Source organism: Cynocephalus volans, chromosome 15 (assembly GCF_027409185.1).
Source record: "Cynocephalus volans isolate mCynVol1 chromosome 15, mCynVol1.pri, whole genome shotgun sequence".
In the NCBI taxonomy this organism is placed as follows: Eukaryota; Metazoa; Chordata; class Mammalia; order Dermoptera; family Cynocephalidae; genus Cynocephalus; species Cynocephalus volans.
Genome location: NC_084474.1, coordinates 36,668,502 through 36,785,999, shown reverse-complemented (window position 1 = coordinate 36,785,999; position 117,498 = coordinate 36,668,502). Strand labels below are relative to the sequence as shown.

The 117,498-nt window shown below is 41.5% G+C and overlaps 1 protein-coding gene, 1 long non-coding RNA gene and 3 pseudogenes across 3 annotated transcripts; 3 read left to right on the top strand and 2 right to left on the bottom strand.

The window, feature by feature from the left end:
- Positions 1-32,967: 32,967 nt before the first annotated feature.
- Positions 32,968-33,393, top strand: LOC134363560 (uncharacterized protein C9orf85 homolog; annotated as a pseudogene).
- A 3,246-nt stretch (positions 33,394-36,639) lies between these two features.
- Positions 36,640-36,753, bottom strand: LOC134364257 (small nucleolar RNA U13; annotated as a pseudogene).
- A 12,880-nt stretch (positions 36,754-49,633) lies between these two features.
- Positions 49,634-54,282, top strand: LOC134363659 (lymphocyte activation gene 3 protein-like). Its single transcript, XM_063079253.1, is given in 6 exon segments — positions 49,634-49,868; positions 50,056-50,319; positions 50,729-50,828; positions 51,384-51,574; positions 53,652-53,782; positions 54,097-54,282. Coding segments are annotated over 6 exon segments (1,107 nt in total).
- A 2,748-nt stretch (positions 54,283-57,030) lies between these two features.
- Positions 57,031-98,898, bottom strand: LOC134363845 (uncharacterized). 2 transcript variants are annotated; one of them, XR_010021775.1, is made up of 6 exons: positions 98,746-98,898; positions 89,061-89,175; positions 88,191-88,304; positions 86,935-87,061; positions 86,570-86,766; positions 57,031-59,148 (listed from the first exon to the last, which is right to left on the bottom strand). It is a non-coding gene; the product is annotated as an uncharacterized LOC134363845 (long non-coding RNA). The 2 variants fall into 2 exon arrangements; XR_010021776.1 differs by having other exon boundaries at positions 57,031-59,014.
- Positions 91,759-92,280, top strand: LOC134363567 (glycine cleavage system H protein, mitochondrial-like; annotated as a pseudogene).
- Positions 98,899-117,498: the final 18,600 nt, after the last annotated feature.

Genomic DNA, 117,498 nt, shown 5'->3' with positions numbered 1-117,498 from the left:
TCCTACAAACAATCCTGTTATGCACTTTTTAACCACTGAGAAAACTAAGGATTCCAGAATTATAATTTGCTTAAGATTTCCCAACAAACAAGAGGCTTCTGGTGATCTTTCTATTGTATTCAGGCTGCTTCCAACATTGATAGAGAGGATAAGATCTATGGCTTACGGTCTTTTCCAGAATGAAGAGGGAAGGCTTAGAAAATAGTTTTAGGAAAAATAAATGAAAGTAGCTCCTTCATAAGGGAACATAAATAGAATGCTTTAATGGCAACAATGGCCTTGTTCTTCTCTTCCCACACAATCCTCCTTCTGGGCTCTGAGCTGCCTCTCCGCAGTTCTTTCGTTTTGGTGTCCCCTGTGGTCCTGTTCTTAGTCCTCTTCTCACTGCAAAAAAACATCCCTGGGTTACTCTACCCATTCCTGCAATTATTTATCCTGTGCACAGCTACTCTCTAGAACACCTAGTGCCCACTGCACATTTCCATTTCAACATCTCACAGGTGGTATATACTCAACATTTCCAAAACGAATTTCAAAGTTGTCCCTTACCTATTTCTTATACCGAAAGATAGTCCTATCATCCACCCTGTCACTGGACTCAAACATGGGAACTATCTTTTCTCCCCATCACTTTTTATCCCTAACTAGTGAATAAAACATGCCAAATCTTCCATGAAAATAACTATTTAATCCCCTTATTGGTATTTTACTAATTTAGGCTCTCATGATCTTATTAATCTAATACACAATTTCCAAACTATGTTCTTTAGAGCCAGCGAGGTTACTTCAAGACACTTTAGAGGGGGGAAAAAGCAATTGTGTCTGTGTTTGGAGGGATTTGTGCATGCAGGGTTATGGACTGACAGCTCCCTATTTCAACTATAGTTTATCTATGTTACATATTGGGTATTAGAAGAATCCATTAATGAACAAATGTTTAGAATTCCTACTCTGGGGCAGGCACTGTGCTAGATTCTGAGGATACAATGGTAAATAAGACAGCAGATGTGGTCCCTGTCATCACAAGGCTCACAGTGTAATAGGAAAGCCAGTCATTAAATACAAATCCTGAAATTGCTAAATCCTAACAAAGAGGAAGCACAGGAAGCTGTATTTACCAAGGAGGCAACCTAGTTTGGGGAGTGAAGGAAAATGGAAGTGATGAGTATGGAAGAGTTCAGCAGAAATCTGAAAAATAGCAGTTACCTAAGGTGAAGGGGGACAGGAGGAGCTGCAGGGGCGGGAGTGTGGGGAAACAGCATTCGAAGCAGAATTTCCAGCATTTGCATGGAGGGCGGAGGTGAGCCTGGCATGTTAGAGAAACCGAAATAATTCTGATACAACCAGACCAGGGAGAGAAAGGAATAGAATGGTGAGGGAAAAGAATGGGTAGGTCAGTAGAGGCTAAATTATCTAATGCTGCAGAGGCCATGTTAAGATTATGGACTTGTTTTTTTAAACTGTCGTGAGTGCAATGTGGAGAACAGGTTGGGAAAGGGTATAAAAATATTTTGGCAAGTTCCAGAAACAGATAAGAGACCAGTCCACTGGCATCCACTGAGCCAAGAGAGAAAAGAGAGAAGGAGTGGTAGAAGCAAAGGGGCTGATTCTGCAGGGATTATGCATCATGGTGAGGATTTGGAATTTTATTCTAAAAGGAATAGGAAGGTTTTAAAAAGGGGAATGACATGATGAGATGGATCTTTCATATTGATTACTCTGACTCCTGTACGGAGAATGGATTGGAGTGTGTTAAGAGTAGAGGAAGAGTTAAGGAAGATTTTTTTTTCTTAATTTTCTTATTTTTCTTGTTTAGTAGGAAAGATCTGAACACGTTCAGGTATTGATGGTAAAAATCCAGTAGGGAGGGAAAAGTTGAAGACACAGGACTATGAAAAGATGATCTGTGAAGCCAGGACTCAGGCTATTGATTAAAGGGTGTGTCTTCCACTGGAATAGAAAGAAAGGAAACATCTCGACACAGGAGGGTTATTAGCTTAGCTGGTGGTATTTGAAGGTTCCCTTCTGATGACTTCTATTTTCTCTGAGATAGGCCCTCTTTCTTTAAGGGCCCTAAGTTCTCTTTCTACTTGTCCTTGGCCATGACATTCTGCCTGTGCCTATGAATCTTCTCCCCTGCTGGGGAACATTATCTTTACCTCAGCTCTGCAAATTCCCCCCACTAAAAGAAATAGAAGGGAATAAACAAGTGGAAGGAAGGAAGGAAGGTCTATGTGTAACAATTATGAAGGTTTTTCTCCCCAAATCTTCAGATAGAGGTTTAATTACAAAATGAGAGTTAAAACAGGACCAATCCAAATGTACTCAGATAAACCTCAGCTAGGGGAGTTTATTATATTAGTTAACCAATAACAAATAACCAATTTTCTTAACTACTAATGTAATACCATCACAAGGTGGTTCTCAAATACAAGACCTTTTTAAAAATCTGCCCACTGGTAACAGGCAGGAGAAATCACAAAGTCAATGAAAAATATCAGAGTACATGAAATTCATAGCTATTCACTGTGGTCCATATGAAATTAATATATTCAAAAGACTATAATAATCCTGTATCTCATTAAGGTTTAAGAAATCAGTACAGATTAACTTTACACTTTGACAGTTGAATATTTATGTTACATGAATTAAAATGAAGGGGTTTTTTTTTAAACCAAGGAAGAGTTCATTATTCCACTACCTCTCACACAATAACATTATACTGTTTCAACGAGTCCCTAGGTACTTTATTTAGACTCAAAAATGTCCTACCATAAAAGTGCTACAGGTTAAAAAAAAAAAGGGAAAAAAGTGCTACCTGACTGAACTCTCCTTTTCAGAGTGGATACTTGAATACTTGAAGATTCACAAGGATCTTGAAGTTTATCAAACTTAGAGCCCCACTCTCAGAGGTAATCAGAGTTTAAGTTTTCATCAATATTGGAGAAGTCTAATGAACTCAAGCTTCCAGCCTGGGACCATTGTCCCTCTGGAGGGTGCTGTCAGAAGACCCTGCAAATCATCATCTGCTTCTGATCTAATGTAAGACACATATCCCGTGAAATCTGGAAACCCAGATGTGGTCAAGTTTGCTTTCCCGGGTTTAAGATGTTTGGCTGTCAGCAGCACACCTTTCTCCATCAGTGTGTGGCAATCCTGCTGTGAGCTGAGTGTTCTTGAAAGATGCCCACAGAATGCCCAAAAGCAGAGGCTTCCTAAACTGGTCTATGTCATAGCCTTTCTAAAACAGTAGAAGCAGGGAAAATATTTAAAATTTCCATTTTAAAAGTAATACACTTGGCAAAATACCATCAGGAAAGTGAAAAGACTGCCCACAGACTGGGAGAAAATATTTGCAAATCATATATCCAAAAAGAGACTTACATCTAGAATACATAAAGAACATAGCAATAAAATGACAAATAACCCAACTGAAACATGGGCAAGGGACTTTAATAGACAGTTCCCCAAAGAAGATATACAAATGGTCAATATGCATATGAAAAGATGCTCAACACTATTAGTCACTAAGGGAAGGCAAATCAAAACTACATGAGATAGCACTTCACACCCACTAAAAGGGCTGTGGTCAAAAAGATAAAAATAATGAGTTATGGTGAAGATGTGGGGAAAATAGAACCCTACATGTAAAATATAAAGTGGTGTGGACACTTTTGAAAACAGTTTGCCAGTTTCTCAAAATGTTATACATACAGGGAACACATCAGGTGAAGGCTTTCTTTGGTACTTCAGTGATGGCAGTGGATCACATTACAACATGGTGGAGCAGAGAAAGACTAACCTCCTCATTTACTCTCTTGTTAAAGCCCTCCGAACCATGCCCATGACCACCATTATTAATCCATTCACTACTGCATGGTCCTACAATCTAATCACCTTCTCAAGGCCCCACCTTTCAATTACCGTAATAGAATTTCCCACCCTCAACAGTTACAGTGGGAATTAAGTTTTGGGGAGACAATCAACCCAAGGCATTCCACCCCTGGCCCCCCAAGACTCATGTTCTTTTCACACACAAATACATTTATTTTGTCCCCAAAATCTTAACTTGTTTCAACTCAAAATTCCAAAGTTCAAAGTCCCATCTGTGAAATCAGAACAAGTTATCTACTTCTAAGAGACAATGCAGGACAAACATAGGATACATATTCCTGTTCAAAAAGGGAGAAATAGGCCAAAAGAAAGGTGTAACAGGTCCCAAATAAGTCCAAAACCCAGCAGGGCAAACATTAAATTTTACAGCTGGTGAATCATGTACCTTGACTCCATGTTCAATGTCCTCTACATGCTGGTGTTAGGGTTGGGTCCCCAAGTCCTTGGGCAACTCCAGTCCTATGGCTTTGCAGGTCTCAGGCCACACTTCAGCTCTCCCAAGCGGGCATTCCATTCTGGTAGCTCCACAAGTCTGGGGTCTCCATGGCAGTTTGCTGCCACAGCTCCACTAAACATGGTGCTGATGGGGTTTCTCTGCTGCAACTCCAACCCATGTTTTCCCTCAGCATTGCTCTAATGAAGACTTTCTGCAGTAACACTGGCCCTGTGACAGATCTCTTCCTGGGCCCCTAGACTTTACTATACATCCTTTGAAAATGGGGTGGAGAGTCTCAAGCCTCCACAAGTCTGGCATTCTGTGAGCCTGCAGACCAAATACCATGTGGACATTGCCAAGGCACCCAGCTTGTATTTTCCAAAGCTGCAGGTCCAGCTACACCTGGGGCAAAGTTAGCCACAGCTGGAGCAGCCAAAGTAGCAAGGGTGCTGGTGCATGGACCAGCATTCCGAGATGGCCCTGGGCAGTGAGTCCATGGACGGTGCCTTGGCCTGTTCCCCAAGACCATTCTTTCTCCCTAAGCCTTTGGGTATGTAATGGAAAGGTTGGCCCCAGAAGCTTCTGCAATACCTTCAGGGCCTTTTCCCCTTCTCTTGATAATTCCTTTCTTTTGTACTAATCTTCTTAGCACCATTGCATTTTTCTTCTAAAAATGCTCTCTGTTTCTCTACCACATGGCCAGGCTGTAAATTTTCCAAATCTTTACACTCTGCTCCCCTTTTAAATTCTGGCTTTATGCCATGCCTTTGCTACCATAACTCAGTATAGGGTGTTACAAGTAGACAAGCAGCTTCCTTAATGCTTTGCTGCTTAGAAATTTCTTTTGCCAAATACTCTGGTTCACAACTCTTAAGTTGCGACTTCCACAAAGTCCTAGGACATGGACACAATGCAGCCAAGTTCTTTGCCAGTTCATAGCAAGGTTGACCTTTGCCCCAGTTTCCAATAAATTCCTTCTAATTTCTATCTGAGACCTCCTTAGAATGGTCTTTGCAATCCATATTTCCATAAGCCTCTTGTCACTACCATTGAAGCAGTCTCTAAAACGTTCCAAACTTTCCCTGGTTTTCTTGTCTTCTAAACTCTCACCACCAGCTAGGCTTTTTCTAGCCTGCTCCTCCAAATTCTTCCAGCCTTTCCTCAATACCTAGTTCCAAAGCAATTTCCACATTTTTAAGTATTTGTTATAAGCAAAACCCCACTTCTCTGGTACCAATTTTCTTTCTTTTTTTTTTAAAGATGACCAGTAAGGGGACGTTAACCCTTGACTTGGTGTTGTCAGCACCACGCTCTCCAAGTGAGCTAACCAGCCATCCCTATATAGGGATCCAAACCCACGGCCTTGGTGTTATCAGCACCACACTCTCCCGAGTGAGCCATGGGCCAGACCTACCAATTTTCTGTATTAATCCGTTTCTGTTGCTTATAATAAAATACTTGGAACTGGGTAATTTATAAAGAAAACAAAATTTATTGCTTACAGTTTCAGAGGTTGGATGTCCAAAGTCCAGGGAACACATCAGGTGAAGGCTTTCTTCGGTGGTGGCTTCAGTGACTCAGGGTATCACATTGAAAAATGGTGGAGCAGAAAGAGAAAGAAAGACTAACCTCCTCATTCACTCTCTTTCTAAAGCCCTCAGTACCATGCCCATGATCACCATTATTAATCCATTCACTACTGCAGGTCCTACAATCTAATCACCTTCTCAAGGCCCCACCTTTCAATGACCATAATACGATTTCCCATCCTCAACAGTTAGAGTGGAATTAAGTTTTGGGGGAACATTCAACCCAAGGCACCTCTCTAGATTTCTAACTAAGAGAAATAAAAACATATGCCAACACAAAGACTTGAACATAAATATTTATAGCAGCATTATTCACAATAGCCAAAAAATAAAACAACCCAAGTGTCCATCACCTCATGAATAGATAAATAAAATGTGGTATATCCATTGTATTAGCTTCATGTGGGTGCTATAACAAATTACCACAAACTTTGCAGTTTAAAACAACAGAAACTTATTTTCTCACAGTCTGGAGGCCAGAAGTCTGAAATCAAGGTATCAGCAGGGCCATCCTCCATCCAGAGTTTCTGATATAAAGTCCCATCCTTGTCTCTTACAACTTCTGGTGACTGTTAACATTCCCTGGCATTCTTTGGCTTGTAGCCACAACCCCTAAATCTCTGGCTCCATCTTCACATTGCCTTCTTTTGTGCCCTCTGTCAAATCTTCCCAACATGTCTCCTATAAGGACACTTGCCCTTGACTTAGGCACCACCCCCCCCATAAACAAATATGATCTCTTCATCTCAAGATCCTTATCATCTAACAGCAGCAGAATACAAGTTTTCCTCATGTGCACATGGAACATTCTTCAGGATAAATCATATGTTATGTCATAAAAGAAGTCTTAATAAATTTAAGAAGACAAAAATTGTATCAAGTAGCTTTTCCAATCACCGTGGTATGAAACTACAAATCAATAATAGGAGGAATTTTCGAAAAGTCACAAATATGTAGAAGTTAAATAACATGCTCTTGAACAACAAATAGGTCAAATAAAAAATTAAAAGGGAAATTTTAAAATATCTTGAGATAAACAAAAATGGAAACCCAACATATTAAAACTTATGGGACACAGTGAAAGCAGTTCTAAGAGGAAAATTTATAGCAAAAAACACATCAAAAAGAAGAAAGATCTCAGATAAATAACATAATATTATACGTCAAGGAAGTAGAAAAAGAACAAACTAAGCCCAAAGTTAGTAGAAGGAAGGAAATAATAAAGATCAGAGCAGAAATAAGTGAAATAGAGACTAGAAAAACAATAGAAAAGATCAACAAAACTAAGAGTTGGTGATGGAGTTTGGATGTGTTGTCCCCTCCAAAACTCATGTGGAAATTTGATCTCCAATGTGGCAGTGTTGGAAACTGATTGGGTCATGGGGGCGGATCCCTTATGAATGGATTAATGCTCTCCCTGGGGAGGGGGGATTAATGAGTGAGTTCTCACTCTATTAGTTCCTACGAGAGCTTGCTGTTTATAGGACCCTAATACCTCCTCTCTCTCTCTTGCTTCCTCTCGCCATGTGATCTGCTTGTACCTGCTGGCTGCCTGCCACTTTTCTGCCATGAGTAGAAGCAGCCTGAGGCCCATGCCAGATGCAACCATCCCAGAATCGTAAACCAAATAAACCTCTTTTCTTTATAAATTAACTAGTCTCAGGTATTCTGTTATAGCAACACAAAATGAACTGAAGTGGTTGGTTTTCTAAAAAGAAAAGCAAAATTGGCAAACCTTTAGCTAGGCTAAGGAAATAGAGAGATGATTCAAATAAACAAAATTGGAAATGAAAGAGGAGACATACAACTGATACCACAGAAATGTACAAAGGATCATAAGAGACTACCAGGAACAATTACACACCAATAAAATGGATAACCTAGAAGAAATGGATAAATCCCTAGACACATACAACCTTCCAAGACTGAGTTATGAAGAAATAGAAAATTTGCATAAACCAATCATTAGTAAGGAGATTGAATCAATAATAAAAAGTTTCCCATCAAAGAAAAGTTCAGGAGCTGATGGTTTCATTGCTAAATTCAACCTTTAAAGAACTAATACCAGTCTTTCTCAAACTCTTCCAAAACATTGAAGAAGAGGGAATACTTCCAAACTCATTTAATGAGGCCACCATTACCCTGATACCAAAGCCAGACAAGGACACAGCAAGAAAAGAAAATTACAGGCCAATATCCCAGATGAACATAGATGAAAAAATCCTCAGCAAAATGATAGCAAACCAAATTCAACAGCATCATTCACCATGATCAACTGGTATGTGTGGATGGTTCAACATACACAAATCAATAAATGTGATATACCACATTAAAAGAGTGAAGGACAAAAACCATATGGTCTTCTCAATCGGTGCAGAAAAAGCATGTGACAAAATTCAACATTCTTTTACGATAAAACCCTCAACAAATTAGATATAGAAGGAATGTACCTTACCACAATAAAGGCCATATATGACAAGCTCACAATTAACATCATACTCTGTGGTGAAAAGTTGAAAGGATGCCCATTCTTGCCACTTCTAATTAACATAGTACTGGAAGTTCTTGCCAGAGCAATTAGGCAAGAGAAAGAAATAGAAAGCATCCAAATAGGAAAGGAAGAAGTGAAATTGTCTCTGTTTACTGACAACATGAAAACCCTAAAAAAATTAACCAGAAACTGTTAGCACTAATAAATAAATTCAGTAATCTTGTAGGATATAAAATCAACTTACAAAAATCAGTAGCATTTCTGTACATGAACAATGAAGTATCCAAAAAAAAAAAAAAATCAAGATGATAATTCCATTTATAATAGCTAAAAAACAAAACAAAACAAAAAAGACTTAGGAATAAATTTAACCAAGGAAGTGAAAGATTGTTCACTGAAAAGTATAAAACACTGATGAAAGAAATTGAGGAAGATGCAAAGAAATGGAAAAATATACGCCGTTCATGGATTGGAAGAGTTAATACTATGAAAATGTTCGTACTACTCAAAGCAATTTACAGATTCAATGGAGTACCTATTAAAATTCCAATGTCATTTTTCACAAAAATCCTAAAACTCATATGAAGCCACAAAAGACCCCAAATAGCCAAGGCAATCTTGAGCAAAAAGAACAAAGTTGGAGGCATCATACTACTTGATTTCAAAATATAATACAAAGCTGTAGTAATCAAAGCATCATGATACCAGAATAAAAACCAGCACATTGACCAATGGAACAGAATAGAGAGACTAGAAACAAAGAAAAATAATTGACAAATTTACAGTCAATTGATTTTTGACAAAGGTGCCCAGAACACACAATGGGAACAGAACAGTCTCTTCAATAAATTGTGTTGGGAAGACTGGATATCCACATGTAAAGCAATGAAATTGAACCTTTATCTCATACCATATACAAGAACAAACTCAAAATGGATTAAACACTGAAACTATAAACCACTAGCAGAAAACATAGGGGGGAAGCTTCATGACACTGGTCTGAGCAAAGATTTTTTGGATTCAACACCAAAAGCAAAAATAGGCAAATGGGATTGCATCAAAGTAAAAAGCATCTGTACCACAAAGGAAACAATTAACAAAGTGAAGAGACAACCTATGAATTGGAAGAAAATGTTTGTAAATCATACATCTGATAAGGGGTTAATATCCAAAATATATAAGAAACTCAAACGACTAGATAGCAAGAAAACAAATAACCCAATTAAAAAATGTGCAAAGGATCCAAATAGACATTTCTCAAAAGAAACATACAAATGGCCAACAGGTATGTGAAAAAATGTTCAACATCACTAATCATTAGGGAAATGCAAATTAAAAGCACAGTGAGCTATCATCTCACACCTGATAGAAGGTTATTATCAAAAAGATTAAACATGAGTGTTGGTGAGGATGTCGAGATAGGGGAACACTTGTACACTGTTGGTGGGAATGTAAATTATTACAGCCATTATGGAAAACAGTTTGGAGGTTCCTCAGAAAGCTAAAGGTAGAACTAGTATATGATCCAGCAATCCCAGTTCTGAGTCTATATCCAAAGGAATTGAAATCAGTATGTTGAAGAGATATCTGCACTCCCATCATGTTCCTTGAAGTATTATTCACAATAGCCAAGATATGGAATCAACCTAAGTGTCCATCCATATAGATGAATGGATAAAGAAAATATGATATATATACACAATAGAATACTATTCATCCATAAAATAAATAAATAAATAAAATCCTGTCATTTGTGACAACATGGATGAACCTGGAGGACATTATGCTAAGTCAAATAAGTCAGCACGGAAAGACAAATACCATGTGATCTCACTTATATATGGACGCTGAAACAGTCAACTCATAGAAGTAAAGAGTAGAATAGTGGTTAACACAGGTGGGGGTGGGCTGGCACTGAGCAGGCTGGGAGGGTGGGAGATACTGGGCAAAGGGTACAAGGAGGAATAAGTTTTTGAGATCTGTTGCACAGCAGGGTGACTATGGTTAATAATATCCTGCATATTTCAAAACTGCTGAGAGTAAATTTCAAATGTCCTCACCACAAAAATGATAAGTATATGAGGCAGTGGATATGTTGATTATCTTGATTTAATCATTCCTCATTGTATTCATATATCATTACATCACATTGTACCCCATAAATATATACCTACAATTATAATTTGTCAATTAAAAACTTAAAAAATAAATTTAAAAAAAAGATCCATAGCTTAATTACACATGCAAAGACTCTTTTTCAAAATAAGGCCACATTCACAGGCACCAGGGATTAGGATGTGGACATACCTTTTGTGGGGCCACCATTCAACCTACTGCACCTATACAATACTATTCAGCAATAAAAAGGAATAAATTACTGATTCATGCTACAACACGGACAAAAACATTATGCTCAATGAAAGAAGCCAGGAATGGAGAACACATATTGATTCCATTTGTATGAAATGTCTAGAAAAGGCAAAAAAGTAGATTAGTGATTGCCAGGGACAGGGGGTGAGGAGGGACTAGGGGATGATGGATAAAGGCTATGTGGTTTCTTTTTGGAGTGATGGAAATGTTCTAAAATTAGTTATGGTCATAGTTACACAACTCTGTAAATGGGCTGAAAATCATTGAATTGTGCTGTGGATTGAATGTCCCCCAAACTCACTGAAGCTAATTCCCACTGTAACTATTGAGGGTGGGAAATCCTATTATGATAATTGAAAGGTTGGGCCTTGAAGAGGTGATTAGATTGTAAGGACCATGCCACAGTGAATGGATTAATCCATTTGATGGTTTAATGGTGGCTGGGGGGGGGGCGGGTTCTGAGGACTTAAAAGAATAGTCAGAGAGGAGGTTAGCTCTCTCTCAGCTCCTCCATCCACCACAGAAAACCCTGTGTCTCTGTGTAGAGTCACTACTACCAAGGCTCTCACCAGATGTGTTCCCCAGACTTTGGACTTCCCAGCCTCTGAAACTGTAAGCAAAAAATAAATGACCCGATTTTTGTGTGTTGATTTTGTATCCTGCTACTGTGCTGAAATCATTTATCAATTCCAACAGTTTTTTTGTAGAGGTTTTAGGCTGTTCGATATATAGGATCATGTCATCTGCAAACAGGGACAGTTTGACTTCATCTTTTCCAATCTGGATGCCCTTTATTTCCTTCTCTTCTCTGATTGCTCTGGCTAGTACTTCCAACACTATGTTGAATAGGAGTGGTGAGAGTGGGCATCCTTGTCTAGTGCCTGTTCTTAAAGGAAAAGCTTTCAGCTTTTCCCCATTCAGGATGATATTGGCAGTGGGTTTGTCATATATGGCTTTAATTATGTTGAGATACTTTCCCTCTATACCTAACTTATAGAGGGTCTTTGTCATGAATGAGTGCTGAACTTTATCAAATGCTTTTTCAGCATCTATAGAGATGATCATATGGTCCTTGTGTTTGAGTTTATTAATATGGTGTATCACATTTATTGATTTGCGTATGTTGAACCAACCTTGCATCCCTGGGATGAATCCCACTTGATCGTGATGAATAATTTTTCGTATGTGTTGCTGTATTCTGTTTGCTAGTATTTTAGTGAGGATTTTTGCATCTATATTCATCAAGGATATTGGCCTGTAGTTTTCTTTTTTGGTTATATCTTTACCTGGTTTTGGTATCAGGATGATGTTTGCTTCATAGAATGAGTTTGGGAGATTTGCGTCCGTTTCAATCTTTTGGAATAGTTTGTAAAGAATCGGTGTCAATTCCTCTTTGAATGTTTGGTAAAATTCTGCTGTGAATCCATCTGGTCCTGGGCTTTTCTTTGTTGGGAGCCTTCTGATAACAGCTTCAATCTCCTTTATTGTTATTGGTCTGTTCAAATTTTCTACGTCTTCACGGTTCAGTTTTGGGAGCTTGTGTGTGTCCAGAAATTTATCCATTTCCTCCAGATTTTCAAATTTGTTGGCATATAGTTGTTTATAGTAGTCTCGAATGATTCCTTGTATTTCAGATGAATCAGTTGTAATATCGCCTTTTTCATTTCTAATTTTTGTTATTTGAGTCTTCTCTCTTCTTTTTTTTGTTAGCCATGCTAATCGTTTGTCAATTTTATTTATCTTTTCAAAAAACCAACTTTTTGATTCGTTGATCTTTTGAATTGTTTTTTGGTTTTCAATTTCATTCAGTTCTGCTCTGATCTTAATGATTTCTTTCCGTCTGCTAACTTTAGGATTGGATTGTTCTTGTTTTTCTAGTTCTTTAAGGTGAACTGTTAGGTTGTTCACTTGCCATCTTTCCATTCTTCTGAAGTGAGCATTTAATGCAATAAATTTTCCCCTCAATACTGCTTTTGCAGTATCCCACAGGTTTTGGTATGATGTATCATTGTTTTCATTAGTTTCAATAAACTTTTTGATTTCCTGCTTGATTTCTTCTTGGACCCATATGTCATTAAGTAGAATGCTGTTTAATTTCCATGTGTTTGTATAGTTTCCAGAGTTTTGTTTGTTATTAATTTCTAGTTTTAATCCATTGTGGTCTGAGAAGATACATGGGATAATTCCAATTTTTTTGAATTTATTGAGACTTGATTTGTGACCTAATATGTGATCTATCCTGGAGAATGATCCATGTGCTGATGAGAAGAATGAATATTCTGAGGTTGTTGGGTGGAATGTTCTGTAGATATCTGCCAATTCCAATTGGTCTAGAGTCTTGTTTAGATCTTGTGTTTCTCTACTGATTCTTTGCCTAGATGATCTGTCTAATATTGACAGTGGAGAGTTCAGGTCCCCTGCTATTATGGTATTAGTGTCTATTTCCTTCTTTAGGTCTAATAGAGTTTATTTTATAAATCTGGCTGCTCCAACATTGGGTGCGTACATATTTATGATTGTTATGTCTTCTTGATGGATCAGTCCTTTTATCATTAAGTAGTGTCCCTCATTGTCTCTTTTTATGGTTTTTAGTTTAAAGTCTATTTTGTCAGATATAAGAATAGCCACTCCAGCTCGTTTTTCTTTTCTGTTTGCATGGTAAATCTTTTTCCATCCTTTCACTCTTAGTCTGTGTGAATCTTTATGGGTGAGGTGGGTCTCTTGTAGGCAGCATATAGTTGGGTCCTGCTTTTTGATCCAGTCAGCCAGTCTGTGTCTTTTCATTGGGGAATTTAAGCCTTTAACATTAAGAGTTGTTATTGAAAGGTGTTGATTTATTCCTAGCATTTTATTGGTTGTTTGGTTGTCTTAGGTGTCTTTTGTTCCTTGCTTTCTGATTTACTGTTTGGTTTCTTTGTTTGTTGGTTCCTTAGGTTGTAGATAGTGTTTTTGTTAGCTTGTTTTCTCTTCATGAATGCCATTTTTATTGTACTAGCGGGTTCAGTAGCATTTCTTTTCTCCAATAGTGAACATGCAGAAGGAGAAATCAAGAAAGCCTGCCCATTTACAATAGCCACCAAAAAAATAAAATACTTAGGAATTGAGTTAACCAAGGAGGTGAAAAATCTCTATAATGAGAACTACAAACCACTGCTGAGAGAAATTAGAGAGGATACAAGAAGATGGAAAGATATTCCATGCTCTTGGATTGGAAGAATCAACATAGTGAAAATGTCCATACTACCCAAAGTGATATACAAATTCAATGCAATCCCCATCAAAATTCCAAAGACATTTTTCTCAGAAATGGAAAAAACTATTCAGACATTTATATGGAACAATAAAAGACCACGAATAGCCAAAGCAATGCTCAGCAAAAAAAATAAAGCTGGAGGCATAACACTACCGGACTTTAAGCTATACTACAAAGCTATAATAACCAAAACAGTATGGTACTGGCATAAAAACAGACACACTGACCAATGGAATAGAATAGAGAATCCAGAAATCAACCCACACACTTACTGCCATCTGATCTTTGACAAAGGCACCAAGCCTATTCACTGGGGAAGGGACTGCCTCTTCAGCAAGTGGTGCTGGGATAACTGGATATCGATATGCAGGAGAATGAAACTAGATCCATACCTCTCACCGTATACTAAAATCAACTCAAAATGGATTAAGGATTTAAATATACACCCTGAGACAATAAAACTTCTTAAAGAAAACATAGGGGAAACACTTCAGGAAATAGGACTGGGCACAGACTTCATGAATACGACCCCAAAAGCACGGGCAACCAAAGGAAAAATAAACAAATGGGATTATATCAAACTAAAAAGCTTCTGCACAGCAAAAGAAACAATTAAAAGAGTTAAAAGACAACCAACAGAGTGGGAGAAAATATTTGCAAAATATACATCTGACAAAGGATTAATATCCAGAATATATAAGGAACTCAAACAACTTTACAAGAAGAAAACAAGCAACCCAATTAAAAAATGGGCAAAAGAGCTAAGTAGGCATTTCTCTAAGGAAGATATCCAAATGGCCAACAGACATATGAAAAAATGCTCAACATCACTCAGCATCCGGGAAATGCAAATCAAAACCACATTGAGATACCATCTAACCCCAGCTAGGATGGCTAAAATCTAAAAGACTATGAACGATAAATGCTGGCGAGGCTGTGGAGAAAAAGGAACTCTCATACATTGTTGGTGGGACTGCAAAATGGTGCAGCCTCTATGGAAAATGGTATGGAGGTTCCTTAAACAATTGCAAATAGATCTACCATACGACCCAGCCATCCCACTGTTGGGAATATACCCAGAGGAATGGAAATCATCAAGTCGAAGGTATACCTGTTCCCCAATGTTCATCGCAGCACTCTTTACAATAGCCAAGAGTTGGAACCAGCCCAAATGCCCATCATCAGATGAGTGGATACGGAAAATGTGGTACATCTACACAATGGAATACTACTCAGCTATAAAAACGAATGAAATACTGCCATTTGCAACAACATGGATGGACCTTGAGAGAATTATATTAAGTGAAACAAGTCAGGCACAGAAAGAGAAATACCACATGTTCTCACTTATTGGAGGGAGCTAAAAATTAATATATAAATTCACACACACACATACACACACAAACCGGGGGGGGGGGGGGAGGAAGAAGATATAACAACCACAATTATTTGAAGTTGATACAACAAACAAACAGAAAGGACATTGTTGGGGGGGAGGGGAGGAGGGAGAAGGGAGGGAGGTTTTGGTGATGGGGAGCATTAATCAGCTACAATGTATATCGACAAAATAAAATTTAAAAAAAAAAAAAAAAAAAAAAAAACCTCAAGGTGGACTAAGAGAGAAAAAAAAAATAAAATAAAATAAAATAAAATAAAAAAATAAAAAAATAAAAATAAATGACCCAATTCCAAGTATTTTGTTATAAGCAACAGAAGCGGACTAATACAAATTGTATGTGTAAAAAGGGTGAATTTTATGGAGTGTAAATTATACCTCACTAAAGCTGTTTTAAAAAAGTAATAAATTCAGGGCCGGCCTGTGGCTCACTTGGGAGAGTGTAGTGCTGATAAAACCAAGGCCACTGGTTTGGATCCCTATATAGGGATGGCCGGTTGGCACACTTGGGAAAGCCAAGTGCTAACAACACCAAGTCAAGGGTTAAAATCTCCTTACCGGTCATCTTTTAAAAAAATTAAAAAATAAATATAAAGTAATAAATTCTATTTGCAGTACATGTAATGAATAATTAGTTTGCAGAAAGATAATAATAGCTAGCAATACTAGGAAATGCTCATTGGGAATTCACCATATGAGGGCACTGATTTAAGCACTTTATGCATATTATCTCATTCAAGCCCTATCAGGTGAGTTTCATTATTGCCTTCATTTTCAGGTAATGAAGGAGGCACAGAGAGATAAACAAAACATTCCCAAAGTCACACAGCTATTAAGTGTCAGATGCTAAGTATGCACTTAAGCAGCATAACTTCAGAGCCTAAAACCATACCTCCTGTACTGTATGCCTCTCTAAGAAAAAAACAAACAAACAAACAAAAAAACAAAACAAAAAAAACAGTTCAATACAATACTGGACATTGAATTTATAGAAAAACCAGGGAAGAATTGACATTAATATTGAGTCTTCCATTTATTTCAATCTTCTTTAGTATCTCTCAGTGGTAACCTGTAGTTTTCCTTAAAAAAAAAAAAAAAAAAGATGACCGGTAAGAGGATCTTAATCCTTAACTTGGTACTGTCAGGACCACGCTCTCCCAAGTGATCCATGGGCCAGCCCAAAACCTGTAGTTTTCAACGTAGAGATCTTTCACATCTTTCTTAAAATTTATTTACAGTCCTTTATATTTATTTAAATTTTATTATAGATATTTTTTAATTCTCAAATTCTAATTGTTGCTAGTATACAGAATATGAATATATCTCAAAAAACACACTGGGTGAAAAGAAGCAGTTACAGAAAAATAGGTACCATATAATATGTGTAAATTATAAAAACCCCCAGTATACTATAGACAGGTCACAGATATATATGAATACATATAAATACATATATAAATGGGCTGAAAGATTCTTAAAGTATAAGCTACAGACCGCAGGGGGTCCTCAAGATCGTTTCAGGGAGTCTTCAAGGTAAAAACTATTTTTATAACACTTACATGTTATTTGCCCTCTTGCACTGTTGACATTTGCACTAGCAGTGCGAAAAGCAATTGTGGGGAAAACTTGGTCACTGTAGTATGTACAAAGCAGTGACATTGTATTCTTTACTGCCATTGATGGGCATTATTTTAAAAATGGCAATTTTGCTTTTGAGTGTCCATAATGAAGCAGTAAAAATTATTGATTTTACTAACTCTTAATTTTTTTTTCTTAATTTTATTTTGTTGATATACAATGTGGTTGATTATTGTGGCCCATTACGGAAACCCCCCTCCCTCCTCCCTCTCCCCCCTCCCACCCAACAATGTCCTTTCTGTTTGCTTGTCTTATCAACTTCAAGGAATTGTAGTTCTTATGTCTTCTTCCCCCCCGCCCCCGGTTTTCTTTGTGTGTGTGTGTGTGTGTGTGTGTGTGTGTGTGTGTGTGTGTGTGTGTGTGTGTGAATTTATTTATTTATTTTTAGCTCCCACCAATAAGTGAGAACATGTGGTATTTCCCTTTCTGTGCCTGACTTGTTTCACTTAATATAATTCTCTCAAGGTCCATCCATGTTGTTACAAATGGCAGTATTTCATTCGTTTTTATAGCTGAGTACTATTCCATTGTGTACATGTACCACATTTTCCATATCCACTCATCTGATGATGGACATTTGGGCTGGTTCCAACTCTTGGCTATTGTAAAGAGTGCTGTGGTGAACATTGGGGAACAGGTATACCTTCGATTTGATGATTTCCATTCCTCTGGGTATATTTCCAGCAGTGGGATAGCTGGGTCATATGACAGATCTATCTGCAATTGTTTGAGGAACCTCCATACCATTTTCCATAGAGGCTGCACCATTTTGCAGTCCCACCAACAATATATGAGAGTTCGTTTTTCTCTGCAACCTCGCCAGCAGTTATCATTCAGAGTCTTTTGGATTTTAGCCATCCTAACGGGGGTTAGATGGTATCTCAGTGTAGTTTTGATTTGCATTTCCCAGATGCTGAGTGATACTGAGCATTTTTTCATATGTCTGTTGGCCATTTGTATATCTTCCTTAGAGAAATGCCTACTTAGCTCTTTTCCCATTTTTTAATTGGGTTGGTTGTTTTTTTCTTGTAAAGTTGTTTGAGTTCCTTATATATTCTGGATATTAATCCTTTGTCAGATGTATATATTGCAAATATTTTCTCCCACTCTGTTGGTTGTCTTTTAACTCTTAATTGTTTCTTTTGCTGTGCAGAAGCTCTTTAGTTTGATATAATGCCATTTGTTTATTTTTCCTTTGGTTGCCCGTGCTTTTGGGGTCGTATTCATGAAGTCTGTGTCCAGTCCTATTTCCTGAAGTGTCTCTCCTATGTTTTCTTTAAGAAGTTTTATTGTTTCAGGGTGTATATTAAATTCTTTAATCCATTTTGAGTTGACTTTAGTGTATGGTGAAAGGTATGGGTCTAGTTTCATTCTCCTGCATATTGATATCCAGTTCTCCCAGCACCATTTCCTAAAGAGGCAGTCTCTTCTCTAGTGAATAGGCTTGGTTCCTTTGTAAAAGATCAGATGGCTGTAGGTGTGTGGGTTGATTTCTGGATTCTCTATTCTATTCCATTGATCAGTGTGTCTGTTTTTATGCCAGTACCATATTGTTTTGGTTATTATAGCTTTGTAGTGTAGTTTAAAGTCAGGTAGTGTTATGCCTCCAGCTTTATCTTTTTTGCTCAACGTTGCTTTGGCTATGCGTGGTCTTTTGTTATTCCATATAAATGTCTGGATAGTTTTTTCCATTTCTGAGAAAAATGTCTTTAGAATTTTGACGGGGATTGCATTGAATTTGTATATCACTTTGGGTAGTATGGACATTTTCACTATGTTGATTCTTCCAATCCAAGAGCATGGGATAACTTTCCATCTTATTGTATCCTCTCTAATTTCTCTCAGCAGTGGTTTGTAGTTCTCATTATAGAGATTTTTCACCTCCTTGGTTAACTCAATTTCTAAGTATTTAATTTTTTTGGTGACTATTGTAAATGGGCAGGCTTTCTTGATTTCTCTTTCTGCATGTTCACTATTGGAGAATAGAAATGCTACTGATTTTTGTGTGTTGATTTTGTATCCTGCTACTGTGCTGAAATCATTTATCAATTCCAAGAGTTTTTTTGTAGATAAATTTCCCCCTTTAGGCTGTTCGATGTATAGGATCATGTCATCTGCAAACAGGGACAGTTTGACTTCATCTTTTCCAATCTGGATGCCCTTTATTTCCTTCTCTTCTCTGATAGCTCTGGCTAGTACTTCCAACACTATGTTGAATAGGAGTGGTGAGAGTGGGCATCATTGTCTAGCTCCTGTTCTTAACGGAAAAGCTTTCAGCTTTTCCCCATTCAGGATGATATTGGCAGTGGGTTTATCATATATGGCTTTGATTATGTTGAGATACTTTCCATCTATACCTAACTTATAGAGGGTCTTTGTCAAGAATGAGTGTTGAATTTTATCAAATGCTTTTTCAGCATCTATAGAGATGATCATATGATCCTTATGTTTGATTTTATTAATATGGTGTATCACATTTATTGATTTGTGTATGTTGAACCAACCTTGCATCCCTGGGATGAATCCCACTTGATTGTGGTGAATAATTTTACATATGTGTTGCTGTATTCTGTTTGCTACTATTTTAGTTAGGATTTTTGCATCTATATTCATCAAAGATATCGGCCTGTAGTTTTCTTTTTTTTGGTTATATCTTTACCTGGTTTTGGTATCAGGATGATGTTTGCTTCATAGAATGAGTTTGGGAGATTTGCATCTGTTTCAATCTTTTGGAATAGTTTGTAAAGAATTGGTGTCAATTCCTCCTTGAATGTTTGGTAAAATTCTGTTGTGAATCCATCGGGTCCTGGGCTTTACTTTGTTGGGAGACTTCTGATAACAGCTTCAATCTCCTTTATTGTTATTGGTCTGTTCAGATTTTCTACATCTTCATGGCTCAGTTTTGGGAGCTTGTGTGTGTCCAGAAATTTATCCATTTCCTCCAGATTTTCAAACTTGTTGGCATATAGTTGTTTATAGTAGTCTCGAATGATTCCTTGTATTTCAGATGAATCAGTTGTAATATCACCTTTTTCATTTCTAATTTTTGTAATTGAATCTTCTCTCTTCTTTATTTTTTTTTTTTTTTGTTAGCCACGATAATGGTTTGTCAATTTTATTTATCTTTTCAAAAAACCAACTTTTTGATTCATTGATCTTTTGTATTGTTTTGGGGTTTCAATTTCATTCAGTTCTGCTCTGATCTTAATGATTTCTTTCCGTCTGCTAACTTTAGGTTTGGATTGTTCTTGTTTTTCTAGATCTTTAAGGTGAACTGTTAGGTTGTTCACTTGCCATCTTTCCATTCTTCTGAGGTGAGCATTTAATGCAATAAATTTCCCCCTTAATACTGCTTTTGCAGTATCCCACAGGTTTTGGTATGATGTATCAATATTTTCATTAGTTTCAATAAATATTTTGATTTCCTGCTTGATTTCTTCTTGGACCAATATGTCATTAAGTAGAATGCTGTTTAATTTCCATGTGTTTGTATAGTTTCCAGAATTTTTTTTGTCATTGATTTCTAGTTTTAATCCATTATGGTATGAGAAAATACATGGGATAATTCCAATTTTTTTGAATTTGTTGAGACTTGATTTGTGACCTAATATGTGATCTATCCTGCAGAATGATCCATGTGCTGATGAGAAGAATGAATATTCTGAAGTTGTTGGATGGAATGTTCTGTAGATATCTGCCAAGTCCAATTGGTCTAGAGTCTTGTTTAGATCTTGTGTTTCTCTGCTGATTCTTTGCCTAGATGATCTGTCCAATATTGACAGTGGGGTGTTCAGGTCCCCTTCTATTATGGTATTAGTGTCTATTTCCTTCTTTAGGTCTAATAGAGTTTGTTTTATAAATCTGGCTGCTCCAACATTGAGTGCTTACATATTTATGATTGTTATGTCTTCTTCATGGATCAGTCCTTTTATCATTATGTAGTGTCCCTCATTGTCTCTTTTTATGGTTTTTAGTTTAAAGTCTACTTTGTCAGATATAAGAATAGCTACTCCAGCTCATTTTTCTTTTCTGTGTGCATGGTAAATCTTTTTCCATCCTTTCACTCTTAGTCTATGTGAGACTTTATGGGTGAGGTGGGTCTCTTGATGGCAACATATAGTTGGATCCTCCTTTTTAATCCAGTCAGCCAGTCTGTGTCTTTTGATTGGGGAATTTAAGCCCTTTACATTAAGAGTTGTTATTGAAAAGTGTTGATTTATTCCTAGCATTTTATTGATTGTTGTTTGGTTGTCTGAGGTGTCTTTTGTTCCTTACTTTCTGATTTACTGTTTGTTTTCTGTGTTTGTTGGTTCCTTGGGTTGTAGATAGCCTTTTTGTTTGTTTGTTTCTCTTCATGAATGCCATTTTTATTATACTAGTGGGTTTAGATATTTTTCTTGGGTTTTTATGGCAGTGGTAGTTATTTTTCAGGAACAAAACCCAGTACCCCCTTGAGAATTTCTTGTAAGGGTGGTCGTGTGGTGGTGAACTCCTGCAGTTTTTGTTTGTCTGAGAAATATACTATTTGCCCTTCATTTCGGAAGGATAGCCTTGCAGGGTATTCTTGGCTGACAATCTCTGTCTTTTAGTATTTTGAATATATCATCCCATTCCTTTCTGGCTTTTAGGGTTTGTGATGAAAAGTCTGATGTTAGCCTGATTGGGACTCCCTTATAGTTGATTTGACACTTCTCTCTTGCAGCTTTTAAGATTCTCTCTTTGTCTTTGAGTTTTGCCAATTTGACTGTAACCTGTCTTGGAGAAGACCTTTTTGGGTTGAATAAGTTTGGAGATCATTGAACTTCCTGGATCTGAAGATCTGTGATTTTTCCTGTACCTGGGAAGTTTTCTGCCACTATTTTGTTGAATATGTTTTCAATGCAATCTCCTTTTTCCTCCCCTTCTGGAATACCCATGACTTGGATATTTGAGCGCTTAAGGTTGTCTGATATCTCTCTCAGATTTTCTTCAATGCCTTTGATTCTTTTTTCTTTCTTTCTTTTTTGTCTGCTATGTTATTTTAAACAGCCCATCTTCAAGTTCAGACGTTCTCTCTTCAACTTCCACAAGCCTGCTGGTTAATCTCTCCATTGTGTTTTTTATTTCGCTGAATAACTTCTTCAGTTCGGCAAGTTCTGCTACATTTTTTTTCAAGGCATTGATTTCCTTGTACATTTCCTCTTTCAGATCCTGTATACTTTTCCTCCTTTCATCATGATGTCTAGCTGAGTTTTCTTATATCTCATTCAGTTTCCTTAGAATTATCATTCGAAATTCCTTGTCAGTCATTTCAATGGCTTATTGTTCCATAGGACCTAGAGCTTGAGATTTATCATCTTTTGGTGGTGTACTTTCTTGATTTTTCATATTTCTGGTATCTTTTCTTTGATGTTTATTCATTGTGGCAGGGGGTTTCACAGTCCACAGGTTTGACACTATTGACTGACTAAGATGTTGCTGTGGTTGCCAATTTGGTATGGCTACCTCAGTGACTGCTCAGTTGGCCACTAGTGCTTTGTGTTTATGGTTGCCTTGGGTCTTGGGCCTCTCCGGGTAGCCACCTCTCTGGTCAGCTTGGACTCTGCTGGGCTGCTGGGTGACGGGGTGGTACCGCAGGGTGTCACTCCTCCCGCTGCCGCTTCCCCCACTGTTGCCACTGCTGCCGCTCATGCTGCTGCCGCCGGCACCACTGCCACCGCTTCCGCCACTCCCACTGCTGCTGCTGCTACCGCTGGTCCTGCTTTCCCTGCTGCTGCCGCTGGCGCCACTACTGCCTGTGCCTAACTCTTAAACCTTGAATGCATGTCATGTTTACTGTTTTCTATGATGTAACAAGAAGTACACATAATGCATGTCGGTCTGTCAAAAGACAACGGTTGTCTCAGCTTGAGTGCCTGACTTGCAGGCTGGACTAGCAGCTTGTTCATAAAACATCATTTTTATTTGAAAGAATGAGGACAAACTAAGTGTGGTTATCCAGACTTGGGTATTTGGCGGACATGTTCTTGAAAATGAATAAAGTGAGCCTGTTACTTAGTTGAAAACAACTGATCGTATTTGAAGGCCACTGATAAAATTTGAGTTTTTAAGTAAAAATTAGAATTTTAGAAAACTGTGAACTTGACCTCTTCTCAATACTTAATGACTTTTCTGATGAGATTAGCGGTGATATTGATAAATGTGTTTTTTTGATATTGTATAATAAAATCTATCAACATTTGCGTAATCATCATAATTCAACAAACCAATCAATGTTTGCCTAAGGTGTGGGTAAAAGATTCATTTAAATTGCAAGACAGTCCAATGGATTTTAATGTAACAGAGTTTGGAAAGTTAATTGATATGGTTTCAGATTCCAAATTGCAACTAAACTTTAAGAATCCACCACTTTCTCAGGTTTTGGTATAACATCAAAGAAGAAAATTAAGAATTATCTGGAAAGACTTAAAATACTCCTTTTTTGACTACCTATGTGAGGCTGGCTTTTCTTCATATAGCTCAATAAAAAGAACTATTTGAATATAGAACCCAATATGAGAATCCACTGTTTTCTATTAGTCATACCTGAAAGAGATTTGCAAAAATGTAAAACAATGCCACTATACTTTTACTAAATTTTTTAATGAAATGTAGTTATTTTGCATAAAAAGTATATTTGTTAATAAATAATAGGTTTGGTTATTTTTATTTTTAAATGAATTTTTTCGTGTTATTTTAATTTAAATGAATTAAATGTTTTAAACTTAGTTTCAATTTTTTGTTGTTGTTGTTGTTGGCTGGCCAGTGTAAGAGTGTAAAGGGGTCCTCAGACTAAAAAGTTTGAAAAACTACTTTATTGAGGTCTGCACATCAAAATACATCCCTTGTTTGGGTCTGAGACAGAAGGAGGAAGGGGGATGGCCAGGGATGGGTCAGGGAGAGGGTGGTAGGAGAGGTGAGTGGTAGAAGGAGGAGAGGAGGGGTCACAGTTACTCCAACTTTATAATATTCTATTTTTTATACATAAAAATAATTTAAGGCAGGGCAGCCCGTGGCTCACTTGGGAGAGCATGGTGCTGACAACACCAAGTCAAGGGTTAAGATCCCCTTACCAGTCATCTTTTTAAAAAAATAATAATATAATAATTTGAGGCAAATATGACAATGTTAACATTTGTCAGTTCTGGGTGGATGGTGAGAACATGTTTATCATATCATTTTTATGTATTTCTCTAAATATTTTTAAATTCTCAAAAAAAGAAACAAAACATTATTCATAAAAAGTGTAAAAACGAAAAAAAGTTTTAAAAAGTGTAAAACCATATTGATTTTTTTTTAACTTCTCAATATACATTGTAGTTGATTTTTGTGTCCCTTTACCCATTCCTCTTTCCCCCTCCCTCTCTCCTCTCCCCCCGCACTACATCATATCTGTTCACTTGTCTTAACACGTTCAAGGAATTGTTGTGATTGTTGTGTCTTCTAAAATATATCAATATTTTTACAGTCCCTAATATCTCCTCAAAACCCATGAAAAATTTTATGGGCTTACAGAAACAAAACTATTATAGAGCATTTGTTATAAACCATGATCCACACCAGGTGCTTTACACCCTCTTTTTCTCATCTAATCCTTACAACATCCTACAAAGTAGGTACTATGGCCCCATCTCACAGTGGAAGAAAATGAAGATCAGAGAAGTCAAGGAACTTCCTCAAAGTCTCCCAGCAAACAAATGGTGGAACCAGGATTTGGGCCCTGATTTGAGCTTCATTATAGTGGATCACAGCTGTGGTCTCAATGTTTTTGTCCCCCTGCCCCCCAGATTCATGTGTTCAAACATTGTCCCCAAGGTGGTGATATTAAGAGGTAGAGCCCTTGGGAAGTGATTAGATCAAGAAGTCAGAGCCCTTGTGAAAGAGGCCCCAGAGAGTCACCTTGCCCCTTCCACCATCTGAGGATGGGGTGAAAAGGGGACATCTGTGAAGAAGAGGCCCTTGCCAGACACTGAATTAGCTAGTGCCTTGATCTTGGACTTCCCATACTCCAGAATTGTGAGAAATAAATTTCTGTTGCTTAGAAGCCACTTAGTTTACGGTGTTTTATTAGAGTATCCCAAGTTGGTTGGGATATCCCAAGTGGTTGACTAAAGAACTACCTTCCACCTGATAACTTTAAATGGTTCTTAAGCAATAGAATGTATTTAAATTGATTTAAGTGTTCCAACTAAAGCTTTCCTTGGAAGTACTTCATCACATTGAAAAACAGAAAGGGAAGCAATCTTCTGCAAGTGCCAAAAAATGAGATTTTTTTCTGAGCCTGCTGCCTGATGACATTTTAGGTATTCACACATTCTGAGTTGTTTCTAAAGATGAACTATTTTACATTAGAATATTATTCCTAACAATAAAATTACATGCCAGAGGAATTATATCTGAGCACAAAGTCCTCCATTGCAATTCATAGGCACTAATGCTAATTTTAGAAAGAGGGCTAAATAAGGGTTCTAGGCTTCTAAAAGGATAGTGCCTTCATGGGCTATTTCTGTGTTCTCTTAACATCTGTTTAATTAACCTGCTTCTTCAAGCTTTGACAGTTTTGCCAGTGTAGAATCATTTGCTGCTCTTAAATCTAGCAGAAGAGAATATAACCTATTTCTGCATAAAATATAATGACTAATACAGTATCTATTTAGCATTTATATACCAGCTACTGTGCCAAGTATTTACACACACCATTTCATTCAAGCCTCAACCCTACATGGTAAGTACTATTAACAGTCCTATGCCCATTTTATAAATGAGGAAATCAAGTCTCAGAGGAGTTAAGTGACTTGCCCAGTCACTTACTTACACCTATGTAGTAGTAAAAGAGGGATCTGAGGCCAGTTGTATCTGATCCCAGAGCTCAGACTTTTACCACTCTACTTCATCAAGAAGATACCTTGCTGTTGGTTTTTAGTTTGTTTCTTCGGTAGTTGTAAACCCATAGAAAAGTTTTTATACTTTTCCTTTTGCAAGAAAAGTTTAAAGAACTCTCACATCCCCTTCACCCAGATGTCTCAATTGCTAATATTTTACCACACTTCCTCTCTCTCCACAACCCCTCCCCATATCACCCTGCTTCTTTGGACACTAGATAGGGTGACCAACTGTGTTAGTCCATTTTATTCTGCTAAAACAGAACAGCTGAGACTGGGAAATTTATTTCTTACAGTTCTGGAGGCTGGTTCAAGATCAGGCCCAGGCAGGTTCAGTCTCTGCTTCCAAGATGGCACATCACTACTGCATCCTCTGGAAATGAGGAACACTGTGTCCTCACATGGCAGAAGAACAGAAAAGCAGAGAGAGAAACCCACTTCCATAAGACTTTTATAGAGGCACCAATCCTTCATGAGAGCAGAGCCCTCATGACCTAAACACCTCCCAAAAGGGCCCACCTCCCAACATGGTTGCATTGGGAATTAAGTTTCCAACACATGAGTTTTGGAGGGGACAAAAACGATCAAACCATAGCACCAACTCATCCTGGCTCGGCCAGAACCATCCCAATTTTAAAACTGAAAGTCCTACATCCAAGTAACCCCCTCAGTTCTGGGCAAACCTTAACACCAGACATGCTACCTGTGCAACAAAACCCTCTCACTTTGTCCCCAACCACTTGGATGCTGGGAGCTGACATCTCCTCATGGAGAAAAAGATAGGAAGGGGAAGAAAGATGGGAAGGGAAGCTTACAGTTAACTATTAATTAGTCAGATGGCCTGAGAGATTCACAAGGCCTGAAAGTACTAGAGTGTTTAACTTCAGATCAAGGAAAAATTCACAAATAAGATGGCATCAGATTTAGTAACATAAGAATGAGTGAAATTCTTGCAAACAGTTTTATAATAATGATTATGTATTTGAAGAGCACCTGAAAGGGTTCATACACTGCATATGTTTACCAATTATTCACATGGAAGTTTCTGTTTTATGTTGATAATAAACATCAGTACCTGGTCATATTCTCCTCCTCATTCTTCGTGATAGTTCTAAGATGTTTTCTCTTACCTCCTCCTAGCTTTCTTGCTCTTCTGGTAGGTCATAAATTCTTCCCCTCTGAAATCTGGGCCTCCCCCACTGACTGTACACAGCATAGGAAACTAGAAGAGCTACAGTGAAAAAAAATAAAAAGCAGAAAAGCTACTATTATATGGCCTAAGGATGAAGATTGTTTTCATAAAAGGCCTCTGTGAATCACATAAATAAAAATAAATTTGAAATAAGTCCATTTCTCTGAGATTTCTTCCTTAAACTCAAAACAATTCAGGTATGAACAGAGAATTTAAATTTTTATTTGATAAATATTTTGGGGGGGTGCGTTGGGGGGAATGAGTCTGATGGATTACACTGCGATCTTGTGGCCTTTGTGGTAGTGTCCATGCCTACGAGTGGTACAGACTAGAGAGGATCACCTCTTCCTGACAGTTCCCAGTATGAAAGAAGGAATATGACACGAGGCTTGTAGATGGAATCAATCCATTCCCTATACAAGCTGTTTCTGCAACACCTAACTGTATCACATCTCCTTAGAGACTTCCAAAAACAGATCTTTCGAGAGGTAATAAGTGAGTCCTGTTGCTCTCAAACATTACTTCTTGTGCTTGTATTAACTTTCTCGGTGGCCTTCCCCGCCCCCTTGCCCAGGTAGGCACCCTGCTATATGCTGCCACAGCACTGTGCATCCTCATCATGGCACTCACCTCTTTGCAATGACCTGTTTCACAGTCTAACTTTCCCCATAGACTCTAAGATCTTGTGTGGGTGTTGGAGTCAAGGCAGCAGAATACCAGTTACATTGTTTACCTAGTAAGTCCCTGGTACATAGCAGGCACCCAGTAGATATTTGCTAAATAAACACATCGTTTTATTGAACATGTGGCACCTGCATTTCATGTGCATGCAAATATTTCTCTGTTAACCAGATCTACAAACCTTTACTTAATCCTTCATTTATCTAACCTAAAACATTATTAAACTGATCCTAAAGATACTTATAATTCACTGCTATGTTATAGGTTTTAAAGCCAGCAATGAATTTAAAGCTCTTGTAAGGCCGTGTCCATGTCTCAAACATCTGTCTTTGTACTACCCATATACAGTGCCCCGCTGAATGGATAACTAAGTATAGACCTTAGGTAAATACACCTAAGAAATAGAACAGGCATATACTGATCGCCACGGTGGAGCCAGAGTTGAGTCCCTTGAGGTCATTCTGCCTTCAACTGGCAACGTCCCACAACCTTCCTTCATAACCCTCTCTCCAGTGGCAGACAAGCTTGATCAGGTACTGGACCAGAAAGGCACCTCTGTTTCTGCATTTCTAGGGTTCAAAGGGAAAGGGTACAGTCCTTCTGACTGGCTGCCAGTCCCTCACTTCCAATTCGCCAGCTGGGCATCTGGTGAAAACAAAGTGACAGAAACTTTCATTTTATCTCTTTTTGTTTTTACTTCCAAGTACTATACTTTTACACTAAAGGTTTTAAAGCATAAAAATCTTTCTGTGTATGGGTAGACAGGACAAAAATTCAAGGTGTGCTTTTAGAATTGGACCCCAGAACTTTCCTGACATTCTCAATAGCTAGAAAAATAGTGTCATATTTACATATAAACCAGTATACTACAGACCCTATTTGCTCCTTTATTTCCCCATGCTGTTGAAGAATCATAAGAGACAAAGTCAGATATACAGCTCTTAGCAATTAGTTGACTTTATTCAATGTTATGGCATAAACCAGGTTTCCAGAGTCTTATCCAATTTCAGAATTAGAACAGATGAGAATGTGCTAGTAAATAATATGGTTTCTTTAAATAACCTGCTCTAGACCACAAACACACAAAATCAGAGAACAGAGATATTTAAAGTGTTGCCTGCAAACTGTTACTGGTCTGCATCAAAATAAGTACTGGAATTGAGAGTATGAGTTTAGAAAATTTTACAGCAATTCGACATTGTCCTGACATCCAAGTGAGTGATTGGTGGCCTTGTCTACTGGAGCAGGTATAGAAGAGTTTGGGTGCTGGGGAGCTTGAGCGGCAAGTTCAACGTCCAGAGTGAGCTGTGAACTTGTCCTACACAGTAGGACCAGGTATCAGTCACAATAGATTGGAAAATAAAGCACAAAACGAACTGGTTCTCCACAGATAGTTTGAGAATATCTGGTCTAGAATTTATATAAAAGGAATTTTCAGTAACATTTAACAAAGTTGAAGTTCATTGTACCCAAAAAACAACAAAATCCATGAAGGACCTCTATGGAAAACAAAGTAATGCAGTTTTTCATTTTATCACATATCAGAAGCCAATACACTTCCTTCATATACTTCTTTGGGAGCCACACCAGCTCAGTCTGGAGACAAAACCAGCAGGAAGGAAGGAAGAGGATGCTCTATACACTTGCTTCGTGCTTTCTGTACAAGTCCACACAGCAAACAGGGATGTCACGGAGTGTGGTGTGGCAAGCTGAGGAGCAGCGGCAAGCTGTGGTGCCCCTGCCTAGAGCCGTGACAAATTCCAAAATCTTAATGTCCGGAGGCGGAGGTCTTCCACTTAGCAGCTCACCATGCGTGCAACCTATAGTATGGGAGAGAAACCCAGGGCTTGAGATGAGGAGTCTCCAGACTTTCCTGGGAAACTGGAAACCTGGCCACCAGAATGACTCAGACCCAGCAGGCGCGACTGTAACCCAAACCACATCCTTTTTGCAGATGTGTAGGGAACCCAGCTCTTCGCTTTAAGTAGGAGCTAATATTTGGTCTTTTGGTGTCTATGGCTGTGCTAAGAATAGAAGCAGGTCATTCCTAAGACCCTGCCATACTCTGGCAGTTCAGAGAATACTGCCTCCCAAGAGAGAGCCAGGGACAGTCACCTGACCTAAAGTCAGGCAGCCCATTGGGTGGCCTGTGACTTCTGCCATAAGCCTTCATCACATGAACTAAGGACCCAGAGACTGAGCCTAGCTCGTGGTGGGCACTGGATCTGGAAGGTCATGAGATGAGAACTAGGGGCTGGAAACAGCCATTTGTAAGTAGAGGTAGAGGGTATACAGAGAGAACAATATTTTTTAACATGTTTTCCTAATTATGATGGGTTTGTACCTCTTTAACAAATATGTTAAGACAAAGTACACATTTAAGGTAAAGTTGCTCATTAACCACACTGGATGTAAATACATATTTTAAATAAACTTCTTAATGATTTCAGTTTTTGAGTTCTTGCCACATCTAATTAGAATTCATTGATTTACGCTCATAATGTGGCCAACTAATAATAGCTTCTAGGAGAAGGGCTGGCTCTGCCATTTTCTTAGTGTTTGCTTGTATTAATTGTATGGTTTCTTTGCAGAATCTTTTTCAGTCATTTACAAGTGTGAGTTTAATTAAAATAGATAACATAGTCCAAAAATCCTCATAATTTGGCTCTCATCAACTACATTACGTTGCAATATGCTGACAGCAAAGGGACCAGAGGGCACCACTGCCACCACCTCACAGACACTGGCTCTTCCCACAGGTTTCCTCAGCTTCCACCATGAACTTGAACAGCTTGGCACACAGAAGGCTCTTGTGTCAATCCAAATACCAATTCCTAGAAAAGTTTAATTCATCTCTTGCTTTTTAGATAAAAATAAATAGAAACAAGAGTTCCAGTATTTGCTTCCTATAAACCACTATGGGGACAAGACCATAAATATGTTTCTGCATTAGGTTTCGCTAAAACCTATCTCTTTCCTAGACTCTGTATCATTGTTTCTACTTACACATCAAGGAAAAAGCAGAGAATCTCTTACTAGCCATACCCCTAAGATTTTACACTTCATAGTGTGGGCAGAAGACATAGTTATTTGGTCTCTGAGATTAGGAGGAATTCTGGAAAGATAGAAAACCACAGGAAAGTAATGACATTTTCAAAGTTTTAAGATTAATAATGTATGTAAAGCACTTAGTATACTGTCTGGAGCAGACAAGATACATAGTAAAGACAATTATAATAATGGTTGCCATTTATTGATCACCTTACGTTTTATGTACTCATTCCAAAAGGGAATTTTAAGTACTAACAGAAAGGTCTACAAGTTAAGATTAAAATAAAATATATAAGGCAATAAAGGTAAATAGAAAATAAACATGGAAAATGAGGTGAAGCCACAAGCTGGGTGCATGCACAACATATATATTACATATTTGGTATGTATAATAGTATATATGAGGGTATTCCAAAAAGTGTGTGGAAAAATAGAATTCAAAGATAATACGAATATCTCCATGAACTGTTTGAAGTACCCTTGTACACCTAATCAAAGAGATGGGTCACAAATTTACCTCTATACTTCCTAACATTGACTAAGACAAGAAGGAAACAAGATTCATAGTATTATTAAAATCTAAAACCAAACAACTTGCTTTGGAATATATAGGTTTCTCAGAAACTAGTACCCAAGAAAAATTTCTCATCTCAATCCTCATAAAAGGGACACCAAGATATATCACTCATAAAACAAATAAAATTGCTAGTTTCACAGGGATATTTCTCCTAAAGTCCTTTGATGAAGACTGACAGCATAATGTATTCTACGTATGGCCAAAGCAGTGTGAATTCGAACTCAGCTCTCTATGGTTGGGCTTCATACAAACGTAAAATTTAGAATAATTCAGAGGAATGGATGGATTGCATAATCTTCAGGGGATTCTACATTAATATAATCTCTCATATCGATACTTTTGATAAAGATTTAGAAACAGGGAGTTCAACCTGGAATACAAACATTATATTGTTCTATTGGTACAAATAAATTTGTATACTTTAACCCAAAGTGCAATGGAGAGTGATGCTGACATCATTCCAGTGGGATTCTTAACTTTGAGCAGATGGCTTCAGGGTCCACAAAAACTTTTGGCCAAATTCTGAATGTGTGTGTGTTTTAGGGAGATGGTTCCTAACTTCCATCAAATTTTCAAAGGCATCTGTGGTCCAAACAAAGATTAAAAACCTTTGTGAGTCTGATAGAAGTTGTAGAACCTAATTAATACACACTAACAAAGTCTATCTAAACTTCAGATCAAGGTGGGCTGAGTAATTCTATCATAATTTTAATACAATGCTCTAATATTTGGAACATAGAAGATATCCAATAATGTTTGCTGAATAAATGAATAAAGAATATCTTATTGTAAGAAATGTTTGCATCCTAAATCCTGTTAGTTTGATTTATGTTACTGAGGAATAATTAATAACAATAATAATGATGATATTAACAAACATTTATATAATACCTACTATGTGCCAGGCATTGTTCTAAGAGTTTACTACATGATAAATCATTTATTATTTACAACAATTCTATGTTGTAGTTACTATTGTTTACCTCCATTTTATAGATGGAAAAACCAAGATGAAAAATGGAGAGATTAAGTAATGTGTCCAAGATTATTTATCTAGTAAGTGTCAAGGCTGGGATTTGAACCCAGGTAGTCATTTGGCTCCAAAGTATGTGCTCTAAACACAGGTGTAGGAAAATTTTTCTGTAAAGGGCCGGACAATAAATATTATAGTCTCTATGGGCCATACAGTCACTCTTTTACAACTGCTCAGCTCTGTTGTAGCGCCAAAGCAGCCATAGACAAGATGTAAACAAATGAACATGGCTATGTTCCAGTAAAACTTTATTTAGGACACTGAAATTTGAATTTCATATAATTTTCACTTCTCAAAATATTCTTCTTCTTTTAATTGTTTTTCAACTATTTAAAAAAAATTTTTTTAGAAAGTCTAGATAAATTCCTCTGGGACATGGATAGAAGCGTCAACACTGTGGGGTTGTTCCTTGGTCTTTCCTGCATCTTTTTCCCACATCCGGCTCAAGGTGGTTGTGGTTTTGGCAATGAGATCCCAGAAAAGGAACAAGGCTCATTCCAGGCCTCAGAAGCACTAGAATATGTTTAGCTTCAGAAATGACAAGTTTGATAAGAGTGTTCAGACCAAGAAAAGTAATGAAAAACTTTATGATGGAGTATGTCAGTGCTATACAGAAGTTCTTGAATGGCATATAAAATACAACAAATACAAACCATTATCAAAACCCAAAAAATGTGTTAAATGTTTACAAAAGACAGTGAAGGATTCCTATCACCTAATGTGTAGACCATGTGCCTATGAACTTGAAGTTTGTGCAAAATGTGGAAAGAAAGAAGACATTGTTATTCCATTTAGTAAAGAACCAGAAAAGACAGAAGATATTCAAAATAATCTGAGATCCAACCACAAAAGAAGCTGCAGAAGAAATGAAGATAAGAGTGACCATGATTGAGATTTTGATATTTAGGTGGCACAGAAGATCACAATCAAGTGGATTAATATAACTATATTAAAAGTCAGATTGAGAATATGAAGTTCTGACCAACTTTTTATGTTGAGGGTTTCACAAAAAATACTGTGAAATCCCAGTGAGGAAATCAGAAAAAGCCATAGGCAAAATTTATACATGAACAATATAAATTGTATATGATATTTGAGCAATTATAAAACTTTTATCCAGAGCTTTTTATAACAAATTTTTTTTTTTTTTTTTTTTTTTTTTTTTGTCTTTTTCGTGACCGGCACTCAGCCAGTGAGTACGTCGTCGCACTCCCAGTGCCGCACTCTCCTGAGTGCGCCACGGGCTCGGCCCATAACAAATTTTTAAGTTGCACATGCTAGACTATCTGCCAAAGTGAGTATTGGCACATCAGATTGCAGTTTGTGGGATTTTTTTTTTTTTTCTTTTTGGCGGTTGGCCATTATAGGGATCGAACTCTGGACCTTGGTGTTATCAGCACCACGCTCTAACCCACTGGGCTAACTGGCTAGCCCCATGGGAATTATTTAGAAGACTGTTTCACCTAATATAAAACTAAACAAGATTAAAAATTGGTAGTTGAATAAGAATGACGTCACATAAAAATAAGATGACATTATTATATTGCTGGCCTCAAAAACTGGTCTTTGGTAAGTACTTTTTGACAGACTGATTTCAAGTAAAGGACCCACATGGCAAAAGCCCCTTAATGTTTGCTCATTACAAAGCAAGAACAGTGTTGTAAAAAATAATAATGCCTAACAAGCGTGTAGTGACTTTTTACAAAAGTATTGTTACATGTCTCATCACATTTTACCTTTTTTCTCTTGTGAAATGTACATATAGAAAAAATGCATAGAATTTATACATATAGTTTAATAAATGATTGTAAAGGAAAGTTTACACATTCACAGTCGAGTGAAGACACTGCCAGCGCCACAAGCCCCACCATGCTCTCCTCATCACAAGTTTACCCTTCTTCCCAGAGCTGGCACTGTCTTGAATTTTGACAATTATCTTCTTTATTGTCTTACTAATGTTTATACTCTACTCCTAAACAATATAAATTAGCTTTGTCTGATTTTTAAACTCCTTTCTATCCCTTTATTTGGAAAAATCTTAGAACTACAGGAATGTAGCAAAACAGTACAAAGAACCTTTCCATACTCTTCACCTAGATTCCCAATTGTTGTTACCATTTTACCACGTTCTCAAGAAGAGAACACAACTGTGGTCACTAGAGGAGGGAAGGGGGATTAGGGAGAAACCGGTTAATGGACACAAAGAATGATTACGTTTTGCAATGATGCATGTGCTAATTAGTCTGATTTGATCATCACGTATTGTACACAAATACCGATAGTCAACTCTATACCCCACAAATATGTATAATCGATTATGTTTCAATCTTAAAAATATTTTATGTTTTCTTTATATCTCAATAGATGGATATACAGTACACATATATTTTATTTGCTGAACCACCCTGCCCATGCCCAAGCAAGACAGTTACTCTTTGAAATGCTGCCTCAGAGAAGCCACAAACTCCATGTCACAATGTACCTGAAGGACTTAGGCATCTGACTGACAAAAGAGGGATCAACAAAAGTCTACTTACTGAACAATGACACCTAAAATATGTCCAATGAAAAAAGACTTACGGAAATTGACAGTTTTTAGAAGTCCCCCACCAAAATGCTGGATCCTGCCCAATCATCATCTACAAAATCCCTCAGTCAGCAAGTCCTATAGCTTCCTACGAGCATTTTTAAAACTCAATTTAATTGAGATATAATTTATGTTCAATTAATTACATCCATTTCAAGTGTACAATTCAACTTTGGACAGAGGAATACACCTGTGAAACCATTGCCACAATAAAATACAGACCATGTTTATCATCTCCGCTTTGTGCCTCTCTACGCTCCACTCCAAATTCCAACCCTAGGCAACCACCAATCTGCTTTTTGTTACTACAGAAAAATCTGTATTTTCTAAGATTTTATGTAAATAGAAGCATGTAGTGTGTACTTTTTTGGTATCTGGCTTCTTTGGCCAAGCATAATGATTTTGAGATGTATCCATGTTGCTATGTGTATTGGTAATTTCTCCCCTTTTTATTGCTGTGTAGTATCCTATTGTACAGCAATACTACAACTTGTTTATCCATTTACTTGCTCATGGACATTTGGATTGTCTCCACTTTGGGATTATTGTGAATAAAGCTGCTTGCTATAAACCTTGATGTATAAGTCTTTGTGTGAACACATGCTTTCATCTCTCTTGGGTTAGGGAATGTCTGGATTGTATAGTAAATATATATCTAATATTTTAAGAAACCTCCAATGTGATTGTACATTTCTACAGGAAGTGTATGAGTGTCCCAGTTGCTCCAGATCCTCATCAATACTTAGTGTTGTCAGTCTTTTTAATTTAAACCATTTCAGTGTTTAGTGGTATCTCATCATTTGTTCAGTTTGCATTTCCTAGACAATTAGTGATGTAGAGCATCTTTACATGTGCTTATTGAACAGTAATACTCATATATCTTCTTCAGGGACATGTCTGTTCAAATCTTTGTTCCATTTTTAAGCTGGTTTATTTGTCTTATCATAAGTTGTAAGGGTTTTAAATACATTTTGGATGTAATATGAAGGTTAATAAAGTGGAAACAGTAAAAGATTTGAAAAGAGTGTGACTCTAAGGTGAGGAGGAGAAGAACAGGACCTGCTATTTTTGAAATAAACCTTTAGTTGTTAAGTTATAAGCATGAATTACTTTTAAAAATAATAATAAAATGCCACAAAAAAGTAGATTGCAAAAAAGAGTTGTAAAAGTGACTTCTGGATCTTGCACTTGAGGAGCTCAGGGCCAGCAATGCCATTGAAAAAAGAAAAAAGATACACCTATGTAGATGAATGACAAGACCCTAAGGGAGCCATTAGAAAGGCCTGACCTCTCCCTGCACTGATGTGCCTTCCCAAAGGCCACATGGAGCTTTGCTCTGAAAGAAGAACAACTATCCATCTGGCAGAGGCATAGGAGAAAGGCATCTTAGGCAGGTAATGTACAGGGGCCAGGAAATTCAACAAACAATAGCATGTTCAGGGAATAGAAAAATTTAGAATATGTTATTCATATACCTTCAATCTTCAATCTCTAGTTTATTTTTGTATTTTTTCCTTTTTATTTACTTTTAAATTTTCAAAAAATGTTCAATGTCAGGAAAGATGCCGACATCGTAACAAGGTTTAGAAGGAGGCACATCTCACACAAAAACCCATGAAAAACTCATGAAAACCCAGTCATCATGTTTATGAACCATAGAAGGGCCAATCTTTAGTTTCAATCACAATTTGGTGGAGAATCAGAAGGAAGAAAAGGAAAGCAGCAAAGAATTCCTATGAGGCTGTTAGAGCAGGACACAGCAGACTATGGCAGGAAGGCCAAACCCAGCTTACTGCTGGTTTTCTGTTTGGTCCCTGAGCTAAGAATGTATTTCAAAGGGTTGTAAAAACAAAAAGTGAAAAAGAACATACAACAGACATGTGTATAGCCTGCAAAACCTAAACTATTTATTACTTAGTCTTTCACAGAAAGAGTTGGCCCACCCCCATGTTGCAGTAAAACTCTCCCTTCAACTCGCTGCAAATTTTCTCCTCCAAAGCAGGCCCTGGAGGGCAGAAGCCAGCAAGATACTAAGGCCTTGGTTGTGAGGTGGTTCTGGTTTCACCAAGTTGAGTTGGCCACCAGGTGGTTCAGCTAGCACCCCCTTCCTTTCATCTGCCTCCTTGGGTTTCCCTGAGAAAACCATAATGTATGAGCTTAAAGGAAGCAGCAGAATTTTTGCCCTAAATTGCAAGTACCTTTGTCACAGTTGGGTCCTGTGTAAGCCAGGTGACACTGGCAGCAAACTGCTCTCTACTCACCTACACAGATGCCATGAAGCCTGCACAAAGATCCCCAGCCCCACTGCCAGGGATGCTTGAGTGTGCTCCAGGTCATAAAGCTTGGGGAAGGCAGGGACAGCAGGAGAAACCATCATAGAACCCAAAGGTGAGCCCTTCATTCCAGGGAGATGAGGGAGGAAGTGAGGGAGAGCGAACAGGAAATTAAAACAGGAACAAAGCTGGTGGGTCACCAGATAAGCCAGATGCTAAAAAGGAGGTCAGTTCCGTACAAAATACTACAAAGTGAGTTGCTCTTCTATCTCAAATTCTGTCCATAATTAAATGAGAATGAACACGCACACGCACGTGCATACGCATATGCAGGCACACAGGCAAGTCCCTGGTAAGCTGTTAATGAGTTAGTTACCAGTAGCAAACCAGACACTTCTTTCATAAACCCACTCCCTCCCCAGCTCTGAGACCAGAGTCAGCTGGGATTGGTCTCCCTTTCGATCATCATCGAGATCACTACCTCAGCATTCCTGTAAATGAGAATGATTCTGAGCAGAACCTGTCTCTATGGCTTAAAACTGATCCTCTTTCACAGATGTGCCTCAACCCAATTCAACAACTACTAAGTGTAGGCTCTGGGCTAGGTCTGAAGTAGGGGATGCAGCCCTGATTTAAGATTCGGTCCTTGTCCTCCAGGTCTCACACTGGCCCCACCTCCCCCACCGCTCCCTCACGCCTGCCTCTCCCTCTCTGTGGTTAAGTTCCACATGCCTCTGGGGATCTCTGAAGCCACTGGCTGCCACAGCCATGGTGGCATTCCTGACTGCACACAACCTGGTTCTTGAGCAGCCAACAAGCCCAGAGGCCAGAAAAGGCAAAGACTCCTTAACTCTACCCAACAGTAGAGGCAGGTGAACGTCAAGGAACCTGCCAAACGGGTGGTTTAAAAAAATGTTGTAAGAATTATATTTGGGGAATATTTCCTCTGTCCGTTCCCTGATCAGCCCCAGCCTCCATCTTTCTAAATTTACCTCTTGTTTCCAGTTCTCTCCAGAAACCTCACAAACCAAGGGAAATTCCCAAAGCACACATCTCAAGTCCTTGACCCTCTCTTTCACAGAAGCATGGGTGCAGTGGTCATGGATCAGCAAACCTTCTACAGCAAAGAAATAAAGATCCAGAAGGGCTTAGCGAGCTTACCATCCAAGTAAATAAAGTACAGGAGATGGTGGGATACTGAGAACAACCCCTTTGCAGGAAGCAGAGAAACTGAGAGTCAGATCTGTCTCTAGAACTTATTTCAATCACACCATTTCCAGCAAAATTGACCTCTTTCTGCTTCAGATTCCTTATCTGAACGTTGTAATAATTTATTACACAATAATTTATTTCTTACAGGGTTGTTGTAAAGACTAAATATAATGTATATGATGGTGCTTTTAAAACTGCAAAAGAGGTATAATTTTAAGCCACATTACTAATACTGTATATCATGGACTTGCATGATACACAAGTTCTGTATTTTCTTTTGGGGATTTAAAAAAATTTAAGAGTTTCTTCATCAAGCTTATAGTAGTATATCCTGGTATTCCCTAACTAGAGAATTGAGAATTCTTAGAGATTCACAAAAATGTTCCAGGGGGTTTTCATAGGAAAAGGTTATAATAGCGTGTGTTCTGACTTCTATTTTTAAAAATTGGTTAATAAAAGTATTTAAATATTTTCCCTTTAATACCAGGATACGTAAGAGTTTAAATACATCTAGAGCGACACGCACAGCTGTTGGGAGAGATGAGGTGGGTTTGCACATGATGCTGGTTCATTTCTCAGCTGAACTACTGGTCTCATTTTGAACATAGTAATTTTTGGTTTCAGTTATCTCCAGAATAAATTGTTGATTAAAAACAGGAATCATAAGAAACCCCAATGTGAGACTGTAAATTAACGAGAACAATAAAAATGTTAATTATCAGCAAATAATCCTCAAAATTAACTTTATCATATGGGAAATTGAATTCATCTGATTAGAATTTTTCGTGTAGTATTTTATGCATATGAATCACCCAGAGATCTTATTAAAATGCAGAATGTAATCAGTTGGTCTGGGTGGGGCCTGAGATTCTACATTTCTAACAAACTCCCAGGTGATGCCCATGCTACTGGTCCATGGGCTGCTCCTCTGGGTATCAAGGATCTAGAGTGCCTTCCTCATTCCACGGGTGAGAACACTGAGGCACAGATGCTGTGACTTGCTGAAGGTCACACAGCTCAGTTGAGACAGGGTAAGACAAGAACACAAGTTTCTTTCCAGTTGATACAGGGAACACGTCTGGAGGAGGAGGAGGATGTAGCAGTTAGAGGAGATGACTGCATAGGGTGGACCTCACTAGCACAGCCCTGGCTCGGGAATGTGAATTAAACCAGCCAGAAGCTCTTTCCCTTTCCACTACTGATGATCTTGAGATTATGCCAGTAGCCATCAGCCACCAAGTATTGGACAACAGCTGCAGAAATAAGGACCCAGAGTCATGGATGGAGGAAAATGGGCATCTTTCCTCAGAATTCTAAAATAGAGAACACTTGGGCCACTCAGTGAGAGCCACCATTGTGAAATTGCCCCACTCTACCCTCAGAAGGTCCTGTCTTAGTTCATTTGGGCTGCTATAGCAAAATCCCATAGACTAGATGGCCTATAAACAACAGAAATTTACTTCTTACAGTTGAAGTCCAAGATCAATGTACTGGCAGATTCAGCGTCTGGTAAGGGCCCACTTCCCTGTGTTCTCACATGGTGGAAGAGTTGGGCTAGCTCTCTGAGGTCTCTTTAGAAGGGCACTAATCCCATTCATAAAGGTTCCACCCTAAAGACCTAATTACATCCCAAAGGCCCATCTCCTCATACCATCACCTTGGGTCTTAAGATTTCAACATATGAATTTTGTGGGGACACAAACATTCAGATCATAGCAATGCCATCTCCAAATTAGAGAAAACTGCTTTAATTAAATGATACCCCCCAAAAGTGGAGGAATCTGAGCAGGTGCTCTTAACTTCCCTTTTCTTTGTTTCCTGAGAATTCTGCATCAACTCCTTTGCCCCAGTTTGAGAATGCCCCGGAACCATACCCACATCTCCAGATTTTAGACTGAGTGCCCTCTTTACCTAATGCTTCTCAAGGCAGCCTTCTGTCACTGCCCACTCCAAGGAGAGGTGGCTGTCGAGGTAAGCCTTTATGGACAGGAACCAGACAAAGCTGTCGCCGCTGAACAGGTGATGAATTTACTGACACTCTGGCCCCAAGAAAGCTGCAGGGCACATGCACCGGGAAGCAGAGGGAGAAAAAGAAAATGCACCACGTCTTCTGAAACTTCAAAAGAAACCAAGGGAAGAAAGCACAACTGTCCCAGTGATAATATATCCATAATGTTTGCTAAGGTAACTGGCACCAGCCTGATATTGGAATAACTGGTTTTACATTTTATCAGTTGAAGCTTGGGGGGTACTTGGAAGGAGTCCAAAAGTAGCAAAGAGAACTAGTAAAGATTAAGAAAACAAAATATAGGAGAAAGTTTGAATTATATTATGTAAGGAAGATTTGGCTTAAAAATTTATAACTGTACTAGCAGTCCTATTACCTATATCATTAAGTAAAAATGGGTAAATTGAATCCGATTTTCCATAAAACCAACATTTTACTGTGAACTTATCCATAGATTCAACTTTTCTTAGAAATTATTATTAACAGTAGATTGATTCAGTTACAGGTCTATGTAGGCAGGTGTTTCTTAAGATTTGATTCCAAATGACTTTATCCAAATAACCTTATGAATTCTACATTATTCTAATAACTGGTGCAGTGGAAGAAACATGGGCTTTGGAGCCAGAAAGACCTGACTTCAAATCCTGCTTTCACTATCTACTCTCTGTCATACTGTACCTGGGGCTTAACCTCATTAAGCCTCAGTGTTTTTCACTGGTAAAAGAAGTGGGCTGTTCCCTACTTCACTGGGTTGTTGTGTGGATTAAGTGTGTCGGGCACGTGCTCTTCTTTCCTCTCTTGACAGTGACTTTACAATCACCCCCTCTGGAGTGCCTCCACCTCCTCCTTCCTTCTTTGCCCCTTTGATTTAAGTGGTGGAGTTGCAAATTCCAGAGACAACAGAGTATTCCTTGCACTCCAGCCAACAGCTTGACCCAGGAGAGAGTGTTATGCAGGCCTGTGGCAGCCTGATCAATGCTGGCCAAGGGGAGGAAGATTCTCCATTGCTCGTCCAGCTGGCTGACTGCCATGGGCAACTGCAGGGAGACACTCACCAAAGAATACAAATGAGGGTCGCTAGAAGCCAAAGGGCAGACTCTCTTTCCGTTTTACCAAATCTAGAATCGTGGGATTAAACTAAACTGGGTAAGATAGATATTTGAATAGGCCAAAGAAAACTATAGAGTCTCCTCCTCTGAAATTAAAAAAAAAATTTCTCCTTCTTACTCCCTTTTCCCACAACCCCTCTCATACTCTATTCCTAATTTTAGTTTCATTGGTTTTGAGTAGGCAGACAGAACTCTAAGGCACTGGTTCACGGCCCTAGTTGTGTATGAGAATCTCCATACATCTCTTGAACAAAGACATTTTACCCGTGGCCCTCATTTAGTCTTTGGTAAAACAGCAAAAGCTAAGACTCCTCTCAAGGCAAATGTTTTCCTAACCCTCACCCCAACTCTTGCACGTGGAACTAATTTACAGATCTCAGCCCCAAAGCTCCTTCTGTTGTGAGGCACCCTCCTGCAATAATGCACTTATATGCCACTTGTGCAGAAAAGAGCAGTTTATTTACTCCAGCTGGCCAGAGACCATCTCTCAAGGAGCAACCAAGGGAGAATGGCCCTGGGCTTTGGTCTTGTGGGGTTTTTAAAGGCAAAGACCACATCCCGTTGGCACACGAGTTTGTCCAGGTGCACAAAGCAAGCTAGGTAGCTAGGTTACAGAAGCCAAAAATGAGCCGATAGAGCAATCAAGCATACAAATTTTCATTGTGTATGGTTCCTGTTCCCATGTAATAGTTCACTGTGTATGGCTCCTGTTTCTATGCAACAGTTTTTGTTTCTATGAGGTCAACGGTTTCTCACATGGGGGGATAGTCTGACAATGAGAATGGAGCACCTATCCAAGATGGCACTGGTATTGCTCAGGATTCTCTGCTACACTTCCTGAGGGACCCTTTCCTGTCCCGACTAGGTCATATCCCCTTATTACACTTGCATAGAATTCTGCACTCACTCCATTTATGATGGTTTTGCTCACATTTCAATTTGTATCATTCATTTCATATTCCTCTTCCCATCACCTCTCTGTAGGCCATGTGCTCCAAAAGCCTAGTCAATCATTGTCTTTCAACTCCCCACTGTGCCTGCCACCAGCAGGTGCAAAATCATTAAGGAATGACAAAAACACACTTCCTCTGAAACACTGCTGTTGTCCTGGGAGAGATCTTCCAGTCTTTTATTCACGTGCTTATCCTGAACATGGGTGTAACACTGACATTCATACATTTCTCTCTCCTCCAGTCTTCAGATTCATTATCTTTTTTATGGAAAAGCAGAACTTTTTGTCTATAAGCTATAGTCCTTTCACAAAGCAGTCCCAGCTCCCAAAATATCTTTTCCTGTCACATAGAAAGCTTAAAAACATGTTGTCCAACACTGAAACAGGCAGGGCCACATATTTTGAAGATAGGACATATACCACTTTTGGCATCTGTTTTTTTTTGGAAGTGTTTTAAATGCACATACATATTCCCGACCTGTTACAGACTGCCCACCCATCCAGCATTGCCCACAGCCGGCCCTCTGCACCCACCGTCAGGGCTGACGCTGAGGGAGGGGCTCTCAGCATTGCACGCTGGGGATCACTCCCTGGCCTCAGCTCCTTAGTCTCCTCCCACTGTCCTTGAGGAGCATTAGCTTTGAGGAGTCTCAGCTGTTGCCATTTCACACAGACAAAATGAGGACCACAGGTGAAATGCCTTTGTTCAAGAGACATGTTTTTGCAGCTAGACACTTCTTTCCTTCCAGGTCTGAAGTCTATGACTACAAGGCCGAGGGGAGACTCCCACACCACCTGAAGACGAATTCGGCCCACAGGCTATTCAGGAGAGAAACGCACAAGGCCCCAGTTAGGAGAAAATGTAGGGCAGAAATGTAGTATCTTTTCCTCACTCATCACAAGGTTCATAAAACTCCAAGAACGCTAATTTAAGGGACATCCCTGCAGTTCTAAGTACAGTCCAGTTAGTCTCGAGAAGACCAACTCAAACGGAGAGTCTGGGAGAGCAAACAATGAATGACAGCACCCAAGAGCTGGCAGCTTCTGACCCCTCAGGCAGCCCCAGGAGAGTGTCTGGGCGAGGGCGGGACTGAGGCACTTCACTCCATTTGTGTTCGTAGCTGTGCTCCAAACTTCTGGATGCAAACGTCGTTTGCACCCGCCCGGAAAAATCAGAAACAGCGCGCGTGAGTATCAGTGCCTCTGGGCCAGACACAAAGAGAGGGTGCAGGCACCACCCACAGGACTCCAGGACGCCTCGGGCCACCGACCCGCAGCGGCCCCGCCGCCCCCAAGGCCCTCCCTCTCCGCCTCCTCCCGCCCGAGGTCGCGCTGCCCTCCCCTTCCCGGGGCTCCGCGGTGCGGGCACAGCCTGCGGATTGGACCTGGAGGCGGCGGGGCTGGGACGGCGCGCTGTCGCCCGGCGCCCCACGGTGCCCGCGCGGGGAGGGATGCGCAGGTCGGCGAGGCCGGTGCATCTGGTCGCGCACCCCCGCAGCGCCTGCGCCGAGGACAGGCTGCCGGGCCGGCTCGAAAGGCACCGGGGCCACCGCTGAGTCGTCTCCAAGCAGCTCAGAACGGCCGCCGCGTCCAGGGAAGCGCAGGTCCGGGGACACCGCAAACAGGTGGTTGCCGGGCCGCGCTCCCGAGGCCACCCGCACGAAGTGTGACGCCTTCCAGAGCACGGTGGAGGCAGCCAATCCGCTCTCCCCGGTGGGCTGTGACCCCGCCCCTCTCCGTGCACCTCTCTAGCCATCCGCGATGCTCCCTCCTATGCTTTGCCTGACAGAACCAGGCTTCCTGTCAGTTAGTGACAAGCAGTATTTCTCTTACCACTCGCCGGGTCAGGATGCTTTTCATCGGGAACCGAATCCCGAGACATGGCTTCGACGCTGTCTACCTCGAGGGTGTGCCATCCTTGCTGCAGCAGCCTAGATGCTGGGCAGAAGGATCTTCTGTGCACTGTGCAGCCCGCTGTCGCGCTGCGTGGCGGCTCTAGAGCCACAGAACTGAGAGCTGTTTTCCACAGTTGCTGCGTCTTCTCTTGGCTTTCGTTTTTTCCTTGAACGAAGCTTACGCCGCTGAGAATGATCTGGAGCCTCTTCCGGCTGAGGTTGCTGCTCAGTTCGGTCAAAGAGGTCCTCCATTTCCAGGTGCCTCGTTTCCATAAATCCAGGGTAAATGCCAGAAGCCAGACAAGAAGCAAATCTAGCTTTAAATCCCAGACTATATTTACTTGTGTAACTGTTATCTATAAAACAGGGATAATACGACTACTTAGTTTATGAAGCTGTAAAAGGATTAAATAGAAGAATGTATGTCAAAGCACACAGCATAGTGACTAGTACAAAGTAAATTCTGAATAAGTGTTTATTGTTATTAGATATGGCCTACCTCAAAACTCAAGCTGGGCCAGAAATTTGAAATAAGTAATAATAGATCAAGGAAATTAATGTTAATCGCAGCTGAAAGGACGCCACGACCCAGATGTGGGAATGGTTCAAACCAAAATAATGAATGAGTAGGGAATGAGTAGGCAGAGGTGAAGGGAAGAGCAGAGGAGATGCAATGAGATGCAGAGACTCTATGAAGGACGGTGCACTGAAGAGAAATCCTGGTTACTCAAGTAGTCTTGGCTCCTGACACTTTTCCCTGCAAACTCCTCCCTCCCCAACTTTTATTAAAGTAAATTAACTTCTGCTCTTTGCATGTTGAAGCACTTGACTAGAGGATTCCCCAGATGTGATGGAAACAAACTGACATAACATCACTTGGGGTTGCTCTGCTTTCATGTAGAATTAAGTCAGCAACTGTAAAGTAGGAGTTTCCAGTTGTTTCTCTGCTCCAGAGAAGCAGGTGGTCACTGATCTGTTTTTGTTTTTGTTTTTGTTTTTGTGAGGGCTGGTGGTAAGGGGATCCGAACCCTTGACTTTGGTGTTACAAAGCAGTGCTCTAACCAACTAAGCTAACCAGCGAGCCCCAACATGTGGTCAATGAAAGAGTAGAGACCCTAACTTGTGAGCCAATAGACATCTTTCATGTGAGTAAAGCAAGCTTCAGAGCTTATATTATAAATATGACCACGAAAATTCTTTGTATTTCACTACTAAAGATGACTGAATTTTCAAATCCAATCATAAAAGGTAATAAAGTGACTGGTATTTGTTCATATTAAAGCTCACTAAGTAAGGAGTTAAGAAAGCAGCTCAAAATTAAAATATAAATATATTACTAAGCTCACCTTTTTGGAGGGGTTTATAAGCATTATAAGTCCTTAACAACATGAAATGTATATTGCTAGTTACCTGCTCCAATATACTTATACTTCATTTAATAAGCTAATCCTTAGGGTTAACTCTTGCAAAATTAATTTCTAATGCAGTACTTAATGATTTTTTAAAGACAACACTGTGTAGGAACTATGAAAGTGCTTAAATTGCTATGTATTAGGAACTAGACAAGAAGGGATTTTGAGATAATAATTTATGTTTATGGAACACTTGCTACATGGCAGGAACTGTGCAAATGCTCTACTTAAAGTTGAATTTTTATTTATCAACAATAACCATATGGGATAAACATATTATCCTGATTTTATTGTACTCTGTCACTGTAGTTATGAAATCCACTTAAACAGTAAACAGTGTTATAACTGAATATTTGCAGCAATTACTTGAGCCTATTTTTCACTTCTATAAGACATTTAGTTTATTAAGCTGACAGATATTCCCTCATTCAATAGCTCATCACAATTTTATAGGTAGGCAATAACTTAATTTTATTTCCTTACCAATGATACTATCAAAAAAGAAAGCCAATTAGTAACTACTGTAAATGATCTGATAAATTTTTCTCCAGTTATTAATAGTCTTAAAAGTTCATGTTTACAGTCCCACATCCAGAAGAGCAGTGTGAGGAGCTCTGCAGACCTCCTCCCCAGTGAAACAAGCATAACTGGTGAACATTTAAAAAAAAAATTTTTTTTAAAACATGAACATCGTTATGCCCACAAACTCGATAACAGAGTGGACCAATTCCTTGAAAAACACAATCTACCAAAACTTACACAAGGAAAAATAGATCATCTGTACTATTTAATAAACTGTAATTATACTTAATAACTTTCCAAAATAGAGAGCACCAGGCCCAGAAGATTTCACTGGTGTATTCTACCAAATATTTAAAGAACAAATGATACCAATTCTCTACAATATCTTTCAGAAAATAGATGCACAGGGAATACTTCCTAACTGTTCTATTAGGCCAACATTACCCTGACACCAAAACCAGATAAAGGCTTCACAAGAAAAGAAAACCACAGACCAATATCTCTCATGAACATAGATGTAAAAATCCTCCACAAAATATTAGCACATTGAATCCAACAATGTATTAAAAGCATTATACACCACAACCAACTGGAATTTATTCCAGGAATGCAAGGTTGTTCAACATTTGGAAATCAATTAATTGAATCCATAACATCAATAAGCCAAAGAAGAAAAATTATATGATTATATCAACAGATGCAGAAAATTTTTTTTACAAAATCCAACACCCATTCATGATAAAAAAAAAAAAAAAAAAAAAACCTCTCAGCAAACTAGGAATAGAGAGGAACTTCCACAACTTTATAAAGAACATCTGCAGAAAACTGACAGCCATCATACTTAATGATGAGACACTAGATGCTTTCCTCCTAATACCAGGAACAAGTTAAGGATGTTCCCTCTCAGCTTTCCTATTCAACATTATACTGGGGGAAGTCCCACCTAATGCAATAAGACAGGGAAATGAAAAGTGTACATATTCAGAAAGAAGAAATAAAACTGCCTTTGTTCTCAGATAATATAATTGTTTATGTAGAAAATCCCAAATAATTGACAAAAACAAAAAACCCAACCCTCTTGGAACTAATAAGCCATAACAAAGTTGCAAGATACAAAGTTAATACCAGTCAATTGCTGTTCTATATAATAGCAATGAACAATTAGAATTTAAAATTAGAAACATAATAGAATTTATATTAGCACCAAAATAATTAAATAGGTGTAAAACTAACAAAATATGTACAAGATCTATATGAGGAAAACTAGAAATCTCTGATGAAAAAAATAAAAAATCTAAATAGAGAGATATTCCATTTTTATGGACAGGAATACTCAATATTGTCAAAATGCTACTTCTTCCCAACTTTGTCTACAGATTCAGTGCAATTCCAATGAAAATTCCAGCACGTTATTTTGTGGATATTGACAAACTGATTCTACAGCTTGTATAGAAAGGCGAAGGACCCAGAATAGCCAACGTAATGTTGAAGGCGAACAAAGTTGACTGACACTACCCAATCAAGCAGTGTGGTACAGACAAAGAATAGACAAATACATCAATGGAACAAAATTGAGTCCAGCTATAGACCCATACAAATACAGGCAACTAATCTTTGAGAAAGGAACAAAGGCAATTTAATGGAGAAAGGATATTCTTCTCAACAAATGGTCTGAAACAGACATCCAAATGAAAAAAAAAAAAAATCCTACACACACCGTATACCTTTTATGAGAATTAACTAAAAACGGACCATAGATCTAAATGTAAAATATAAAACTGTAAAACTCCTAGAAGATAACGTAGGAGAAAGTCTAAGTAACCTTGGGTTTGGTGATAATTTTTAGCTACACCAAAAGCACTATCTATAAGAGAAAAAATTGATAAATTGCATTTCATTAAAATTTAAAACTTCTACTCTGTCAAAGACACCTTTAAGACAATGAAAAGACAAACTGCAAACTGGGAGAAAATATTTACAAAACACTTATCTGATAAAGGACTTGTATCCAAAATATACAAAGAACTTTTAAAACAGTAAGAAAACAAACAACATGGGCAAAAGATCTGAACAGATACCTTACCAAAGAAGATATACAGATGGCAAATAAGCATATGAAAAGATGCTCAACATCGTGTCATTATGGAATTGTAATTAAATTGTATTAGAATGGCTAAAATCCAAAAACACTGATGACACCAAATGCTGGTGAGGCTGTGAAGCAACAGGACTTTTATTCATTGCTGGTGGGAATGCAAAATGGTACAGCCATTTTGGAAGACAGTTTGGCAATTTCTTATTAAGCTAAACATAGTCTTACTGTACCATCCAGCAATATGCAATTGGTATCATTCCTTGGTATTTACCCAAAAGGGTACATAACTTATGTCCACACAAAAACCTGCACGCAGATGTTCATAGCAGCTTTATTCATAATTCCCAAAACTTGGTAGTAACCATGATGTCCTTAAATGAATAAACAAACTGTAATATACCCATAAAATGGAACATTATTCAGCAATAACAAGAAATGAGTTATCAGCCATGAAAAGACAATGGAGGAGGAGGGAGGCCCAGTGGGAAGGGGGGACAGGGTGGGGACCGCTGGTGGCCAAGAGTTATCTTGGGGTGGGCTTCCTCATCCTCACAGGGTGGGTGGACTGCATCCTCTCCAGCCTTCTTACCCCTCGAATTTCTCGATTCCATTCTTTCTCCCTCCCAGCGGCCCACCCGCTCGGCCTGGCCCCTGGCCTCCACCCGGTGGCGCCTTCCGCCTGCTGCTACACGTGCTGAGCGTGGCTCCCGGAGGCCTGTGCAGCGGGAGGCTGCCCCTGCCGCCCCGCATGCAGCTGGAGGAACGCGGCCTCCAGCACGGGGACTTCTCGCTGTAGCTGTGCCCAGCTCGGCGCACCGACGCCGGCGAGTACCGCGCCTCAGTGCCCCTCGGCGACCGCGCCCTCCAGTAGGTGGGAGCGGGACGAGGAGAGAGGGGCTGGGAGGAGGGCCCCCCATACACCGCCGCCCGTGAGCAGGAAGGGCTGGGGCACAGGGGCACTCCAGGCCCTGCCTGAGAGCCTCCAGAAGGATAGAGGAAGGGGCTGGGGAGTCGGATTGCAGAACGGAAGTTGCCCCCAGAGAACACGTGTGTGGGGGGAGGGCCGTATGGAGAGACTGAATCACCCCTCGAGTTCCCCTTCCCCCACCCACAGCGGGAGTGCCCTGGTGGAGGTGGGGACGCACGTCTTCTTGGGGGACGGGGAAAGAGTGTGGGGCTGGAGTGATTCATTTCAGACTTCTGTAGCTCAGGGGATGGGCTTCGTGGGGATCCTCAGGCAAGGAGTGGTGAATGGGAAAGGTGGACGATGCCAAGTAAACACGAGGCAGGAGACAGGGCAAAGTGATTTGGGGGGACTTACTTTAAGAATCTCCAGGTGCCAGGCACTGAGCTGAGGGGAGCAGGGTGGGGTTGGAGAAGAGAAATCTGAAGCAAGGACCCTGTTTCCAGGAGCTTCCAATGGGCTGATCTGCTGTGTTGGGAAAGTGTTTCCGGTGGGGCTGATCAAGTCTTCTTTCTCTTTGTACAGTGACTGCCAGCCCCTCAGGGTCTCTCAGGACCTCTGACTGGGTCATTTTGAATTGCTCCTTCAGCTGGCCTGATCACCCAACTTCTGTGCACTGGTTCCCGGGCCAGGGCCAAGTCCCTGTCCAGGAGTCCCCCCATCACCACTTGACCAATAACTTCCTCTTCCCATCTGAAGTCAGCCCCTCAGACTCTGGGCCCTGGGGCTGTGTCCTCACCTACAGAGATGGCTTCAATGTCTCCATCATGTACAACCTCACTGTTCTGGGTAACTCACCCAGTCTGCATTCACACTTGACCACAACCCCTTCCTGCCCTGCCCCCCACCCACCCTGAACCAGGTCCCCAAACCAGGTTCTTGCAGCTATTGCTGCCTGTGATTGCTCTGGGTCTCCCTGTCACCTGTCCAACCCCCTTCTGGCAGCCTTTCAGCTGCCTTCTCCCCTTCTTGCTTACCCTTGGCCATCCAGCCTCACTTGCCAGCCTCTGGTCTCCTGCCAGCCCAGCCCACTTTCTGGGTTTCTGAGTGTCCTCAGTTCATCCACCTCATTCTCCTCCTTAGGGCTCTTCTGAGGTGGACCACCTCCTTCACTCTGCTGCCTCCCTCCCTGCAGTGCCAGCACTCCCCCGCTGTGGCCCCCCCACAGCTTTGACTTTGGGTTCCCTTTTATCTCCAGGTCTGGAGTCCCCAACCCCACTGACAGTGTGCACTGCAGTAGGTTCCAGGGTGGAGCTGCCCTGTCACCTGCCTCCTGGTGTAGGGACCTGTTGCTTTGCGTTGCTTTGCCTCCCACGGATTTGTCAACCCACTTCCCCTGGGTGACGGAGATGCAAAGGATTACTCAAAGCCCATCTCTACTGAGCAGTGAGAGGCCCCAAAGTGCTTAATCTCCCCTTGGGATGCTCAAGTGAGAGCCATCCCTTCCTTGGGAAATTAACACCGAATTGGGGTTCTCTTCCTGCATTTATTTTCCAGACCAGGAAGTTACAGGAAGAAAACAAAGGTGGGGTTATAGTTTAACAGTATAGGCTGGTAACATTCAGTGAAACAAGCCAGATGACATTCCAGTAAGGCAATTAAGTGGTCCTATCAACAACAGTTTGATCTTAGCAAACATTCCTTCCTATAGCAATTCTCAGTATCTTTACATAACAATCAGTAACTAGTCTGTCTTTGAGCCAGCAACCTGCTGTGCCACAATTCTTATCTTGCAACAGGGACTTATAGCCTGAGGGAAATTTCCAGTCCTCTGCAAGATCAATATTTGAAACTGCAAGGCATTGGAAAACCAGGCCCTGTAAAGTACATATGCTTTTTAGTATATTCCACAGGGACCCATCTTCCCTCACTGCCAAGTGGACCCCTCCTGGGGTAGGCCCTAACTTCCTCGTGTCCAGAGACAATGGCAACTTTATCTTTCAACTAGAGGCTGTAAGCCAGGCCCAGGCTAGGACCTATACCTGCCACATCCATCTGCAGGGGCAACAGCTCAGTGCCACTGTCACTTTGGCAGTCATCACAGGTCAGCCCCAGGAGGAAAAGGAGTAGCTCCCATCCCAGGGGAGCAAGGACAGGGAGGGCTGGCTGGGCAAATTCTGCCCATGATGCCAGGCCACTGGGTACAAATTCCAGAGGCTGCCCATTATGGCCTACTTTTTTCTCACCCCCATTATAAAGAAGCCAAACTGAAAATGTCCACTTCAGCCACAAGATAAACATTCCAATGTTCTCTAAGGGACTCCCCTGCTCTGAATTGGTGGGAGGGTATGAGAAGTTAGAAGAGAGGTGGCAAGAGTTTGAATGGTTCAAAACAGGTGGAATATATTTCTAGAATCCTTGTCCACTTTGGGGATAGGGCTTGGGTTAAAGTTGCAGAAAGTGGCCTGGATTTGGGAGGAGTTAATAAATCAGTCCCTTGGTTAGCAAATATTTACTGAACAAGGGTTTTCCAAGACAGTATAAAGCAAACAGAAAAAAAAAAAAAAAAAAAAAAAACCCTCAGAATATGTTGATCAGTTATAACCATCAGCCATGACAGATCAGCTATAGCTACGGTACTTAACCTGTGGCCAATACAAGCAGCACCACATAGAAGGTGCTTAATAATGTATATTGGTTGAATGAATACATGAGTAAGCTAACAAATAATACATCCGAGGGCCAATCCTGAATTTCCACCTGATTTCTGGATATCTCTGCCACGCAGCCTCACCTAACCCCATCTTTTCCTCACACTAGTCTTCTTACTAATGCAGCCTGTCATTAACTCCACTGGTACCCCACTCATCCTGAAACCTGGCCTCCTGCTTCCTCCACATCCAGTCGGTCATGCCAGCCCACCAATTCTTTCTGTCCAATGTCTTCTTGAGGGCCAACTTTCATGTACAACTCTATGGGAGAGACATTGTTACCCCTATTTTATAGAAAAAGAATTTTCTCAAAGTCACAAAGCTGGGAAGTGCCAGACTCAGGGTCTAAACTCCAGTGTCTGTGTCACCAGATCTTCACTCTCCTATGTGCCGTGCTCAGTCAGAGCCAGGCCCTTTTGCCACTTGTCTCCTCCTAGCTACCTTGTCTCTCGCTCTACATCTTTGAGAATGCTCTGTCTCTAGATTAAAGGGTCAGGTCACTGTTCTCTAAACATCCAGAAGGGGATAAAGTTCATTCAGGGCACCACATGCAGGGAGCACTGATGTGAGCCAAGTCACAGAAGAGGGAACATTGCAAGGTATATTGGGGGCCAACTCACCTGACAGTGAGGGTCCTGAGCACTTAAGTAGAAAGTAATATAAAAGAATATGGAATAGTATGTCTTATGTGTTCCTTCAGGGCCAGTTTGAACAATGTCCTGAGGGCAATAGGGAGACTGGAAAGTTTTTGAGCAGGGAAGTTTCTGAGCAGAGCATTGTCTTAATGACATTAATTTGGCCATAACCCCTAATCTCCTCCCCACAACCTCACTCAGTCAGAACCCAGGTGGGTGTGGGATGATTGAGATTTAGGATCAAACCTGTAGCATTAAGTAAGGGGGTTGGGACCCTAAAAGATCTCTTCCCTCTTAATTTTTTCAGTGACTCCCAAATCCTTTGGGTTACCAGGCTTTCTGGGGAGGCTGCTTTAGGAGGTAACTCCAGCATCTGGACAAAAGCGCTTTGTGGTGGAGTGTCCTGGACAACTGGCCCTGGAGAAGTTCCCCAGGACCCTGGCTGGAGATGCAAGAGGACAGGCTACTTTCCCAACCCTAGCAATGCCAGCTGTACCAGGGAGAGAGGCTTCTTGGAGCAGTGGTGTACTCTACAGAGCTGTCTAGCCAAGGTCTGAGGCCCCAAAATGCCATGGCCCCAACTCCAGAGTGATCGTTTTGATCCCCCTTTCAGACCATCTCTTGCTGCCCCCAATCCTGGCTCTTTTCTTTCCAGGTAGGGGCCTGACCCCAAACTCTTGTCTAGGCCTGACCCACTTCTGCCACTAATTAGCTGAATGACCCTGGACAAGTACCTTACATTCTCTGAGCCTCACTGCATCTGTCAAGTATGAATGAATGGCAAGATTTCCTTTTCAGCCCTGACCCTATGCCTAATCCTGTACATTCTCCACAGGTGCCCAATGCTCTGGGAGAGCACCAGGTACCTGCAAAGCAGGCCATCTCCCTGCCGTTCTCATCCTTGCTATTGTCTCACTGCTCCTTTTGGTGACTGGAGCCTTTGGCTTTCACCTTTGGAGAAGACGGGTGAGCTTGGGATGTGCCCCCACCCCACTGGCTTCCCTCTCCTCTACCCTCAGAGTGCTGGTTCCCTTTCCTCAGGGAGGATGACCAAAGTAGACCGTGAACTTGCCTTCAGAGCCCACCTTTTCATAATCCTCTGCACTTTAGGGGCCCCCCATGCCTGGGGAGGCTGGAAAGGGCTAAGAGAAGGCCTGGAACCAGATGGAGAGGGCTGAGGGGGGGCTGGGAAAAAATAGGACTCAAACTCCTTCCTATTCTTTTTCTTTTCATCCTTCCCCTCCCACCCTCCATCTCTCTCTCTCCATCTCTTTTTACAGTGGTGACCAATTAGATTTTCTGCCTTAGAGCATAGGGTTTACCCTCCTCAGGCTCAGAGCAAGCTAGAGGAGCTGGAGCAAGAATCAGCACTGGACCCGGAGCTGGAGGAGCTAGAGCTGGAGGAGCCTGAGCCAGAGCAGGAGCTGGAGCTGGGGCCGGAGGAGCAGAAGCCAGAAAAGCTCTGAGCCAGAGCTGAGGTGACCACAGATCTCAGCAGCTCAGTCCAAATAAACTCCCTGTCAGCAGAAAGCCTGAGTCTGGCTCTTTCTTACCCAGTGAAGGCTCCTGTCTCTCCCCAGCCTCTGGGGGCTCCCTTCTCCGACCCCAGCCTCATAACCTACTTTCCACAACCAATCTCCCTCATCTTCCCCTTTTCTCTTTCTGTTTCTTCCTTGGTCTCTCTTGCTCTGTCTCTCCTGGGCAATCATTTTTCTGAAGCTCCAAAAAGCCCTCACCCCTTGCCTCTATAGCCCTCTTCTCCAAACTTCCATCCACATTGTGCTGGCTTCCCTGGTTCCTTTATATTTCTGTCCCTCTGGCATACCCCACCCCATACTCAGCTGCACTTCAGCACTTGCCCTTGGCCCCTGGGTTGCAACAGGTGTGTTTGTGCACACGTGCACGGATGCACACATCCACACACATGTACACACACAGAGAAGCCCTGCCATGTAAAGTCTTCCAGGAGATCAGGTCTTGCAACCTTTCTGGGCATCCCGGCTGAGGTTCCTCCTTCTGCCCTAATCCCCAGGTTTCTCAGCCCTTGGTGGCTTTTCTGGTCTCAGGCATGAGAACACACTGCCAACCAGTGGTCACTGCTAGTCACACCCCACCAGAGGTCACTGGGCCAGCTGTTGCAGGCCTGAGGAGGTTTAACATTGCAGGGGACAGGGCAAAACACAGATCACTGCTCCTGAAGGCACTGCGTTTGTAGTATGCATGCTGTGTGTGCAGCAAACAAGTGTGCAGCCAGCAGCTGTCACATGTCCTATGCACCCTTCAGAAGAGGGACTGAAAAATGCATGGCTCAGGAGATACAGCCCTGGACACCCCCCTCCTGCCCCCCGCAAGGTTATAATCCAAGTCTGACAAAGGGGCAGGTTGTCGACAAAGGCTGTAGGCGGGGAGAACAGCAGGCAGCAAGACAGCTGGCGTGGCTGCAGCTGTGGGGCAGGAGCCCCAGCTTTGAATTTCAGCTCTGCCGATGTGCCCGTAGCCAACGACCCTGAGTCTCAGTTTCCTCACCTAGTAAGTGGAGTAATGATAACGACCCACCAAAATGGATCGTGGTGAATATCAGATAATAAAATGGCTTTGAAAACTGTGAAGTATTCCAGCCAACCCTCCAAAAAAATAAAAAAACACAAAACTCTGTAGTGCTCCATGCGTGTGACATACTTGTGAGGGACAAAGTAGGCCTGCTCTGGTCATGGCAATAATTACATTGAAGAACCCCAAGCCCACCTGTGTCCCCTCTCTGCCTGTCTGACTTGGAGAGAGCATTCTTGCAACAAAGCACATGCGGCCTTGGCCCACAGCACCCACAATGCTGGCTTAGGGATCCAGACCTCTGCCTGCAATGAGCATGGGGCTTGAGACTTAGGCTCCAGACAGCCCGGTCAGAAGAAGAAAATATTGAAAGCAAGTGGGAGCAAGCCTGCAGGAGGTGCATGGTGGCACATGCACATGCCATGCCCCACTGAGCCTGTGTGCAAAGTGACACAAAAAGACAAGCCATGAAGCTGAAGACCTGTCCCTGTGGAGACACAATGGCCAGAGACTTGAGGGCAGAGAATAGAGAAAGGGACACCTTTGTTTTGTGCAGAGCCTTAGGGAGAGAAGGGCACCCTCTGAAGCTTGAATAATGAAACATTTAAGGCAACTTGAGGTTCTGAGCCTCAATGGGTGGTGGTGACTCTTGCCTTGTCACCAGTGGAGAAATGGGCACAGAAAGGAGGAAGCTCTGGCACTTGCCAGAGATGATCACACTGTAAAGTGAAGTCTTAAAGTCCCCTTTACAAGTCTCTAAAGCATCATCCCCACCCTTTGTGGTGGGGTGGGGACAACTGCTGTAGAGACTCCACAGCTCTGCCCATCACCCTGCTCTCCACAGCCTTAGTAGAAGCCCCTATGTTTTAATGGGGCAGAGGTTTCCTGGAAAGTTCTGTGGATGGCATTTTCCCTTTCTACTAGATAATATCCTGTGCCCTTTGGACTTATGAGAGTAGTCATCAAAGATTCACTGGGACCTATGCAGGGAATTCTCCATACTCTTTTATGAAAGGGACAGGGAATGGACAGAGGTGGAGAGGCCACCTTGTTCCTCCACTCCCCAGAGAAAAGCAAAGGGCAGAAGGAAGAAGGGATATGAGGGCTTGTGCTTACAGTGCTTCTCTGGGTGGTCTCGCCTAGGGGGTGGCATTCCTGCCCCCACCACTCTGCCTACAAAGCCCCACTCCCCGTCCAGAAGAATAATTTCCAGCCCTTTTCACGTCCTCCTAAAGCCTCCAGGGAACTAGGTCAATTCATTCTGCATCTCCAAGTTCTTCTGTAATCTAGTGCTCCAGGCTGGTGTACTGGAGGGGAACGGCATGGGGGGACAGACAGGGGGCTCAGGGACCATCAGTGGGCAGGGATCATCCTGGGTCCTTGTTAAGAAGGAAGGGGGTGTATTAAATAATATAGCCACATAACAAATCATCTCAAAAGTTAGTAACTGAAAATAATAAACTATTATCTAACATGGTCAAGAATCCAGGAGCAGGTTGGCTGAGTAGTTATGGCACAGGCTCTCTCCTGAGGCTGCTGTGAAGATGTGGGCCAGGGCTGCAGTCATCTGAAGGCTTGGCTGGGTGTTTTAGTCTGTTTGTGTTGCTATAACAGAATATCTGAGACTGGGTAATTTATAAAGGAAAGAGGTTTATTTGGCTTATGATTCTGGGACAGCTGCATCTGGCACAGGCCTCAGGCTGCCTTTACTCATGGCGGAAAAGTGGCAGGCAGCCAGCGTGTACAAGCAGGTCACATGGCGAGAGAGGAAGCAAGAGAGAAAAGCAAGAGGTGCCAGGGTCCTATAAACAATAAGCTCTCGAGGGAACTAATAGAGCAAGAACTCACTCATTACTCCCCCCGCCCACAGGGAGAGCATTAATCCATTCATAAGGGATCCGCCCTCATGACTCAGTCAGTTTCCAACACTGCCACATTGGGGATCAAATTTCCACATGAGTTTTGTCTTATTTGTTTTTAAAGACGACCAGTAAAGGGATCATAACCCTTGACTTGGTGTTGTCAGCACCATGCTCACCCAGTGAGCTAACCGGCCATCCCTATATGGGATCCGAACCCATGGCCTTGATGTTATCAGCACCACACTCTCCCAAGTGAGCCATGGGCTGGCCCCCACATGAGTTTTAGAGGGGACAATGTTGCTTTGCCTCCCATGGATTTGTCACTCCTTTGCCCCTGGATGATGGAGCTGCCAAAGATTACTCAAAGCCCATCCCTTTTAAGCAGTGAGACACCCCAGAAAGAGGTTAATCTCCCACGACCCTCAAAAGTGAGGCATTCCTTCCTTTTGGGAAATTAACCCCAAATTGGGGTTCTCTTCCTGCATTTATTCTTCAGACCAGGAAGTTACATGAGGAGAACTTAGATGGGGTTTTTGTGTTGCTTTGCCTCCCACGGATCTGTCACCCCTTTTCCCCTGGGTGATGGAGCTGCCAAAGATTACTCAAAGCCCATGTCTTTTGAGCAGTGAGAAGCTTCAAAAAGGGGGTAATCTCCCATAGCCCCCAAGCACGAGGCATTTCTTCCATTTGGGAAATTAACCACGAATTGGGGTTCTCCTCCTGCATTTATTTTCCAACCCAGGAAGTTACAGGAAGAGACATAGGTGGGATTTTGCTAAGTACAGTTTAACAAGTTTAACAATAGAAGCTGGTAACATTCAGTAAGTCAAGCAAGGTGACCTTCTGTAATGCAATTTGCAACAAAGGCTTGATTTTAGCAAACATTTTCTTCTTACCACAATTTCCCAGGATCTTTACATATCAATCAGTAACTTGTCTGTCTTTGAGTCAGTAACCTTGCTGTGTTATGATTCTTATCTTGCAACAGAGACTCAATAGCCTGTGGAAAATTTCCTGTCCTTTGCAAGGTCAATATTTGAAACTGCGAGGCTTTGGAAAACCAGGCGCTGTGAAGTACATTTGTTTTATGAATCCTCTACATCTTCCCCTGTTTATTTATTTAAGAGAAAAGACAAGAGCTATAGATCAGGTTTGCACAGTTAAGACAAAAACATTTAAAGCAAAGCTGGTATCATTTAGCATGGCAAGTCCTTTTAATTTTCTTCAGGTGAGGACTGATGCTGTCATTGTCTCAGTGTGGCTGCATTGGCATCACTCCAGGTGCTGTGAATTGGGTGTAATTACCAACTGTTGAAACTCCGGAAAGGGATTCTGCTCCATGTAACAGTTGATTCTGAGTCCAGAGAGTTTGTTAATGTTAAACTGTTCAGGATATTACTGCTTTCAGAGCGTCTAGTCTTATGTAAAATTTTTGATCAATTACAAGTCTTTTGTTTAAGAACAGGATGTCTCATCCAAGTTACAAACACCCTCTCTTTAAGGCCAGGAAAATTTAGAGAACTGCTTTTGTAGAAAAGATGTTATTTCCCCCCATATGATCAAAGCATTCCTCATAAAAGCATTGATGATCAATATCTTGATTGAAGAGGTCTTACTTTTCTTTGTATAAATCTCTCGATGTTGGGAAGGCTCTTTCCCAGATGGTGACTGAAAGAAGCATCTCGGCTTACTTTCTTTCAGGGATCTGTCCCACATTGCTGGGATTAAGAGTCACATGTTCTACCGACTGAGCTGGCCAGGCAGGGAAGGACTTTTCCCAGATGGTCTGTGTGCCATCAGGGGGGGGAAGATGAACAGCAGGATGAAGCAACAGTTAGGCCAAATTGAGGCAACATGAAAGAGGGGTCAGAACTTAGAAATGAGACATGCTATCTTATATCCAAAGTTTTAAATTATATCCTGTTATAAAGAAAGAAGGTAAATTTTCATTGAACTTATAAAAATAGCCACATTGCCAAAATAATCATAAGGATACTTAAAGTTATTAAATTTGGGGGGGATCGAAAGGGAGAAAACCAATACTTTTATTTCTGTTTTAAATGACATTTTACCAAACTGTTGTTAGTTATAGATAGCTTAAGAGAGAGAGTTTTCTTACATTTGGAAAACAAAAAATTAGGAGAACCAGTAGTGTTTCAAAATAAGGAAATTGTAAAAACCCATAATTCTTTTTAATTAATTTACCAATTAACTTTTGTTGTTTTGACCTTTGTGAACAATTTCACAAACCCATCAGTTTTTTCATTAGAATTCTGGAAACTTAGTTTAAAGCTATGAACTCAAAGTTTTTCAGGAAACTGTACCTATAAGAGTCTTTTTATGAAATATTTGAAGACATAACATTTTAAAATTATAATTAAACCAAGATTATGACCAGCAGCAATTATATTAAGACACAGATATTACAAGAATTTGGAACACATACCCATAACACCTTCAGTACTGACAATGCTTTCCCATAAAGTCTAATTTATTAAATAAGCCAATTAGTTTTGATACATTTTTTATATATCCTTTGAGAAATTCCAGGGCCCTTGGAATTCCTCAAAGGCATTCTGAGCTTTTGGGCTTTTGATTTTGGAAAGCTTTGTTAAGTAACAAAAGGCTTAAAACACTTAGTTGAATACAATCACAAATTATTACAAAAATAAAACCAAAATGACAGAGGGTTTCAAAGGCAGAGAGCACAAGAGATTATCATGAAATAAGTTTCTTACATCAGTTATCTAAGGGGCAAAGAAAACCTTTTACAATTTTGTATTCAGAGCAGTCAAGTGAAAAGACCTCTAGTAATCCTGTTTGATTAGTAAACCCCGGCAATGATGTGTGCTGATAAGAACATTTTTATACATTCAGGTCAGAGTAAATTATACAAAGCCCAGTTTGAGTTTTAGCTATTTTTACCAAATACATATTTATGGTTTCCCAGCCAAAAACTTGGTGTAATAGATCTATACTCTTATCAGTTAAGGTTAATTAGGGCCTATGTGATATTTGGCATAGGTTTCCTTTCACTAGCCATTTCAGGTCCCAGGTTTCCACGTGACATCTGGAGCCATGTGGAGCTTAAGACAGATGGAGGTATACACATAAAAGATACTGTTTCTCCCAGCATGGCCAGGAGGCAGAGCTAAAATAACAAGGAGACATATTGACCTAGAGACAAATTTAAGTAAAAGGCTTAAATCAAATTTTGAAAATATATTTATCAAAACTTTAGAAGATTTAAGTAATTTGAACTTGAAAAGTATACTTATTTATTTAATGAGTGCACATTAATTATAAGCCAATTTGGTACCTTGCACATAAAATGATTACACATACAGACATGAACATATAGACATAACATACAGGTTACACACACATATATGCAGACATAAACAACAAGAACAAACAAGGATCTTATAGGTTTTATTCAAGATGTAAAAAAAGCTCACTAGTAAAAAGGACAGTCAGGTTTAGATTGCGTTTTTTCAAAGACTTACTGGTGAGGCCTCACACTGCCTTAAAGAAAGGAAGATAAATTTACATTGTAAAGCAAAGTATGCAAGCCTTTTCAAGAAGATGCAGAGATTTTCTTCCTTTTAAGAAAGTAGCATAGAATTCTACGATAAGATTTTGTGAAGAAATACACAGGCTTTGGAAAACCAGGCCCTGTGAAGTACATTTGCTTTATGAATTCTCTACATTTTGCTAAGTACGGTTTAACAAGTTTAACAATAGAAGCTGGTAACATGCAATTAAGTCGATCCATTAACAAAAGCTTGATTTTAGCAAATATTATCTTCTTACAGCAATTTCCCAGTATCTTTACATATCAATCAGTAACTCACCTGTCTTTGAACCAGCAGCCTTGCTGTGTTACAACTCTTTATCTTACAACAGAGACTAAATAGCCTGGGGAAATTTTCCTGTTTTTTGTAAGGTCAATATTTGAAACTGCAAGGCTTTGGAAAACCAGGCCCTGAGAAATACACTTGCTTTATACATACTCTACAGGACAACACATCCGAACTCCATCACTGGGGCTGGAGGATCTACCTCCGAGAAGGCTTATGTAGGTGGCTGCTGGCCAGATGCCTTAGTCTTCCCCACACGGGCCTCTCATGATGTAGCAACTGCCTTTCCCCAGAGGGACAGAGTGAACAAGAAGAAAGCAACGATTTCTGTATAACCTAATCTTGGCAGCAACATACCATCATTTCTGCCCTTATTCTACTGGTCACAAGAGGGACAACGTGGGGGGGAGGGACAACATAAAGCTATGAATTGAGGGAGGCAGGAGTGACTGGGTGTCGTCCTGCAGCCTGTCACAGGAGGAATTGTGCCTAAAACAGGCAGGCCAAGAGAGGGAAGGGGCACTCTGAGCACCCCCACCCCCAGCCCTACCACAGAACCAACAGCCACTTCCACTGTCTGCTATCCAGAAGCTCTGGAGGCCAAAGGAGGCCCAGGGCCTTGGCAAGTCAAGAGTGTCAGACAAGATGCCATGCTGTGTGCATTCAGACACGGGGTCACAACTTCCAGGGCTTTTTCTCCCCTGACCTGTTCTTCTCAGCTCCTTAAGGCAGGACAGGGGCCTTAGCAGGTGCAGAAAAGTCCCTGCCCCACCTCCCCCATCAGGCAGGAAGAGCAGGGAGTTTAGGTGTCCCCGCTCAGGCCCACCCCAAGAGGAGCTCTCCCTTTGAAGGTTGGGGTGGGGACGGGTCCGATCTGCTCCACTCTGTGGTTGACAGTTTCTCAAAGGGGCAGGTGTCAGCTGGCTCAGCCCATGCTGGGCTCTGAAATGTGCCTACTCAATGGGCTTCCCATGGGTGGAGGAAGCCCAGGAGCCACCCATTACACTCAGAGTTACAGAAAGTGGTCGTGGAGCTACAGAGAATGGATGGGGTGGAGGTGGGGTCAGCCCTCCTAGACTGCTTCCCAGAGAAGAGCCCCTGTGACCCTTACCCACTGCCCACCTCCAAGCCCTGGAAAGCAACTTTGGCAGACATCGAGTGTCCCATAAACTAGATGAAAATCCAAGTCTGATCCATAAGGGTCCTGCTCAAAGTCCTTCAAATGGCTCTGAACCAACTCTGCCACCCCCTCCATATGATCTGGCCCTCGCCGACCTCATTAGCCTCACCACCACCTGCAGTGTCCCAGATTCATCATCTCTGCCTTCCACACATGCAGGCTGCTCCTCCATTTCCAGGCACACAATATGTAGGAAACCATCTGTGACACTTCAGGACAGACCCACTCCCTGCAGGTCTCACCCCCACTCAGTGGACAGGATGCCACACCAGGCTGGCCAGCTCTGTCTGGCTTCCTCACTAGCTATTCAAGGGCAAAACCCATAGGTCTACACACATATGTGTACACACACATCCTCACATGTGGTGGACAGTCAGCAAATACCAAATCTGTGAATTGAAGACTTAGGACAGAGAACTAGAGCAAACACAGCATTAGGAGAGTGAGTCCTTGAACTATATCTGGCCTGTCTTCTTAACTCTGCCAAAGAGGTAACAGCCAGCTTTTTTTTACTTGACTGCTAATGTTTGTAAGAAAAGATCCAGAAGTTCAAGGGTATTGTCACAGAAAAAAGTACTTTTTGGAATGAGCCTTTTGTTCAGAAAAGAAATTAATTTATGTAGTGTCAACATAAAACAATCTACACTGATGATAAACTGATTATGGTGTAGTGATAAGGTTTATGTTATGAATGAAGTGAGAAATCTTAATTCCTGCATCATCAAGCACACCAACGTAGGCAGGAAAAAAGTCTCAGAAAGAAAGAGAAAAGGGGAAAATGCTTGGAGAAAAAATAGCTGAAAGCTTACCAACATTTGACTTAAAACAGCAATCTATAAAGTCAGTGTTTACCCTTAGCAAAATGAAAACAAATACCTTTCACTTATTTTAGAAGCAAAATACTAGAAATGTACAAAAGCTTTCAATATTTCAATTTTTTATACTTATGTAGCCTTCTGAACTTTGTGTAATTTTAAAGTATTTTTAAGTCCCTCTAGCTCAAGATAGTAAAGATTAATTGAAACAAAAAAATTATTAAAATTTTATTCAAAAAAGCTAAAGTATAGAAGAAATTTAACTTCTATATCTGTTAGTGCAAGGCAAGATCCTGTCTCCTGGGGGAAATAATAATAATCCCTGGGAAATAACAAAAATTACAGGGACAACTCCACATTTTCTTTCTTTTTTTTTTTTTTAATTTTATTTTGTCGATATACATTGTGGCTGATTATTGCTCCCCATCACCAAAACCTCCCTCCCTTCTCCCTCCCCCCTCCCCCCCAACAATGTCCTTTCTGTTTGCTTGTTGTATCAACTTCAAGTAATTGTGGTTGTTATATCTTCTTCCCCCCCGCCCCGGTTTTGTGTGTGTGTGTGTGTGTGTGTGTGTGTGTGTGTGTGTGTGTGTGTGTGTGTGTGTGTGTGTGTGTGTGTGTGAATTTATATATTAATTTTTAGCTCCCACCAATAAGTGAGAACATGTGGTATTTCTCTTTCTGTGCCTGACTTGTTTCACTTAATATAATTCTCTCATGGTCCATCCATGTTGTTGCAAATGGCAGTATTTCATTCGTTTTTATAGCTGAGTAGTATTCCATTGTGTAGATGTACCACATTTTCCGTATCCACTCATCTGATGATGGACATTTGGGCTGGTTCCAACTCTTGGCTATTGTAAAGAGTGCTGCGATGAACATTGGGGAACAGGTATACCTTCGACTTGATGATTTCCATTCCTCTGGGTATATTCCCAACAGTGGGATAGCTGGGTCGTATGGTAGATCTATCTGCAATTGTTTGCAGAACCTCCATACCATTTTCCATAGAGGCTGCACCATTTTGCAGTCCCACCAACAGTGTATGAGAGTTCCTTTTTCTCCACAATCTCGCCAGCATTTATTATTCACAGTCTTTTGGATTTTAGCCATCCTAACTGGGGTGAGATGGTATCTCAATGTGGTTTTGATTTGCATTTCCCAAATGCTGAGTGATGTTGAGCATTTTTTCATATGTCTGTTGGTCATTCGTATATCTTCCCTTGAGAAATGTCTATTTAGCTCTTTTGCCCATTTTTTAATTGGGTTACTTGTTTTTTCTTATAAAGTTGTTTGAGCTCCTTGTATATTCTGGATATTAACCCTTTGTCAGATGTACAACTCCACATTTTCAAAAACTATGAAATGGATGGACCACAAGTGGAGATCTCTGAGGAAGCAGGTAATATCCGGGTTCCAGGGGGAAAGAACAGAAAGTTGACTAAGTTTTATCTGTGACAGGTTGAGCACGTGGAGTTGAAAGGAAGGATCAAGAAGGCCTAGAAGAATGTAGGGACCTGCTGGGCCGGTGGGGGGGAGGGGCTGTGGTTCAGCCTCTTCCTCTTTTTGCCCCTCCTCCCCCAGGAGCCCTTTGTGATGAGGCCACAGCTCTGTGATGCAGGCCTGGGCTCTAGCACCAAAGGCAACTCCCAGAGCTCAGTTGCCTGAGAGCAGCATTGCAATTCAGAGGATGGAAAATCTCTTATGTTTGAAAAGCATCAGAACCACATGGCTGAGGCCCAGCTCTACTTCCTGGGAGGTGGACATCACCCTTGCCATCCTGGGTGGGCTGGGGCACTTCCTCCCCTTATCACACTTTATCCAGAAGGATGTATCCTTACCTGAACTGAGGAAACCGAGGAACATGGGGAAGGTAAGCAAACTTCTGTCCAGACCCAACAGACAGTGATTCTCTCTTTTCTTCCTATTACTATCTCCACTCTTCCAAATCAATGAGAGACACCTGAGATGGGAAATCCCAGGAAAGATTAGAACAGCATCCTTCTGGGGACAGATGGGGCAGGCCAGAGGTGAGAGTGTGCACTAGGATTTCTGTCCAAAGCTCTCAGACCAGCTGTGCTGCTCAGCTGGAGGGGCCAAAGCAAGGTCAGACACTGAGACTCAACTCTGTGGTCTAGAACAGGATTGCTGAGAGCTGAGATTTCCATTGGAGAACAGGCCCTGAGCTCATCAGTCCCTTCCTGTGGCAGGTGCCTCGGGCCAAGTCTTGTCTGTGTTGGGCTCTTATGAGGGCCTTCGTGGGCCCCTGACAGCTCCCATCGGAGGCTGGAGGTGACTCTGGCCTTGGAAGGCTGAATCCTATCTGACAGCTCAGATGCAGGCCTAGCCTGTGGGTTTCCAGAGGAACTGAGGATGTCTGCAGTGGAGCTCACGTAGAAAATCCCTCTTTCTGTTTTTCACAGAAGGAAAACAGGAATTATTTTTATCCATGTTAAAAATGAGTAAAAGGCAAGAAAAGAGCACAGGGCTCCGTCAGCTAACTGTAGAAAGTTGTGTTGTTCCTGAAAGCTTGTGTCTGCAGCTTGTCTGGGGGGAGGACAGTGAGACTCGGGTCCCAGCCCTCATTCTTTCTTGTCTCTCAGTGTCAGGTGGAGACGAGGAGCAGGAAGAGTGACACTTGGCCAGGGAAGGCTCTGCCCTTCTGCGGGAGCCCCAAAGGTAACTTGACCTTGCACGTCTCTGAGCAATGAGGGCCATGTCTATGAGGATGTCCTTATAGAGGACTGAGAGGAAGGGTCCTCGGAAGGAGACCGGAATCACGGTCTTTCTCAGTTTCTGTGCTGGGAATGAAGCCACAGCAGGCCAGGGAAGGGGTATTGCCCAGCAGGGCTGGCGGGGCGGAAGAGTGGACCAACACTGCCTGGATCTTAAGGTGGGATCTCTGGTCCAAATATGGACATGCTGTTTAACATTGCTAAAGCTGATTCCTCTTTGAGACGACCCCACCCTTCCTCCCCCAGAGGGCAGTTGTAAGGCCCATGGGGTGCTGGACATGGAAGCACTTTGTAAATGACAAAGCGCTGCCCATCCTTGTGCGTTGCTGTCACTGTCGGGGATCTCATGGCCTTGGACACTGATGTGAGGGCTTCATGGTCTAATTTCCCATGGTCTGCCTTAAAGGACATTCCACTAAGCCTCCTGTAAGATCTCCAGACCCCTCATTCCACCATAACTAAGCCTCCTGATATCAGCCTGTAGACTTGGCCTGGGGGAACTGAAGGAAGCAAGGAGCCTGATCTCACATCGGCAAAGGTGAGGAACTTTCCCCTTCTCTCCCCTGTCCTCCTTTCTACCAGGGCCTATGATGTGACCCCAGGGCCTGGGGTGGACCTGGGAGGGTGAACCAAGGAAGGAGACTGGATGTGACTACAATCCTGGGGCAGAGGTTGCAGGAGCTGTGTGAAGTCAGTGCATGGGCAGTGGAGGGGCCGTGGGTGCAGGTGCCGCTCCTGGCCTATCTGCTCCTGGCTGCAGCATATGTCTCCTGTAGCCACCTGGCGGAGATCCCTGACCCTCTGGGTGAGGTGTGCAAACCAGCACCTGCCAGAATCCACCAGCTGCACGGGGAGCATGGGGAAGATGCTGGTCCCATCACCATGTGCCAATGGGCTGTCCCAGCTCCTCTGGGTGAGTGTCCTCTGCCTGTGGCCTCCACCCTGTCAGTAGGACCAACAACCTCCATGGTTTCTTTTGGCTCCCATTCACCCCTGAGTGCCTCTCGACCACCAGTGCCTTTGCTCCCACTAGACCTCCTCTCCCCCCAGCCACTCGCACCTGTTCCTCCCCTATCACAACCCCTGGACCCTGTGGCCTCCCATCTGCCTCCAGTAGTCTCCAGCCTGACTCCAGCCTATTTCTCAGTGGCACTCCTGCTGGGCTCCATCCCACAGAGCTTGTGTTCACGCAATAGCTACTGGTTGACAACTCCTGTCCCAGCTATCTTGAGCCTTGCTTGCCTGAGCTGTCCGATCTCAGCCCTCTCCTGGTGGCAAGTGGCTGCCAAGACCTTGTTCTTACCCACTTGTCACACAGCCAATCCCAGCAAGAATGTCTTTCCTTCCACCTACCAGAGCCCTCGTTCTTGGGAGACCTCACACATGGGCAGAAGGAGGCTGGTGGCCCTACACTGGACAACTCCTATGTCCAAGAGCTGCTGGTCATACTAACTGCCAGGAGAGAAGAACTGAACTTTTGGAAAGAAAAAGAAATGGAGGAATCAGACCATCCTCTGCATTCACTATGGAATATGTTACAATCACTGGGTGATGAATGGAACACCAGAATCCCACAACCTTTCTGGAGCATGAAAGACAAACCAGAGCTTGTCTTTCAAAGTTCTCCAGGTCCCCAGCAGCTCTCCCTCTCTTACCACAAGGTCTTAGAGGCCCATTTACGGCAGAAATGCAGCCAGCTCTTCTGGGGCCTCTTCTTTCTGTACCGTGAGTCTCTGGTGGCTACAATCATGGTCTCTAGTCCCCCACTAGAGTTTCTCTCTGTTTTATTCCATGAAGCCTCCAATTACTTTCTGGTACAAGTTCAGATTCAAGTATCTCCACAACTTTTTCAGTCCCTGCTCTGGTCCCCCCATGTGGCCCAACTCCAATATCTGACTCGAGACTCACCTGTGGCTCAGATCCAGAGCCAGCCCCACACCTCATCCTGTCTCCTCATCCCACCATGCTACTCACCACAAATCATGGCCCGGGGAGCACCTTACCCTACAAACCAACAGCGGGCCCAACTTCTTATCCCAACTCCCATCCAACACGTGGGATGTCACCTTTTGAAGAAGAAACATGAAAGTACAAGGGACTTACTCTGTGTCATCAAGGAACACCGGGAAGCCTTTAGCCAAATCACCCCCAACAGTGGGGCCTTCCAGGACCAAGAGTCAGTCTCTCTCCCCTCAGGGGACCTCATCAGCCCTGAGCTCTGGAAGCAGCAAGAGAAACACCTTCACCAGAGGTTCATTAAACACTGCTGCAGGCTGCCCCACAGACCCCATGTAGCTCCAGACCTGATGCAGCCACAGGACTCACGCCAGAGGTCCATGAAGCCCTGCCATAAACAGCCCCGGAGCCCACACGTGCCTCCGCCACAGACGCTGCCACCAGACTCGCACATGAGATCCACACAGCCCTGCCGAGAATGACCCCGCAGTCCCTATGTGCCTCCTACACAGACGCAGCTGCAGGACTCGTGCCAGAGATCTGCACAGCCCTGCTGTGGACCACCCTGCAGCCCCCACGGGCCACCGCCCCAGATGCAGCCGCAGGACTCATGCCAGAGATCTGCGCAGCCCTGCTATGGATGGTATCGCAGCACCCATGTGTCTCCATGCATGAGGCAGCCACAGCACACAGGCCACAGGGCCCCGCAGCCCCCCAAGTGCCTCAGCGCCAGACACAGCCAGAGGGCCCATGCGAAGGTACCCACAGCGCTGCTATAAATGGCCCCACAGCCCCAACGTGCCTCACCACCAGATGCAGCCGCAGAACCTAAGCCTGAGGTCCCCGCAGCTCTGCTGTAAATGGCCCTGCAGCCTCCACAGTCCTCGGCCCCTGAAGTAGCTGTAGGATGGGCCCCCGAGATCCATGCAGCCCTGCCGTGGACAGTCCCGCAGCCCCCACGTGCCTCCTACACAGATCCAGCTGCAGGACTCCCATCAGAGATCTGCACAGCCCTGCTGTGGATGGCCCCGCAGCCCCCACAGGCCACCGCCCCAGATTCAGCCACAGGACTCGCGCCAGAGATCTGTGCAACCCTGCTGTGGATGGTCCTGCAGCACCCATGTGTCTCCACGCGTGAGGCAGCTGCAGGACACAGGCCAGAGGTCCGTGCAACCCTCCTGAGGACGGCCCCGTGGACCCCACGTGCCTCAGCACCAGATGCAGCCACAGGACATCAGCCTGAGGTCGCCACAGCCCTGCAATAAATGGCCCTGCAGCCCCCACGGGCCTCTGCCCCTGAGGCAGCTGCAGGATGGGCCCCAGAAATCCGTGCAGCCCTGCCATGGACGGTCCCACAGCCCCCACGTGACTCAATGCCAGACGCAACCACAGGACCCGCGCCAGAGGTATGCGCAGCCCTGCTGTGGATGGTCCCACAGCCCCAGTGTGCCTCAGCGCCAGACGCAGCTGCAGGAGCCACGCCAGAGGCCCATGCAGCCCTGCTACAGACGGTCCCACAGCCCTCACGTGACTCTGTACCAGATGCAGCGACAGGACCCATGCCAGAGATCCCTGCAGCCCTGCCGTGGACAATCGCACAGTCTCCATGTGCCTCTGCCCCAGAAATAACTGCAGAACCCATGCCAGAGTTCATGTAGCCCTGCCGTAAATGGCCCCACAGCCCCCTCATGCCTCAGCGCCAGACGAAACCCCAGGACATGCACCCGATGTCCCCGCAGCCCTGCCATAAACAGCCCCACAGCACCCACGTGCCTAAACACCAGACACAGCTGCAGAACCCGCACCAGAGATCCGCACAGCCCTGCTGTGGACAGTCCCCCAGCTGACACGTGCCTCCGTGACAGCCGCCAGACGCGGACCCGCACAAGAGGCCCATACAGTCCTGCCACGAACGACCCCACAGCCCCACGTTCCTCCTCCACAGACTCAGCTGCAGGACTCACACCAGAGATCTGCGCAACCCTGCTGTGGATGGTCCCGCAGCACCCACGTGCCTCCATGCCTGAGGCAACCACAGGACCCACACCAGAGATCAGCACAACCCTGCTGTGGACAGTCCTCCAGCCCCTACATGCCTCCATACCAGAGATTTGCACAACCCTGCCAAGGACGCTCCTGCAATCCCCATGTGCCTATGCTCCAAATGCAGCCACATGACCCATGCCAGAGATCCGCACAGTCCTGCCATGGACGGTCCCACAGCCCCCACGTGCCTCCATACCTGAGGCAGCTGCACGACCCATGCCAAAGGTCCATGCAGCCCTGCCGTGGATGGTCCCACAGCCCCCAAGTGCCTCTATGCCAGAAGTTCACACAACCCTGCCATGGATGGTCCTGCTGTCCCCATGTGCCTCTGCCCCAGGAGCAGCCACAGGACCCACACCAGATATCTGTGCAGACCTGCCGTGGAAGGTCCCGCAGCGCCCACATGCCTCAGTGCCAGATGCAGCCACAGGACCCACGCCAGAGATCCACACAGCCCTGCCATGGACAGTCCCGCAGGTCCCACGTGCCTCAGCACCAGGCCTAGCTGCAGGACCCACACCTGAGGTCACCGCAGCCCTGCCACAAATGGCCCCGCAGCCCCCACAAGCCTCTGCCCGAGGCAGCCACAGGATGGATCCCAGAAATACATGCAGCCCTGCCGTGAATGGTCCTGAAGCCTCCAAGTGTCTCAGCGACAGATGCAGCTACAGGATCCACGCCAGAGATCCACACAGCCCTGCCGTATACGGCCCCAAAGCCCCCATGGGCCTCTGCCCCTGAGACAGCTGCAGGATGGGCCCCAGAAATCCATGCAGACCTGCCGTGAATGGTCCCGCAGACCCAGCGAGCCTCCACGCCACATGCAGATGCAGGAACCATGCCAGAGGTCCCTGCAGTCGTGCCGTGGACGGTCCCACAGTCCCCATGTGCCTCTGCCCTAGAAGCGGCCGCAGGACCCATGCCAAAAGCCCACGCAGCCCTGCTGTGGACGGTCCCGGAGCCCACACAGGCCTCCGCGCCAGACACAGTCTCAAGACCCACCCCTGAGGTCCGTGCAGCCCTGCTGTGGACAATCCTGCAGGCCCCATGTGCCTCTGTGCCAGAGGTTCATGCAACCCTGCCATGAACAGTTCCACAGTCCCCATGTGCCTCCGCCCCAGAAGCAGCCGCAGGACTTGGGCCAGAGATCCACACAGCCCTGCAGTGGAGGATCCTGAAGCCCCCACGTGCCTCCATGCCTGAGGCAGCCCCAGGACCTGCGCCAGAGGTCGGCACAGCCCTGCCGTGGATGGCCCAACAGCCCCAAGTTGCCTCTGTGCCTCAGGCAGCCACAGGACCCTCCCGAGAGGTCTGCGCAGCCCTGCCATGGACGGTCCCACAGCCCACACATTTCTCAGTGCCAGATGCAGTGACAAGACTCATGCCCAAGGTCCAGGCAGCCCTGCTGTACATGCTCCCACAACACCAAGTTGCCTCCACACCTGAGGCAGCCGCAGGATCCGCACCAGAGGTCAGTGCAACCCTGCCATGGGTGGTTCTGCAGCCCCCATGTGCCTCCGTGCCTGAGGCAGCCACAGGACCCATGCCAGAGATCAGCACAACCCTGCCATGGACAGTCCTGCAGCCCCCACTTGCCTCTCTGCCAGACACAGCTGGACTCATTCCAGAGGTCTGCGCAGCCCTGCCTTGGACTGTGCTGCCAGCCCTAATATGGCTCTACAGTACCCACAGACACCACTGACAGATACCCAGCTGAGAGATCTCTGCAGAAACCTCTGATAGAGACTCAATTGAGAGACCTCCACAGAGATTTCTGAGACCTGACAGAGATGCAACTGAAAGAGAGACAACTGAGAGACCCAACATAAAGAACCCCACACATGCCTCTGATGGAGATCCACTCTGAGACCCCTTCACGGAGATTTTATGTAGAACTTCTGACAGAGAAAACATATAGATATCTTACAGGGATGGTATAAAGACTTCTGACAGATACCCACATGGAGAGGTCTCACAGGAGGCATCCCCAGTGACCGCTGACAGAGAGACCTCCCACAGACATCTCTCTCAGAGACCTTACATCCATTCTTAGGAGCTTGAGCAGCTACCCAGTGACAGGGTCTTCCCAATGGATCTGAAAGCACTTAGCAAACTGGCTTCAAAGGAGGGAGATCATTACCTATGATTCCCTGAGAAAATGCTCATGTACTTTTGTTTCACATGTAAATCTGTAAAATCCTTTTCTTCACGGATTTTCATTAGCTTGAGCTCTGACACACAATTTAGAGAATCATAAACTTTGAAAACAAGCAAAACTCTGCAGCATCTGCTGAGGGAAAATATCTTATTTGTTCAATTTTAGTAAGTATCCAGTCAAATGGTATCAGGGACCATGCATTTTCAGTGCACAAGTCCCTGCACTTTAATTTACTGACTTCTTTTCTTTGGAAGCAGGAAGACGGGAGACCTTGGCAAAGGGACTCCAGGAGCCGAATGCCCCAGCAGAGATGCCTCTGAATGACACTCACTCCCATGGGCTGTGCAGCTAGCACCTTATTTGGCACATAACAGCTTGTGTCAGGTGTGTGAGGTTTGCTTCACATCAAACAAAACAAGCTGTTATCAAACATCTGAACCTTTTCACAAAGGAGATACTTTTCTGGCAATATTTGTACTATGTCCTCTGGCAAATTGATATTTACTGCTTAATAATATTAAATAATTAAATGATACTGTTTATTCTGCTCCTTGCAATGTGGTAATAACCCTCAAATGGTACTACGTATGTTTCCAGAATATGACAAAATCCTTAGGTTTGTCTACGATAGCTTAAACTTCTGGACTATGTAAAAGTTTGTTTTTTTAAATAACTCCAAGAAATACACATTTTCTATGACTCAGGAGGTCAGACTGTGTTTTGCATTCACTACAGTGGGACAAAAAGTACACATTGATTAAAATAACTAAAACTTTAGAAAATATGTCAGTTAATCAGTGGTGGAAACATACCTTCCTTCAATTAAATTACTTGAGAACTAGCATTTAAACATCTGTTTACTGAAAGAAAACGTTAATCACATTTTTATTATACTAATTAATAAAGGTCTCACTGTGCACCTAACTCTTTTGAAATTGTGCACCTAGTTGAGACTACATATTTCTCACTGTTGATAAGAATCCTGTTGCCCCTGATTTGGTAAACTCAAAATAAAAAAACAGATGCTGAGTATATGTCTCTGGTTAAGTCTCTTAGATTACCCACTGGTATGACAACATCACTGTTCCTTCCCTAACACAGGAACAAACTGATGTGAGGACTCAGGTGGGCGTATATTTATTTAATCAATTAGTTTAATTTTTGGTGGCTGGCCAGTAAGTAGGTACAAATCCCTGGCCTTGTTGTAATCAATACTGTGCTCTAACTAATTGGGCTAACCGGTTGGCGCCTTTATTATTTTAATGAAGAAGAAAACATCCTCAGGTGGTAATATATTTTATAAAATCATAGCTATTCGTTTTTCAAAGTTTTCTCCCTGTGTGAAATTTTCGTATTGTTTTATTGAATTACAGAACTATGGCAAGTGGCCAGGAGTGCCCTGTAATGTCTAATCAACAGTATTTACTAACCAGAATAACTCAACATGTCCCTGTGAACATCCACATCCACGACATCCCACAAACATGAAAAAGGTACTTTCTTTTTGGAAGTAGCAGCCCATAATCCTAAACCATGTCTTTAAACAAGAGGAAGATAAATTCTACAAAAAGTTGTAAAATATTAGAAACCTGGCAAATAGACGAGGACTTAGGAAAAGCTGCTGCCCTTCAGAGGAAGACACGATGGCCTCATCTCATCCTGTAAAAACACACGTGAGTGTCACAGCTCTTCCACCTAAGCCTTTGTTGTGTTTCTTTTCACTGGCCCTCTGGATTAGATGCATTAACATTCTTTTTCTTTCTTTCTTTCTTTTCATCTTTTCTATTTTTTTAAGAATTGTGGGCCAGAATCTTTTTACAGAAGTAATATATGGGAAATGTGGCTTGTAAGGTTCTATAGTCACTCTTATCCCCCTTGGAATGAAACGTGAGGCTAAACACAATAACCAGCAGAAATATTATTTGAAGATATGATTCTCTTAAAAGTCTTCTAGGTATAAGTGGAGACTTTAGGTAGGAAGCTGAGATATCCCTGCCCCTCAAATAACTACATATTTTACAGGCTATAAAAGCTAGCAGGGCTCCTATGAGACCGTCTGATGAAAGGATTTGCAGAAGATAGTCAAAAAGTACACAGAAGTCTAGGATTTGTTCACCACGGATAGGACAACATCTGAAAGATCTGTGCATAATGTAAGTAGAAACCAGAGCTTGGCCAAAGGAGCACTGGACGCTGCTTTCTTGCCTCCCCCTTTTGCTCAGGCACAACAATGCCCTTCATCAACACCTGTTGGGAGTGCAAATTGTGTGATATTTTTACTAGTTTGTGTTCATTTTATAGTAGGAATTGATGTAGTTAGCTAGAGAATATGGGGGAACTTTGGTCAAGGGACTTAACATCACAAACCTAAAAGCCTGAGTGAGAAAGCCCACTCACATGATGGGTCTTAACTGATGACACCCTTCTGAGATATTTCCATCCAGACAGAGGAGCTCCAGACAGTCATCCACGTGACATCACCTTATCAACCTTGCCAGACACCCACACAGTATATAACTGGACTACATGACAGACTGTCTTTGCTGCATCTGTCAGCTGTGACAGGTTGCTGGCCAGCTGCTCAGACCCTTGGCCTAGTGGATGGAAACAGATTGGAATTGACACTTCTTGGTGGAGGCTACTCTCACACAGAAATAGAAACCAGTCTTGTTGAAGCCCACAGGACCTTTAGCTTGTAAGGGTAAGGGACCTTGAGCGCTGCCTCTACCGCACTGAGAAGGGACCCAGGTGTACGACGCTCTCAAGCCACGTTCTCAAGGATCATCAATTATACCTCATCAAATTTATCCAGTTCCTGGTGGATGTGTGTCAGGAAAGGACCTCACACAGGAGACCTAAGATCTCTGACCTGTTCCTAACAGGATAAAAAGTAGGAGTTGTGTGCAGTGTGCCCTTAAGGGATCACTTAAGTTAGAAGTAGGCTCGGACATAGAGTAATTAAAAGTGAAAGTGTGCTGTGTATGATATGTGTGATCAATAAAACATGATTCAAGCACCTAACATCTTGGTCTCAAGTGGTTCTTGCCTACCAATCAGGGTCTGTGCATGATACCACCTCACCTCATAACCACCTCTCATCGGCTGAGGACTTACCAGTAACTTTAGATAAAGAAGATGGGGAGAGGAACAGTAGAAGGGAAAATGAAAAGAAAGCAAGAGAAGGAGGAAGACAAAGGAGGAAGAGCCATTATCAAACAATGATCATGGTTTAAACCTTTTCTCTAACCTGGTCACCTAATTAACAAATGGGGACCTGGGGCTCAGAGACATTCTCCAAATCATACACTCAATTTCTGCATCTCCTGACTCAGATCAAATGCTTCCTCTACTACATCATACAACCTATGAGAAAGTATGAAGCACAGAGAGACAAGTGGATGAAAAATACAGAAAACAAGTATAATGGAAGGGATGTGGTGAAAACTAACAGGTGTAAATGGAATCACTGAAGGACAAGGGAAAGCAAGTGATGGCAAAAACCAAGATTTGAAGAGACACTGACAATTTTCCTAAATGATATGTCATTAAGCCACAGATTCAAGAAGCACTACAAGCCCAATGCAGGATATATATAAAGAAAGCCTCATCTTATCATCATAGTAATACTGCTAACAAACAAACCAAAGGCAAAGAAAATGCTAACAGTAAATAGCCAACAACCCAGAATTCTATGCCAAGTGAAAATATCCTCCAGAAATCAAAATGACTTCAAAAGATTTTCAAATGACAAAACTGAATTTGTCACTAAAAGGAAATAATAAAAGACATTCTAATAAAAGACATTCTAATTTATATCAGTCTTGACTACATCGAGATGCATGTTTTACTAAAAAAAAAACTAAAAGGAAAAAACTAATCTGGGGGATATGTTTATTCGTATGTTCTAATGAAAGAGCACATTTAGAGGGGAAATACTGGCAAAGTTAAACCAGAAGAGCACGTGTTAGAATCCAATTATAAAATTTAACTGCTTGACTACAGGCTGTTTTGCCACTGTACTTGTCAAATTCAAGCAGTCATGAATTAAAGAAAGGCACTGGTTTGGGGGGAAATGTATAGGCTTACCACTCTCTGCCATCCCATCGCCTTCTGACGGCTATAAATCTACTTTGATAACAGAGTTCCTGGAACATTATTAAATTAGAATTTTTATTTAAGCATTAGCAAATTCTTCAAGATTTTTTATTTTCCTTCATCCCTTAAAATTTTCATTTATTTTCCTTTTTTCTTTTCTGAGAGGGGAGTAGGAGGTACTCATATGTTCAGTACAATGCCTGCTTTTATCATGTTTTTAACAAATTTAAAAAACGTAGATTTCTTTCCCTAGCTACAAGTAGCATGTTCATGGTTTACCTTTCAGTTTTCACCTAACACAGCCTGAGCTCATTTTATTTTATCAAACCCAACCATCAAGAACATGCCTTTCACAACATGGATGAACTTGGAGGTCATAATGTTAAGTGAAGTAAGCCAGGCACAAAAAGACAAATACCACATGACCTCACTCATACGTAGAATCTAAGAAAGAAATAAAATGTTGATATTATAGAGGCACAGGCAGAGAACAGGACAGTGGTTACCAGAGACTGGAGAGGGAAAGGTAGAGAAAGGGAAAACAAGGAGAGGCTGGCCAACAGGTACAAAATTACAGGAATAATTTCTGATGTTCTTTTACATAGTAGGGTAACTATGGTTAACAGTTAAGTTTTGTACATTATGTAATACTAGAGGAGAGGCTTTTGAACATTTTCACCACAAAGAAATGATAAATGCATGTGGTGACTGATACATTAACTACCTTAACCCCTTTGTTATATAACATTTACGTATCAAAACATCGCACTGTACCCCATAAGTATGTAAACATGTAAATTAAATTTTTTTTAAAAAAACTTTCTTCTTTATTACATGGAAACTGTAATACCGCACTAACAATATTCAAGGATGAAGTGAAAACACGGTGCATACTAAATTGATATTGCACACAAAATATGTGTATAGATAAACTACAAATTCCTCTTCCTGAGAGATGTCTGAAATAGGTAACTGAGTGAGCTCTTTCTGTTCATTCACCAGCTGGCCACAGCTAGCTATCACCTGGTCCATGGCATACAGCCAATCTTCAAGCCCTTTAATGGCTTTCATATTCTGATTATCAAGTTGGGCAATTGTTTGATAGCATTCTGCTATAAATGGTGGAATAATTCATGAGTCAAGCTAAATGACAAGGAAACATTCATAAATAAAATATTCAACAAATAGTTTAAAATATATTTCACACTATTTTGATACACAGCTTCAGAGAAAATAAAAGTGATACAGAAAGATACAGAAAAGCAAAAGCATGGAAGTCTAAGGTCAAGAACAGGATAAATACCATCCTAAACAATTAATCCCAAATACACTAAAATATATAATTGGGAATAGTTCCAGGAATCACACATTTGTCATACAATTTAATAAACTCTCAACATCCTTCAAAGTGTTATTTGCAAGTTCTTATGAAGTACAGCAGACTTAATGACTAAAACTCATTCCTTGGTCATTAATTATCTTACCTATCCAACTTCTCTCTAAAACATATCAACTTCTTCAGTCAAACTTACCTCTCTCCTGTAGACAGAAGATAAAACTCCGTTATTCTCAGTCTCAATCTCCCCAAGGAATCTGATTAACTGTGCTTTATTACTCTTCAATCTCTCCTGTCCCCTGGTTTTAATTCTATAAATTTGTTGGATTTCATGAAACCTAAAGAATGTTTCAACACTGCTTCCTTTCCCTTGAAAGAATATTTTATACTGGCTGCCTTTTTCTCTTCATTTTCCATAACAACTGGTTGGCCAAAAATCACCAATGACCTCAACTCTACTTGAGGCTCTTGTACATTTAGCATAGCAGACAACCTTTTCCAAACTCCACAGACTTTGGGACATTCCCTTTTCTGGTTCCTCCAGAGCATCCCTCCCTGGCTCCTTTTCCTCTATCTCTGACTTTGTCCTTAGCCCATTTTTACTCTCCTCTATATGATTTCAGCATTAAGCATAACTTCTGTGGAGGTAACTCCCAAACCTATTTCAATCCCTGATCTGTCTCATAAATTCTCAGACTGTGTTTCTGATTGTTTACTAATATCTACATGTGGATGTCAACCATGCTATCTTTTACTACTGACTTCTTATGGCTGTCTCCTTATAAAAGCCCCAAATGGCTTCCTTCTGCCCACAAATAACATCCAATAAATGTAGAATAAAAGCTTCACTGATTTGTTACCAGGAAATCTTCCCAGGCCTACCACATTTTCAAGCCGAATAAGCTGTTACTTCAAAACAAACCCTGTGTTTTTCTACCTCTGATCTTTGTTCACATTGCGTACACTGCCTAGCTGTTTAAGCCCATCTCTGTCCCTATATAAAGGTCCTAGTCAAATACCACCTCCCTCATGATGTCTTCTCTGATCTCTACAGTCAAAAGGACTGTGACTTTTTTATTTTATGTATGGTGCCTTATACACAGAGCACACAAAAACAGTTAAAACTGAACTATTGTTATTATCAAGAATTCAGTGTAGTTAATAAGAGGCTGCATTTCTAACACCATGAAAAAAAGTGAACAGAGCCATACTATTATTTATTTATATATAGGCAACACTCGCTTTGCATAATATTGTCTTAACTGAAATTTGTGCATATGTACAGGTTTTCTCACTTTTCTCAATTTTGTGGTAACTGAGTCCAATGTGCACACATTTCCATTCCACAGTACTATACAAAACAATATCTGCTTATAAATTATTAGTGATAAAGGGCTAAAAAAGATGACTAAAATTAGTTCAAATTTTCAAATTGAGCAAAATTACAACTATATATAAACTTAATAAAGAAATGATTTGAACAAGATGAAATAAACCAAAAATCAAGGCTCCTGATATTTCTGTATGTCAAAATTCATTGAAAGTATAACACAACTGCACTGACAAACATGAAAGAGTATTTTATGATTCACCAAATAAAGTTTACATAACATGGCTTCCTAAAAATCTTGCTGTATTTAGTATTTTATTCCATTTGCCCACTGGCAATAAAATTTAAAATTTCTGAATAAAGTCACTGAAGAAATGTTTTAGATAATATATAGAGAGACCAGAGAATCATATTAATCATATTATTAGTTATTTAGCAAATTGTCAGTGCTTAACATTTAGTGTTACAGTAATTTTTAACCTTGGGCTTTCTTTGACATCTATAAAGCTAAGGTTGCCTTAGAGAAGAAACTATAAAAATAAAAGTTTCATAATATTCCATAAGATCACAAGTTGACTGAAAGAAATACTAAGATTCAATAAATTATGCTGGCATTAATCCAGACAGCTTAGAAGTGAGCTAAGTGCACACACTACTAATTATTAATTAGTTCCAATTATTAGTCTAATTATTACACAGAAACACAAATCAGTTTGCCTTTTGTAGTATAATCTGAAATAGAACACCCAAGAATCATTATAGCAAGAACTCACTGAAATCTAAAAAACTACGTGTCTACAAAAATGCAACAACAATTCTAAGATTTTCCTCATAGATTAAATTGGGGGAAAAAGAGTAAATAGCTCACAAAACTAGCACCTGTCAACCCCCACAAATATAAAACTGGGAATTCAACCTGTTAAGTGACATTATGTATGACAGACATTAATACTTAAACGGTGGTGCCAAGAGTTGAGGGCCTGTGACTCTAAATCCTAAATTCCACAATACCTGCCTTGATTAATTTCCTGAGTGTCGGGCCTTAAAAACTAATGCCACCTTAAGTGACATTACAAGCGGCACCATTATGGGCCCACAGGGGCGTATTAATGTGGCAGCCTAAGATGGCACTGGGAGGAAGTAGGGTGGGAGTATCCACGGGAACCTTGCCTTAGCCCTTATTGGCCAAATACGTGCTTCCGTGCTCGTGAACACTGCACAATTGCAATAGCTAGGCTTGAGACAGGATGCATGCTCTTGTAACCTTTAAGCTGATTGGAGGATGTAAAAACCTCCCTTCCCCATTTGCCTTTAAAAGCAAGTGCTTGTGTGATAATAAACGGAACTGCTCGACAGAACCCCCGCCGTGTCTGAGTGTTCTTTAATGGGCTGGTTGGGGCCAGCAGCTGTGCTCACCTCTCTTCATGGCTCTCTTCCTCCGTCTCCTCTCAATGGGGACCAGGGAAAGAGGAATCTGGGCAATCCACCCGCCCACCAGAAGGGACACCAAGGGAGAGACTGATAGCAAGGCAAGGGCTGTTCGGGTCAGCCGGTGGCGGACCCGACAGAGTGGTGCCCCATGTGAGGGGTTTTTTTTAAAACTTGTGGGTAAAAGTCGAGCGAGTGAGGCCTCCGGCTGCTCGGTCCTGAAAGAAGGTCGACGAAGGGTGACCAACCAACAGAGTGGCCCCCGCAACCGTGGTAGTCGCTGTGAAGCAATCCGCCTGCGTGTCAGGGTGAGTACCATAACAGGGGGAAGTCCCTGCACTTCTTGCCCTGTTGCTTCCCTTTGTCCCTTCCTCGTGGGGCAACATGGGAGGCTTGTGTGGAAAGAGTGACGAGACAGCCTGCAAAGCTCTAAAGTACATGTTAAAAAGCAGAGGCCTAGAAATATCTGACTCCACGGCCATCAATGCCTGGCGTCATGTGGTGCAGGTGGCCCCTTGGGCACCTTCGTCCAACTTGTTCTCATATGAGACTTGGGACCGGGTTCAGACCCTGGCCAGAAAGAATGAGATTAGTCATGGGCTAGACCCCCTCTTAGGGTTCTACCCAACCATCTCTGCCCTAAAGCTTTGCTTCCGTCCTGAGCATCAGGAGGGGGCAGAAAGGGATTGAGTGCCATTCGATGAGGAGAGAGAAAAGGAAACAAAGCTGCCAATGCAAGGCCCTAAGCCACTGAGTGATACCTATGCCCCTACCATGTACCCTCCTCTCCCGGCATACTCATCCCGCCAGAGCCTAGCCAAAGGAGAGAAGGGAGCACTTGAAGAAGTGGAGGAGGCTAGCCCCCCTTTAAAAACACCCCCGGCAGAGCCACAGGCTTTTCCTGTCATGGCTCGCTGGGAACCCCCAGCCATTCGCAGCCTGTGGGGGGAAGCGGCCGCTCAGGCCTATCCGGTCAATTTTGCCTCCAGTGGAAATAGGCTGGCCGCTTGGTATCCTTGGGAAGCTCATGACCTTAAAGAGCTGAAAAAGACTGTCGCAGAGGCTGGGCCCAATTCCCCATGGGCAGAAACCATCCTCGAGGGCTTAGCGCACCAACCCTGCACAACCCAAGATTGGAAAATGTTCTGTAAGGCTGTCCTCCCTCCAAATTTGTTTATCAAATTCTGCACCTTCTTTAAAGAAGAGTGCCATGTGCAGGCAGAGATAAATCAAGCAGCCAACCCACTCATCCCTATCAGCTGCAGCATGCTGTCTGGAACAGCAGATCAATTTAGTACTGGAATCCAACAGCCTGCTATCCCAGCCCCCTACCAGGACCAGGTTAGGGCAACAGCGTTAGCTGCATGGAAAAAGTTGGCTGAAGGGCCCAGTGAGTCCACAATGGCCGAGGTCACCCAGCGACCCGCCGAGGACCTGCCCTCTTTCATAGTTCGGGTGCAACAGAGCATACAGAGAAAGTTTCCCCCAGGTCCTCTCCGGGAACAGTTTGTAAAAATGCTAGTGTGAAACAGCATGACTGCCGACCACAAGCTTGCCTGTGCCGGGCTCAAAGATCGTTCTATGGAAAAGTGGGTCATTGCCAGTAGAGACGTTGGAAGCTACCAACAACAAACCAGGGCCTTAACTTCCGCTCTACAGGCTCAAGTGGAAACCCTTGCAGGTGCTATGACCCAGGCTCTTAGTGTCAGGATCCCTAAGGAGAGCCCCAGCCAACCCTCCCATAGGGGTCAATGTTATGGCTGTGGGGAACAAGGTCATTTCAAAAGGGACTGTCCCAACCGGAAAAATAAAAACCTTCCCTCTATGCCGTGCCCTAGGTGCGGTAAGGGGCTTCATTGGAAGCGTGAGTGCCGGTCTAAGTTTGACAAGGACAGAAAGCCTTTAAACCAGAGGAGGGGCAATCCCCAGCCCCATCACCCCAAGGGGATACAAAGCCAGCACCTCCATGCCCTACCAGGTGGCCAGTACTCCAGGCTCATTGGACTATACCTATAGTCCCTGGTTTAAGACCAAAAATGAATCTTAAAATTCAAGGCAAAGAGTTCTGATGCCTTGTTGACATGGGGGCAGATCGAACAGTCCTTAGACGGGAAGAAGTCCCTTCAAGCTGGAAGTTAGTTCCAGGCCCCCAAATTTTTGGGGTAGGGGGAAAAACCCCAACGTGGGAAACCCATGAAATCCTTCACTGGGAAAATGCTGATGGCACAAAAGGGGAAGTAAAACCTCTCTCATTGCTGCCGGATTGGCAGCCAACCTGTTAGGCCAAGCAGACGCTTTTATTACCACTGACCATAAGGCCCTTTATGAAGATATCCTAGATGAGGACGAGTATCAGCAACAGTTTAATCTCCCCTGTTTCCCAAACTATAGGGGGGACCCTATTTTTCGGGACCTAAGAAACCATCTGCCTCTCCCCAGAGTCAAGTTCCCAGAAACCCCTCATAAACAGATGGCTGGTCACCCCCAATCCTAGAGGCCACTGCTCCCCTGGTGCCCCCCATTTGTTGGGTAAATGGGCCCCCAGTTTGATAATAAATTGCAGGCCCTACAACAAATTGTCGATGAGCAGCTCCAAGCAGGGCATATTCGCCCATCCACTAGCCCCTGGAATACTCCAGTATTTGTAATTAAAAAGGCCTCTGGAAAGTGGAGAATGCTACAAGACCTTAGAGAGGTCAATAAAAGAATGATCCTTCAGGGCACGCCACAGAGAGGACTGCCATGGACCCCTACTATACCAAGCAACTTATACCTAGTAACTATAGATATCAAGGACTGCTTTTTCTCCATTCCACTGCACCCGAATGACTGTGAAAAGTTTGCCTTTTCTATCCCCTCTGTAAACTTTCAGTTTCCCAATCGGCAGTTTGAGTGGGTGGTGCTTCCCCAAGGCATGGCTAACAGTCCCTCATTTTGCCAAATGTTTGTCTCTCAGTTGCTTAATCCTGTAAAACAGCTGCCACATGTAGTTCTTTATCTCTACATGGATGACATAATTCTTGGGGCACCAACGCCCACGGACTTATCTCATGCACTCAGCCTAACTCTCTCCTGCTTGACTAAACGGGGGTTACAGGTGTCAGCCAATAAGGTCCAGACCATACCTCCGTTTAAAATTCTGGGCACACTTTTAACTTTAGAAAAGGATAGCCCATTAAAGCCTCAGCTAACCATCTCAAACTCGTATACTCTCCCTCAATTACAAAAGCTTCTAGGCGAAATAAATTGGCTACGCTCATGGATCTCCCTTTCCTCCGGCCAGCTCGTTCCCCTGTTTGCCCTGTTGCACGCTTCGGACCCCAGCACCCCCTTCATGCTCCCGCCTGAGTGCCGTCAGCTTTTAAAGTCAGTCCAAGATCTCCTACACAGCGCCCAGTTGAAATGCTACGACCCTGAGTCCCCTATAGAGTTATGGCTCATAGCCGCTAACACCACATACATGGCTGCCCTAACCCAAAGCGGGGAGCCACTCCAATGGGTACACATCCCTAGGAGGGGCCTCCCGGGTGTACACCACTCTGAACCAAGCTGCTGACCTAATAGTGAAAGGAAGGGAATGCTCACTAAGATGTTTCGCAAAGGAACCACAGAAAATTGTCGTCCCCTTCCGCTTGGCAGATTTTACATGGTTAGCTCAATATCAAAACCGGCTGGCACTGGCTCTAGAAGGGTATCTCAGGGTTGTTGATTGCCACTATGGCAACAATAAATGGGTCTCTGCCTTCAAAGAGCTGTCATGGACTAACCCACAGCTTTTTGTCGCCAAACCCCTGGTAGATGCCTACAATGTCTTCACAGACAGTGGCAAATCAGGGGCTGCTGTAATTATTTACAACCCCCCACGCACCACATCACAGGCGGCCCCCACTACTCATTTTCACCCCTGTGACGGTTCGGCACAATACAAAGAGCTGCTCACTATACTCCTTGCCCTGCAAAAGGTGCCAGACCCCATTAACCTTTTTACAGACAGCTTATATGCGGCCAATCTTCTCCCTGGGCTTCCGGGAGCCCACATTTGCTTAATCCCATCTCCTCCCTTATGATACAAGTAAGGAGTACCTTACAAGGCCACAATAACCCTATTTTTGTTCAACACCTTCGGGGTCATCAAGGGATGCCAGGATTTCTAACCACTGGAAATGCCCAGGCAGACACTCTTGCCTCTCAGGGCCCTAAAATATATACAACAGATAGTGCCAGCCAACTGCACACTTTAACTCATGTAAACTGGCGAGGTCTACATGCCAGGTTTCCAAATAGACCTATTTCACAGCTAAAAACAATTGTACACACATGTAAGTCATGCCTTGCTTATCTGCAAGTACCCCCCTTACAACCACCAGGGGTCAATCCTAGGGGACTCAAGCCTAATGTGCTGTGGCAAACTGATGTAACTCACTTCCCGCCTTTTGGGAAACTCAAATATGTTTTTGTGTCCGTTGACACCTATTCACAAGCGTGTTGGGCCACAGCACATGCAGGTGAAGCTGCCAAGCATGCAAAAAATCACCTACTGCAGTGTTTGCCACCTTAGGGCTGCCAGCACAAATTAAAACAGATAATGGGCCTTGTTTTTCTAGCAAAGCCTTACAAGAATTCTTAATACAATGGAACATTAAACATACTACAGGAATTCCCTATAACCCCCAAGGACAAGCCACTGTTGAACGGCATCACCAATGCCTAAAAAATCAATTATTAAATCAAAAAGAGGGAGTCATCAGCCCTCATCAGCAGTTGGGACAGGCACTCCTAACTTTAAACATCCTAAATTTTTCCAAAAATGAATCCGTCTGCCTTCCAGAAATACTGGTCAGCTCAACCAACGTGCCCGGAAGTCCAAGTGCAGTGGAAAGACCCCTTAACAGGCCAGTGGAGGGGCCCTGACCCGTTGCTAACTATGGGTTGAGGGTTTGGTTGTGTCTTCCCCCTCAGTGAGTCAACCCCTATATGGGTCCCAGCCAAAAATTTTAAGTTCTTGCCAGACACCCAGGGTACTGAGGACCCTGAGGAGTTTACTGTTTGTATGTTTCAGACTGCATTATGAACCCTTTGTGGATGCTCCAAGCGGCCGCCCTCCTTGGGTCAACAAGGACAAGGTCCTCTGCCACTGGGGGAGGTCCCCAGGAGCCAGCCAACCAAACCTGGGAGGTCATACAATCCGCTACAGAACCAACGTGGATTGGATCTGCTTTTTCTACAACAAGGAGGGCTATGTGCCACCCTCAAAGAAGAGTGTTGCTTCTACACCGACCACTCTAGAGTGGTCAATGATTCCCTAGCTAAGCTTAGAGAAGGGCTAGAAAAGCACAAAAAAGAGCGAGAAGCCAATAGTAACTGGTTCCAAAGCTGGTTTTCAAGTTCCCCGTGGCTCACCACCTTGCTGCCCTCCCTGGAGGGCCGCCTAGCCAATTTCCTTGTCTTAATCATCTTGGGGCCTTACGCCATTCACCAGGTTGTGTCCCTTATAAGGCGCAACACCACTTCTCGTAATGCTCACCCAGGTGGTAGAGGAGGTGGCCCATAATGAAAGACCTGACAGCCTCTGGGTCAATATGGCCCTTCAAAATATCAACACCAAGTTATAAGGCTCTGCCCCGCCCCCGCTTGGCTGGATAGTCAATGACAGGTAAGATTTCCAGAGGGAAACAACCTAAGACAGGCACAGCCACCAGAGGGAATAGAAGCGAGGCTGGAAAGGTTAGCCGCTTCCAGCTGCCTTGTTAAAACAAAAAGGGGGAGATGTTGGGCCTTAAAAACTAACGCCACCTTAAGTGACATTACAAGCGGCGCCATTATGGGCCCACAGGGGCGTATTAATGTGGCAGCCTAAGATGGCACTGGGAGGAAGTAGGGTGGGAGTATCCACGGGAACCTTGCCTTAGCCCTTATTGGCCAAATACACGCTTCCGTGCTCGTGAACACTGCATGATTGCAATAGCTAGGCTTGAGACAGGATGCATGCTCTTGTAACCTTTAAGCTGATTGGAGGATGTAAAAACCTCCCTTCCCCATTTGCCTTTAAAAGCAAGTGCTTGTGTGATAATAAACGGAACTGCTCGACAGAACCCCCGCCGTGTCTGAGTGTTCTTTAACAGGCTGGTTGGGGCCGGCAGCTGTGCTCACCTCTCTTCATGGCTCTCTTCCTCCATCTCCTCTCAACAGGGACTGGGGAAAGAGGAATCTGGGCAATCTGCCCGCCCACCAGAAGGGACACCAAGGGAGAGACTGATAGCAAGGCAAGGGCTGTTCGGGTCAGCCGGTGGCAGACCCAACACCTGAGAAAGATACTTGAATTTGGAGTAGTTTAAGACTACTCTGTTATTTAGATTTGAATGCTTTTAGAATCAATTAGTTAAAATAGTTATTTAATTTTACCACTGCAAGTTGTGTCCTTGAAGCAACAGTGTGAAAAGTTGTGTCCTTGAAGCAACAGTGTGAAAACTGCAGGCATCCTAAGACTCTTCAACTTTTATTTCCATGTCATTTTCTGTTGAAAATGTAGTTTTAGGAATAGCAGGTTGACGATCACATAAGATCATTTCTTTGTTAAAAAGAAAAATTGAATTTGTGTCCTACATGAAAAAAAAAAGGCAGAATTGAAATAAAAGTTTACAAATACTGTGTATACACCCTGCCCTTGGTATATGAAGTAGATAAACCTTGCTTTTGAACACTGAGTTCCCAGCTCCCTATCTGATGAGGTGGAACGTCCTTATATGAAAGGTCTCTTAGATACCTACCATCCCAGCGCTGTCGGTGCATACTCTTCCATCTGCAGCCATGCATTCTCCTCCATTGACCACCAGCACCTGGTGCTGAATAGCAATCTTGTATTTTCTTTGAATGGCATGCTTAAGATCAGCCACACTTCCAAAAAAAAAAGACAAAAAAATCAGTTATTTACACTTGCCCGATGACTATTACCAAAGTAGAACTATGTAAAAACGCCTAACAGGTTAATGAACTTCACGCTAAAACTTTCCCCATAAAAGAAGGTATAAGTATAAGCTTTCTATTTCCTAACTAGGTTCCATAATCAACTGGCTGATCACAGGTGAATAAATCACCCATTGTGTCACATGTAAAAGTGAGTCAGTGAAACACAGGCAGTAGACATATTTATTTTTGTGTTCTCTATATAACATAGAAAAGGAATATGCTCAAATTGGCACAGGATTCCTACTAAAATGTCCACATCACATTACATAAATTGCACTAAGTTTAAACCATGTGAAAATTCCTTCCTTTTCTTGTCTTTCCAAAAATCATTCCTTTAAAGGAAAAACTGAATTTAATGAAAGCAAGTGAATGAAAATTATTTCATAATTCCATTTTTAAAACAAAGATTATTGATTCTACTAATTATATATAATAATTTTAGTGTCAGCTTTATTTGGCATTGCTATCAAGTCTTTGCTATTATGGTCATTATAAAAATATAAGCAGGTTTGAAAGTAATATTTACTACTACTATTTCCTTCCAGTTATGCCTCAAAATATATCCTCCTTCCCTGGAGAGCTCTGTCTACTTTTTGCAAATATAATAGGGTATTCATTAGTCAAATATTTGAAACCCCAGCAAAGAGAAGAATGGAGAATTATTAGACATATGAGCCACATCTGGCTAAAATATTAAAATTATTTTGTTCTCTCATTAAGAAAACACAACAAACCTACTGACTTATTCACATAAGATAATAAAAACCAATGACAAAAAAAAATGGAAGTGATACACATTGCTTTATAAAGTTAGCAATAATTCCCTTAACGAATTCCTGTGAAACTTAGAATAGCAATTGGTTACAGGTACTTATAATGACAGCTTCAATTTGAAATCAGTTTGTTTATTTAGGTAATGTATTGGGATAAAAGATTTAAGACATGCTGTATTGCTACTCTTTACCAGTGGAATAGTTTTCTCAAAATCAAAATTTTTTAAACTTTTTGCATGCACATGAAATGCAAAACTAAAGAGAATAAATAAAATACAGCTCACGTTTACACTGTAAGTTCAGTGTCAAATGTTAGAGTAGTTCCAGTGTTGACCAGAAATACATATAACTTCGTGATGATTTCTCTGGATGCTGTGAACTTATATCTATCTCACTCTCTGATGTGGTTAATAAAAGATAAAAGAAACAAGAAAAGTGATCAACTTTACAAACACAACTACAAGTGCCAATACCTTCATCATTAAGACACAGCACAGTCTTACCATATAAATAACAACAACCACAGAAAGGGTTCTGATGTCTAAGATGGCTAACTAAACAATTTGGTAAACTTGATGCTTTTAAAAAAATAAACAATAATGAGATTAGTAAAAAGAAAAGCATAACTGTTCTACCATAAAAATAATATACGTTTTCAGGAAGAAAGAAGCCAGCAGTTAGAACAAAAGTTGATATGTGTATATTTCACACTGTTTTTTACATGAAGAATTAAATATTTGGTCAAACATCTTCTTACCCACAAAAGTTCTTTCTTACGACAAAATATAGATAAGTCTTAAGGTTAAACTTACTAGTAGCAAATAACAGTAGCCAATACTTGAAAGTTAGGGGAAATGAGTCCCAATCCTTTTTACCAGCTGCCTCTTATCTGTGCTTCACTTCCATACTAGGCTAGAAATGCTCTGTAAGAAACTCTGGCCCTAATAGTTATATCACCTTGTGCAACAGTAGAAAGTGTCTGGAGAAAGTAGAAATGTCTGGAAATTAGAACATTTTAAACAACTCTGCCATTAACTTTTCCAACCTGAGACTTCATCTATAAAATAAAGCTTCCTCATCTATAAAACAAGGACATATACATTTTCAAATACATTACATCAAAAACAGTTATAAAGGTAGGAACTGTGACTTACCGTCAGGAAGTGTGAAAAAGACTACCAGTTTTCTTAAAAAGCGGATTAAAACGGGCTTAGGTTTGCTTTGCTTGATACTGGCAACTGAATGGCATTAATGGTTAAACTCATAGAACTAGAAAAGAAAAATTTCTGAATTATTAGAGGGAAACAATTCAATACATAACATATGGCTATTGTTCTCTTCTTCCTTTCAAAATCACCATTTTTAAGAGTAGTCACTACTCAGTCTTCTTCCCTACTTGCACATTCACAGAAACCACAACCATATGACCTCAACCTACATCACTCCATTAAAAGACATCAAACAAAAGTCAGAAATGAGGGGCTGGCTGGTCAGCTCAGTCAGGTAGAGCATGTTATAACACCAAGGACAAGGATTCATATCCCTTACCAGCCAGCCACCAAAAAACAAACAAAATAACAAAAAAAAAGTCCACAAATCTGCAGCCATTTCTTACTCCTTAAAATATAATGGTAGGGCTGACCCCGTGGCTCACTCGGGAGAGTGCAGTGCTGGGAGCACAGCGGCGCTCCTGCCGCGGGTTCAGATCCTATATAGGGATGGCCGGTACACTCACTGGCTGAGCACGGTGCAGGCGACACCAAGCCAAGGATTGCGATCCCCTTACCGGTTACAAAAAAAGGTTAAAATATATATATATATATATATAATGGTAAAGAAGAGCCCAGGCTGTGGAGTCAGACATACTAAGTTTGGGCCTGGCCCCACTGCTTGCAATGATATAATCTTGGGTAAGTAACTTAACTATTTCAGTTTCCTCTTTTGTAAATAGGAATAAAAATGATACCCACAGCAGATAATCTCTAAGACAGCAGCAATTATCTGGGCCACCTCCACTTCCTGATATCCACACTCTAATGACTGCTTCCCCAACCACCCCACACACATGCCACGTGTAGACAGGGCCTGCGACCTTCTTTCAATGAATAAAATATGGCAAAAGTGATGAGATGTCATGTCCATAATTGTTACTCAATATTGTAACTTCCATCCGGTCAGCTGACTCTCTCCCTTGAGAGCTTTTATGAAGGAAGCTGCCATATGGGAAGGTCCACTTAGTAAGAAACTGAAGGTGGCCTCTGGCCAACACCAACAAGAAGCTGAGTGTCTCAGTCTGACAACCCTCTAGGAACTGAACCTTGAAGTGATCCTTTCCCAGCTGAGCCTCAGACAAGACCCCAGTCCTGGTGAACACCTCGACTGCAGTACTGTGAGACCCTGAAGCAGAGGACCCAGCCAAGCCATGCCCAGAATCTGTGAAATATTTATGTTGATTCTAACAGCAAGTTTTTACTCAGCAATAGATAATTAATACAGCGCAACAACATTATAGAAATGTTATGAGGATGTGAAAGAAAAATTTCACGTAGTACATGGTGTCTGGCAGAGAACGAGCCAACTCTCCAGTGTTTGGCTGGGATCTCAGCCCTCCTTACTCTCCTTTGTATGGTAAAGCTACTCTACACTCACAGCTGCAGCCACCACCACTGTTGACTGCTGACTCCAAAACCTAGCCCAGATCTCTCCTAAATTATCCATCCAACCCCTCTCAAACTCAACAAATCCAAATTAATTTCCTATACGCATTTCTTCAATATTATTGTTTCTAGAACCAAACTCCTTATCTTCTCTGCCTCCTAAGCCTTCTTGCTTTTTTCATTTCTTTCTTTGTTGATGGAATCTACATTCACCCAATCAATCGTGTGCTACCCTAGGTCTTTTGTCCTAATAGACACATAAACATCAGCAAATTTGTCCAGTTAATTCTAACACAAATATTTCTTGACTATCTATCCCTATTCCTATTGCTACTGCCTTAAATCAGACTCTCCTTGTCCCTCTGCTAGATTTTTACAAAAGCTTCTCAACCTACTCTGTCTCTTCAATCCCTAGTCCATCATCCTCCACACCACCTTCAAAGAGATCATTCTAAGCTAGACTGATCAAGTTTTTCTATTGCTTAAAACTTGTAACTATGATTTTTACTGCAGCAGCTACCATTTTGTGAGTATTTGCTATATCCCAGTAAACTATTCTAAATGCGTTATTAAATGAAATGCTTTCATTTGTTCCTCACAAAAATCCTTTAAAGTAGATATTATTGTCATCCTCATTTTATAGATAAGGAAACTAAGACTTAAGGAGTTAAGTAATGCCAAAGGTTAGAGAACAACGATTCAACTCCAACTAGTCCAACTCTGCCATCTCATGCCTTTCACCACTACGATAACATCCATGACAACAAATGCAATATTGCCACTCCCTCTCCGTTGCAACTTCCTACCCCATCCTCCTGCTACTCCATAACTTTTCACTCCCAAATACCACACTGCTTAAACTCCTGGTACAAAATGAGCTGTTGAAGTCTCTGAGCTTTCATGGGGCAGTTCTCCCTGCTTAGAATTCTCCTTCTCCACTGCCTACTATGATTGCCACCTTCCTCCTGCCCTAACCTCACACACGTTTTCTTTCACAGACTCAGTCACACAGAATCAATCATCTCATTAGCTGCACTACATATATGTGCTTCTTTGCTTGCATACATTGTGATGTTTCTTTTCATACTTCTCACCTATATTAAATAACAAGCTTCTTTAAAGCAAGGACTAGCCCCCGCCGGCCCGGGTGGCCCAGGCGCGGCGCGCTGCGGCGACCTTCTGGTCCCCTGCGAACATGGCGCTGTTAGCGCCGCAGAGCATGTGAGCCGCCATCTGCACCCTGCGCGCTGCTTCGGTGCCCACCGCGCCCTGCACTCCGCGGCCCTGGCGGCTGACGGTAGGCGCTCACCAGCCGCTGCACACGGGACCTGCTCTGCTCTCGGTGCATAAACTCACAGACAAACATGAATGGATAACAACAGAAAATGATATTGGAACAGTGGGAATCAGCAATTTTGCACAGGAAGCTTTGGGAGATGTTGTTTACTGTAGTCTGCCTGAAGTTGGGACAAAATTGAACAAAAATGATGAGTTTGATGCTTTGGAAAGTGTGAAAGCTGCTAGTGAACTCTATTCTCCTCTGTCGGGAGAAGTAACTGAAATTAACGAAGCTTTTGCAGAAAATCCAGGACTTGGCAACAAATCTTGTTATGAAGACTGTTGGTTGATCAAGATGACACTGAGTAAACCTTCAGAACTAGATGAACTAATGAGTGAAGAAGCGTATGAGAAATACATAAAATCCACTGAGGAGTGAAAATGGAACCCCCAAACAAACTAGTATTAACTTAATCCAGCCTAGTTCGTCTTAAGTTAATGGTGGATAGAAGACTTGGAATAGCAACTTTTAGCAATACCGATGGAAAAAGAAACTGCTCTCAACACTGCTACTGGAAGAAAATACTCCTTAACTTTTGAATGATTGCAGATAAACAAAACATTGTATCTTTTTCTAATACCCTATAAATTTTTAGGTATTTTACTAGGCTGTAGTATTCAGAATTCATGAAATAATCCATGGTAAAAACTAGTTATAAAAATTATGTAATTCAAGGATAACACTGTTATCTTAAGCTTTATATAATGTTGTAACGTGCTTACATCTATCCCTGGATTTGGGTCAGAATACTGGGAGTGGAGAAAAGTGTTTTGTTAGTTGTACAGTGTGAGATGAAGAACAATACTATCTTAATTTTTCAGTATACTGCATTTGCTGGAGCTATTTTTATACAGTGAAGCAACAGCTTTGCGGCAAAATAAGAAATAAAAATATTCAACTTCTTCATTAAAAAAAAAAAAGCAAGGACTAAACATTCCTGGGAACTAGCTCTGCAATAATTTCTAAATAAAACAAATAAACCTAAACTGCCAGAGGATTATTCTACATTCCTGTGAAGATTCCTAGGACATCACATGCTTGAAGATTTCTTCAGCTTGTTCTTTAAGGAAAATCCCTAGATTTTCCAACATTACTATCTCCACAACAATAGTAAGGCTCCAGTTCATCCATCACCTACTCACCCTCCCACCATTACCATTTATGGGTGGTGCAGATCCTCTACAAATGCAGCCCCCAGGGTTCAGCCCAACTACTTAACTAACACAGACTAACATGTATTTCCTGTGATACTACAGACTACTACCAAATCTTTTAATGAATTAGGGAAAGTAACTAGGAAGCCAATAGATTAAAGTGACAAGTAAGTAGCTGATGAACACAGCCTCAAAGTAACAAAGCTGGGTTCCTGAGTAACAACGAGCAAGGTCCCCAGCCAACTCCTGTAGGACACTGCATGCTAGAGAGAAAAACATGTTAAATCACTAGAATTTTGAAGATTTCATGAAATATTATTATAAAGTCTATCCTCACTCTTAAAATTACTTTTCTTTCACTTAATAAGCATTTTTCCATATTACTACAAATGCTTCATAATCATCACTATTAATGGCTACAAAGCATCCAACTTGTAAATACACTGAAATTTATTTACTATATTTACTAATGTTTTTATTTTTTAATCTCACACACATACATTTTTTTTCTTATGTTTAGAATTATTTCCATAAGATAAATTCCTAGAAGTAAAATTGCTGGGTCAAAACATTCAAGTATTTTAAGGCTACTAGAGAATGCCAGAAAATTGCTTCTTGTACCAATTTATACTCTTCAGGCAATGTACCCAGGCAATAAGGTCACTATATTCTTGCCAGCATCATATTTTTAAATGCTTACCAATAATATTTCACTATTTTATATTTACATATCATCTTTGATTATTAGTGAGTTTGAACGTTACTCATTCATAGGTTGTCTACTATGTACCAGGAACTATGCTAGACATGGGGTATAGCAGTGAACAAGATAAACATAGCCCCTGGACTACTATGAACCTCAATTACCAGAAAAAATAATAACCCCATATTATAGGGTTAGCTTAAAGATTAAGCAGGACAACATATCTATATATAAAATACCCAATGCAATGCATAAGACAAGCTTTCAGTAACTGTACTCAACAAACAGATTGTGTACACACAAGTGCTAGGAACTGAAAACATAAAAATGATGGGGAAAAAGGGCAATATCTATGGCCAGGCAAAGTAGGCATAATTATCATAAATGCAATATTGTCTAAAAAATATGCAGAGAGTAAAAGGTAAATATGAAAGGCACTTACAAGAGAAGATTGGAGCCAGAGGATTCAGGCCTAGAAAAGGCATGCAGTTATGGGAGATGATGAGAGGAAGCTAGAGAGATAAGCAGGGAGTCAGAGGACTGTGTTCAATAAAGATTTTCTGAATGAACAAGTGAATGTATGCCAAATTCAAAAGTACAGGCTGGGTCTTTATCTTCCAGGTTAAAATGAGCCATTTTGTTTTCTGAAAGATTAGGTAGCTAAAGTATGGTGACTAGAATGGAAGGAATATTAATTAATTCATTGATCCAAATCCAACAAACATTTACTGACCAGGACTGAGTATTCCATGAAAAAAACAGAAGTGATCTTTGCTCTCATGGAATTCATAGTCTTGAAGGAGAAAGGTCATCAAACAAGAACAAAGCAAACATAATACAAATTTTGATAAATGTAATGAAAGAGGAGTAGGTAGGAAGAAGGACCTACTTTAGATATAGGTGATCAAAGGAGGTTTCTATATGGATTACATTTAAATGGGATCACTGGGACAAGAAAAGTCCTGTACTGAATAGGGGTAAAGCAATACAAAGAGACACATGATTTCTGTAAGACACTAAATATAAAATCTTTTCTAAGTAATAACCACTGTATCAACTTTTTTTCTTTTCTTTTGTTTCCTTTTAAATCTCATTTATCTTTTTCTTTTGATATAATTTCACACTTAAAGAAAAACTGTAATAAGACAAAGAACTCCCTTGTACTCTTTACCCAGGCTCACCAACTACAAACACAGTCCTCTATTTGCTTTATCATTTGTGCCAGTGCACGTGCTCTCTACATACACAGACACAGAGATATACTTCTTTCTGAAACTTAAGGACAATTTGCAAACAGAATGTCCCTTTATCCATAAATAATTCAGAGTGTGTATGCCCTAACAGCAAGGATTTTCTCATACCTAACCAAAGTACATTTATCAAATTGTGAAATTTAACACTGATGCACTATGATCACCTAATCCACAGTTCATATTCAAATTAATGCCCTAATAATATCCCTTATAGTCCCCCCCCCCCAAATTCAGGATCCATTTCAGGATCACATAGTTCATTTAGTTGTAATATCTATTCAGTCTCGAGCAGTTTATCAACCCTTCTTTTTCTCTTCATGACCTATGGCTCATACTGCTCTCATTCTATCAGAGGCTATAGAAATCATTAAAGAATAAGGATGACCTCAGTTAAATTCCCCCATTCCATGATACTTACATGAGGGAAATTTTGATAAGCTATAGCAAGCTATGTGCCTTTTAACAAACACCAATCTCTTCATCTGGTACTCACACTAAGAAACAGCTCAACCTAAGAAACTACAGTCATTAACAATGCTGGCCAGAAAAGATGACAGAACTAAACTTATTTGAGAATTAGTTTGTATGTACACTTCATAAAGAATTTAAACAATTTCAAGGATAGTTTTCATTGCAGTGACTCTAGAACCTACATTAAAAATCGACTCCATTATATAGGCACACTTGATAATACCATTTGTTATTTAGCTCATTTCTAATAGCTTCTAAGTGATGTTAAGGACAATATCATTTTGGGAAGCAACTCCTGACCTACCCTGATATGACATCCCATGTTTTCATCCATTTTTTACAGCCATAAGACTGGCAGCTTAATCAGAAGTCCCCTTTTGAATCTTCAATCTCTGCATCCTCATTGACTGCCTGTTACCAAAGTCCTACCCAAAAATAGCAAAGAGAAAAACCTACTTGGTAAGATCAAACAACATTTCCCCATGGGTCTACCAACACTGGTAAGTCTGTGAGCAACTGTAAGGTTCCTAGATTTCATGGCCACAAATGCTATTGTGTATGCCACATGTCCTATGCATATGGCACATAAGATAATCATTACTAGTGCTTATTGAATGACTCATTACATACAAGTCATTACGCTAAGTAGTTTTGTAGGCATTACCTTGGTTATCATAATATGTATGACATTCATGTTATTACTGTTTCCATTTGCAGATGAGAAGAAACGTTTCAGAAGTTATTCAACTTGCCTAAAGGCAAACCTAGTAAATAAAAGATGCAGGTGCTTGAACTCGGGTCAATTTGCTACATTCCTTCAATAAAAATATCACCTGAGAACCTAGTATGTAGTAGGCATTTTCTTGGCTTTGGGAATAAAATAGAAAATAATAAAATTGCCTGCTCTAATGAAACAGAACATCCTAGTGTTAAGCAACATGAAAATCTTATATTTATGCACAAACTCCATGATATCTACTTTCAGAAAGAAAAGCTACATAAAAAGCATTTGTTTTTTAAGTAAAAACAAAAATTAAACTCAGAAATATATACTTCCACTTTACCGTGTTTTACCCTTAGAGATAACGATATAGTCGGCATGGCAATAGCTACCACTGATTAGAACCATGAAGTAAAGACTATACCAGGAACATGGTATTCTCTCAACTCCTACTGTGAGAAAGATTAGTATTATCCCCATTATTCAAATGACAAAACTGTGAGTCAAAGAAGTTCAGTTACTTCCCAAAGTCACATAACAAGTAAGTGGTATAATCAGTTAAAATCTACAGCTGATCAGGAAGGAAAAAAGGAAGTGAATGTACTTAAAACATTAGGATCCCTTACATGTGACTACACATTGAAACACACTCTATAACTTGGCATTTTACTGTTCCTTTATAAATATCAACATTTCTTCCCTGCCTCACCCCTGAATTTTACCACTTTATGGGATCATTTTTAAATATTCATTTTTCTAAATACAATACAAAAAAAAAAAAGAAAAGAAAAAAAAACTTCAATATTAGATAAGAAGAGTGGGATGGCAAAACACTTGTAATGTCCTATGTATATGGCACATAAAGTAAGTAATAATCATTACTTAGGTAATGAAATATAACAAGGTAAAGTTTTCAACAGAAAGGAAAGTTTCCATCCAAGAAATGACATGGACCGAGGTACTAGGAGAACAAGATTTCTTTGGGTCCATAAATGAAAAGGTGATTCTTGGCATGTAGCAAACACTAGAAATTCTTTCCACACCTGATCATCCCAGCAGTGTGGTATTCTCTGGAAATGCATGCATTGAAAATTTCATAGCTAAAGAAATGTACTTAGGAGAACCTACCTACGGTAGCCAAAAAGAACAGGGCTGAGTGTGACAAGGGCATCCCTTATCCATTCCACTCTCAGTGCTGCCTCCTGCTGCCCAGGGAACACACTGAGACCACCTACACATAGGGGACTCTGCTCCTACTGTTGGCAACTGCAGGGCAGCAAGGAGTAAAATCTCAGCCCTAAAGTGGGATATCCAACAGGACACCTGGCCTGCCACCTGGTTTCCAGAAAGAAGAGAGGGGTGACTCAGGATCTGGGAGTCTCTGGGCAGAAAGTAAAATGATGTTGGCCTCCACTCTCAGGCGGCCAGGCCCATGCCCTTCAGGCGGTTCCCCTCTTCGTCCAAAGTCTTCAACTGATGGCAACTGGGCACAAAGCATGCCCAGCACCCTGAATGGCCCATCCCAGACAAATGGGACTGGCTGGGCAGACATTTTCTCTCTTGTTTATATAAGCACCTATATAATAACTTCGATTTTGCCACTTGGACAGCAAAGCCTACAAAGCTTAACTATCTGGTCCTTTACAGAGAAAGTTTGTGACTCCTGCTTTAAAGCCTGAGCAACTGCAGTCACTTCAGTGAGAGCTGCACATACCTCAGTTACTTACTACCAGGCACCTAACAGTCAAGGACTAAGGCTGCCTGGTAAACCCACGCCATCTGCAACAGTAACACCATACAGAAGTGACAGCAACAACGGCAGAGAAGTCCCCCAGAAGACAGGTCCAATTTCTTGGTTTTCTTTCTAACAGATGATATACTCAGAACTGATCATAGAAATGACTGGTTCTCTGGCTTATGGGGGGAAAGGGCAGAAAACCAAAAAAAGAAGTTGTTTTCCATTACCTCCATCATCCATCAATTTGAATACCCAAAGCTTTGACTTCCCTTTCTCCTCAAAACTGGTGAGATATGACAATATTAGAACAAGGGTTATTAATAGCTTTTAAAAAAGACTTCCTGGGGACTGACTGGTTAGCTCAGCTGGTGAGAGTGTGGCTTGGTAACACCAAGGTCAAGGGTTTGGTTCCCTGTGCTGGCCAGCCACCAAAAAAAAAAAATTCCTATGAATTAATAAGAAAATCACAACAATCCATAATAGATAAATAGGCAAAGGACATGAGTAGGAAATTCAAATGGTTAATAAACATGGGAAATATCTGAAACCTCTTCAGTAATCAAATAAATACAAATCTAAAAAGTCAGTATTTTTCACCTATAAAATAAGTAAGATTTTCAATCTCAGAGAAAAGAGATAAAATGTATAAAGAAATACAAAATACTGTGGAAAAATTAGTATAAACAAGGAATTTTTCTCTTTTCATAAAATACATATTCCATAGCTCCACTGAAAAAAAGGCAGTGACAAGTCCAGAGCCATAGGTTCCCATAGTTAACTATTTGGTGAAGAATTAACCTTACCCAAAGAGAGGTCTGGTCTTTGCCTGTGGCTACTGGGATATGACCTTCAGGCCCCTGGATTGTCCTGTCTTGCCTGATACGATTATTTTTGTTTGACTGATGGCTTTTGCCACTGGACAGTCTAACAATGTGATTTACGATGATGGCTTTAGGACATATGACATCAGTTTGATCTCCAGGAACTGAAAATGAAAGACATTAATTAGTCTGATTACTAGGAAAGGCTAGAGATTAAAGGTCAGGTATACAGATAGCATGCGATCAAGCCGCAATAAAAACTCTAGACACCAAAGATTCAGATGAGCTTCTCAAGTTAGTGATACTCCGTGCTAATCATGGCCAAGTAACACTGATTCCGCCAGAAATGGCCAGAAGCTCTGAGTCTGGACCCCTTCCATACTCTGCTCTCTACATATCTTCCCTTTGCCTGATTTTAATTTGTACCCTTTTGCTATAATAAAACTGTAATTGTAAGTCTAGTGCTTTTCTGTGAGCTGTTCTAGTGAATTCCCCAAACAGTGGTCATGGGGGCCCACAAATTTGTAGTCAGCTGGTCTGAAGTGAGTGTGGTCCTTGGTACCTCCAAACTTACGGCTGGTATCCAAAGTGAGGGCAATCTTGTGAGGACTGTTCCCTCTAACTACCGAGTTGGCTAAATTCATTGCATACCCATAATTGTGGTCTCTAAAAGGAAACTTTGGAGAAGTAGCTGATTCTAAAGATCTAAAGTTCACATCTTAAGAAACCAACTTCAAATGGCTTCCGCTGGTTACAATGAGACAGTTTGAACATCAAAATGATTACAAATAGCTGAACAGCACCAAATCTATAAAAAATCATGTGTTTATAATGATACTAAAAAACAAAAAACACCACCTCAGTAAGCTAGGACAGAATCCATTATAAAAATGAAAAAAGAAAGAAATTAGGCACTTATCCTGTCTTTCCTAAATGAAACATATTTCAGGATGACCAAATAGTTGAGAAGGCAAAGTCCATTAATATAGAAAAATTCCAGCTAGGAATGTAGATGAAATATAGAAGATAATCACCTTGCAATGAAGTAATGGATCTAGACATTAACAGATGTTTAAAAAATTAGGATAAATTTATAATGGATAAATAGGCTGACAAAACATGAATACACTGATCACTTGTCACTCTCCTCTAAATGTGGCATTCTGACATAAGTGATTCAGACTGACACAGCCCATCTATAAAGTTTTCTTGAATAAATAAATCTGCATTTAATGAAGCCTCTACAAATAGTTGCCAGTTTATGGAAAATATGGGGTAGAGGAAAAACAAACAACATTCTAAGAAATCAGCTAAATTCAGTTATGAGCATTCCACAGGACAATACCCTCCTTTCTTCAACAGATAAAAGGCTCCAAAAAGAAAACGGAAGAAGACTGTCATAGATTAAAGATACAAGAGATACAACTGTAATGTATGGACCTGTTCTGATCCTGAATCATAACAACTATAAAAAGACATTTTGGGGATAAATATTGAAATCTAAATATAGACTGGGTATTAGATTATATTAAGGAATTACTATTACTTTTGTTTGGATGATAACAGCACTGTGGTTATCAAAACAAATGAACTCTGAAAAATTAATATATAAAATGATGCTTGATGGCCGAGCCCATGGCGCACTCGGGAGAGTGCGGCGCTGGGAGCACAGCAACGCTCCCGCCGCGGGTTCGGATCCTATATAGGAATGGCCGGTGCGCTCACTGGCTGAGTGCCGGTCACGAAAAAGACAAAAAACAAAAAAAAATGATACTTGATACTTGTTTTAATTTGGGAGGATGGGAGGGGGTGGCTGGTATAGGGATCACTCTGGACCTTGATGTGATCAGCACCACACTCAAACCAACCGAGCTAAAGGCCAACCCTGATACTTGTTTTAAGTTAGTCCTGCAAGAACAAGAGAAGGAAGAAAGGAATAGGGCAAGGCACAAACACCAAATATGCTTTACTAAATAAAGGGAAAACAGCAACAATTGCAAATATAACGAAAATCACAGCTTCCTATAAGCAAGCACATATACACAGAAACATAGGTCAAACTTCCATTTTGCACCAACACCTAGCACAATATGTGTTATCTAATTAAATATAACACATATTCAAGGTTTTCTTACTTTCAGACTTTATTCTCAGCCTTATTGTTCAACAGAAACCACCACACACGTGAAAAATGAAATATTTACTTGAGGTGAGTTTCCCTGGACCTGTCATTGCACTGAGGGAAAAACTGATCTAGATGATACCCAAAGTGCCTACCTACTTGAGAATCTATAAGGCAAACTGTATGTACAAGCCAGCTACTTAGGAAAACAGACAAAACTGGGTCTCTGTCTCCAAGGGCTGTGCAACAATGTGCGAAGGGTCAGTTCGGTAATATTAACATCAAATGGAAAAAGAGTTGCATTACCCTTTTACATGAGCACTCCATCCCAGCCAAAGAAGAGATATGGCCCCACTTCTGTTCACATGTATTGCCACCTTTCCATCACAGTAAATATTCCATATACGTTATCTAGGGACAGCAAGTAACTCTGTGACATAACACAATGCACTCAAAAATATCTATTGAGTTAACAAGGTTCCGCGAGCAAATGCACTCTTAGGATATGTAAATGACAAAGCAGAGTTCAAAAACTGTAATAACTGATAGAGATCACATCCAAGTAGCTAATTTTTGGCAGATTCTTTATTAGCCACTATATTTCCAGGCTTCTATATGTAAAAGAAACAAACAATCAAAGGGTAAATAACTTGGCTTAATATGGCTTAACATCGTATGTGAGTAAGTACTCCCCGGTCCCATATCTAACAGTAAGTCAATGTACACTCTCTTCCACTTTATTCCCATTAAGTTCTCTTTTTAATTTTATTATTTATTATTAATTATAAGCATATTCATTATTACAAGTTGTGGTTTTTCTTTATGTCCTTTACCAAACCCATCCCTCCCCCAAACCCCCATCCTGTCTCCCCTCCATCTCTAGTATCCCTAGGTTTGTTCTCTCCTTCTGAATGTTCAACGTATTGTTGTGGTCTTTTCTCTCTCTCTCTCTCTCTCTGTCTTTCTCTCCCTTCCTTCTTTCTTAGCACCCAGTTATGAGTGAGGACATGCAGTATTTCTCTTTCTGTGTCTGGCTTATTTCACTTAACATAATTTTCTCCAGACTCATCCATGTTGCTGCAAATGACCAAATTTCATTCATTTTTATGGCTGAGTAGTATTCCATTGTGTATATATGCACTGCATTTTCCTTATCCAGTCATCCATCGATGGACATAGGTTGATTCCATATTTTGGCTGTTGTAAATACAGCTGTGGTGAACATGGGAGTGCAGGTATCCCTTTGACATGATGATTTCCACTCCTTTGAATACATACCCAGTAGTGGGATTGCTGGACCATATGGTAGTTCTATCTGTAGCTGTTTGAGGAACGTGCATACTGTTTTCCATAACGGCTGCACTAATTTACAGTCCCAGCAACAGTGTAGAAGAGATTCTCTTTCTCCACATCCTCACCAGCATCTGTCTTTTTAACAACGGCAGTCTAACTGGGGTGAGATGATATCTCAATGTGGTTTTGATTTGCATTTCTCTGATGACTAGTGATGTTGAGCCTTTTTTCATGTACCAGTAGTGCTTACCACTGCATACTAGGGCTCTGACAATTACCTATTTGAGCTTCTTCTACCTGCATTCCACATCTCAAATCCGTCTTGCAGGACACCACCAACTAAACAATCTTAGGTCCTAAAAATGCTTAATAACATCTACTCAATTAAGAATAAATTCCTTAGACTGACACTCCATTACTACCCTTCTATGGCTCACTACAGGAAGCTCCATACCATTTAAGCTGATCTCCTAACATGAGATGAATAAGCCTTGGTTTTTTCATGCCTTTACTCATGTCATTCCACAGCTTCCATTTTGTAACCAAGAACTCACAAACATTCTGTCACAAAGTCTTCCCCAATCTACTGACTGTCAATGGTATATTCCTTAAGCACTTATAATACAACTAATGAAAGAGTGTTTGTATCCGGAACATAAATGAACACCCCGCCCTACCTTTTTTTGCTACTTGGCCGAATACTAAGCTTACATTGCCTGAACTATATTGCAAATGGCTAGAGAAAACCTGGTCATGCCTTATACCTCTCTTTGAAACACCACGGTACTTAACATAGTACCTAGGGATGGTGGACAGTCAAGAAATGTTTGAGGCTGAAACCATGGATAAGGACTACAATAAGAACCAAAACTGTGAAATCAGAAAGCAAATGGCTCAAAGTTAGAATCCACAGGAACATTGTCTCTATCTATTTAAAAGAATTTATAGTTTATGTACATATTCCTATATGCTTGCTATCAAAGCAAGATGATCCAACATCTCTTCTGTATGTAATTGTTAAATATTAAGCCAAAAAGGACATTAGTAACCATGCACATATTCAATCATCCTGAAATAAGAAGACTTGGGCAGAAGAGATGTGGGTTTTAGTCCTAGCTTCACAGCTTTACTCCTGTGACCCAGAGAGAAAATTATCCATTCTTTCCGAATCTCAGTTTCCTCATCCGAAAAATGAAAGGGGTGCACTAGATGATTCCTCCATCTTCTATAAAGTGTCAAATAGTCAGATTATATATTAAACCCTTTTCTAACATACTAAGAAAAGCTTATTTTGTGTGCCAGTAACAAAAGATTAATAAAAAGCACATGCTCTCTGCCTTCCAAAAGCTCAATCACATAAAATGAACATACAAGATAATATATTAAATATTATAAAGTGAGGTATGCAAAAATTATATTTAGAAATAATGGATAAGAATTCACACAAAGAAGGTGTCATTCCAAAAAAACAAACAAAAAACCAAAAACAAAAGAATATGTGAAATCAAGTTCCAACTAGAGACTTCCAATTTACCCTCATTGATCACCTTACTAAAACTTAAGAGGATAAGCTTAGTAAACCACTGATTTCTTTTAAGAAAATGATAATCGAAAAGAGCTTATACTTTTATCAACTTGCAACTTTGGAACTGCTCATTATATACACTGTCTCTTACAAAAAGTCCATTAAATTTCATAAATAGGTTGAGTCTATATGATCTAGAACTAAAGTTATTGCATGTAATTGTAAGGAATGAGCATAGATACCAACTGCTGCTGAAGGAAGTAGAAATTCGCTTTGTAAGCCTTATATAAGCCTGATAAATAAGCATTGTATTACTTTTCACCAAATAGTCAAGATTTCCTAAAATGTGACATGATACTCATTTTATATAAAAAGCTTTTCTTGATTTTTATAAAACTAAACCTTACTTAATATCACACAAGTTAGCTCAAACCAATTCTAAGTTTAAGGTAATGGGTTAGACTCACCAGTTAGCTCAGTTAGTTGGAGTGCAGTATAACACCAATGTCAAGGGTTCAGATCCCTTTACCAGCCAGCTGCTCCCCACCACCCACCCCAAAAAAGATAAAAGCAACAGGTTAGTAACTCGACAACTGACACAAGATTTTCTTTTCTTTTTTTTTTGTCATTTTTGTGACCGGCCGCACCACGCTCAGCCAGTGAGCGCACCGGCCATCCTTATATAGGATCCAAACCCACGGTGGGAGCACTGCTGCGCTCCCAGCGCCGCACTCTCCCGAGTGCGCCGCGGGTCGGCCCAAGATTTTCTTAAAATTATCATTTGACTCTCTTCCTAAACTCACTGAGACAATAAATACTAAGTGCCTACATATATTGAGACACTATAGGAGAAAACAACTGTCCAAAGTACTATAAACTCACAGTAGTTAAGAGTGGGATTGTGGTGCATTAACAGATAACATACAAAACAACAGATCCAAACATATCTGTATATGCATACACACAGATATATGATGATGGAAAATTTCAAATTGGGGGAAAGGATGAATTTTTCAGGCAACGGTAGTATGACAAATGGTGATCCATGGTATTTAGAAAAATAAACTATCTGCAGGCACATTCTCACTAGGAAATGAGAACTAAAATATCAACAAAATACCATTCTTTATCCATCAGATTACTACTCATGATTAAAATGAGCATTAAATGTTGACAAGACAAGAGTGAGCCCACTGGCACGTTTCCAATGAGAATATAAAATAGTACCACTTTTAAGAAGATTTAGTCTAGCAATATGTGCCAAAATATAAAATGTGCAAAGCAGCAATTCTACTTCTGAGAATGAATTAAAAGCAAATAATGACATATGTGCATAAAGGTATATACCCAATGATTTTCATTACATCATTACTTTCATCAATGAAAAATTACAAAACTGGCTTTCAGGTTTCCACTGAATGGGGGTGGGGAAGAGGTATCTTGGAATGCACAGTATTCCTCGAGGATAAGAGGAGACTACTGCATTTGAATACCATTTATTCCACTAAGGCTCAGATAACTAAACTATAAACTAAGCTAAAATGATACCTTTCACAGAGTAGGTGAAGAGGATAGCAAAATGTACTTCAGACTCCTTTACAATACTAGGAATATATTAAAAGCTTTAAAAAATGGTGGTAATTACGGCTTTAATTAAACTTCAGCATCCAAGGACCTCATAAGAAACCCCAGTTTATCTTTCTAAAAGTATCACCAACTACCACCCTACGTGAAACCTATACCCTCACTTTAAATATTCCTTCCAGGTAAAATTGTACCCACTTCTGTTTACCTGAATTTTACTCATCCTTAAAAGCCCAAGCATGGTCCTATTTCCACTTCTAGGAAGTCTTCCCTAATCACAGGTGGCCCACGGTATTCTTTTCCCCTCCTCTGAATTTACAGAAGTCTTAATTGGCTATATAACGTAGTATGAATTATCTTATGTGGAGGAAAGACCTATCTCACATCATGAGAGGATATTTGCTCCTCCTAGGTTTTTTGGGATACAGTCAGCTATAAATGAAGTGGAGAAGGGAAGGTGCATTTTTAAAAATATTGATCCCATTGCATTTATTGCCAGAAGTATAGGGTAACAACTGGACTTTCATGTCCATATACAAGCAAAAGAACCAGAAAGCATCTCATACTCATAAAAAAAACTGTTTATCCAACTTATCAATTGGAGATTAGTTTACAATTTCCTCTTGAGAGATTACCACCATGATGATTAGGTCAGTCATTCCAGCCTTACTTTCAACTATAATATATTTCAAACTTAGAATTAGCTTCCTTATATGAGGAGATGAAAGGGGGAAACTCTAGATGACAAATTCTGACCTCCAAAACTGAACATATTCATTCATTATTCACCCGATATTTTTTTAGCACTGAACATTTAGCCAAACATTTTAAATAACTAGGATTCAAATATAATAGTCTCTCCTTATCCTTGAGGGACACTGTACATTCCAGGACACCTCTCTCCCACCCCCCATTCAGTGGATGCCTGATGGTCAGTTTTGTAATTTTTTATTGTTGAAAGTAATGCTGTAATGAAAAGCACCAGGCGCTGGGAACACAAATACCTTCAAGTTGCTTTCAAGTCAAATAGAACACATGAAAAATTGATGAGGCTGACTAAAAGTTTCATAAAGAAAAGACAATTGGGAATAATTTTGCCTAATTTCCAATTCTGAAAATTGCAATTCTTAGCAATTCTACTGCATAGAGGAGTCACTGGCTGCTGCATCAATAAAATGGAGTGCATAGGTTACCCAGGGACTGAAAACTGGGTGTCAGTCTCTCCAAATCAGATGTTCTCCCATCTGATGCTACCCATTCTCAAGAGGATGAGAAGAAGGAAGGAAGGAAAAGAAGAAGAGAAAAAAGAGGAAAGAAAAAGTAGGTCATGCATCTTCTTCACATTCCCCAAAAGAAAACCTTTTTCATAAAGGTTCAAGGTCTCCTAAATGTACGCCTTGTCTACAACTAGACAAGCAATCTCATGTAAGCACAGTGCCAAAAGAATGGAGATAGCATTTAGAAAGCTAGTGTCCAAAGGCAGCAAACAGGGAGGTCAAAATAGCACAACAGGAATACTTTTAAAACAAAAATGAAAAAGTCTAGAGTACTATATCCTTCAGAAACTTTTTTCCCTGGGTATACAGTAAGTATATGTATATATACAGAGCATTTGGTTATATAAAAATGAGATGTCATCATGCATACTATTATACACTTTGCTAGAACTGCATAATTAATATAGAAATCTTTCAAGGTCAGCATATATAAATGTATTACAAGTTTTGGTGTCCTGCCATTCGTGAAAACTATATAAAATGCAAGACTAGTGAAAATTTTCTAGTTGTTTGTTTCATAATGTATACTAAGCAAAAAATAACAAATCCATCCCTATAAAGCCACCAGTCCATGACCATAAAGAAACAAAAGAATTTTTAAAAAGAAAAATAATAAAACCAAAATTATCTATATAGCAAATATTGAATTAGTTTCATTAACAGCACGGCACTGAATTAATATTTCAACAGATATGCCAGAGACAGTTACTGACCAATTATTATGTGTGGAATAAAAAGGAAAAAATTATGTAGACAGTCCCAAGTGAGTAATCAAAAAAAAGGAAATGGAACACAGTTATTTTCATCTCTTAGCATAATACAAGCCAATGAAATATGAGAATTCAAAAGAGCAAAATCATGGGTGGAAAAGCATTACACCACAATCCACAGAATGCTCAGTAAACAGCTGTGAAAGCAGAAACCAACAAAAGAAAGAGTACTTGGAGGCATTCAGGTACTACACTTGCAAAATATAATTTATCAGAATTTTAACTTTACAGAAAGATGCAAAAAAAGGCCAATCTCCCAGGGATCTGGACAATAGGAATCCAATTTACGGGAAAATTAGGTTTATTAGGTTCATAATAATGAAAGAATCAGAGAAATGTGATAAGTAAACTTTACATCCTTTTATCTACGAGCGTTAGGTAAAAACTCTTCAACCTAGCTTTTCAGACTGTTTCTCTAGCCTTATATGAGGGTACTTCAAAAAGTTTGTGGAAAAATAGAATTAAAAGGTAACAGAGCCGGCCCGTGGCTCACTCGGGAGAGTGTGGTGCTAACAATACCAAGTCAAGGGTAAGATCCCCTTACCAGTCATCTTTTTAAAAAGGTAATAGAAATCTTCCTGTGAATTTTCTGAAGTACCCTCGTACCTATCCCACCACCTCAAAGCAATCTGCATTTGTCATTTACCTTCTTTAAAATTTCCAATGGCTGACAATTTCCTATAAATATATATACACAGACACTTGTATATATCCTTCTTGTTCACCGTCACATTGCTGAAGACAAAACAATGTGCAGAACGGATTCAATTAACATTTCAGGAATGAATGAATTTGGCTCCAACTGCTTTCCTGCACAGTTGGCTTACTGGAACTCCTCTCTGTGCCTTTGCATATGCAGAGTTAGAATACATTAGTTTCCTTACTATGACCTACACGGCCTGAATATCTGTACAGCTCCTCTTCATTCTACTACTCTCCCCCTCACTCATGCCAGTCCAGTCTCAGCAACGTCTTCATTTTTCCTTGGATATGCCACGTATCTCAGAGACTTCACATTTACTATTCCTTCTGCCATAAATGCTCTTTTGCCAGATAGTCGCGCACCTAGCTCCCTTACTTCTCTTGGGTCTTTACTCAAAAGTCAATCAATGAGGCATTCCCTCATTCAACTCCCTGACCCTGGGGAGTTGAAGCACCAACACTATATCCGCCATTCCCTGCTTTATTTTTTCTCCTTAGCAATTATCATTCTTACTCCATATATATATATGAATTTTTTTATAATGTAAATAGGGATTTTAGTTTGGTTTGTATACTGCTGAACCCACAGCATTTCTAGTGCGATGCATGGCATGTAGTAGATATACAATAAATATGTGTCAAAACTCCATGACATTTTTAAAAAGAGGCAAGGTGACTTCTCCATGTCATCTCATGCTTTTTCTTCTCCCCAAAATATCCTCCTATACCCTATAAAAGTTCAAATTCCTTAATACCAATATCTAGTAATGACCATATTAGTTTTTATACAGAACTCCAATATTCTTTCTTTTGATATGGCAAGAACAATTTTGGAAACACTCATATTCTTCATAGTAACTGGTTCAATGACCTCACTGTGGTAATAATAAAAGGATTGTGAATGTGTGTGGAAAGGGATTGCTAGATTTTGACTTGAATTTCTTTAGCCAGTATTTATCACAAAAGAAAAGTGTAACGGGAGTTAAAGAATACCATTACCTGAATGAGAAAGTTTTACTAGTTATTCTTTTTTAAAAAATATTTATAAGCTATACACATGTGCAAAGTAAAGCACACAAGTGCTCAAATATTTGCTGAAGACACGAATAAAAATTTAACGAATCTCAAAATTAAGGACCAAATAGAAGCTCTTCTCAAGCTTACATAATCAAAACTTAGGTTCAAAATTGTGGCTTTCAAAATGAAAGGTCTTGAGTGCTCTGCTCTTTGGATCTTTATTTATTTATTTCTTAATTTCTCTCATTGTTCTTTTTATTTCATTATTCAGGAAGCAAGGAACCTATATCCAAACTACGTATTAGGGAATGGTGACTTTGGTTCCTGCATCACTCTTTTTATTTATTTATTTTAAATTTTATTTTGTCAGTATACAATGTGGTTGATTATTGTGGCCCATTACCGAAACCTCCCTCCCTCCTCCCTCACCCCCCTCCGACCCAACAATGTCCTTTCTGTTTGCATGTCATATCAACTTCAAGGAATTGTAGTTGTTGTGTCTTCTTCCGACCGCCCCCCCCCCCGATTTTTGAGTGTGTGTGTGTGAATTTATTTATTTCTAGCTCCCACAATAATAGAGAACATGTGGTATTTCTCTTTCTGTGCCTGACTTCTTTCACTTAATATAATTCTCTCAAGGTCCATCCATGTTGTTGCAAATGGCAATATTTCATTCGTTTTTATAGCTGAATAGTATTCCATTGTGTAGATGTACCACATTTTCCGTATGCACTCATCCGATGATGGACATTTGGGCTGGTTCCAACTCTTGGCTATTGTAAAGAGTGCTGCGATGAACATTGGGGAACAGGTATACCTTTGACTTGATGATTTCCATTCCTCTGGGTATATTCCCAACAGTGGGATAGCTGGGTCGTATGGTAGATCTATCTGCAATTGTTTGAGGAACCTCCATACCATTTTCCATAGAGGCTGCACCATTTTGCAGTCCCACCAACAATGTATGAGAGTTCCCTTTTCTCCGCAACCTAACCAGCATTTATCGTTCATAGCCTTTTGGATTTTAGCCATCCTAACGGGGGTGAGATGGTATCTCAGTGTAGTTTTGATTTGCATTTCCCGGATGCTGAGTGATGTTGAGCATTTTTTCATATGTCTGTTGGCCATTTGTATATCTTCCTTAGAGAAATGCCTACTTAGCTCTTTTGCCCATTTTTTCATTGGGTTGGTTGTTTTTTTCTTGTAAAGTTGTTTGAGTTCCTTGTATATTCTGGATATTAATCCTTTGTCAGATGTATATTTTACAAATATATTCTCCCAACCTGTTGTTTGTCTTTTAAGTCTGTTAATTCTTTCTTTTGCTGTGCAGAAGCTCTTTAGTTTGATATAATCCCATTTGTTTATTCTTCCTTTGGTTGCCCGTGCTTTTGGGGTCATATTCATGAAGTCTGTGTCCAGTCCTATTTCCTGAAGGGTTTCTCCTACGTTTTCTTTAAGAAGTTTTATTGTTTCAGGGTGTATATTTAATTCTTTAATCCATTTTGAGTTGGCTTTAGTGTATGGTGAAAGGTATGGGTCCAGTTTCATTCTCCTGCATATGGATATACAGTTGTGCCAGCACCATTTGCTGAAGAGGCAGTCTCTTCCCCAGTGTACAGGCTTGGTACCTTTGTCAAAGATCAGATGGCTGTAGGTGTGTGGGTTGATTTCTGGATTCTCTATTCTATTCCATTGATCAGTGTGTCTGTCTTTATGCTAGTACCATATTGTTTTGGTTATTATAGCTTTGTAGTATAGTTTAAAGTCAGGTAGTGTTATTCCTCCAGCTTTACCTTTTTTGCTCAGCGTTGCTTTGGCTATGCATGGTCTTTTGTTATTCCATATAAATGTCTGGATAGTTCTTTCCATTTCTGAGAAAAATGTCTTTGGAATTTTGATGGGGATTGCATTGAATTTGTATATCACTTTGGGTAGTATGGACATTTTCACTATGTTGATTCTTCCAATCCAAGAGCATGGGATAACTCTCCATCTTCTTGTATCCTCTCTAATTTCTCTCAGCAGTGGTTTGTAGTTCTCATTATAGAGATTTTTCACATCCTTGGTTAACTCAATTCCTAAGTATTTCATTTTTTTGGTGGCTATTGTAAATGGGCAGGCTTTCTTGATTTCTCTTTCTGCATGTTCACTATTGGAGAATAGAAATGCTACTGATTTTTGTGTGTTGATTTTGTATCCTGCTACTGTGCTGAAATCATTTATCAATTCCAAGAGTTTTTCTGTAGAGGCTTTAGGCTGTTCGATATATAGGATCATGTCATCTGCAAACAGGGACAGTTTGACTTCATCTTTTCCAATCTGGATGCCCTTTATTTCTTTCTCTTCTCTGATTGCTCTGGCTAGTACTTCTAACACTATGTTGAATAGGAGTGGTGAGAGTGGGCATCCTTGTCTAGTTCCTGTTCTTAAAGGAAAAGCTTTCAGTTTTTCCCCATTCAGGATGATATTCGCAGTGGGTTTATCATATATGGCTTTAATTATGTTGAGATACTTTACATCTATACCTAACTTATAGAGGGTCTTTGTCATGAATGCGTGTTGAATTTTATCAAATGCTCTTTCAGCATCTATAGAGATGGTCATATGGTCCCTGTCTTTGGTTTTATTAATATGGTGTATCACATTTATTGATTTGTGTATGTTGAACCAACCTTGCATCCCTGGGATGAATCCCACTTGATCATGGTGAATAATTTTACGTATGTGTTGCTGTATTCTGTTTGCTAGTATTTTAGTGAGGATTTTTGCATCTATATTCATCAAGGATATCGGCCTGTAGTTTTCTTCTTTGGTTATATCTTTACCTGGTTTTGGTATCAGGATGACGTTTGCTTCATAGAATGAGTTTGGGAGATTTGCGTCTGTTTCAATCTTTTGGAATAGTTTGTAAAGAATCGGTGTCAATTCCTCTTTGAATGTTTGGTAATATTCTGCTGTGAATCCATTTGGTCCTGAGCTTTTCTTTGTTGGGAGCCTTCTAAAAACAGCTTCAATCTCCTTTAATGTTATTGCTCTGTTCAGATTTTCTACATCTTCATGGTTCAGTTTTGCGAGCTTGTGTGTGTCCAGAAATTTATCCATTTCCTCCAGATTTTCAAATTTGTTGGCATATAGTTGTTTATAGTAGTCTCAAATGATTCCTTGTATTTCAGATGAATCGGTTGTAATATCACCTTTTTCATTTCTAATTTTGGTTATTTGAATCTTCTCTCTTCTTTTTGTTAGCCATGCTAATGGTTTGTCAATTTTATTTATCTTTTCAAAAAACCAACTTTTTGATTCATTGATCTTTTGTATTGTATTTGGGTTTCAATTTCATTAAGTTCTGCTCTGATCTTAATGATTTCCATCTGCTAACTTTAGATTTGGATTGTTGTTGTTTTTCTAGTTCTTTAAGGTGAAGTGTTAGGTTATTCACTTGCCATCTTTCCATTCTTCTGAGGTGAGCATTTAATGCAAGTAATTTCCCCCTTAATACTGCTTTTGCAGTATCCCACAGGTTTTGGTATGATGTATCATTATTTTCATTAGTTTCGATAAATTTTTTGATTTCCTGCTTGATTTCTTCTTGGACCCATATGTCATTAAGTAGGTTGTTGGATGGAATGTTCTGTAGATATCTGCCAAGTCCAATTGGTCTAGAGTATTGTTGAGATCTTGTGTTTCTCTGCTGATTCTTTGCCTAGATGATCCGTCTGATACTGACAGTGGGGTGTTCAGATCCCCTGCTATTATGGTATTAGTGTCTATTTCCTTCTTTAGGTCTAATAGTTTGTTTTATAAATCTGGCTGCTCCAACATTGGGTGCATACATATTTATGATTGTTATGTCTTCTTCATGGATTAGTCCTTTTATCATTATGTAGTGTCCCTCATTGTCTCTGGTCAGCTTGGACTCTTCCGGGCTGCTGGATCACAGGGTGGTACCGCAGGTTGTGTGGTCTCTGCTGAGCTTCCACCTCCTGTGCTGGACTTCTCCCTGTTCTGTGTGCTCTGGCCTCTGCTTCTGGGATGTGCCAAGGCACCGCAGAGCGTGTGGTCTCTGCAGAACTTCCCCTCCCCCCGCAGGATATCTCCCTGCTCTGTGCACGCTAGGCCGGGCTCGGGATGGAGCCGGGTGCCTGCGGTGAAGCCTACCTGCCGATTGTGCAACGGTGGCCCCACAGTGCATGTGGACTCTACAGAGCTTCTATCTCCCTTCCTGGAAGTCTCTGTGCTCCGTACGCATTGAGCTGGGCTGCTGGATCGCGTGGCAGCAGTGTGGTCCCCGAGGAGTTCCTGCCTCCCCTCCCAGAAGTCTCCCTGCTCCAAGTGCACTAGGCTAGGCTGGGAATGGAGCCAGGTGCCTGTGGTGAAGCCTACCTGCTGGATCACGCAGTGGCGGCCCCACAGGGCATGTGGTCTCTGCGGAGCTTCTGCCTCCCCCGCTGGACGTCTCCCCGTTCCATATGCACTTGATGTTATGTTTTTATAGTTTAAATCAGTTGATTTGTGGGAGAGAGTGACGTTAGGAACCGTCTATTCTGCCATCTTGACCGGAAGTCGGCCTCTTTTGTTTGACCTTTATGAATGTGGTTTGTTGAAAGTCAATTTGCCATATATTCTGACCTTGTATTCGTCAGCAAGGGCCAGGAAAACTTTCTCTCAGGGGCAACAGTACTACTTCATTGTCTTCTCTGTCATCTAATAGCATATAAAGGATTAGGCCCATAAATAATAACTTGATTAACATAAAAGATCCAAAATAGACTAAATAGAATAACTTTTAAAACATACCTTGAGTCCACATCCAATTTTCATCAACAGAAATTTATCAACTTATGTGCCTAAACCATCCCTGACATAAAACTATCTAGTTTTTGAACACAAACACTAAAATAAAAACAGGACAGAATATTACTGAGAAAATATGATCATTCAGTCCATATTCTGCTACAACATTAAATACAAAAGGCAAACATATTGTCACACTCCTAGCAATGGTCCACTTATCCATCCAATAACCAACCCCCCCAAAAAATCAGCCACTTCCCTTAATAGTCCCTTTGCTTCTAATAGTAATGTCTAATCGGAAGTGGAAGGACCCTCTTTGTGTCATCTATCCAAATATAATAGCAACATTGTTGATCAAACACACATTTAAGTGTATTTAAATTAAGTCTCCTCCTAAACTGCTAACTTTCCAAACCTATGTATAAGTCGTACATTCCCCATCCACACACCAAAACTTAAACTACACAAGGGCTGGCCTGTTAGCTCAGTTGGGTAACACCAAGGTCAAGGGTTTGGATCCCTATACTGGCCAGCCGCCAAAAAAAAAGAAAAGAAAAGAAGAAACTACACAATAAAACAGTTAGCAAATAGTCACATTTTTTATGTCTATAGCAGAATGGAAGAGAACATTCCCATTAGCTTGCAGTAGTCTTGTAGTAACATGACTCTATCAACAGGGAGCACACTAGTTTTCCTTGGCACCCAGGCTTATACCATTTCATGGGAAGACCACACTTTAAGAGTCATGATGTAAAAGACTAGATTACAAACCATAAGCAGTAAACACAACACATCTACCAGGCAGTGAAAGAAACTACAGAGATATTGAACTCACAAGCTGCCATTTCTCCTGTTGATTAACGTATTTTTGTTTCTACCAAGGAAGCTGTGGAATCCACGTGCATTCCCCATCCCAAATCTATCAGTGGGGCTGTGGGGGTTGAGTCATTCCCAGGAGTAACTTTGTACGGATCCTCGCACTCTGGGGTCGGAACAAAAACATCATCTCTCTGTCCCTCCCACTTGGTGCGCTTCCTTCGGTTTCAGCCCAACTCCGTTCTCCGGTTTCTCCAGTCCCACACACTAATGGTCTCAGCTGTCAGGGCTGAGTCCTGGCAGTGGTGACCACAAGGGAAGGTGCGTGCCTGTGGGTTCCGGAGTCTCTCGCCCTCAACTACTCCCCGAAACTCGACCGGGTGTTGCCTGGTGGTGCGCACAGACAAGGACCCTGGGGGCCCGGCCGAGAAAATGACAGGCAGCCCCGCACCTCCCGCAGCCTGGTGGGGCATAGACTCGAGCAGCTTTTATGTCCACAGGAGCTGTCGCATCGGGAAGACAGCCGCTGGGGAACACCTGAAGCGACCGGACGCTCCGGGGTCCACAGGCGCACACAAGCCTGCGCGCGGGCCGACCGGGACCCCGCGCCCCCGGTCCACCGTGTCGGGCAGCCGCCGTGCACAATTGGGGAAGGGGATGCAAGCAGCTGCGGCACTTACCACGCAGCGCCTCCTCTTTCGCCGGCGACCCCCGGCACCATCTTCCGCTGCCACCTCGTCTTCGGCGACTACCAACGGCCCGTTCTACACTGCCAACTGACCCAACCGTCGGCGTTCCGGACGCCCGCCCGACGCGGCCCCCAATCTCCGGGTGGGAGGGAGGGGTCGGGGCGTGCAGGGACGTGAATCAGGCCCCTCGGCTCTGGATCGGGGGCCGGGGGACAGGAGTCCTTGGCCAGTAAGAGCCGAGGGGCCCGGAAGACTGGGGGACCCTGAGGCAGCGCCGGGATCTTGGCAGGGCTGCGGACACGGCGGCGGTTGGATATGTTATTGCAAACTCGGTCCTTTCTCCGCGGAGCATGCCGGTAAACGGCCAGCAGCGGGGGAGGGCACCCGGGAGGCGCAGAGAGGCATCTGCGCAGGTCCGGAAGTTGTTGGGCAGTCGGGAAGGGGGCGGCCGTTCCTCGGGTAACCGTCCACCTGTTCCGGAAGTTCACTGTCCTGCAGTGACATGGGAACACTTTGCCGGGTGACCTGTTGTGGTGCTCGTCGACACGTGGGCGCAAACTTTTCCAGGATGAACTTGACCTTCCTTGCTACAGCGAGTATACTCGGCCTAGGCCGACCCCGGCCCCGGCTTGGTTCATCCCAAGTAAAAAAGAGCTTTTCTTCCTCAGCCTGTGGCGGAGGAGCAGGGCCAGCCAAGAATCTGGTGCCCTTGTCGCCTGTCCTTGGGACAGCCCGTGGACCGCGTCAAGGTCTGGACAGGATAACATGCACAGAGGGCTGTGCCTGGCCGGACAGTCCTGCCACCACCGCCCCACGTATTCCGTCCGCCGGGGCCGCGTGTAGCTAGCAAGTGTCCCTGGTAACTGCAAGGGTGGGGAGGCACGATTTTTCTCAGATGAAGTAAGGCAAAGAAAACATCCAAGAGAGTAGAGAGCTAAGGCCAGTGCGATTGAAATGAAAATGTAAACGCCATAACCACCAGTTTTCAGCTGTATAAATCCTGAGCTCTCTCTAGTAGGTTATCGGTTAGGATGAGCATTCTAATGGATGGGAGACAGTTTCAGGGAATCCTGCATTTGTGAAGATGATCAGTTACAGGCAATGCCTTGAAACCACAAGGCTTGAGTATTAAAATCTGATGAGCACATGCTACATGTAGAATAATTACATAATACTTTTCAAATTCTTATTATATACAGGAATATCTGGTATGAGTAGAAGGTTAGAGGCACATGGAAGTCACCTGGACTTTTTAGTTGTGTTTGCAAGAACGAGTGGCAAAAGACGGCACCAAACTAAACCAAGTTTGCAATCCTTCATTTGTTATGGTAGAGATTGATTTAAAAAACAAAACAAAACATTGGTAAACATTAGCGATTTTCAGTTTCCATCACTCTGACCCCATTTCTGAAAGTTATCAGTAAGATGGGCTTGTTTTTACCACTTTATTTGTGTTTAATTTTGTTTTGCTACATACCTCAGAGAAATCTTGTCTTTACGATCTTTGTCAAGTTATTTTACTTGTTCACTTTTTTTAAGCTATAATTTTATTGCACCACCCCAGCAAGATAGAACAGGGAAGTGAAAATTAAGCACTAAATTATTATTGCCTTAGGGGAAGGTGTGAACTGGCAAGACTTAAGAAGTGATTTTGTTAGCCATAGCATAATCATAATTAGTACACAAAGAAATAAGTGGTGAGTAGGAGTTTGGCCAGAAAATTGGCTAAGAAAAACACAGCAGTGTGAGGCCTCTAAAAACATGTTGGTTAGTCCCCATACTCACCAGCCACCTCCCTTGCCCCCCCAAAAAAGAACGCAGTGGTGCTTGTACTTCCTCTTAGTTATCAGTGACATTCATCATTAAAAATACAATCTGCCTCAGACTGTAAAAGCATCACTGGAATATGCCGGTGATAATCTACTAAATAATGAAATGTTTTACTTTCTCTGACTTCATTCTTTGGACAATAAATTAATTTAATCCTGGTCTTCTCTCTTAATTGAAGGCTGGAAGAAATTACCAGAAACGACTGGTTCATACCTTAAAGGTTTACACCTCCAGTGTAAATGTTAGGAGTTTGCATGCATCTGAAATTCTTTCTATGGATAAGTGAAAATGTGTTAACATTAATTTTATTATAGAA